This window comes from Somniosus microcephalus, unplaced genomic scaffold, assembly GCF_052327205.1.
Source record: "Somniosus microcephalus isolate GS21.2 unplaced genomic scaffold, FLI_Smic_1.0 unresolved_chr1, whole genome shotgun sequence".
In the NCBI taxonomy this organism is placed as follows: Eukaryota; Metazoa; Chordata; class Chondrichthyes; order Squaliformes; family Somniosidae; genus Somniosus; species Somniosus microcephalus.
Genome location: NW_028225179.1, coordinates 167118251 through 167231542, shown reverse-complemented (window position 1 = coordinate 167231542; position 113292 = coordinate 167118251). Strand labels below are relative to the sequence as shown.

General features: G+C 50.6%; 3 protein-coding genes and 1 non-coding gene across 8 annotated transcripts; 2 read left to right on the top strand and 2 right to left on the bottom strand.

The window, feature by feature from the left end:
• Window positions 1–6951: 6951 nt before the first annotated feature.
• Window positions 6952–44226, bottom strand: LOC147096506 (nucleoside diphosphate kinase 5-like). Its single transcript, XM_085975308.1, has 6 exons — window positions 44102–44226; window positions 31982–32180; window positions 29052–29257; window positions 25866–25966; window positions 23359–23477; window positions 6952–7184 (listed from the first exon to the last, which is right to left on the bottom strand). The coding sequence occupies exons 2-6, from the start codon at window positions 32096–32098 to the stop codon at window positions 7092–7094; spliced, it is 636 nt and encodes a 211-aa protein (XP_085831434.1). The 5' UTR covers window positions 32099–32180; window positions 44102–44226; the 3' UTR covers window positions 6952–7091.
• Window positions 44222–67385, top strand: ercc6l (excision repair cross-complementation group 6-like). 4 transcript variants are annotated; one of them, XM_085975306.1, is made up of 6 exons: window positions 44222–44917; window positions 46445–47701; window positions 55131–55556; window positions 64103–64300; window positions 64764–64787; window positions 65710–67385. In XM_085975306.1, exons 1-6 carry the CDS (start codon window positions 44332–44334, stop codon window positions 67059–67061), a joined length of 3843 nt encoding a protein of 1280 aa, XP_085831432.1. In that variant the 5' UTR covers window positions 44222–44331; the 3' UTR covers window positions 67062–67385. The 4 variants fall into 4 exon arrangements, with proteins under 4 accessions (XP_085831432.1, XP_085831431.1, XP_085831430.1 ...); XM_085975305.1 differs by lacking the exon at window positions 64764–64787 and having other exon boundaries at window positions 44224–44917; window positions 64103–64457; window positions 65930–67385; XM_085975304.1 differs by lacking the exon at window positions 64764–64787 and having other exon boundaries at window positions 44225–44917; window positions 64103–64548; window positions 66015–67385.
• A 7724-nt stretch (window positions 67386–75109) lies between these two features.
• On the bottom strand, window positions 75110–95768 carry LOC147096504 (E3 ubiquitin-protein ligase RNF5-like). Of its 2 annotated transcripts, XM_085975302.1 has the most exons (6): window positions 95537–95764; window positions 85558–85576; window positions 84178–84290; window positions 81819–81873; window positions 80039–80150; window positions 75110–76697 (listed from the first exon to the last, which is right to left on the bottom strand). In XM_085975302.1, the coding sequence occupies exons 1-6, from the start codon at window positions 95719–95721 to the stop codon at window positions 76552–76554; spliced, it is 630 nt and encodes a 209-aa protein (XP_085831428.1). In that variant the 5' UTR covers window positions 95722–95764; the 3' UTR covers window positions 75110–76551. The 2 variants fall into 2 exon arrangements, with proteins under 2 accessions (XP_085831428.1, XP_085831427.1); XM_085975301.1 differs by lacking the exon at window positions 81819–81873 and having other exon boundaries at window positions 95537–95768.
• A 10059-nt stretch (window positions 95769–105827) lies between these two features.
• trnag-ucc (transfer RNA glycine (anticodon UCC)) lies at window positions 105828–105899 on the top strand. Its single transcript has one exon. It is a non-coding gene; the product is annotated as a tRNA-Gly (tRNA).
• The last annotated feature ends 7393 nt before the right edge of the window (window positions 105900–113292 follow it).

Genomic DNA, 113292 nt, shown 5'->3' with positions numbered 1-113292 from the left:
CAATTACCGCCCCATCAGTCTACTCTCAATCATCAGCAAAGTGATGGAAGGTGTCATCGACAGTGCTATCAAGCGGCACTTACTCACCAATAACCTACTCACTGATGTCCAGTTTGGGTTCCGCTAAGACCACTCGGCTCCTGACCTCATTACAGCCTTGGTCCAAACATGGACAAAGGAGCTGAATTCCAGAGGTGAGGTGAGAGTGACTGCCCTTGACATCAAGGCAGCATTTGACCGAGTGTGGCATCAAGGAGCGCCATTCACAACTCCACAGATAATGAAGCAGTCCATGCCCGCATGCAACAAGACCTGGACAACGTTCAGGCTTAGGCTGATGTGTGGCACGAATGTTACCTGCCACTTAAGTGCCAGACAATGACTATCTCCAACAAGCGAGATTCTAACCACCTCCCCTTGACATTCAATGGCATTACCATCACCGAATCCCCCACCATCAATATACTGGGGCCACCATTAACCAGAAACTTAACTGGACCAGCCACATAAATACTGTGGCAACAAGAGCAGGTCAGAGGCTGGGTATTCTGCGGCGAGTGTCTCACCTCCTGACTCCCCAAAGCCTTTCCACCATCTAACAAGGCACAAGGTATTGGTGAGACCGCACCTGGAATACTGCATACAGTTCTGGTGTCCATACTTAAGAAAAGACATACTTGCTCTCGAGTCAGTACAAAGAAGGTTCACTCGGTTAATCCCGGGGATGAGGGGATGGACATATGAGGAGAGGTTGAGTAGATTGGGACTCTATCATTGGAGTTCAGAAGAATGAGAGGCGATCTTATTGAAACATATAAGATTGTGAAGGGGTTGGATCGGGTGGATGCGGGAAGGATGTTCCCGATGATGGGTGAAACTAGAACTAGGGGGCATAGTCTTAGAATAAGGGGCTGCTCTTTCAAAACTGAGATGAGGAGGAACTACTTCACTCAGAGGGTGGTAGGTCCATGGAATATGCTGCCCCAAAATGCTGTAGAAGCTACATCATTACATAAATTTAAAACAGAAATAGACAGTTTCCTAGAAGTAAAGGGAATTAAGGGTTACTGGGAGCGGGCAGGAATTTGGACATGAGTCTAGGTTCGGATCGGTCATAGCCCTGTGAGTAGTGTAGCGGGCCCAGGGGCCGTGTAGCCTGATCCTGCTCCTATTTCGTGTGTCTAATTCTGTTAGATTCAGGAGATGGTTCTGTGGTAGTGGATTGGCGGTTAGGATCAAATCAGCCATGATCTTATTGAATGGCGGAGCAGGCTCGAGGGGCCGATTGGCCTACTCCTGCTCCTATTTCTTATGTTCTTATGTTAAGTAAGGAGTGTGATGAAATACTTTCCACTTGCCTGGGTGAGTGCAGCTCCAACAACACTCAAGAAGCTCGACACCATCCAGGACAAAGCAGCCCGCTTGATTGGCACCCCATCCACCACCTTAAACATTCACTCCCTCCACCACCGGCGTACCGTGGCTGCAGTGTGTGCCATCTACAAGATGCACTGCAGCAACTCGCCAAGGCTTCTTTGGCAGCACCTCCCAAACACGCAACCTCTTCCACCTAGAAGGACAAGGGCAGCAGACGCATGAGAACACCACCACCTCCAAGTTCCTCTCTAAGTCACACACCATCCTGACTTAGAAGTATATCACCGATCCTTCATCGTCGCTGGGTCAACATCCTGGAACTCCTTACCTAACAGCACTGTGGGAGTACCTTCACCACACGGACTGCAGCGGTTCAAGAAGGCGGCTCACCACCACCTTCTCAAGGGCAACTAGGGATGGGCAATAAATGCTGACATTGCCAGCGATGCCCTGATCCCATAAACAAATTAAAAAAAAATTTAGCCTGATTCTCAGATGTATTCTCAACCTGACATCTGTCATGCGTGCTCTTTTTCTGCTTCATCTTACTCGCTATCTCTTTCATCATCCAGGGAGCTCTGACTTTAGTTGCCCTTCCTATAAGAACATAAGAAATAGGAGCAGGAATAGGCCACTTGGCCCCTAGAGCCTGCTCCGCCATTCAATAAGATCATGGCTGATCTTGGGCTCAAAGCCACTTCCCCCTAGTGGGAATGTACCTCAACTGTACCCAAACTATTTCCTCTTTAAAGGCAGCCCATTGTTCCAGTACAGTTTTGCCTGCCAATCTTTGGTTCCAATTTACCCGGGCCAGAGCCGTTCTCATCCCACTGAAACTGGCCTTCCTCCAATTAAGTATTTTTACTCTCGATTGCTCCCTGTCCTTTTCCATAGCTAATCTAAACCTTATGATAATATGATCACTGTTCCCTAAATGTTCACCTACTGACACTTGCTCCACTTGACCTGCCTCATTCCCCAGAACCGGCAATACTTCCTCGTTGGGCTGGAAACATACTGATCAAGAAAGTTCTCTTGAACACACTTCAGAAATTCTTCCCCCTCTCTGCCCTTTACATGATTACAATCCCAGTCTATATTAGGATAGTTGAATTATCACTACTCTATCGTTCTTGCACCTCTCTGTAGTTTCTCTGCAAATTTGCTCTTCCATATCTTTCCCACTATTTGGTGGCCTATAGAATACCCCTAGTAATGCAATAGCACCTTTATTATGTCTTACCTCTGGCCATATAGATTGTCCTTGACCCCTCCAGGGCATCCTCCGTCTCCAGCACTGTAACATTCTCCTTAATCAATACAGGTACACTATCCCTTATCCGAAAGCCTTGGGACCAGCTGAATTTCGGTTTTCGGAATTTTTCGGATTTCAGAAGGTATTATTATAAGACTGGGAAATTTGTATTTAATATAAATTTTAAAAGTTCAGGCTACCTCTTGCGACTGTTCCGTGTCTCATTCCCCTTCCTGCTTCTCTGGAAAGCCGGATATCGGCTGACTCCTACTAAGCTGGCCCGCAAATCAGGTCGGGGGTCGGGTGGGGGGGGGGGGGAGAAAAGAATATCGGACGGGTCGGGGGTCGGGTCAGGTCGGGTCGGGTGGGGGGGGGAGAAAAGAATATCGGACGGGCTGCGGTTCGGGTCGGGGGTCGGGTCAGGTCGGGTCGGGTGGGGTGGGGGAGAAAAGAATATCGGACGGGCCGCGGTTCGGGTCGGTGGGAGAAAAGAATATCGGACGGGCCGCTGTATTGTTGGGTTCACTCTCCCGGTACCTCCTTCACACTGCCCGGCTCGGCCTGCAATCTCCTACCCAGGAGGGAACTCTGTGACCCTTTGCCCTGCTCAGCGTAAGTCGTGCGCCACTCTGGTCATGTCGTGCGCATGACTTACGCTGAACGAAAAAACTTTCGGTTTTTAGAGGTTTTCGGAAGTTCGGATAAAGGATAGTCTACCTGTACTGCCACACCACCTCCTATCTTTCCTGAACACCTTATATCCAGGAATATTTAATACCCAATCCTGCCCTTTTTTGAACCAGGTCTCCGTTATTGCCACAACATCAGGGGTCTGGACAGAGTAGATAGGGAGAAACTGTTCCCATTGGCAGAAGGGTCGAGAACCAGAGGGCACAGATTTAAGGTGATTGGCAAAAGAACCAAAGGCGACATGAGGAAAAACTTTATTATGCAGCGAGTGGTTAGGATCTGGAATGCACTGCCTGAAAGGGCGGTGGAGGCAGACTCAATCTTATCTTTCAAAAGGGAGTTGGATAAGTATCTGAAGGAAAAAGATTTGCAGGGCTCCGGGGAAAGAGCGGGGGAGTGGGACTAGCTGATAGCCGGCACGGGCTCGACGGGCTGAATGGCCTTCTTCCGTGCTGTAACCATTCTATGATTCTATAACATCATATTCCCATGTGGCTATTTGCGCCTACCTTGTTTACTATGCTTCGTGCGTTCACATACATACACTGTAAACATATCTTAGACCATCATCTGTGCTATCTTAGTCTGACCCCACCTATTACCTTACTATTTCTTACTCTAGTGCTAGCTGTCTCTCCCAATCCTTTGTGCACTTTGTTTCTCCTTTCTAATGCTACATCCTGGTGCCCATCTCCCTGCCAACTTAGTTTAAACCCTCCCCAACAGCACTAGCAAACCACCCCCCCCCCCCCCCCACGAGGTTATTGGTACCGGCTCTGTTGAGGTGCAACCCGTCCGGCCTGTACAGGTCCCACCTTCCCCAGAACTGGCCCCAATGCCCCAGGAATCTGAAGCCCTCCATCCTGCACCATCTCTCCATCCATGCATTCATCTGCTCTATCCTCCTATTTCTATACTCACTCGCGCATGGCACCGGGAGTAATCCGGAGATTACTACCTTTGAGGTCCTGCTTTTTAATCTCTTTCCTAGCTCCCTGAAATCTGCCTGCAGGACCTCATCCCTCTTTCTGCCTACGTCGTTGCTACCGATATGGACCACGACCTCTGGCTGTTCACCCTCCCCCCTCAGAATGTTCTGCAGCCGTTCAATGACATCCTTGACCCTGGCGTCAGGGAGGCAACATACCATCCTGGAGTCATGTCTGCGGCTGCAGAAACGCCAGTCTGCTCCTCTAACTATCGAATCCCCTACCACTATTGCATTCCCTATCTTCCTCCTCCCCCACCCCCTGTACAGCTGAGCCACCTGTGGTGCCGTGGACATGGCTCTCACCAGTACTCAGAACAGAATACTGGTTGGAGAGTGACATGCACTCAGGGGACTCCTGCACTACCTGCCTGGTCTTCTCCTTCCGTCTGGCGGTCACCCATTCCCTCTCTGCCTGCACACTCCTTAGCTGCGGGGTGACCACCTCCTGAAACGTGCTATCCACGTGGCTCTCAACCTTACGGTTGCACCGCAGTGACGCCAGCTGCTGCTCAAGCTCTGAAACCTGGAGCTCTGTACAATAAAAAACACCTTGAGTGAATTTAGATGCAGTACCTCAAATCGAACATTAAGGTTTACCTAGCGGAGGCTGAACGCCAACTCTCCGACACCTCCTCCTACCTCCGCCTGGACCATGACCCCACTACCGATTATCAAGCCATCATTTCCAAGACCATCACTGACCTCATCTCCTCTGGTGATCTTCCCTCCATGGCCGCCAACCTCATAGTTCCCCAACCCCGCACAGCCCGCTTCTACCTTCTTCCCAAGATCCACAAACAGGACTGCCCTGGTAGACCCATCGCTTCAGCCTGTTCTTGCCCTATGGAACTTATCTCTTCCTATCTCAACTCTATTTTCTCTCCCCTTGTCCAGTCTCTTCCCACCTACATCTGCGACTCTTCCAACGCCCTCCGCCACAGTTTCCAGTTCCCAACCGTCTCCTTTTCACCATGGACGTCCAATCCCTCTACACCTCCATCCCCCACCAGGATGGCCTGAGGGCGCTCCGCTTCTTCCTTGAACAGAGGCCCAACCAGTCCCCATCCACCACCACCCTCCTCCGCCTGGCTGAACTTGTTCTCACATTGAACAACTTCTGCTTTGACTCCAAATTAAAGGTGTTGCTATGGGAACCCGCATGGGCCCTCGCTATGTTTGTCTTTTTGTGGGATATGGGGAACGTTCTTTGTTCCAGTCCTACTCAGGTCCCCTCCCTCACCTCTTTTTCCGGTACATTGATGACTGTATCAGTGCCGTTTCCTGCTCTTGCCCTGAACTAGACAATTTCATTCACTTTGCTTCCAATTTCCACTCTTCCCTCACCTTCACATGGTCCATCTCCAACTCTTCCCTTCCCTTCATCGACTTCTCTGTCTGCATCTCTGGGGATAGGCTATTGACAAACATTCACTACAAGCCTACTGACTCCCACAGCTACCTGGACTACACCTCCTCCCACTCCGCTTCCTGTAAGGACTCTATTCCATTCTCCCAGTTTCTCCGTCTCCGCCGCATCTGCTCTGACGATGCCACCTTCCATACTAGTGCTTCCGACATGTCTTCCGTTTTCCTCAACAGAGGATTCTCCTCTATTGTGCTTGACACGGCCCTTGACCGTGTCCGTTCTATTTCCCGCACTTCTGCTCTTACCCTTCCCCTCCCTCCCGGAACCATGATAGGGTTCCCCTTGTCCTCACCTTTCACCCCACCAGCCTCCACATTCAACGGATCATCCTCCACCATTTCCGCCACCTCCAGCGTTGATCCCACCACCAAACACATCTTCCCCTCACCTCCCCTTTCAGCATTCCGAAGGGACCGCTCCCTCCGCGACACCTTGGTTCACTCCTCCGTCACCCCAACATCCCTTCCCCTTCACGCCTGCTGCCCTTGTCATTCTAGGTGGTAGAGGTCACAGGTTTGGGAGGTGCTGCCGAAGAAGCCTTGGCGAGTTGCTGCAATGCATCTTGTAGATGGCACACACTGCGGCCACGGTGCTCCAGTGGTGAAGGGAGTGAATGTTTAAGGTGGTGGATGGGGTGCCAATCAAGCGGGGCTGCTTTGTCCTGGATGGTGTCAAGCTTCTTGAGTGTTGGAACTGCACTCATCCAGGCAAGTGGAGAGTATTCCATCACACTCCTTACTTGTGCCTTGTAGATGGTGGAAAAGCTTTGGGGAGTCAGGAGGTGAGACACATGCCGCAGAATACCCAGCCTCTGACCTGCTCTTGTTGCCACAGTATTTATGTGGCTGGTCCAGTTAAGTTTCTGGTCAATGGTGACCCCCAAGATGTTGATGGTGGGGGATTCGGCGATGGTAATGCTGTTGAATGTCAAGGGGCGGTGGTTAGACGCTCTCTTGTTGGAGATAGTTATTGCCTGGCACGTGTGTGGTGCGAATGTTACCGGCCACTTATCAGCCCAAGCCTGCATGTTGTCCAGGTCTTGCTGCATGCGGGCATGGACTGTTTCATTATCTGAGGAGTTATGTGTGTCCCAGAAAATGCCAGCCTTCATCCCAAATGCTCAGCCTACATTCCAACACCCACAAACACAAACAAGCATGGGAACAGACACACTTTGCACATTGTAACGTAAATAATTCAACAAAACGTAAGTCAACTTACAGCAGAAATTTAATAACAGTAGTAATTTTGAATCATTGGAAATGTCTCAGATGCATTAAAGTTGGAAGTAAGCCAACCCGCCAAGTGATCAAAATGATGGTAGATCCCGCTGGTGGTGTGCATTTCCAGAATCAGAAGGGGCAGTCTGAGGGATCCGTCACCTCACCCTCCTGAATACAGGGTTTGTTGGGATTGTGGGCCAGCAGCCAGTCGGCCAGCCAGATCTGCAACAGGAAAATAAACCACGTAGCTTGTTAGTCCTTTGAAACGCTGAGACTGAATTAGTGCTCAAACCTCGTCCCTCGTAGCGAGAGGGTTCGAGTACAGGAGCAAGGATGTCTTGCTGCAATTGTACAGGGCCTTGGTGAGACCACACCTTGAGTATTGTGTGCAGTTTTGGTCGCCTTATCTGAGGAAGGATGTTCTTGCCATGGAGGGAGTGCAGCGAAGATTCACCAGGCTGACACCTGGGATGGCAGGAATGACGTATGAGGAGAGATTGGGTCGATTAAGCTTGTATTCGCTGGAGTTTAGAAGAATGAGAGGGGATCTCATTGAAACTTATAAAATTCTGACAGGACTGGACAGACTAGATGCAGGAAGGTTGTTCCCGATGGTTGGGGAGTCCAGAACCAGGGGTCACAGTCTAAGGATAAGGGGTAGGCCATTTAGGACTGAGATGAGGAGGAATTTCTTCACCCAGAGAGTGGTGAACCTGTGGAATTCTCTACCACAGAAGGCAGTAGAGGCCAATTCATTAAATATATTCAAGAAGGAGTTAGATATATTTCTTAAGGCTAAAGGGATATGGGGAGAAAGCAGGGACAGGGTACTGAATTTGGATGATCAGCCATGATCTCATTGAATGGCGGAGCAGGCTCGAGGGGCCGAATGGCCTACTCCTATCTTCTATGTTTCTCCATCGAGTGCCTTTTCATAGCACGGCCCAGTGGGGCACCAAGGTGCAGTGGGGAAAGAGTTAAACTGACATCGCTGGCAGTTTCCTTGAATAGTGTAAGGAAGACAGGGACTACCATGAAAGACCACATCCATAAAGATGCGGTCAAAGATGGCTGACCTTTGGAGAGATATAAAACAATTAAATGGAGACAGGATGCCTAGCATTTCAACTGCCCGTAAGAACTTTATTACCTAGGTTACATTCCAAGGTATCCTTTAATCAGCATTTAGCAGTTTGAGTGATTGATTGAGGAGGCAGCTTATACATGTTTATATCAAGATTCGTAACCAATCCGTGAAGGTGCATGCGGGCCAAGATCCAATCAGGTGGCAGGAATGAATTGTGCATGAGGCTGCCATGTGTATTGTAATGTATAAAAATGGAGTGTTTGCTGTAACAATTTGGAGAAGTCTGGCTAAGACAGAGCAGACTGTCTCCCCACCGGTGTAATAAAGACAACTTGACTATCGATTTAAAACCTTGTGTCACGTGTTAGTTTAAAATACTCCACAACAAAGTCAATGGTCCCAGGTTCCATTCCCGGTCTGCACAGAGTCGTCCGATCTCACCTATCACGCTGTAATTAGCCGCAGCTCCTGAAGTTTATTAGAATGATACAATCTTACAGCACAGGAGGAGGCCATTCAGCCCGTCCCACCTGTGCCAGCTCTTTGAAAGAGCTGTCCAATTTAGTTCCACACCCCAGCTTTTTCCCCATAACCCTGAATCAGTCCTCTTCAAGTACATGTCCAATTGGCTTTTGAAGGTTCCTGTTAGGGAATATATTTTAATAACATAGATTTTAATATGATTAAACTAATGATTTAAAGAAATCTGATTATGCTTAAGCTGACCACTGTCAAAGGATGGTGTGATGTATCAGATCCAATCACAGCTGGTAACGTCACATCGGCTGACTTAAAAATTGAGAACAATGAAAGTGCTGATTTAGCTTAACATTGAAAGTGCTGATTTAGCTTAACAAGAGAACAAAGGAATGAGTGATGTATCAGAGATCCAATCAGTGCGATGTAGCTGAACCAACCATAGCTCTGTATGCGTGCTGCTGAGCCAATGGTAATAAAGGGGGGACGGGTACATCTGCTGCTGTATAAAAACCAGCCATTTTGAACATGATGTCAGTTGCCGAAGGAAGTCAAACCGTGTAAATCAAGTGATGCAATAAATCGACTATTTAAAACTTACCACCGGACTTGCAAACTTTTATTTTAGTGTGTTGACCTCATCAGTGTGGTCCACTGAAATTAATTACCCGATCTAACAGTTCCTATAAAAAAAACTTGCATTTATAGAGCGCCTTTCACAGCAACAGGACGTCCCAAAGCGCTTTACAGACAAGTGCTTTCTGAAGCGTAGTCAGTGTTGTAATGCAGGAAATGCGGCAGCCAATTTGCACACAGCAAGATCCCACAAACAGCAATGTGACAATGACCAGATCATCTGTTGTTTTTTTACTGGGATGTTGGTTGAATCTTGGGAACATCAGTGCAAGTTCCTGCCCCCCGATCGCCACCCTGTGTCCAGTTGGAGAGTCAGCGCATGAGGTGTGCTCAGTTGTGAAGTCCTTGACAGCAGGATAGCTTGTCGACACTCATTGTCTAGGTCCACACAGGAAGGAGGGTCACTTAGGTGAAGTTACAAGAGTGTTGCCGGCCCCTATGGATCTGGCCTTGGCGTGAGAGGAACAGTGCGGAGAGAGGGGGCGGGCGAGGAACCCTTCTCCTCTGTTCCTGCTTTGGGTATTGTTGTAAAAAGACAAAAACCACAATCTTCACCTGAAGTCATTGGAGCGTGGAATCGGGCGGGGCGTAAATCGAGCATCCGATCCCATCCGCCCCCGCTTTCCGCTGGGTGGAGTAGATTAAAATACCTCACAGAATAACAGGGAGGTGACACAGGACCCCGCAGAACTGGGGGGTGTACGTACACAAATCTTTGAAGGTGGCAGGACAAGTTGGGAAGGCTGTTAAAGAAGCATACGGGACCCATGGCTTTATTAATAGTGGAATAGAGTACAAAAGCAAGGAAGCTAAACCTGTATAAATCATTGGTTGGGCCCCAGCTGGAGTATTGTGTCCAATTCTGAGCACCACACTTTAGGAAGGAGGTCAAGGCCTTGGAGAGGGTGCAGAGGAGATTTATTAGGGTGGTTCCAGGGCTGAGGGACTTCAGTTATGTGGAGAGACAGGAGAAGCTGGGATCGTTCCCCTTAACATAAGAACGTAAGAAATAGGAGCAGAAGTTGGCCATTTGGCCCCTCGAGCCTGCTCCGCCATTCAATAAGATCATGGCTGATCTTCTACCTCAACTCCACTTTCCTGCACTATCCCCATATCCCTCGATTCCCTTAAAATCCAAAAATCTATCGATCTCTGTCTTGAATATACTCAATGGCTGAGCCTCCACAGCCCTCTGGGGGTAGAGAATTCCAAAGATTCACCACCCTCTGAGTGAAGACATTTCTCCTCACCTCAGTCCTAAATGGCCGACCCCTTATTCTGAGACTGTGACCCCTGGTTTTAGACTCCCCAGCCAGGGGAAACATCCTCCCTGCATCTACCCTGTCGAGCCCTGTAAGAATTTTGTATATTTCAATGAGATCACCTCTCATTCTTCTAATGTCTAGAGAATATAGGCCTAGTCTACTCAATCTCTCCTCATAGGACAATCCTCTCATCCCAGGAATCAGTCTGGTGAACCTTTGTTGCACTCCCTCTATGGCAAGTATATCCCTCCTTAGGTAAGGAGACCAAAACTGTACACAATACTCCAGGTGTGGTCTCACCAGGGCCCTATATAATTGCAGTAAGAAGTCTTTACTCTTATACTCAAATCCTCTAGTAATAAAGGCCAACATACCATTTGCTTTCCTAATTGCTTGCTGTACCTGCATGTTAACTTTCAGTGATTTGTGTACAAGGACACCCAGGTCCCTCTGAGCACCAACATTTCACAATCTCGCACCATTTAAAAAATACTCTGCTTTTCTATTTTTCCGACCAAAGTGGATAACTTCACCTTTCTCCACATTATATTCCATTTGCCATGTTCTTGCCCACTCATTTAGCCTGTCCATAGCCCCTTGAAACCTCCTTGCATCCTCCTCACAACTTACTTTCTCACCCAGCTTTGTATCATCAGCAAACTTGGATATATTACATTTGGTCCCCTCATCCAAATCATTGATATAGATTGTGAATAGCTGAGGCCCAAGCACTGATCCTTGCGGTACAGCCAGCCAACCCGAAAATTACCCATTTATTCCTGCTCTCCGTTTTCTGTCTGTTAACCAATCCTCAATCCATGCTAATTGTAATGAAATCTGTTTGTCTTGATCCTGTATTCGTTTTGCACTCATGTATATTACCCTCCCCCACTGTGTATAGTTTCACTTCCTTTTTCCCGACTAACCTGGGAGGTTCCAGGTCTTGGCTCTTGGCTCCGCCCCTGACTTCTCTCACATAAAGATCCCAGGATCTGTATGACTCATTCCTGTGAACCAGTCGGCGTGTTGAGATGTTAGCTCTGATCTTAGTGATTAAAAGCCAACTTGTTTAAGTCTATAACTTCTAGTTTTGTGGTTATTGAAGGCCCATCAATTTTAATCACTAAAGAATACTAGGATGGATCGACTCCTAAAACCAGAGCGTCTGGACTTGGATCCACATTCTGCTGAAGCATCAAATCAATTTGGACACTGGCTCAAATGCTTCGAACTCTTCACGGGGGCCTCATCCGCTAGCGAGGTAGATAAACTGAGTCTACTGACTACTCGCGTAAGTCATCAGATTTATTCGTTCATCCGGGACGCCACCTCTTACACGGAGGCCATCACTATCCTGAAGGCCCAATACCAGAGGCCGGTAAACGAAGTGTACGCCAGACATCTGCTGGCTACACGCAGGCAGCGACCAGAGGAATCAATGGACGATTTCTTACAGGGCCTAAAGGACCTGGTCCGGGACTGTAACTGCAAGGCCGTGACGGCCAACGCATACTCTGACGAATTGGTCCGCGATTCCTTCATCACGGGCCTCAAATCGAATTATATCCAGCAGAGACTGCTGGAGAAGGAGGTCCTGGACTTAAAAAAGGCAGTGGCCACTGCGCGATCGCTGGACGTGGCCCAGAAAAACTCTGACTCTTATTCTTCCGGCCATGCGGCCCTCACCGCCTCGTGCGCGCCGAGGGGGCCGCCATCTTGGAATCAGCCATCTTCCCCATCCAGGTCTCAGACCAGCTCTACGCCGCCGGAGTCCCCACACAGAAGTTCACCCAGGAGTCCTACTAGAGCGGCAATGTCTCGAGGCCCGAAATGCTACTTCTGCGGCCAGGCCAAGCACCCCAGACAACGATGCCCAGAGAAGGACGCTACATGCTTCAAATGTAAGAAAAAGGGGCATTTTAGCAAAGTCTGCAGGGGGAATCCGATTTCCAACTCCGTCACCACCTCGTGCGTGCCGTGCGGGCCGCCATCTTGGGATCCTCCATTTTTTCCCGACTCAACAGCCGCCCAGGGCCCAACAGTGGCTTCGATCACGGTGGATCAATCCAGGCCACACCCGTTGACAAAATCCATGATGGACATACAGGTAAACGGGAATTTAACGAAATGTTTAATTGACTGTGGGAGTACTGAGAGTTTTATCCACCCTAGCCTGGTACGGCGGCACTCATTAACGATAACCCCTACACGGAGCAGAATTGCTATGGCTGCTAAGCCCCACACTTCGGACATTTTGGGCTACTGTGTGGTAACACTGACTGTAAAAGGCACGGACTACAAGGATTTTAAACTCCTCGTGATGCCAGAACTCTGTGTTAATGTAATCTTGGGCCTGGACTTCCAGTGCCACCACGAAAGTGTCACGCTAGCATATGGCGAGTCCCAGCCGCCACTCACAGTCTGTGGCCTATCAACCTTAAAAATCAGCCCGCCCTCTTTATTCGCTAATCTCGCTCCGAACTGTAGGCCCATAGTGACCAAAAGTAGACGGTACAGTCTGGAAGACAGACACTTTATCAAGGCGGAAGTGGATAGACTCCTGCGGGAAGGCATTATTGAATGCAGTACCAGCCCGTGGCGTGCCCAAGTAGTCATAGTTAAAAATAGCGAAAAGAAACGGATGGTAATTGACTACAGCCAGACTGTTAATATTTATACCCAGCTGGACGCCTACCCTTTACCCCGCATATCAGAAATGGTCAACCAGATTGCGCAATACCGAGTCTTCTCGACTATCGACCTCAAATCCGCGTATCACCAGCTCCCCATTAGAACGGAGGACCGCCCATACGCCGCCTTCGAGGTGAACGGGCGCCTCTACCATTTTCTCAGAGTGCCCTTCGGGGTAACAAATGGGGTCTCAGTCTTCCAATGTGAGATGGACTGCATGGTTGACGAGAATAAACTACAAGCTACCTACCCCTATCTGGACAATGTCACTATCTGCGGGCACAACCAGCAAGACCACGATCTAAACCTTGCGAGATTTTTAAAAACTGCCCTAAAGCTGAATCTAACCTACAACGAAGACAAATGTGTCTTCAACACAACCCGTCTCTGTATCCTCGGCTGTGTGGTGGAAGATGGGGTAATTGGACCGGACCCTGACCGATTACGCCCCCTAAAGGAACTGCCCCTGCCACACAATCCCAAAGCTTTAAAAAGGTGCCTGGGATTTTTTTCATATTATGCCCAATGGGTGCCCAATTACTCTGATAAGGCCCGACCCCTCATTAAATCGACGTCCTTCCCACTATCAGCTGAAGCTCGGGAGGCTTTCACCAGTATTAAACAGGACATTGAAAGGGCTGCAGTGTGTGCAATGGACGAATGCATTCCCTTTCAAGTCGAAAGCGATGCGTCAGACTTTGCCTTAGCTGCGACCCTCAATCAGGCTGGGAGACCTGTGGCCTTCTTCTCCCGAACCCTTCAGGGACCTGAAATCAGGCACTCTTCTGTCGAGAAGGAGGCACAGGCTATAGTGGAGGCAGTGCGGCACTGGAGACACTACCTAGCCGGCAAACGTTTCACCCTGCTCACCGACCAGCGGTCGGTGGCTTTCATGTTTAATAACAAACAAAGGGGGAAAATCAAGAATGACAAAATACTCAGGTGGAGGATCGAACTATCCACGTTCGACTATGATATTATGTACAGGCAGGGAGCCCTTAATGAACCCCCAGACGCCCTATCGCGGGGAATGTGTGCCAGCATTCATACGGACAAATTACAGGGTCTCCACAACGACCTCTGTCACCCAGGGGTCACCCGACTATACCATTTTATAAAGTCCCGCAATCTGCCCCACTCCATCGAGGAGGTCAGGGCAATGACCAGAGCCTGCCGCATCTGTGCAGAATGCAAGCCTCATTTCTACAGGCCTGACCGTGCACACCTTATCAAAGCCACACGGCCATTCGAGCGCCTAAGTCTGGACTTCAAGGGACCCCTTCCCTCTGCCGACCGTAACGTATACTTCCTCAATATCATTGATGAATATTCCCGCTTCCCCTTCGCCATTCCCTGCCCAGACATGACCAGTGCCACGGTCATCAAGTGTCTCTGTAATCTATTCTGCATGTTTGGCATGCCGAACTACATACACAGCGATAGGGGGACATCATTCATGAGTGACGAGCTGCGCCAGTTCTTGCTCTCGAAGGGGATAGCCACTAGCAGAACCACTAGCTACAACCCCCGGGGTAATGGGCAAGTGGAAAGGGAGAATGCTACTGTTTGGAAGGCTGTCACGTTAGCCTTAAAGTCAAAAGGCCTTCCGACCTCCCGCTGGCAGGAAGTCCTCCCAGACGTACTCCACTCCATAAGGTCTCTGTTATGTACTGCCACTAACGCTACCCCTCACGAAAAGATGTTCGTTTTCCCCCGGAAATCCACCTCGGGCATATCTCTACCCGCGTGGCTGACGTCTCCGGGGACAGTACTATTGTGGAAGCACGTGAGAGGCCATAAAACGGACCCCCTTGTGGAAAAGGTACAGCTCCTCCATGCAAACCCTCAGTACACCTATATCGAATACTCCGACAGGCGAGAGGACACTGTTTCCATAAAAGACCTCGCTCCCTCGGGGAGCGGAGAGAACGATGGGAGACTACCCGATGAAGACCTACACTACAAAGAGACAGGATGCCCAGAGGTATCAATACCCAACTTTAACCTGGAGGACACTGCAGATAACCTGGAAGACACTGCGGAGGCACCAGAATCCACTCCCCTAGAGGCACCCCAACCGGCTTTGCGCCGATCACGGAGAACTGCAAAACCTCCTGACAGACTCACTTATACCAACTTTTAAGAAACATCACCCCGATGGACTAAATCTATAGAAGGGGTGAATGTAATGAAATCTGTTTGTCTTGATCCTGTATTCGTTTTGCACTCATGTATATTACCCTCCCCCACTGTGTATAGTTTCACTTCCTCTTTCCCGACTAACCTGGGAGGTTCCAGGTCTTGGCTCTTGGCTCCGCCCCTGACTTCTCTTACATAAAGATCCCAGGATCTGTATGACTCATTCCTGTGAACCAGTCGGCGTGTTGAGATGTTAGCTCTGATCTTAGTGATTAAAAGCCAACTTGTTTAAGTCTATAACTTCTAGTTTTGTGGTTATTGAAGGCCCATCACTAGTATATTACCCCCAATCCCATGAGCCCTAAATTTGTTTAATAACCTCTTGTGTGGCACCTTATCGAATGCCTTCTGAAAATCCAAATACACCACATCCATTGGTTCCCCCTTATCTATTCTGCGAGTTACAACCTCAAAAAACTCTAACAGATTCGGCAAACACAATTTCCCTTTCATAATAACAGCAGAAAATGCTGGAAAAACTCAGCGGGCCAGGCAACATCCGTGGAGAGAAATTAGAGTCGAAGTTTCGGGTCGAAACCCTTTTTCAAAACTGGAAAGGAAATGAAATAGATCGAAAGGCAGGGCTGGGAGAGAACAAAAGAAGTGAGGAGACATTAAGAGGTATTCAAAACCAGACGAGATGGTGATAGGACGAGTGGAGACAAAAGATGGCTCAGATTAGGTGTGAAATGTGCTGGCAGAATGGGAGACAACTGCCATGTGGGAGAGAGAAACGGGGGGGGGGGAGGGAAAAACCAAAACAAAGGTGTGGATAAAAAAATAAGTAAAAATGTAATAGGGGCCGAGGTTATGATCTGAAATTGTTGAACTCGATATTGAGTCCGGAAGGCTGTAAAGTGCCTAATCGGAAGATGAGGTGCTGTTCCTCAAGTTTACGTTGAGCTTCTGTGGAACAATGCAAGAGGCCAAGGACGGTGAGGTCCGAGTGGGAATGGGGCGGTGAATTAAAGTGACAGGTGACCGGAAGCTCGGGGTCACCCTTACGGACTGAACGGAGGTGTTCCGCAAAGCGGTCACCCAATCTGCGTTTGGTCTCCCCAATGTAGAGGAGACCGCATCGTGAGCAGCGAATACAGTATACTAGATTGCAAGAAGTACAAGTAAATCACTGTTTCACCTGGAAGGGGTGTTTGGGGCCCTGGACATTGGGAAGGGGGGAGGTATAGGGGCAGGTGTTACATCTCCTGCGCTTGCACGGGAAGGTGCCAGGCGAAGGGGAAGGGGTGCTGGGGGTGATAGAGGAGTGGACTAGGGTGTCTCGGAGGGAGCGGTCCCTACGGAATGCTGAAAGGGGAGGGAAGGGGAAGCTGCATTTGGTGGTGGGATCACTTTGGAGGTAGCGGAAATGGTGGAGGATGATCCGTTGAATGTGGAGGCTGGTGGGGTGAAAGGTGAGGACAAGGGGAACCCTATCGTGGTTCTGTGAGGGAGGGGCAGTGGTGAGGGCAGAAGTGTGGGAGATAGAACGGACACGGTCGAGGGCCGTGTCAACCATGGTAGAGGGGAATCCTCGGTTGAGGAAAAAGGAAGACATGTCGGAAGCACTGGTGTGGAAGGTGGCATCGTCGGAGCAGATGCGGCAGAGACGGAGAAACTGGAAGAATGGAATAGAGTCCTTACAGGAGGCGGGGTGGGAGGAAGTGTAGTCCAGGTAGCTGTGGGAGTCAGTGGGCTTGTAGTGAATATTGGTCAATAACCTATCCCCAGAGATGGAGATGGAGAAGTCGAGGAAGGGAAGGGAAGAGTCAGAGATGGACCATGTGAAGGTGAGGGAAGGGTGGAAATTGGAGGCAAAGTGAATGAAATTGTCTAGTTCAGGGCGAGAGCAGGAAACGGCACCGATACAGTTATCAATGTATCGGAAAAAGAGGTGAGGGAGGGGACCTGAGTAGGACTGGAACAAAGAGTGTTCCACATATCCCACAAAAAGGCAGACATAGCTAGGACCCATGCGAGTACCCATGGCAACACCTTTGATTTGGAGGAAATGAGTGGAGTTAAAGGAGAAGTTGTTCAATGTGAGAACAAGTTCAGCCAGGCGGAAGAGGGTAGTGGTGGATGGGGACTGGTCGGGCCTCTGTTCAAGGAAGAAGCGGCGCACCCTCAGGCCATCCTGGTGGGGGATGGAGGTGTAGAGGGATTGTATGTCCATGGTGAAAAGGAAGCGGTTGGGGCCAGGAAACTGGAAACTGTTAAAGTAGCGGAGGGCGTCCGAAGAGTCACGGATGTAGGTGGGAAGAGACTAGACAAGGGGAGAAAAGATAGAGTCGAGATAGGAAGAGATAAGTTCCATGGGGCAAGAACAGTCTGAAACGATGGGTCTACCAGGGCAGTCCTGTTTGTGGATCTTGGGAAGGAGGTAGAAGCGGGCTGTGCGGGGTTGGGGAACTATGAGGTTGGTGGCCACGGGGGGAAGATCTCCAGAGGAGATGAGGTCAGTGACAGTCTTGGAAACGGTGGTTTGATGTTCGGTAGTGGGGTCATGGCCCAGGTGGAGGTAGGAGGAGGTGTCGGAGAGTTGGCGTTCAGCTTCCGCTAGGTAGAGGTCGGTTCGCCAAACAACAACAGCACTGCCCTTGTCAGCAGGTTTAATGACAATGTCGGGGTTGGATCTGAGAGAATGGACTGCTGCAAGTTCAGAGGGAGGTAGGTTGGAGTGAGTGAGGGGAGCAGAGGGGGAGGGGTCCAGGTAGAACGGGAATTCTGAAAGCGGGAGAAAGGGTCAGTCGTGTGGGGGGAAGACTCCTGGCCAGAGAAGTGGGCATGGAGATGAAGGCGGCGGAAAAAGAGCTCAACATCGTGCCGAGCTCGAAATTCATTGAGGTGGGGGCGTAAGGGGATGAAGCTCAGGCCTTTGCTGAGGACTGATCGTTCGGGGTCAGAGAGGGGAAGGTCAGAGGGGATAGTGAAAACGCGGCAGGGGTCCTGGGACTCAGTGAAGTTACTACTAACACTACAACAATAACCAGCCCCAGGACAGTGACATCGTAACACAGAGAATTCGACCCAACACAATTGTCACTAAGCAAAAGGAAAAATATCTGTCATATTGGGCAGAAACAACAAAAACCCAAAACAAACTCAATTGCTACTTGGCCCTAAACAGACAATACAACATGGCTGATTACCTGACCATGGTAAAGGATAGCAAACTGAGAAAAACCTTGACAATGTACAGACTTAGTGAACATAGCCTGGCGATCAAAAAAGGCAGACACAGGCAGACCCGGCTACCAAGAGAGGACAGGATATGCTCTCACTGCAGTCAGGGAGTGGTGGAGACAGAGATGCACTTCCTCACAGCTTGTAGAAAATATCAGGGCATAAGGGAGAATTTCTACCCAAAATTCACAAAAATATGCCCTGAATTCAGAAATTTGAATGACGACCAAAAACTCCCATACCTACTAGGGGAACAGAGAAATTGTGTAACCTTAGCAGCACAGCTTGCCATAAACAGAGAGACAACCATTAAATCTAAGAAAAGAGTATATACAAATTATATGAATGTATATTTATACACTCAGGGATATATCTGTTTATACACTGTATGGATAGACCTGCGTTTATGTGTTCAACCATAAATGTTTTTCGATGCTTTGGCAACATAAGATGTACCTTGTCATGCCAATAAAGCGATTTGAACAGAATTGAATTGAATTGAATTGAGATTGGGAGAAGGGATGGGGTCAGAGGAAAGTGAAGGGGAAGAAGGTTCCGGGGGGGCATTGGTGTCCAAAAGTTGATGAAGCTTGCGATCCTTGACATCGGAAAGGAAGAAAAAAAGTTTTTTGTTGAAGCGTCGGATGAGTCGAAGGATGAAATGGAACTGTGGACCCGGACAGCTTTGAGATAGAGTGTGCTGGTGTTGCTGAAGAGAGAGGTCGAGAGTGTTCATGTGGCACCTTACATAAATCCATGTTGATTCTGCCCAATCTTATTATTATTTTCTAGAGCTGAGACGTTTAAGAGGAGATTTGATAGAGGTGTTCAAAGTCATGACAGTTTTGATAGAGCTTCCACTGACAGAAGGGTCAGTAAACAGAGGACACACATTTAAGATAATTGGCAAATGAACCAGAGGGAGAGAGGAGGAGACATTATTTTGCGCAGCGAGTTGTTGTGATCTGGAATGTGCTGCCTCAAAGGGCGGTGGAAGCAGATTCAATAGTAAGTTTCAAAAGGGAATTCGATAAATACTTGAAGAGAAAATATTTACAGGGTTATGGGGACAGAGCAGTGGTGGAGTGGGATGAATTAGATAGCGCTACCAAAGAGCCGGCACAGGCACGATGGGCCGAATGGCCTCCTTCTGTGCTGTATCATCCCATGATTCAATGAATCAAAGGCATTCATCATCCTGCATATAAATAAGTATTTAATGGACATCATTGCAACTGCCCCCACCCCTCGCCTGGCACAAACTCCCCTCACCCACACCCCTCCTCCCCCCACTCGCCCACTCCCCCCTCCCCAGCCCCCACACACCACTCACCTACTCCCCACTCCCCCCACCCGCCACACACTCCCCTCACCCACTCCCCCCTCCCCACCCGGCACACACACACCACTCGCCCACTCCCCACACACACCACTCCCCCCCTCCCCACACTCCCCTCGTCCACTCCACCCTCCCCACCCCCACCACTCGCCCACTCCCCACACACACCACTCCCCCCCTCCCCACACTCCCCTCGTCCACTCGCCCCTCCCCACCCCCACACACACCACTCGCCCACTCCCCACACACACCACTCCCCCCCTCCCCACACTCCCCTCGTCCACTCCCCCCTCCCCACCCCCACACACACCACTCGCCCACTCCCCACACACACCACTCCCCCCTCCCCACACTCCCCTCGTCCACTCCCCCCTCCCCACCCCCACACACACCACTCGCCCACTCCCCACACACACCACTCCCCCCCTCCCCACACTCCCCTCGTCCACTCCCCCCTCCCCACCCCCACACACACCACTCGCCCACTCCCCACACACACCACTCCCCCCCTCCCCACACTCCCCTCGTCCACTCCCCCCTCCCCACCCCAACACACACCACTCGCCCACTCCCCACACACACCACTCCCCCCCTCCCCACACTCCCCTCGTCCACTCCCCCCTCCCCACCCCCACACACACCACTCGCCCACTCCCCACACACACACACTCCCCCCCTCACCCACTCCCCCCTCCCCACCCCAACACACCACTCGCCCACTCCCCGCTCCCCACCCGGCACACATTCCCCCCCTCACCCACTCCCTGCTCCCCACCCGGCACACACTCCCCCCCTCACCCACTCCCCCCTCCCCACCCCAACACACCACTCGCCCACTCCCCGCTCCCCACCCGGCACACACTCCCCCCCTCACCCACTCCCCCCTCCCCACCCCCCACACACCACTCACCCACTCCCCCCTCCCCACCCCAACACACCACTCGCACACTCCCCCCCTCACCCCACTCCCCCACTCCCCACCCCCACACACCACTCACCCACTCCCCCCTCCCCACCCCAACATACCACTCGCCCCACTCCCCGCTCCCCACCCGGCACACACTCCCCCCCCTCACCCACTCCCCCCTCCCCACCCCCACATACCACTCACCCACTCCCCCCTCCCCACCCCCACACACCACTCACCCACTCCCCCCTCCCCACCCCCACACACCACTCGCCCACTCCCCCCTCCCCACCCCCACACACACCTACTCACCCACCCCCACACACTACTCACCCACTCCCCCCTCCCCACCCGGCACACACTCCCCCCCTCACGCCACTCCCCCCTCCCCCACCCCCACACACCACTCACACCCACTCCCCCCTCCCCACCCCCACACACCACTCACCCACACTCCCCCCTCCCCACCCCCACACACCACTCACCCACTCCCCCCTCCCCCACCCCCACACACCACTCACCCACTCCCCCCTCCCCACCCCCACACACCACTCACCCCACTCCCCCCCTCCCCACCCCCACACACCACTCACCCACTCCCCCCCTCCCCACCCACACGCACCACTCGCCCACTTCCCCCCCTCCCCACACACACCACCGCCCACTCCCACTCCCCTCCCCACACACCACTCGCCCACTCCCCCCTCCCCACACACACACCACTCGCCCACTCCCCCCCTCCCCACACACACCACTCGCCCACTCCCCCCCTCCCCACACACACCACTCGCCCACTCCCCCCCTCCCCACACACACTCGCCCACTCCCCCCTCCCCACACACACCACTCGCCCACTCCCCCCCTCCCCACACACACCACTCGCCCACTCCCCCCTCCCCACACACACCACTCGCCCACTCCCCCTCCCCCACACACCACTCGCCCACTCCCCCCTCCCCACACACACCACTCGCTCACTTCCCCCCCTCCCCACACACCACTCGCCCACTCCCCCCTCCCCGCACAGCACACACCACTCGCCCCACTCCCCCCTCCCCACAGACACCACTCGCCCACTAACCCCTCCCCACACACACACCACTCGCCCACTCCCCCCCTCCCCACACAACCACGCCACTCCCCACACCCACACACACTCCACTCGCCCCACTCCCCCCTCCCCACACACACCACACTCGCCACCACTCCCCCCCTCCCCTCACACACCACTCGCCCACTCCCCCCTCCCCACACACACACCAGTCGCCCACATCCCCCCTCCCCACACACACCACTCGCCCACTCCCCCCTCCCCTCACACACCACTCGCCCCACTCCCCCCTCCCCACACACACACCAGTCGCCCACTCCCCCCCTCCCCACACACCACTCGCCCACTCCCCCCTCCCCCACACACACACACCAGTCGCCCACTCCCCCCCTCCCCCACACACCACTCGCCCACTCCCCCCTCCCCCACACACACCACTCGCCCACTCCCCCCCTCCCCACACACACCACTCGCCCACTCCCCCCCTCCCCTCACACACCACTCGCCCACTCCCCCCCTCCCCACACACACACCACTCGCCCACTCCCCCCTCCCCACACACACCACCCGCCCACTCCCCCCTCCCCACACACACCGCTCGCCCACTCCCCCCTCCCCCACACACACCGCTCCGCCACCACTCCCCCCCTCCCCCCACACACCGCTCGCCACTCCCACTCCCCCCTCCCCACACACACCACTCGCCCACTCCCCCCTCCCCACACACACCGCTCGCCCACTCCCCCCCTCCCCACACACACCAGTCGCCCACTCCCCCCTCCCCACACACACCGCTCGCCCACCTCCCCCCTCCCCCCACACACCGCTCGCCCACTCCCCCCCCTCCCCACACACACCGCTCCCCCACTCCCTCCTCCCCACACACACCACTCGCCCACTCCCCCCTCCCCACACACACACCACTCGCCCACTCCCCCCTCCCCACACACACCACTCGCCCACTCCCCACACACACCACTCGCCCACTTCCCCCCTCCCCACACACACCACTCGCCCACTCCCCCTCCCCACACACACCGCTCGCCCACTCCCCCCTCCCCACACACACCGCTCGCCCACTCCCCCCTCCCCACACACACCACTCGCCCCACTCCCCCCTCCCCACACACACCACTCGCCCACTCCCCCCCCACACACACCCACTCGCCCACACTTCCCCCCACACCTCTCGCCCACTCCCCCCTCCCCACACACACCACTCGCCCACTCCCCCCTCCCCCACACACACCACTCGCCCACTCCCCCCCTCCCCACACACACCACTCGCCCACCTCCCCCCTCCCCACCACACACCACTCGCCCACTCCCCCCTCCCCACACACACCACTCGCCACACACACCACTCGCCCACTCCCCCCTCCCCACACACACCACTCGCCCACTCCCCCCTCCCCACACACACCACTCGCCCACTCCCCACACACACCACTCGCCCACCTCCCCTCCCCACACACCACTTGCCCCACTCCCCACCCCCACACACACACACACCACTCGCCCCACTCCCCACCCGTCCACTCCCCCCACGACAGGTACTTACAATGGGGTTGAGAGGCTTTTGTTTGCACATTTCAGTCAGGCCGGTCAGCAGTGTGGGATTTACAAACTTGCTCAGGTAGTCTTCCGCAGCCTGGCCAGCTGGAAATGGCTCAATGGTGACTGTCAGTGTTTGGGAAACATGGTGCAAATATTATCCAGCATTTCCCCTCAAACAGCACTCTACATCATTTCATCAACTCGCCAATATTTCACCTTTCAAATTCTTCACCAATTTAATAGCTTCAAAAATGAAATGCCACCCCCCCCCCGCCCCACCCCACTGGCAATGTATTTTTCTACCTCACCTGTATGCCCTCTTCCTCACAATTTTTTAAAATTCATTTATGGGATGTGGGCGTCGCTGGCAATGCCAGCATTTATTGCCCATCCCTAGTTGCCCTCGAGAAGGTGGTGGTGAGCCGCCTTCTTGAACCGCTGCAGTCCGTGTGGTGAAGGTACTTCCCACAGCGCTGTTAGGGAGGGAGTCCCAGGATTTTGACCCAGTGACGATGAAGGATCGGCGATATACTTCCAAGTCAGGATGGTGTGTGACTTGGAGGAGAACTTGGAGGTGGTGGTGTTCCCATGCGCCTGCTGCCCTTGTCCTTCTAGGTGGAAGAGGTCGCGGTTTGGGAGGTGCTGCCGAAGAAGCCTTGGCGAGTTGCTGCAGTGCATCTTGTGGATGGTACACACTGCAGCCACGGTGCGCCGGTGGTGGAGGGAGTGAATGTTAATATAATAATAATCATAATCAACTTTATTGTCATTGTTAGTGCACAAGTGCAGTACAACGAAATGTAGGCTTGCGGCTCCCGAGAGTGTACATTTAGATTAAGACATTTAACATTCGACATTCATTTGGCTTGTAATACATTAACATAAACATAACCATAATAAAGTGCATTGGCAGATGTGCAGGCTTTAGAGTTTATTTGTAGAGTTCAGTAGGATGGGGCAAGTGGAGAGTATTCCATTACACTCCTGACTTGTGCCTTGTAGATGGTAGAAAGGCTTTGGGGAGTCAGGAGGTGAGACACTCGCCGCAGAATACCCAGCCTCTGACCTGCTCTTGTTGCCACAGTATTTATGTGGCTGGTCCAGTTAAGTTTCTGGTCAATGGTGACCCCCAGGATGTTGATGGTGGGGGATTCGGCGATGGTAATGCCGTTGAATGTCAAGGGGCGGTGGTTAGACTCTCGCTTGTTGGAGATAGTCATTGCCTGGCACTTGTGTGGCACGAATGTTACCTGCCACTTATCAGCCTGAGTGTCGTCCAGGTCTTGTTGCATGCGGGCAAGGACTGCTTCATTATCTGAGGAGTTGTGAATGGCGCTGAACACTGTGCAGTCATCAGCGAACATCCCCATTTCTGACCTTATGATGCAGGGAAGGTCATTGATGAAGCAGCTGAAGATAGTTGGGCCTAGGACACTGCCCTGAGGAACTCCTGCAGTGATGTCCTGGGGCTGTGATGATTGGCCTCCAACAACCACAACCATCTTCCTTTGTGCCAGTGGAGAGTTTTCCCCCTGATTCCCATTGACTTCAGTTTTACTAGGGCTCTTTGATGCCACACTCATTCAAATGCTGCCTTGATGTCAAGGGCAATCACTCTCACCTCACTTCTGGAATTCAGCCCTTTAGTCCATGTTTGGACCAAGACTGTAATGAGGTTTGGAGCCGAGTGGTTCTACCGGAACCCAAACTGGGCATCAGTGAGCAAGTTATTGGTGAGCAAGTGCTGCTTAATAGCACTGTCGACAACACCTTCCATCACTTTGCTGATGATTGAGAGTAGACTGATGGGGCGGTAATTGGTCGGATTGGATTTGTCCTGCTTTTTGTGGACAGGACATACCTGGGCAGTTTTCCACATTGTCAAATAGATGCCAGTGCTGTAGCTGTACTGGAACAGCTTGGTTAGAGGCGCGGCTAGTTCTGGAGCACAAGTCTTCAGCATGACAGCTGGAGTATTGTCAGGGCCCACAGCCTTTGCTGTATCCAGTGCGCTCAGCCGTTTCTTGATATCACGTTGAGTGAATTGAATTGGCTGAAGACTGGCTTCTGTGGTGGTGGGGACCTCAGGAGGAGGCCGATATGGATCATCCACTCGGCACTTCTGGCTGAAGATGGTTGCAAACGCTTCAGCCTTGTCGTTTGCACTCGTGTGCTGGGCTCCACCATCATTGAGGATGGGGATATTCATGGAGCCTCCTCCTCCCGTTAGTTGTTTAATGGTCCACCACCATTCACGACTGGATGTGGCAGGACGGCAGAGCTTTGATCTGATCCGGTGGTTGTGGGATCCCTTAGCTGAATGGCCTCCTCCTGTTCATATGTACCTTGTGAAATTGGACATTTGGATGAGGTACCCTGGAGTCAGCAGCTCGAGGAGAAGGGAGAGTATGGAGTGAGCGGTGACAGTAGCTAATGGTCACCTATCACCCTCCAAACCTCTATCTATAAAACAAACATAAAAATAAAGGTTTTTTTTTCTCAGAAACTCACCGTTAGGGAACATAAAGATAATCTCCCTCTCTGCCGTGTTAAAGCAGGCACTGCCGTGGAACGCATTCTTAATTTTATCAGTTCCATATATCGCCCTTAAACTAGAAGCAACAGATATTGATAGAGAGTCAGGTTAATCACAGTGATCTCCTCTGGCTCCTTCCACACGTTGAAGGCCAGAGGTTATAACCCAAAGGACTGGAAACATTGACCTGTGGCCCTGCATCTCAGCCATGTATACCACCACCATATATACCCCACCCCGTTAAATTACTGGCCCTCTCTGGGGCGTGTACACCCCCTCCATATATACCCCACACCATCCAATTACTGGCCCTCCCTGGGGCGTGTACACCCCCTCCATATATACCCAACACCGTCCAATTACTGGCCCTCCCTGGGGCGTGTACACCCCCTCCATATATACCCAACACCGTCCAATTACTGGCCCTCCCTGGGGCGTGTACACCCCCTCCATATATACCCCACACCATCCAATTACTGGCCCTCCCTGGGGCGTGTACACCCCCTCCATATATACCCGACCCTGTCCAATTACTGGCCCTCCCTGGGGCGTGTACACCCCCTCCATATATACCCCACCCCGTCCAATTACTGGCCCTCCCTGGGGCGTGTACACCCCCTCCATATATACCCAACACCGTCCAATTACTGGCCCTCCCTGGGGCGTGTACACCCCCTCCATATATACCCGACCCTGTCCAATTACTGGCCCTCCCTGGGGCGTGTACACCCCCTCCATATATACCCCACCCCGTCCAATTACTGGCCCTCCCTGGGGTGTGTACACCCCCTCCATATATACCCCACCCCGTCCAATTACTGGCCCTCCCTGGGGCGTGTACACCCCCTCCATATATACCCCACCCCGTCCAATTACTGGCCCTCCCTGGGGCGTGTACACCCCCTCCATATATACCCCACCCCGTCCAATTACTGGCCCTCCCTGGGGCGTGGACACTCCCTCCGTATATACCCCACCCCCTCCAATTACTGGCCCTCCCTGGAGCGTGTACACTCCCTCCATATATACCCCACCCTGTCCAATTACTGGCCCTCCCTGGGGCGTGTACACCCCCTCCATATATACCCCACCCCCTCCAATTACTGGCCCTCCCTGGGGCCTGTACACCCCCTCCATATATACCCCACCCCCTCCAATTACTGGCCCTCCCTGGGGCCTGTACACCCCCTCCATATATACCCCACACCCTCCAATTACTGGCCCTCCCTGGGGCCTGTACACCCCCTCCATATATACCCCACCCCCTCCAATTACTGGCCCTCCCTGGGGTGTGTACACCCCCTCCATATATACCCCACCCCCTCCAATTACTGGCCCTCCCTGGGGCCTGTACACCCCCTCCATATATACCCCACCCCCTCCAATTACTGGCCCTCCCTGGGATGTGTACACCCCCTCCATATATACCCCACCCCCTCCAATTACTGGCCCTCCCTGGGATGTGTATGCCCCCTCCATATATACCCCACCCCCTCCAATTACTGGCCCTCACTGGGGCATGTACACTCCCTCCATATATACCCCACCCCCTCCAATTACTGGCCCTCCCTGGGGCGTGTACACCCCCTCCATATATACCCCACCCCCTCCAATTACTGGCCCTCACTGGGGCGTGTACACCCCCTCCATATATACCCCACCCCCTCCAATTACTGGCCCTCCCTGGAGCATGTACACTCCCTCCATATATACCCCACCCCATCCAATTACTGGCCCTCCCTGGGGCGTGTACACCCCCTCCATATATACCCCACCCCCTCCAATTACTGGCCCTCCCTGGAGCATGTACGCCCCCTCCATATATACCCCACCCCATCCAATTACTGGCCCTCCCTGGGGCGTGTACACCCCCTCCATATATACCCCACCCCCTCCAATTACTGGCCCTCACTGGGGCGTGTACACCCCCTCCATATATACCCCACCCCCTCCAATTACTGGCCCTCACTGGGGCGTGTACACCCCCTCCATATATACCCCACCCCCTCCAATTACTGGCCCTCACTGGGGCGTGTACACCCCCTCCATATATACCCCACCCCATCCAATTACTGGCCCTCCCTGGGGCGTGTACAACCCCTCCATATATACCCCACACCCTCTAATTACTGGCCCTCCCTGGGGCCTGTACACCCCCTCCATATATACCCCACCCCGTCCAATTACTGGCCCTCCCTGGGGCGTGTACATCCCCTCCATATATACCCCACCCCATCCAATTACTGGCCCTCCCTGGAGCATGTACACTCCCTCCATATATACCCCACCCCCTCCAATTACTGGCCCTCCCTGGGGCCTGTACACCCCCTCCATATATACCCCACCCCCTCCAATTACTGGCCCTCCCTGGGGCCTGTACACCCCCTCCATATATACCCCACCCCGTCCAATTACTGGCCCTCCCTGGGATGTGTACACTCCCTCCATATATACCCCACCCCGTCCAATTACTGGCCCTCCCTGGGATGTGTACACCCCCTCCATATATACCCCACCCCGTCCAATTAGTGGCCCTCCCTGTGGTGTGTACACCACCACCATATATACCCCACCCCCTCGAATTACTGGCCCTCCCTGGGGCGTGGACACTCCCTCCGTATATACCCCACCCCGGCCAATTACTGGCCCTCCCTGGGGCTGTACACCCCCTCCATATATACCCCACCCCCTCCAATTAGTGGTCCTCCCTGGGGTGTGTACACCCCCTCCATATATACCTCACCCCCTCCAATTACTGGCCCTCCCTGGGGCGTGTACACCCCCTTCATATTTACCCCACCCCGTCCAATTACTGGCCCTCCCTGGGGCGAGTACACCACCTCCATATATACCCCACCCCCTCCAATTACTGGCCCCCCCTGGGGCGTGTACACCCCCTCCATATATACCCCACCCCGTCCAATTACTGGCCCTCCCTGGGGCGAGTACACCCCCTCCATATATACCCCACCCCGTCCAATTACTGGCCCTCCCTGGGGTGTGTACACCCCCTCCATATATACCCCACCCCGTCCAATTACTGGCCCTCCCTGGGGCGAGTACACCCCCTCCATATATACCCCACCCCGTCCAATTACTGGCCCCACCTGGGGCCTGTACACCCCCTCCATATATACCCCACCCCGTCCGGGATCGCTCACCTCTTGGGATGCGTTTCCTTTGCATTCTCACTGTCAGAAGGCCCAAGCAGATCATTCCATTGTTGGATGGCGGAGTCTCTGGCGAGCATCATCGCCACCAGCGGCCCAGAGCAGAGGTGCGCGCTCAGGCTGGGGAAGAACATTTTCCCACTTTGCTCGGCGTAAAACTCGCTGGCCTGCTCTGGGCTCAGGTGCAGTTTTCTTCTCTGGGTTTAAGAAAGTCGTTTTAGTTCAGCATGTCATGAACCGATCTGCCGTGGCACTGCTCGTGGTAAATCAGGGGCAGGTGTGTTGGAGCATGTATTATTCTGCTTAAACATCAGACGAGAGGAGACTGGGGGTGGGGGGGGAAGAGCAAAGGATGGCAAAGGATCTCCTTAGAGAGCTGCCAGCCCAGGAGCCATCTTGTCCACAAACATCAACGACAAAATCCAACACCGCCTTCAGTGTGCCAGTGCAGCCTTCAGTCACCTGAGGAATAAGAGTGTTTGAAGACCAGGACCTCAAACCCAGCACCAAGCTCATGGTCTACAGAGCAGCAGTGACACCCACCCTGCTGTATGCCTCAAAGACATGGACCATGTACAGCAGGCACCTCAAAGCACTGGAGAGGTACCACCAACGCTGCCTCCGCAAGGTCCTGCAAATCCATTGGCAGGATAGGCGCACCAACGTTGGTGTTCTCGCTCAGGCCAACATCCCCAGCATCGAAGCTCTGACCACACTCAATCAGCTCCGATGGACGGGTCACATTGTCCGCATGCCCGATACGAGACTCCCAAATCAAGCGCACTACTCGGAGCTCCGACACGGCAAGAGATCCCTAGGTGGGCAGAGGAAACGCTTCAAGGACACCCTCAAAGCCTCCTTGAAAAAGTGCAACATCCCTGGCCCAAGACCGCACAAAGTGGAGGAGAAGCATCCGGGAAGGCGCCGAACACCTCGAGGCTCTTCACCGGGAGCAAGCGGAAGCCAAGCGCAGGCAGCGCAAGGAGGGCACGTCAACCCAAGCACCCCACCCACCCGCCCCTTCAACCACCGTCTGCCCCACCTGTGACAGAGACTGTAGGTCCCGCATTGGACTCATCAGTCACCTGAGAACTCATTTTTAATGTGGAAGCAAGTCATCCTCGGCTCTGAGCGACTGCCTAAGAAGAGAAGGATTATTCAGCTGCTGGCATGAAGCTGTGCTCACTTAAGGCCGCAAAGTCCAGCTGTTGTTAAGTAAACTCAGCTCTAAGGTCAGTCAGAGCTTAATTGCTGCATGCTGAGCAAACTGGGCAGATTGGAAATGCTCGTCAGTTTCAGTTTATTAGGACCCAGAGTTTGGCGATTTCTTTCTCTTTTTCAAATAAAAGATTACTTTGCATCTGTAACAAACCGAGGCATCTGAGGGAGCACTGCATTGTCGGATGGGCAGTACTGAGGGAGTGCTGCACTATTGGACGGGCAGAACTGAGGGAGCACTGCAGTGTCAGAGGGGCAGTACTGAGGGAGTGCTGCAGTATTGGAAGGGCAGAACTGAGGGAGCACTGCAGTGTCAGAGGGGCAGTACTGAGGGACTGCTGCAGTATTGGAAGGGCAGAACTGAGGGAGCACTGCAGTGTCAGAGGGGCAGTACTGAGGGAGTGCTGCAGTATTGGAAGGGCAGTACTGAGGGACCACTGCAGTGTCAGAGGGGCAGTACTGAGGGAGTGCTGCACTATTGGAAGGGCAGTACTGAGGGACCACTGCAGTGTCAGAGGGGCAGTACTGAGGGAGTGCTGCACTATTGGAAGGGCAGTACTGAGGGACCACTGCAGTGTCAGAGGGGCAGTACTGAGGGAGTGCTGCAGTATTGGAAGGGCAGAACTGAGTGAGCGCTGCACTGTCAGAAAAGCAGTACTGAGTGGGTACCGCACTGTCGGAGGGGCAGTACTGAGGGAGTGCTGCTGTATTGGAAGGGCGGTACTGAGGGAGTGCTGCTGTATTGGAAGGGCAGTACTGAGGGAGCGCCGCACTGTCGGAGGGGCAGTACTGAGAGAGTGCTGCACTGTCGGTGGGGCAGTACTGAGAGAGTGCTGCTGTATTGGAAGGGCAGTACTGAAGGAGCGCCGCACTGTCGGAGGGGCAGTACTGAGGGAGTGCTGCTGTATTGGAAGGGCAGTACTGAGGGAGTGCCGCTGTATTGGAAGGGCGGTACTGAGGGAGTGCTGCTGTATTCGAAGGGCAGTACTGAGGGAGCGCCGCACTGTCGGAGGGGCAGTACTGAGAGAGTGCTGCACTGTCGGAGGGGCAGTACTGAGGGAGCGCTGCACTGTCGGAGGGGCAGTACTGAGGGAGCGCTGCACTGTCGGATGGGCAGTACTGAGGGAGCGCTGCACTGTCAGAGGGGCAGTACTGAGGGAGCGCCGTACTGTCGGAGGGGCAGTACTGAAGGAGTGCTGCACTGTCGGAGGGGCAGTACTGAGGGAGCGCTGCACTGTCAGATGGGCAGTACTGAGGGAGCGCTGCACTGTCAGATGGGCAGTACTGAGGGAGCGCTGCACTGTCGAAAGGGCAGTACTGAGGGAGCGCTGTACTGTCGGAAGGGCAGTACTGAGGGAGCGCTGCACTGTCGGAGGGGCAGTACTGAGGGAGCGCTGCACTGTCGGAGGGGCAGTACTGAGGGAGCGCTGCACTGTCGGAGGGGCAGTACTGAGGGAGTGCTGCTGTATTGGAAGGGCGGTACTGAGGGAGCGCTGCATTGTCGGAGGGGCAATACTGAGGGAGCGCTGCACTGTCAAAGGGGAGCTTGCTGTGCGCAAGTTGGCTGCCGCGTTTACCACATTACAACAGTGACTACACTTCAAAAGTACTTCATTGGCTGTAAAGCGCTCTGGGATGTCCTGAGGTCGTGAAAGGCGCTCAATAATTGTAAGTCTTATTTAATATATACAGTTACCCAATACCTGGATTATGCTGAACCCAGACTGCAGAATGATCTCCTCGATTTCAATCTCTTTGTCAATGGCATCTGGCTTGATCAGAGCCAGGGTGCTCTCCACAAAAATACGAGTGTTAGTCATCTTGGCGCACAGTTGGTTTTCTCAGATAGAAGCTGCCTCTCGCAAACTACTAAAGACTTGTTCTGCTTTGCCTTTGGTGAGACTGAAAAAGAAGAGCAGTCATATTAAGAGCTGGGGTCACTCAAGGTGAGGGGTCGCAGTTGAGTGAAAATTTAACAATTTCCCATTTCAGGCACAGATTGTTGGCCAACAGGATCGCTGGGAAAAGGCACAGAAAGGAGCTGACTAAACCTTGCTCTGCACTAACTTACAACCACAGATGTTTACAGCACAGAAGGAGGCCATTCAGCCCATCGTATCTGTGCCGGCTGTTTACTGGTGTGTTAAACACCTGTTCTGGGCTCAGTCCCTCCCCCTGGTGTGTTTAGCCCCTGTTCTGGGCTGTCCCTCCCCCTGGTGTGTTTAGCCCCTGTTCTGGGCTCAGTCCCTCCCCCTGGTGTGCTTAGCCCCTGTTCTGGGCCCAGTCCCTCCCCCTGGTGTGTTTAGCCCCTGTTCTGGGCCCAGTCCCTCTCCCTGGTGTGTTTAGCCCCTGTTCTGGGCTCAGTCCCTCCCCCTGGTGTGTTTATCCCCTGTTCTGGGCCCAGTCCCTCCCCCTGGTGTGTTTAGCCCCTGTTCTGGGCCCAGTCCCTCCCCCTGGTGTGTTTAGCCCCTGTTCTGGGCTCAGTCCCTCCCCCTGGTGTGTTTAGCCCCTGTTCTGGGCCCAGTCCCTCCCCCTGGTGTGTTTAGCCCCTGTTCTGGGCCCAGTCCCTCCCCCTGGTGTGTTTAGCCCCTGTTCTGGGCTCAGTCCCTCCCCCTGGTGTGTTTAGCCCCTGTTCTGGGCCCAGTCCCTCCCCCTGGTGTGTTTAGCCCCTGTTCTGGGCCCAGTCCCTCCCCCTGGTGTGTTTAGCCCCTGTTCTGGGCCCAGTCCCTCCCCCCGGTGTGTTCAGCTCCTGTTCTGGGCCCAGTCCCTCCCCCTGGTGTGTTTAGCCCCTGTTCTGGGCCCAGTCCCTCCCCCTGGTGTGTTTAGCCCCTGTTCTGGGCCCAGTCCCTCCCCCTGGTGTGTTTAGCTCCTGTTCTGGGCCCAGTCCCTCCCCCCGGTGTGTTTAGCCCCTGTTCTGGGCCCAGTCCCTCCCCCTGGTGTGTTTAGCCCCTGTTCTGGGCCCAGTCCCTCCCCCTGGCGGGCTTAGCCCCTGTTCTGGGCCCAGTCCCTCCCCCCGGTGTGTTTAGCCCCTGTTCTGGGCCCAGTCCCTCCCCCTGGTGTGTTTAGCCCCTGTTCTGGGCCCAGTCCCTCCCCCTGGTGTGTTTAGCCCCTGTTCTGGGCCCAGTCCCTCCCCCTGGTGTGTTTAGCCCCTGTTCTGGGCCCAGTCCCTCCCCCTGGCGGGTTTAGCCCCTGTTCTGGGCCCAGTCCCTCCCCCTGGTGTGTTTAGCCCCTGTTCTGGGCCCAGTCCCTCCCCCTGGTGTGTTTAGCCCCTGTTCTGGGCTCAGTCCCTCCCCCTGGTGTGTTTAGCCCCTGTTCTGGGCCCAGTCCCTCCCCCCGGTGTGTTTAGCCCCTGTTCTGGGCCCAGTCCCTCCCCCTGGTGTGTTTAGCCCCTGTTCTGGGCTGTCCCTCCCCCTGGTGTGTTTAGCCCCTGTTCTGGGCCCAGTCCCTCCCCCCGGTGTGTTAAACACCTGTTCTGGGCTCAGTCCCTCCCCCTGGTGTGTTTAGCCCCTGTTCTGGGCCCAGTCCCTCCCCCTGGTGTGTTTAGCCCCTGTTCTGGGCCCAGTCCCTCCCCCTGGTGTGTTTAGCCCCTGTTCTGGGCCCAGTCCCTCCCCCTGGTGTGTTTAGCCCCTGTTCTGGGCCCAGTCCCTCCCCCTGGTGTGTTTAGCCCCTGTTCTGGGCCCAGTCCCTCCCCCTGGTGTGTTTAGCCCCTGTTCTGGGCCCAGTCCCTCCCCCCGGTGTGTTTAGCTCCTGTTCTGGGCCCAGTCCCTCCCCCCGGTGTGTTTAGCTCCTGTTCTGGGCCCAGTCCCTCCCCCTGGTGTGTTTAGCCCCTGTTCTGGGCCCAGTCCCTCCCCCCGGTGTGTTTAGCCCCTGTTCTGGGCTCAGTCCCTCCCCCCGGTGTGTTTAGCCCCTGTTCTGGGCTCAGTCCCTCCCCCTGGTGTGTTTAGTCCCTGTTCTGGGCTCAGTCCCTCCCCCCGGTGTGTTTAGCCCCTGTTCTGGGCCCAGTCCCTCCCCCTGGTGTGTTTAGCCCCTGTTCTGGGCTCAGTCCCTCCCCCTGGTGTGTTTAGTCCCTGTTCTGGGCCCAGTCACTCCCCCTTGTGTGTTTAGCCCCTGTTCTGGGCCCAGTCCCTCCCCCCGGTGTGTTTAGCCCCTGTTCTGGGCTCAGTCCCTCCCCCTGGTGTGTTTAGCCCCTGTTCTGGGCCCAGTCCCTCCCCCTGGTGTGTTTAGCCCCTGTTCTGGGCCCAGTCCCTCCCCCTGGTGTGTTTAGCCCCTGTTCTGGGCCCAGTCCCTCCCCCTGGTGTGTTTAGCCCCTGTTCTGGGCTCAGTCCCTCCCCCCGGTGTGTTTAGCCCCTGTTCTGGGCTCAGTCCCTCCCCCCGGTGTGTTTAGCCCCTGTTCTGGGCCCAGTCCCTCCCCCCGGTGTGTTTAGCCCCTGTTCTGGGCCCAGTCCCTCCCCCCGGTGTGTTTAGCCCCTGTTCTGGGCCCAGTCCCTCCCCCTGGTGTGTTTAGCCCCTGTTCTGGGCCCAGTCCCTCCCCCCGGTGTGTTTAGCCCCTGTTCTGGGCCCAGTCCCTCCCCCTGGTGTGTTTAGTGCCTGTTCTGGGCCCAGTCCCTCCCCCTGGTGTGTTTAGCCCCTGTTCTGGGCCCAGTCCCTCCCCCTGGTGTGTTTAGCCCCTGTTCTGGGCCCAGTCCCTCCCCCTGGTGTGTTTAGCCCCTGTTCTGGGCTCAGTCCCTCCCCCCGGTGTGTTTAGCCCCTGTTCTGGGCCCAGTCCCTCCCCCCGGTGTGTTTAGCCCCTGTTCTGGGCCCAGTCCCTCCCCCTGGTGTGTTTAGCCCCTGTTCTGGGCCCAGTCCCTCCCCCCGGTGTGTTTAGCCCCTGTTCTGGGCCCAGTCCCTCCCCCTGGTGTGTTTAGCCCCTGTTCTGGGCCCAGTCCCTCCCCCTGGTGTGTTTAGCCCCTGTTCTGGGCCCAGTCCCTCTCCCCGGTGTGTTTAGTCCCTGTTCTGGGCCCAGTCCCTCCCCCTGGTGTGTTTAGCCCCTGTTCTGGGCCCAGTCCCTCCCCCTGGTGTGTTTAGCCCCTGTTCTGGGCCCAGTCCCTCCCCCCGGTGTGTTTAGTCCCTGTTCTGGGCCCAGTCCCTCCCCCTGGTGTGTTTAGTGCCTGTTCTGGGCCCAGTCCCTCCCCCTGGTGTGTTTAGCCCCTGTTCTGGGCTCAGTCCCTCCCCCTGGTGTGTTTAGCCCCTGTTCTGGGCCCAGTCCCTCCCCCCGGTGTGTTTAGTCCCTGTTCTGGGCCCAGTCCCTCCCCCTGGTGTGTTTAGCCCCTGTTCTGGGCCCAGTCCCTCCCCCCGGTGTGTTTAGCCCCTGTTCTGGGCTCAGTCCCTCCCCCCGGTGTGTTTAGCCCCTGTTCTGGGCCCAGTCCCTCCCCCTGGTGTGTTTAGCCCCTGTTCTGGGCCCAGTCCCTCCCCCTGGTGTGTTTAGCCCCTGTTCTGGGCCCAGTCCCTCCCCCTGGTGTGTTTAGCCCCTGTTCTGGGCCCAGTCCCTCCCCCCGGTGTGTTTAGCCCCTGTTCTGGGCCCAGTCCCTCCCCCTGGTGTGTTTAGCCCCTGTTCTGGGCCCAGTCCCTCCCCCTGGTGTGTTTAGCCCCTGTTCTGGGCTCAGTCCCTCCCCCCGGTGTGTTTAGCCCCTGTTCTGGGCCCAGTCCCTCCCGCTGGTGTGTTTAGTGCCTGTTCTGGGCCCAGTCCCTCCCCCTGGTGTGTTTAGTGCCTGTTCTGGGCCCAGTCCCTCCCCCTGGTGTGTTTAGCCCATTCTGGGCCCAGTCCCTCCCCCTGGTGTGTTTAGCCCCTGTTCTGGGCCCAGTCCCTCCCCCTGGTGTGTTTAGCCCCTGTTCTGGGCCCAGTCCCTCCCCCTGGTGTGTTTAGCCCCTGTTCTGGGCCCAGTCCCTCCCCCCGGTGTGTTTAGCCCCTGTTCTGGGCCCAGTCCCTCCCCCCGGTGTGTTTAGCCCCTGTTCTGGGCCCAGTCCCTCCCCCTGGTGTGTTTAGCCCCTGTTCTGGGCCCAGTCCCTCCCCCCGGTGTGTTTAGCCCCTGTTCTGGGCCCAGTCCCTCCCCCCGGTGTGTTTAGCCCCTGTTCTGGGCTCAGTCCCTCCCCCTGGTGTGTTTAGTGCCTGTTCTGGGCCCAGTCCCTCCCCCTGGTGTGTTTAGTGCCTGTTCTGGGCCCAGTCCCTCCCCCTGGTGTGTTTAGCCCCTGTTCTGGGCCCAGTCCCTCCCCCTGGTGTGTTTAGCTCCTGTTCTGGGCTCAGTCCCTCCCCCTGCTGTGTTTCGCCCCTGTTCTGGGCTCAGTCTGGAATAAAAAGCTAGTATCAGTAATGGTGACCATGAAACTACCGGATTGTCACAAAAACCCAGCTGGTTCACTAATGTCCTTCAGGGAAGGAAATCTGCAGTCCTTACCCGGTCTGGCCGATATGTGACTCCAGACCCACAGCAATGTGGTTGACTCTTAACTGCCCTGTGAAATGACGGCTCACCCTCCTTCTCAAGGGCAATTAGGGATGGGCAATAAACGCCCGCGTCTCAGGAACAAATAAAAAAAGTCCGTCCGTGTAGTGTCCGTGTGTAGATAAAGACACTGAAGACAGGAGTTGGTTCATAGGTATTTACTAAGCAAGTCTGGTGGTGGGGGGGGGGGGGGGGCAATTACCGGCATTACGCACACCTGGGGCTCTTAAAGGCACATACACCACAATTCCTCCCCTTCTAGCTAACTAGTACATCATATTTTAAGTAATTATTAATTACATGTTATATGCAAAATAATATACATTGCTGTATTAATTAATTATAAGTTCGTCTCAGGAGGCTTCCTGACTCAGTCCGGATAACGCCTCGGGGGTGTAGTAGTTTCTGGTGGTGTAGTAGGTTCTTCTGGCAAGGCTGATTCGGCTTGAAGGCCAGTGTCGGGTTCATCGGGTTCCAGTATCACCGGATCGGAGGTAGATATGGGTATCTCTACTTCATCGTTAGATGTATAGAGTGGTGGTGTAGGTTGTCCCTTTTCGGATGACTTGATGATTTGGTCAGCATGGCGCCTTATTATGCTTTCTCCGATGTCCACGGTATACATCAGTGGTCCTAGTCGTGTGCAGATAGTTCCAGGCTGCCATTTCTCGGTACGGTAGTTCCGGGCCAAAACCGGTTGGCCTATCTGGAAGGCCCTAGTTGGCCTTTCATTCATGCCCTGAAACTGCCGGTTCTCCACGTCCCTTCGGATGTTGGGCTTGACCAAATCCAGCCGGCATCTTAGGTTTCTATTGTAGAACATCATGGCGGGAGTTTGGTTTGTAACCATATGTGTTGCATTCCTATATGCAAATAAGAAGTTATCCACCTTGTGCTGAAGTTTTATGTCTTCATTACCCATGGCCTTTATGGCCTTCTTGAAGGTCTGGACAAACCTTTCAGCCAATCCATTGGTGGCGGGATGGTATGGGGCGGACGTGTAGTGCTTTACCCCATTGTTCTTTAAGAACTTTCTGAATTCTTCGGACACAAATTGCGGTCCATTATCAGAACATATCTGTTCCGGCAGCCCATTCCTGGCAAATATGGTCCTTAATACTGTGATGGTTTTTTCCGTGGTGGTGGAGGACATCTTTATTACCTCCGGCCACTTGGAATGTGCATCAACTGTGATTAAGAACATTGAGTCCATAAATGGACCAGCAAAGTCGATGTGCACCCTTTGCCAGGGAGATGAGGGCCACTCCCATGGATGTAGAGGGGCCTGTGGCGGAGCATTTTGGACCTTCTGGCATCCTAGGCAGCTCTTGGTCATGTCTTCGATGTCTCCATCGATACCTGGCCACCATACAAACGCCCTAGCTAGGTTCTTCATTTTCACTCCACCCAGATGCCCCTCGTGAAGTTCCTTTAGCACTTTATCCTGGAGTTTGGGTGGAATCACCACTCTGGATCCACACATCAAGGTTCCTCGGCACACTGACAGCTGTTCTCTTCTTTGCGAGAATGCTGGCAACAGTGGTTCGCCATGTGCTGGCCATCCCTTCATTGTTAAATCGTAGACCCGTGAGAGAGTAGGGTCATTTCTGGTCTCCCTTTCAATGGCAGAATTTGTCACCGGTAGACATTCCACTATGGTAGAGTGGAATATCTCTACTGGGTCTACTGTAGGTGCCTCTTCTATCGTTGGCAAAGGCAGGCGCGATAAACCATCAGCATTTCCATGCTGTTTTGACCCTTTGTATTCAATGTTGTATTGGTGTGCCCCTAGAAAAAGGGACCACCTCTGTAGTCTTTGTGCCGTCATAATGGGGACACCTTTCTTCGGGTTGAATATGGAGATGAGGGGTTGATGGTCAGTCAGCAAGGTAAATTTTTGTCCGTGTAGGTAATGGTTGAATTTCTTCACTCCCCATACCAGGCTGAGTGCTTCCCTGTCTATCTGGGAATAGTTACGCTCAGCTGAGTTCAATGAGCGTGACGCAAAAGCTATCGGCCGTTCCGAGCCATCAGGGAATCTATGGGACAATACCGCTCCTATGCCGTAAGGGGATGCATCGCACGCCAGTCTGATTGGTAGTGATGGGTTGTAATGAGCCAAAACTTTCTCGGATGTGATTAAGTCTTTACATTTATGGAAGGCACGTTTACAGTCTTCGTTCCATTTCCAAATCACTCCTGTGTGTAGAAGATCATTAAGAGGGTGTAGAAGAGTTGATAAGTTCGGTAAAAATTTATGATAGTAATTTATTAATCCCAGGAATGACCTCAATTGTGAAACATTTTCAGGTGCTGGGGCTTTTATAACTGCTTCAATTTTTTCAGGTGACTTATGCAACCCTTCCTTATTAATTATGTGGCCACAATATGATATCTGATTTTGGAAAAATTCGCACTTGGGGCGATTTGCTCGTAGGCCCCGTTCTTTCAGCCTAGTGAGCACCTGCTCCAAATTGGCAAGGTGCTCGTTGTCGTTTTCTCCTGTTATAAGGATGTCATCTAGGTAACACCGAGTCCCCGGAATCCCTTGCAGGACTTGCTCCATAGCTCTTTGCCAGATAGCTGGAGCTGATGCTACTCCAAAAACCAGTCGATTGTACTGGTACAGGCCTTTGTGTGTGTTTATTGTGAGATACTTTTTAGAGGTCTCCTCAACCTCCATCTGTCGATATGCCTGTGCCAAGTCAATTTTTCTGAAACGTTTTCCTCCGGATAGTGAGGCGAAAATATCTTCTATCCTCGGAAGAGGATACTGTACCGTGTGAAGGACCGGGTTTACAGTCACCTTAAAGTCCCCACAGATGCGAATTTTTCTCTGTTCCTCAGAGTTATTTTTCAATGCTTTTTTCATGACTGGAACGACGGGTGTTGCCCATTCGCTCCAATCTATTTTGGATAATACGCCTGCCTTTTCCAAATTCTCCAGCTCTGCCTCGGCTGCCGGACGTATTGCGTATGGCACCGGTCTTGCCTTAAAAATTTTTGGAATTGCTGCATCTTCCACTTTTATTGAGGCGGTGATGCCTTTCAAGGTTCCTAGTTTCTCTTGAAACACTTCTTTGGCGTTGGCCAAGATGTCTTTTAATCGTTCAGGTATGATGTCATCCTTGTTTTTTTCCTTACTGGTCACCGTCAGTGCCTGAATGGAGTGCCAGTCTAAACGTATCTTCCTTATCCATTCACGTCCCAACAACGGTGGACCACCATCTTGTAGAATGTATAAATACAACTTTTGTATTTCTTTGCCGTTGTATACCACAGGCACCTTTATTTTTCCTTTGGGGTATACTTTCTGCCCCGTATATGTTTTTAAGATAATGGATGTGTCTTTGAGGTATATGCGAAAATAGCCTCTCGTAATCTCGTCGATTCATTATGGTTAGAGCTGATCCTGTATCTAGCTCCATTTTAACTGGGGACCCTGCTATTATGAGGGTAACCCAAATGGTCTGGTAATCTTCATTGGCAATTACATTATGTACTTTGAGAGAGCTTAGTCTCTTGTTCCCGGAGTCGCTATCGCTCTTCTGGTCTTTGGAGCTACTGTCCGTCATCATTTGTACCTTTCTGTGCTTTTCCTTATTGATTCTTTTCCCGTTAGTGGATTTTTTATTTTCAGATCGGCATACACGTGGAATGTGTCCCATCTTTCCGCATCGGCTGCATGCTTTTTCTTTGAACCAGCAATCTCTCTGGTCATGGTTGGATCTGCTGCAGCGATAACATCTCTCGAAACCCCGTGTCATTTCATGGGTGCCGAAGTCCTGTGGCCTTTGCTGTATCTTTGCCGTTCCTATTGCACTGAAAGCCTTGTCCAGTGTTAAATCTTTTCCAGAAGATACCTTTTTTTGTGTTTCTACACTTAGGGGATCGCAGATGAATTTGCCTTGCAGAGAATCTGCCTCGAATTGGCAGTGTAGGGTATCAACAATCTCCTCAAAATTCTTGTCCATCGGTTCGGCTGGAGTGATTAAGTTGTGTAACAGCTTGTATGTTTCTGCGCCCATTAGATCCAGAAGCACTGAAGCTTTTTTTTCATCTTCTATTCCATTTGCGGTGCAAAACACCTCCACTCTTTCTACATATGTGGTCCAATCCTCTATCTTGTTATCAAAAACATCAATATTGCCAAAGTTAGGCTCTGTTTCGTTATCAAAAGCATCCATATTGCCAGACTTAGGCATTTCGAAAAAAAGATATGGCGCTTCCCGCGCTTTTTTTTTCTCTGTAGCAACGATATGGCGCTTCCTGCGCTTTCCCGCTGCTGCTACCGATAACAATGCTGTTTTACTGTGGTTTCCGTTTATTCACTGTTGGAGACTCGTTCCTGACGGAGGTCTAAACGCTGACCTGCTTGCCGCGCCGGCCGTCTCCCGAGTGCACCCTCCCAGTCCGTTATTGCTTGCCTCCGATTTCGCTGCCTGTCTCAGCTGTAGAGCCTGACGCTGGAGCCCCAGCCTGACGCCCAGGAAGGATTAGCGCAGTACCTGCCACCAGCTTGGCCAGCTGGTGAAACCACAGTTTCTATTACTTCCTTGAGTCTTCTGGACGCTGGAGGAATCGATGTCCTTGAGGTGCTGCCGAATTGCAGGTAAGTCCATTTCCACTTCGTCGCCACTGTAGTGTCCGTGTGTAGATAAAGACACTGAAGACAGGAGTTGGTTCATAGGTATTTACTAAGCAAGTCTGGGGGGGTTCTAAAGGATATACACAATACACAGGCTTATATAGCCCAAGTGGCAATTACCGGCATTACGCACACCTGGGGCTCTTAAAGGCACATACACCACAGTCCGTCCGTCCCCCTGGCGGGTTTAGCGCTTATTCTGGGCTCAGCTCCACCCACCTGTTGCCTGGAAACCAGACTTGACCCCGCCCCCTCTCAGTTGCCCATGACATCACCAGGGGGGGGGGCTAGCTTTTTGATTGACAGCAGGACCTGTAAGCGGCTGGACGAGCGAACTTTCCCGGAGTTTCACCATCTGGCGCTCCCTCAGTACTGCTCCCTCTGACAGTGCAGCGCTCCCTCAGTACTGCCCCTCTGACAGTGCAGCATTCCCTCAGTACTGCTGCTCCGACAGTGCTGCACTCCCTCAGTACTGACCCTCTGACAGTGCAGCATTCCCTCAGTACTGCCCCTCCGACAGTGCTGCACTCCCTCAGTACTGCCCCTCTGACAGTGCCGCACTCCCTCAGTACTGCCCCTCCAACAGTGCGGCGCTCCCTCAGTACTGCCCCTCCGACAGTGCGGCGCTCCCTCAGTACTGCCCCTCCGACAGTGCGGCACTCCCTCAGTACTGCCCCTCCGACAGTGCAGGGCACCCTCAGTACTGCCCCTCCGACAGTGCGGCGCTCCCTCAGTACTGCCCCTCCGACAGTGCAGCGCTCCCTCAGTACTGCCCCTCTGACAGTGCGGCACTCCCTCAGTACTGCCCCTCCGACAGTGCGGCGCTCCCTCAGTACTGCCCCTCTGACAGTGCAGCACTCCCTCAGTACTGCCCCTCCGACAGTGCGGCACTCCCTCAGTACTGCCCCTCCGACAGTGCGGCGCTCGCTCAGTACTGCCCCTCCGACATTGTGGCACTCCCTCAGTACTGCCCCTCCGACAGTGCTGCGCTCCCTCAGTACTGCCCCGCCGACAGTGCAGGGCACCCTCAGTACTGCCCCTCCGACAGTGCGGCGCTCCCTCAGTACTGCCCCTCCGACAGTGCAGCGCTCCCTCAGTACTGCCCCTCCGACAGTGCGGCACTCCCTCAGTACTGCCCCTCCGACAGTGCGGCGCTCCCTCAATACTGCCCCTCCGACAGTGCTGCACTCCCTCAGTACTGCCCCTCCGACAGTGCTGCACTCCCTCAGTACTGCCCCTCCGACAGTGCGGCGCTCCCTCAGTACTGCCCCTCCGACAGTGCTGCACTCCCTCAGTACTGCCCCTCCGACAGTGCGGCACTCCCTCAGTACTGCCCCTCCGACAGTGCAGTGCTCCCTCAGTACTGCCCCTCCGACAGTGCAGTGCTCCCTCAGTACTGCCCCTCCGACAGTGCAGCGCTCCCTCAGTACTGCCCCTCCGACAGTGCTGCACTCCCTCAGTACTGCCCCTCCGACAGTGCGGCGCTCCCTCAGTACTGTCCCTCTGACAGTGCGGCGCTCCCTCAGTACTGCCCCTCCGACAGTGCTGCACTCCCTCAGTACTGCCCCTCCGACAGTGCAGAGCTCCCTCAGTACTGCCCCTCCGACCGTGCAGAGCTCCCTCAGTACTGCCCCTCCGACAGTGCAGAGCTCCCTCAGTACTGCCCCTCCAACAGTGCGGCGCTCCCTCAGTACTGCCCCTCCGACAGTGCTGCACTCCCTCAGTACTGCGCCTCCGACAGTGCTGCACTCCCTCAGTACTGCCCCTCTGACAGTGCTGCGCTCCCTCAGTACTGCCCCTCCGACAGTGCAGAGCTCCCTCAGTACTGCCCCTCCGACAGTGCTGCACTCCCTCAGTACTGCGCCTCCGACAGTGCTGCGCTCCCTCAGTACTGCCCCTCCGACAGTGCAGAGCTCCCTCAGTACTGCCCCTCCGACAGTGCTGCACTCCCTCAGTACTGCCCCTCCGACAGTGCTGCACTCCCTCAGTACTGCGCCTCCGACAGTGCTGCACTCCCTCAGTACTGCCCCTCTGACAGTGCTGCGCTCCCTCAGTACTGCCCCTCCGACAGTGCAGAGCTCCCTCAGTACTGCCCCTCCGACAGTGCTGCACTCCCTCAGTACTGCGCCTCCGACAGTGCTGCACTCCCTCAGTACTGCCCCTCCGACAGTGCTGCACTCCCTCAGTACTGCCCCTCTGACAGTGCTGCGCTCCCTCAGTACTGCCCCTCCGACAGTGCAGAGCTCCCTCAGTACTGCCCCTCCGACAGTGCTGCACTCCCTCAGTACTGCGCCTCCGACAGTGCTGCACTCCCTCAGTACTGCCCCTCCGACAGTGCTGCACTCCCTCAGTACTGCCCCTCCGACAGTGCTGCACTCCCTCAGTACTGCCCCTCCGACAGTGCTGCACTCCCTCAGTACTGCGGCTCCGACAGTGCTGCACTCCCTCAGTACTGCGCCTCCGACAGTGCTGCACTCCCTCAGTACTGCCCCTCCGACAGTGCTGCACTCCCTCAGTACTGCGCCTCCGACAGTGCTGCACTCCCTCAGTACTGCCCCTCTGACAGTGCTGCGCTCCCTCAGTACTGCCCTGGGAGTGTTAGCCCAGCTTTATGTGCACAAGCCCCGAGCTAGGTGGCACCGAAGTGGAAGTTCAACCATGAATGTTTTTCGATGCTTTGGCAACATAAGATGTACCTTGTCATCATGCCAATAAAGCGAATTGAATTGAATTGAATTGAATGCTGAGATTCAGCGCTCCCCGGGAAAGCAATCGCTCGGCCAACCCTGCGGCCGGGTGAGGGGCACTGCGCATGCGCCGCCTTTGAAAATCCCGGCGCCAAAAACCAGCCAACGGTTTTAACGGCCGGCGGCTCGAGGGACCCTCTGTGCGCAGGTTCGGTGACCCGCTGACCCCCGAGCAAATAATGGCGGCCACAATGGTCGCCCCAGGCGGACGGATGTTGTCGGGCTCCAGCCCCGAGGCCTCCGGTTCCGGCACCAGCCCGCAGCTGCGGCCCGAGCTGCTGCAGCGTTACCAGGATTGCCTGCGGCGGGGCAAGGAGCAGGCCCGCGCCGGCCGGCTGCGCCAGTCGCTGGAGCTGCTGCGGGAGGCCTGGGAGCTGTGGCCGAGCGCCAAGCTGAGGCGGCGGCTGGAGCGGCTGGAGGAGGCGCTGGCCGAGCTGGAGGAGGAGGAGGATGAGGGGGAGGATGAGGACGAGTTCGTGGCCGTGCCGGGCTGCGGCCTGCGGCTGTACCGCGGCCTCTACCAGCGGCTCTACCCGCACCAGCGGGCCGGCGTGGCCTTCCTGCACCGGCTGCACTCGGCCGGCCTGGCCGGCGGCATCCTGGCCGACGACATGGGGCTGGGCAAGACGGTGCAGCTGATCGCCTTCCTGTCCGGCATGTTCGACGCCGGCCTGGTGCGCCACTGCCTGCTGCTGCTGCCCGGTACCCTGCTCAGCTGCTGGCAGGCCGAGTTCGCCCACTGGACACCCGGCCTCCGAGTCAAGGGTCAGTGGGCGCTAAACCGGCGCAATCCCCCTCCCCTTCCATCCTTCCTTCCTTCCCTGCGTCTTCCTGCCTTCCATCCTTCCTTCCTTCCCTGCGTCTTCCTTCCCTCCATCCTTCCTTCCTTCCCTGCGTCTTCCTGCCTTCCATCCTTCCTTCCTTCCCTGCGTCTTCCTTCCCTCCATCCTTCCTTGCTTCCCTGCGTCTTCCTTCCCTCCATCCTTCCTTCCTTCCCTGCGTCTTCCTTCCCTCCTTCCTTCCTTCCCTGCGTCTTCCTTCCCTCCTTCCTTCCCTTCTATCCTTCCTTCCTTCCCTGTGTCTTCCTTCCCTCCTTCCTTCCCTTCTATCCTTCCTTCCTTCCCTGCGTCTTCCTTCCCTTCTATCCTTCCTTCCTTCCCTGCGTCTTCCTTCCCTCCTTCCTTCCCTTCCATCCTTCCCTGCGTCTTCCTTCCCTCCTTCCTTCCCTCCTTCCTTCCCTTCCATCCTTCCTTCCTTCCCTGCGTCTTCCTTCCCTCCTTCCTTCTATCCTTCCTTCCTTCCCTGTGTCTTCCTTCCCTCCTTCCTTCCCTTTCTCCCTCCTTCCTTCCTTCCCTGCGTCTTCCTTCCCTCCTTCCTTCCCTTCTATCCTTCCTTCCTTCCCTGCATCTTCTTTCCCTCCTTCCTTCCCTGCGTCCTCCTTCCCTTTCTCTCTCCTTCCTTCCCTGCATCTTCCTTCCCTTTCTCCTGCCTTCCCTCCCTGTGCCCGCCCGCCTTTCTTCCTTTTCTCCTTCCTCCTTCCTAAATGGCTTACCCCTTATATCCTTATGTAAGAAGTCACACAACACCAGGTTATAGTCCAACAGCTTTATTTGAAATCACAAGCTTTCGGAGCGCTGCTCCTTCGTCAGGTGACCAAATAAAGCTGTTGGGCTATAACCTGGTGTTGTGTGATTTCTTACATTTGTCCACCCCAGTCCAACACCGGCATCTCCACACCATGGCCCCTTATCCTTAGACTGTGACCCCTGGTTCTGGACTCCCCGACCATCGGGAACATCCTTCCTGCATCTAGTCTGTCTCGTCCTGTTAGAATTTTATAAGTTTCAATGAGATCCCCTCTCATTCTTCTAAACTCTAGCGAATATAAGCCCAATCTCTCCTCATACATCATTCCTCCCATCCCAGGTATCAGTCTAGTGAATCTTCGCTGCACTCCCTCCACGGCAAGAACATCCTTCCTCAGATAAGGCGACCAAAACTGCACACAATACTCAAGGTGCGGTCTCACCAAGGCCCTGTACAACTGCAGCAAGACATCCTTGCTCCTGTACTCAAACACTCTTGCTACGAAGGCCAACATACCATTTACCGCCTTAACCGCCTGCTGCACCTGCATGCTTACCTTCAGCAAATGCAAATGGATTGTTAGTCCGGAGTAGATGTGGGGTGTCCTGAGGATCTGAATAGTCCCTTGATCAGTACAAGCCGATTCATTAGTGGGGATGGAATGTGTATTTGGGGCGCTTTAACAAAATGTCTTGTCCTTTCTAGAGTTCCATGGCACTAAGAGAGAGCGGACCAAAAACCTGGAGAGGGTACAGCGGCGCGAAGGTGTGGCGATGACCACCTACCAAATGGTGATCAACAATTGGCAGCAGCTGTCCAGCCTCGACGGGAGGGAGTTCACCTGGGACTACATCGTGCTCGACGAGGCCCACAAGATCAAGACCAAATCGACCAAGACGACCAAGTGCGTCAGCGCCATCCCAGCCAAGAACCGCATCCTGCTGACTGGAACACCGGTGCAGAACAACCTGCAGGAGCTGTGGTCGCTCTTCGACTTTGCCTGCCAGGGTTCCCTCCTGGGCACCTCTAAGACTTTTAAGATGGAGTATGAGAACCCCATCACCCGGGCGAGGCAGAAAGACGCCACGCCCGGGGAGAAGGCACTGGGGCTCCGAATCGCAGAAAACCTCATGAAGCTCATTCAGCCCTATTTCCTGCGGAGAACCAAGGAGAACGTGCAGCAAACAATGGCGTCTTCACAGGCTAACCGCGTCGATGAAGCGCAGGGGCGGGAGTTTTCCACCTCGGCCCAAATGCCGAGGCTAACCAGAAAGAACGATCTGATCGTCTGGGTCCATCTGAGCCCGATCCAGGAAGAAATCTACCACAAGTTTGTGTCGTCGGACCAGATTCAGGAGCTGCTTCAAACCAAACGCTCGCCCCTCGTGCAGCTGACGAACCTGAAGAAGTTGTGCGACCACCCGAGACTTCTGACCAAAAGGATCTGGGAGGAGCTGGGCCTGGATGGAGGCGAGGACGAGGGGACTGCCTCCAGTGACCTCAGCCACGTGCCCGATGAAGAGCTGGTCCAGGAGTCTGGCAAGCTGGTCTTCCTGCTTGGGCTGTTGGAAAAGCTGAGGGAGGAGGGCAACCGCACGCTGGTCTTCTCCCAGTCGCGGAAGATGCTGGACATCATCCATCGCATCCTGTCCAACAGGGGCTTCAAAGTCATGCGGGTGGACGGGACCATGGCGCTGCCCGAGCGGCAGAAGAAGATCGAGATTTTCCAGCGGCGGGCCGAGTACTCGGTCTTCCTGCTCACCACGCAGGTAGGCGGCGTCGGCCTCACTCTCACCGCGGCTAACAGGGTGGTGGTCTTTGACCCCAGCTGGAACCCTGCCACAGACGCACAGGCCGTGGACAGAGCCTACAGAATTGGACAGACCGACAATGTTGTGATCTACAGGCTGGTCACGTGCGGCAGTGTGGAGGAGAAGATCTACAGGCGGCAGATCTTCAAAGGTAATTCTTTCCGGCGTCCTTTTGTTTATCGAGGCTTCCCACATGTCTCGGGATAAGGGGTCGGCCATTTAGGACTGAGATGAGGAGAAATTTCTTCACTCAGAGGGTCGTGAATCTTAGGAATTCTCGACCCCAGAGGGCTGTGGTGGCTCAACGACTGGGAATATTCGAGATTGAGATTGATAGATTTTTTGGGCACTAAGGGACTATGGGGATAGGGAGGGAAAATAGAGTTGAGGTAAAAAATCGGCAGGGATCTGTGTTGGGGCTTCAACTATTCACAGTACAGGAAACTTTCGATTTACCAGCACCTAAATAACCGGAAATCTCGGTTAACCGGCAAAATTCAGGAGTAGGTTCAGGTAAGTTTTACTTCATATTGTACTTGCCTTCCTCGATCTGTTGCTGTGCAAGGGTGTGGCTGCAGCTGTTGCTAAGCTACAGAGACGCTTGGAACTTGTGGCCATTGTTCTGAACCTGTTGCTAAGCAACAGGGTTTGTTGCTTTATACGGAGCGCTCAGCTCTCCGTATCTTTTACTATAGTTTTCGGTTATCCGGAATTTTTGATGAACCGGCACCACGTCGGTGCTGGATTTAAAAAAAAAAAAAAAGTTTCCTGTATTTATTAACGACTTGGATGATGGCATAGAAAGTCATATATCCAAATCTGCTGCTGACACAAAGATAGGCGGCAGTGTAGATGGAAGCATAAAATTACAAAGGGATGTCGACAGATTAAGTGAATGGGCAAAACTGTGGCAAATGGATTTCAATGTAACATAGAAGATAGGAGCAGGAGTAGGCCATTCGGCCCCTTGAGCCTGCTCCGCCATTTAATGAGATGGCTGATCATCCAAATTCAGTACCCTGTCCCTGCTTTCTCCCCATGTCCCTTGATGCCTTTAGCCTTAAGAAATATATCTAACTCCTTCTTGAATATATTTAATGAATTGGCCTCAACTGCCTTCTGTGGTAGAGAATTCCACAGGTTCACCACTCTCTGGGTGAAGAAATTCCTCCTCATCTCTGTCCTAAATGGCTTTCCCCTTATCCTTAGACTGTGACACCTGGTTCTGGACTCCCCCGCCATCGGGAACATCCTTCCTGCATCTAGTCTGTCCAGTCCTGTCAGAATTTTATAAGTTTCAATGAGGCAAATGTGAGGTCATCCACTTTGGACCTAAGAAGGATAGAACAAGGTACTTTCTAAATAATAATAATCAACTTTATTGTCATTGTTAGTGCACAAGTGCAGTACAACGAAATGTAGGCTTGCGGCTCCCGAGAGTGTACATTTTGATTAAGACATTTAACATTCAACATTCATTTGGCTTGTAATACATTAACATAAACATAACCATAATAAAGTGCATTGGCAGATGTGCAGGCTTTAGAGTTTATTTGTAGAGTTCAGTAGGATGACAGCCCTGGGAAAGAAGCTGTTCCTAAATCTGGTTGTTCGGGTGCGAATGCATCTGTAGCGTCTCCCAGATGGCAGGAGGGTGAACAAACTGTGGTTGGGTGGGTAGGGTCTTTGATGATGGTCGGTGACCTCCGTAAACAGCGTTCTCTATGGTCGGTAGCTGGGTGCCGGTAATGCGTTGGGCAGTTTTGACTACCCGCTGCAGGGCTTTCCGGTCATAGGAGCTACAGCTGCCATACCACACTGATACAGTTCATCAGGATGCTCTCCATTGTTACAGAGGATCAGGGGTGACCGGTTACATCCCTTCAGCCTTCTTAGGAAATATAGGCGCTGCTGGGCCTTCTTCACCAAAGAGGAGGTATTGAGGGACCAGGAGAGGTCTTCCGTGATGTGGACTCCGAGGAACTTAAAGCTGTCCACCCTTTCCACCACAGCCCCATTGATGTGGATGGGGGTGTGACTTCCGCCTTTAGACTTCCTGAAGTCCACAATGATTTCTTTGGTTTTCTTGATGTTAAGGGCCAGGTTGTTATCGGCGCACCACTTCACAAGATGCTGGACCTCCTCCCTGTAGGCTGACTCATCGTTGTTGGTGATCTGGCCTACTACCGTGGTGTCATCCGCAAACTTGATGATGGTGTTGGAACCATGAACAGCCACACAGTCGTGGGTGAAGAGGGAGTAGAGGAGGGGGCTCAGCACACATCCTTGTGGGGCCCCCGTGTTCAGGGTTGGGGGGGGGGGGAGGTGTGGTTACCTAATTTGACAGACTGGGGTCTGTTAGTTAGGAAGTCCAGGGTCCAGTTGCAATGATGAAAAGCTAAAACCAGTGGAGGTCCAAAGAGACTCGGTTGGGGGGGGGGGGGGGCGTCCAGGTACATCGATCATTAAAATGTCATGAACAGGTACAGAGAATAATCAGAAAGGCGAATGGAATGCTGGCCTTTATATCTAGAGGACTAGCATACAAGGGGGTAGAAGTTATGCTGCAGCTGTACAAAACCCTGGTTGGACCACACCTGGAGCACTGTGAGCAGTTCTGGGCACCACACCTTCGGGAGGATATATTGGCCCCGGAGGGAGTGCAGCGTAGGTTTACCAGAATGATACCCAGACTCCAAGGGTTAAGTTACGAGGAGAGATTACACAAATCAGGGTTGTATTCCCTGGAATTTAGAAGATTAAAGGGTGATCTAATCAAAGTTTTCAAGATATTAAGGGGAACAGATAGGGTAGAGAGAGAGAAACTATTTCTACTGGTTGGGGATTCTAGGACTGGGGGCATAGTGTAAAAATTAGAGCCATGCTTTCAGGAGTGAAACAGGAAAAATAGCAGGAATATGCCATTCGGCCCTTCGAGCCTGCTCCGCCATTCAATATGATCATGGCTGATCCTCTATCTCAATACCATATTCCTGCTCTCTCCCCATACCCCTTGATGCCTTCTGTGTCTAAAAATCTATTTATCTCCTTAACTATATTCAGTGACTTGGCCTCCACAGCCTTCTGTGGTAGAGAATTCCACAGGTTCACCACCCGCCGAGTGAAGACATTTCTCATCTCAGTCCTAACTGTCTTACCCTGTATCCTGAGACTGTGACCCCCCCCCCCCCCCCCAAAGCCAGGAGAAACAGCCTCACTGCATCCAGCCTGTCTAGCCCTGTGATGCGCTATCAATTACTGAGAAAGACTGGGAGTTAAGAGAGTAACAAACAGGCTTTTATTAGCTAAAGAACAAAGGCATGCCTCTAGTGGTCGACCGGTCCTGAATGCCTGGGGAACTGCAGAGCAGCCGCCTTTATACCAGGGCATGTGGGTGGAGCCAGCTGAGGCATGCACACAGGTACAACAATGGGCAAGAGTGAACAACAGTGGTTTACCACACCCTGTCAGAATTTTATACGTTTCAATGCGATCCCCTCTCATTCTTCTAAACTCTAGTGAATACAGGCCTAGTTGACCCAATCTCTCCTCATACGACAGTCCTGCCATCCCCGGAATCAGTCTGGTGAACCTTCGCTGCACTCCCTCTATGGCAAGTATATCCTTTCTTAGGTAAGGAGACCAAAACTGCACACAGTACTCCAGATGTGGTCTCACCAAGGCTCTGTACAACTGTAGTAAGGCATCCTTGCTCCTGTACTGCATCTGCAATGTGTGTCTCCTCTTTTTGCCCACTCACTCAACTTGTCTAAATCGCCTTGAAGCCTCTTTGCATCCTCCTCACAACTCACAATCCCACCTAGTTTCATGTCATCAGCAAACTTGGAAATACTCCATTTAGTTCCCTCATCCAAATCATTGAGATATATATTTTGAATAGCTGGGGCCCAAGCACTGATCCCTGCGGCACCCCACTAGTCACCGCCTGCCACCCTGAAAAAGACCCATTTATTCCAACTCTGTTTCCTGTCTGTTAACCAATTTTCAATCCATGCCAGTATATTACCCCCAATCCCACATGCTTTAATTTTGCACACTAACCTCTTATGTGGGACTTTATCAAAGGCCTTCTGAAAATCCAAATACTCCACATCCACTGGTTCTCCCTTATCTATTCTACCAGTTACATCCTCAAAAAACTCCAGTAGGTTTGTCAAACACGATTTCCCTTTCATAAATCCAAGTTGACTTTGTCTAATCCCGTTGATATTTTCTAAGTGTCCTGTTATCGCAGTCTTTATAATAGACTCTAGCATTTTCCCTACTACTGATGTTAGGCTAACCGGTCTGTAGTTCCCTGTTTTCTCTCCCTCCTATTTTAAATAGTGGGGTTACATTTGCCACCCTCCAATCTGCAGGAACTGTTCCATAATCTATAGAATTTTGGAAGATGACAACCAACACATGCACTATTTCCATGGCTACCTCTTTTAGTACTCTGTGATGCAGACTATCAGGCCCTGGGGATTTATCGGCTTTCAGTCCCATTAATTTCTCCAGCACTATTATATTCCTTTAATTCCTCCTCACTAGACCCTTGGTTCCCTAGCATTTATGGGAAGTTATTTGTGTCCTCTTCTGTGAAGAGACAACTAAAGTATTTGTTTAATTGCTCTGCCATTTCCTTGTTCGCCATTATAAATTCTCCCATTTCTGACAGTAAGGGACCTACATTTGTCTTCACTGATCTTTTTCTTTTTACATACTTGTAGAAGCTTTTACAGTCCACTTTTATGTTCCTTGCAAGTTTACACTCGTACTCTATTTTTCCCCTCTTAATCAATCTCGGTCCTTTTTTGCTGAATTCTAAACTGCTCCCAATCCTCAGGCTTGCTACTTTTTCTGGCAACTTTATATGACTCCTCCTTGGATCTAATACTATCTTTAATTTCTTTTGTTAGCCGTGGTTGGGCTGCGTTTCCTTTTGTGTTTTTGCGCCAGAAAAGAATGTATAACTTGCAATTCATGCATTCGTTCCTTAAATGTTAGCCAATGCCAATCCATCGTCATGCCTTTTAATGAAGCTCCCCAATTTATCATAGCCAACTCACTCCTCATACCATCGTAGTTTCCTTTGTTTAGATTTAGGACCCTGGTTTCGGATTGGACTTCTTCACTTTCCATCTTGATGAAGAATTCTATCATGTTATGGTCACTCTTCCCTAAAGGACCCTGCACAACAAGATTATTAATTAACTCCTGCTCATTGCACAATACCCAATCTAGGATAGCCTGTTCCCTAGTTGGCTCCTCAACGTACTGGTCTAAAAAAAATCTCGTACACACTCCAGGAATTCATCCTCCACAGTATTATTGCTAATTTGGTTTGGCCAGTCTATGTAGATTAAAGTCACCCATGATTACTGTAGTACCCTTGTTACCTGCATCTCTAATTTCCTGTTTAATGCCATCCCCTACATTACCACTACTGTTTGGAGGCCTATAGACAGTTCCCACCAATGTTTTCTGCCCCTTGGTGCTTCTTGGCTCCACCCAGACTGATTCTACATCTTGATTTTCTGAGCCAATATCCTTTCTCACTATTGCTCTGATTTCATCTTTTACTAACAATGCCACCCCACCTCCTTTCCCTTTTTGCCTGTCCTTCCTAAATATCGAATATCCTTGGATATTCAGCTCCCAGCCTTGGTCACCCTGCAGCCATGTCTCCGCAATCGCAATTATATCATATCTGTTTACATCTAATTGCACTGTTAATTCGTCTACCTTATTACAAATGCTTCGTGCATTCAGATACAGTACCTTTTTAGATTTGTCTTTTTAACATTTTTAGATATCAACATTTTTTTGTACTATGGCCCTATTTGTCTTATTACCATTATTATTTCTTACCTGGACACTCTTTGTTCGTGCACTCCTTTGTACGCTCTGTCCCTTCCTGACAGAATCTGGTTATCCTTACCCCAATCACTTTCCTGCACTGCTTTCTTGTCTTTTCTCTTTAGCATTCTAGATTTTTCTCCACCAGAACCCTCCCCCGTCCCCTTATTTAGTTTAAAGCCCTATCTACCTCCCTAGTTATTCGATTTGCTAGAACTGGTCGATTGGGCTTATACTCGCTGGAGTTTAGAAGAATGAGAGGGGATCTCATTTAAACCTATAAAATTCTAACAGGACTAGACAGACTAGATGCAGGAAGGATGTTTCCGATGGTGGGGGAGTCCAGAACCCGGGGTCATAGTCTAAGGATAAGGGGTAAGCCATTTAGGACTGAGATGAGGAGGAATTTCTTCACCCAGAGAGTGGTGAACCTGTGGAATTCTCTACCACAGAAGGCAGTGGAGGCCAATTCATTAAATATATTCAAGAAGGAGTTGGATATATTTCTTAAGGCTAAAGGGATCAAGGGATATGGGGAGAAGGCAGGGACAGGGTACTGAATTTGGATGATCAGCCATGATCTCATTGAATGGCGGAGCAGGCTCGAGGGGCCGAATGGCCTACTCCTATCTTCTATGTTTCTATGTAACTCTGGTCCCAGCATGGTTCAGCTCTTTCTCCAGTACTGGTGACAGTGCCCCACGAATCTAAACCCACTTCTCCCACACCCAATCTTTGAACCACTGCAGCCCGTTCGGTGAAGGTACTCCCCTTGGGGAGATAGTTGGAATTAAAATCGAACCAATAGTATCAGCGCCCTGTTAAACGTCTGTCTTGGTCTGCTGTTGAATTGGGAACAAAATTGTCACGTTATCAAACACTATCTTTGAAAGAATCATAGAATAGTACAGCACAGGTGGTTATTCGGCCCATCGAGTCTGCCGGCTCTCTCAAAGAGCAATCCAGTCAGTTCCACTCCCCCGCTCTTTCTCCATATCCCTGCAATTTTTTCCTGAGTATTTATCCAATTCCCTTTTGGTAAACGTATCTTTATCGAACACTACCTATGAAAGGGCTGTGATTAATGGTATCGATTCACCAGACTGATGCCTGGGATGGCAGAAATGACGTATGAGGAGAGATTGGGTCGATTGGGCTTGTACTCGCTGGAGTTTAGAAGAATGAGAGGGGATCTCATTGAAACTTATAAAATTCTAACAGGACTAGACAGACTAGATGCAGGAAGGATGTTCCCGATGGTCGGGGAGTCCCGAACCAGGGGTCACAGTCTAAGGATAAGGGGTAAGCCATTTAGGACAGAGATGAGGAGGAATTTCTTCACCAGAGAGTGGTGAACCTGTGGAATTCTCTACCACAGAAGGCAGTGGAGGCCAATTCATTAAATATATTCAAGGAGTTAGATATATTTCTTAAGGCTAAAGGGATATGGGGAGAAAGCAGGGACAGGGTACTGAATTTGGATGATCAGCCATGATCGCATTGAATGGCGGAGCAGGCTCGAGGGGCTGAATGGCCTACTCCTGCTCCTATCTTCTGTTTTTCTATGTTATCGAACACTACCTCTGAAAGGGCTGTGATTAATGGTATCATTATCGAATACTACCTTTTGAAAGGGCTGTGATTAATGGTATAATTATTGAATACTACCTTTTTGAAAGGGCTGTGATTAATGTGTAATCGCTCTGTCTCTTTGGAAGATTCGCTGGTTCGCCAGTCAGTCGGAGAGAAGAAGAATCCCTTCCGCTACTTCAGCAGCCAGGAGCTGAGGGAGCTGTTCATTCTGGAGGACCCCAGGACCTCGAGCACCCAGAGACAGCTGCAGTCCATGCACGCCAGCCAGAGACGGACCGACACGGCACTGGACCACCACATCGCCTTCCTGCACACCCTGCCGATGTTCGGGGTGACGGACCACGACCTCATCTACTCCCAGGACGTTCCCCCCGACGAGGAGAACGAAGTTAGCGATCCCGAGTCGCGGCACTACATTCAGCAGCGCGTGCAGAAAGCCCAGGAGCTGGTGGCAGCGGAGTCACAAATACAACAGCAGCTGGCCCAGAACATCCAGGCCAACACTGAGCCAGCCTGGCTGAACAAGCCCAGAGACCCTCCGACAATTCGAGGTACTGTCGTCTTATGTACTTTGTACTGGGTGGGAAAGCAAGTTGCGCAGAGGACTCAAAGAATCTGCAAAGGGATATAGACAGGCTAGGTGAGTGGGCAAACATTTGGCAGATGGAGTATAATGTGGGAAAGTGCGAGGTTATACACTTCGGCAGGAAAAATAAAAAAACAAATTATTATTTAAATGGAGAGATTACAAAATGCTACAGTTCAGAGAGACCTGGGGGTCCTTGTGCATGACTCACAAAAAGTTAGCATGCAGGTACAGCAAGTAATCAAAAAGGCAAATGGAATGTTGGCCTTTATTTCAAGGGGGTTGGAGTATAAAAGCAGGGAAGTCCTGCTACAACTGTACAGGGTATTGGTGAGACCACACCTGGAGTACTGCGTACAGTTTTGGTCTCCTTATTTAACAGACTGATACCTGGGATGGCAGGAATGACGTATGAGGAGAGATTGGGTCGATTGGGCTTATATTCGCTGGAGTTTAGAAGAATGAGAGGGGATCTCATTGAAACTTATAAAATTCTGACAGGACTGGACAGACTAGATGCAGGAAGGATGTTCCCGATGGCCGGGGAGTCCAGAACCAGGGGTCACAGTCTAAAGATAAGGGGTAAGCCATTTAGGACAGAGATGAGGAGGAATTTCTTAACCCAGAGAGTGGTGAACCTGTGGAATTCTCTACCACAGAAGGCAGTTGAGGCCAGTTCATTAAATATATTCAAGAAGGAGTTGGATATATTTCTTAAGGCTAAAGAGATCAAGGGATATGGAGAGAAAGCAGGGACAGGGTACTGAAATTGGATGATCAGCCATGATCTCATTGAATGGCGGAGCAGGCTCGAGGGGCCGAATGGCCTACTCCTATCTTCTATGTTAAGGAAGGATATACTTGCATTGGAGGCAGTTCAGAGATGATTCACTCGGTTAATTCCAGAGATGAGGGGTTTGACTTGTGAGGAAAGGTTGAGCAAGTTGGGCCTATACTCATTGGAATTTAGAAGAATGAGGGGTGACCTTATCGAAACATATAAAATTCTGAAGGGGCTCGACAGGGTAGATGCAGAGAGGATGTTTCCACTCATGGGGGAATCTAGAACGCGGGGGCACAGTCTCAGAACAAAGGGTCGCCCTTTTAGAACTGAGATGAGGAGGAACAACTTCTCTGAGGGTCGTAAATCTGTGGAATTCTCTGCCCCAGAGAGCCGTGGAGGCTGGGTCATTAAATACATTTAAGGTGGAGATAGACAGATTTTTGCAAGATAAGGGAGTGAAGGGCTATGGGGAGCGGGTGGGAAGTGGCTTTGAGCCCAAGATCAGCCATGATCTTATTGAATGGCGGAGCAGGCTCAAGGGGCTAAGTGGCCTATTCCTGCTCCTATTTATGTTCTTATGTTTCCCCCCCCCCCCCCCCCCCCCAATGGGACCCAGGACAAAGTGTCAGGTTGGATCCAAAATTGGCTGAGGCAGGAAGCAGAGGGTAATCGTCGACGGGTGTTTTTGTGACTGGAAGGCTGTTTCCAGTGGGGTTCCGCAGGGCTCAGTACTGGGTCCCTTGATTTTTGTGGTATATATCAATGATCTAGACTTGAATGTAGGAGGTATGATTAAGAAGTTTGCAGATGATACTAAAATTGGCCGTGTGGTTGATAATGAAGAAAGCTGTAGACTGCAGGAAAATATCAATGGACTGGTCAGGTGGGCAGAGAAGTGGCAAATGGAATTTAATCTGGAGAAGTGTGAGGTAATGCATTTGGGGAGGGCTAACAAGGAAAGGGAATGCACAATAAATGATAGGACACTGAAGTGTAGAGGAACATAGGGACCTTGGAGTGCATGTCCACAGGTCCCTGAAGGTAGCAGGACAGGTAGAGAAGGTGGTTCAGAAGGCATACGGAATACTTGCCTTTATTAGCTGAGGCATATAATACAAGAGCAGGGAGGTTATGCTTCAACTGTATAAAACACTAGTTAGGCCACAGCTAAAGTACTGCGTGCAGTTCTGGTCACCACATTACAGGAAAGATGTGATTGCACTAGAGAGGGTACAGAGGAGATTTACAAGGATGTTGCTGGGAGTAGAGAATCTTAGCTCTGAGGAAAGACTGGATCGGCTGGGTCTGTTTTCCTTGGAACAGAGGAGGCTGAGGGGAGACCTTATTGAGGTGTATAAAATTATGAGGGGCCTAGATAAAGTGGATAGAAAGGACTTTATTATTAATTTTAATTAAGGAGTCAATTACTGCAGTAAGGAGGGATGATATATTAGCAGGGTCCTCTAATGAGGCCATATGGGTGGAGCTTAAAAACAAAAAGGGGGCAAGCACTTTGCTGGGAGTGTACTATAGGCCTCCAAACAGTCAGGGGGAGATAGAGGAACAGATATGTAGGCAAATCTCAGAGAAATGTGCAAATAATAGGGTAATAATAATGGGGGATTTCAACTTCCCCAATATTAACTGGGATAGTCAGAGTGTGAAAGGCTCAGAGGGTGTAGAATTCTTAAAGTGCATCCAGGAGAGCTTTTTGAGCCAGCATGTAGAAAGTCCTACAAGAGAGGGGGCGGTACTGGACCTAATTCTAGGGAATGTGGCCGGCCAAGTGGAAAAAGTACTAGTAGGTGAGCACTTTGGTGATAGTGACCATAATATGGTAAGATTTAAGGTGGTCATGGAAAAGGACAGGGATGGGCCGGAAATAAAGGTTCTAAATTGGGGGAAGGCCGATTTTAATAGGATAAGGCAGGATCTGGCCAAAATGGACTGGGATCAGCTACTTGTAGGAAAATCCGCATCGGAGCAATGGGAGGCTTTCAGAAGGGAGATTGAGATCATACAATGGCAACATGTTCCTGTAAAGGTCAAGGGTGGTTCCAAAAACCACAGGGAACCTTGGATGTCAGGGGATATACGAGAATGGATTAGGAAAAAAAGGAGGGCTTTTGGTAGATACAAAAGGCTAAAGACGGAGGAAGCCCTAGAGGAGTACAAAAAGTGCAGGGGGATACTTAAAAAAGAAATTAGGAGATCAAGGAGGGGCCATGAAATAACACTGGCAAGCAAAATAAAGGAAAATCCGAAGATGTTTTATAAGTATATTAAGGGTAAGAGGATAACTAGGGGAAAAAATAGGGCCCATTAGGGACAAAAGTGGCAATCTGTGTGTGGAGCCGCAAGATGTAGGAGGGGTTCTAAATGAATTTTTTGCATCTGTTTTCACTATGGAGAAGGACGATGTAGACATAGAAATAGGGCGGGGGGACTGTGATATGCTCGAACATATTAACATCGAGAGGGAGGAGGTATTGGCGGTTTTAGCTGGCCTAAAAATGGATAAATCCCCAGGCCCGGATGAAATGTATCCCAGGCTGCTGTGTGAGGCAAAGGAGGAGATTGCGGGGGCTCTAACACATATATTCAGGACCTCTCTGGCCACAGGGGATGTGCCAGAGGACTGGAGAACCGCTAATGTAGTACCATTATTCAAGAAGGGTAGTAGGGAAAAACCGGGGAACTACAGGCCAGTGAGCCTAACATCAGTGGTAGGAAAATTATTGGAAAAAATCCTGAGGGACAAAATTTGTCTCCACTTGGAGAGGCAAGGATTAATCAGGGATAGTCAACATGGCTTTGTCAAGGGAAGATCATGTCTGACTAATTTGATTGAATTTTTTGAGGGGGTGACTAGGTGTGTGGATGAGGGTAACGCAGTGGATGTGGTATACATGGATTTCAGTAAGGCCTTCGATAAAGTCCCGCACAGGAGACTGGTCAAGAAGGTAAGAGCCCATGGAATCCAGGGTGCCTTGGCACATTGGATACAAAACTGGCTTAGTGGCAGAAGGCAGAGGGTGATGGTCGAAGGTTGTTTTTGTGACTGGAAGCCTGTGGCCAGTGGGGTACCACAGGGATCGGTGCTGGGTCCCTTGCTGTTTGTGGTCTACATTAATGACTTGGATATGAATGTAAAGGGTATGATCAGTAAGTTCGCGGATGATACAAAAATTGGTAGGGTGGTAAATAGCGAGGAGGGTAGCCTCAGTCTGCAGGACGATATAGATGGGTTGGTCAGATGGGCGGAACAGTGGCAAATGGAATTTAACCCGGAAAAGTGCGAGGTGATGCACTTTGGGGGGGACTAACAAGGCAAAGGAATACACAATGAATGGAAAGACCCTAGGCAAGACGGAGGGTCAGAGGGATCTGGGTGTGCAAGTACACAGATCCCTGAAGGCGGCGGAACAGGTGGATAAGGTGGTAAAAAAGGCATATGGGATACTTGCCTTCATTAGCCGAGGCATTGAATATAAGAGCAAGGAGGTTATGATGGAGCTGTATAAAACACTGGTTAGGCCACAGCTGGAATACTGTGTGCAGTTCTGGTCGCCACACTACAGGAAGGATGTGATCGCGTTAGAGAGGGTGCAGAGGAGGTTCACCAGGATGTTACCAGGGCTGGAGCGCTTCAGCTATGAAGAGAGACTGGGCAGATTGGGTTTGTTTTCCTTGGAGCAGAGGAGGCTGAGGGGGGACATGATTGAGGTGTACAAAATTATGAGGGGCATAGATAGGATGGATGCTGAGGAGCTTTTTCCCTTAGTAGAGGGGTCAATAACTAGGGGGCATAGATTCAAGGTAAAGGGCGGGAGGTTTAGAGGGGATTTGAGAAAGAACTTTTTCACCCAGAGGGTGGTTGGAGTCTGGAACTCACTGCCTGAAAGGGTTGTGGAGGCAGAAACCCTCACAACATTTAAGAAGCATTTGGATGTGCACTTGAAATGCCATAGCATACAAGGCTACGGGCCAAATGCTGGAATATGGGATTAGATTAGACAGGGCTTGATGGCCGGCGCGGACACGATGGGCCGAAGGGCCTCTATCCGTGCTGTATTACTCTATGACTCTATGACCTATTTCCCTTAGTAGAGGGGTCAAAAACCAGGGGGCACAGATTTAAAGTAATTGGTGGAAGGTTTAGAGGGGAAATTTCTTCAGGAACAAGGATGTCTTGCTGCAGTTGTACAGGGCCTTGGTGAGACCACACCTTGAGTATTGTGTGCAGTTTTGGTCGCCTTACCTGAGGAAGGATGTTCTTGCCATGGAAGGAGTGCAGCGAAGATTCACCAGACTGATACCTGGGATGGCAGGAATGACGTATGAAGAGAGATTGGGTCGATTAGGCTTATATTTGCTAGAGTTTAGAAGAATGAGAGGGGATCTCATTGAAACTTATAAAATTAAGAACATAATAAGAACATAAGCAGGAGTAGGCCATACGGCCCCTCGGGCCTGCTCCGCCATTCAATAGGATCATGGCTGATCCGAACCTAGACTCGTCCACTTCCGTGCCCTCGCCCCGTAACCCCTAATTCCCTTATCTGCTAGGAAACTGTCTATCTCCGTTTTAAATTTATTTAATGTTGCAGCTTCCACAGCTCTGAGGTAGCAAATTCCATAGATTTACTACCCTCTGAGTGAAGAAGTTTCTCCTCATCTCAGTTTTGACTTACAGGACTAGACAGACTAGATGCAGGAAGGATGTTCCTGATGGCGGGGGAGTCCAGAACCAGGGGTCACAGTCTAAGGAGAAGGGGTAAGCCATTTAGGACTGAGATGAGGAGGAATTTCTTCACCCAGAGAGTGGTGAACCTGTGGAATTCTCTACCACAAAAGACAGTTGAGGCCAATTCATTAAATATATTCAAGAAGGAGTTAGATATATTTCTTGAGGCTAAAGAGATCAAGGGATATGGGGAGAAGGCAGGGACAGGGTACTGAGTTTGGATGATCAGCCATGATCTCATGGAATGGCGGAGTGGGCTCGAGGGGCCGAATGGCCTACTCTTGCTCCTATCTTCTATGTTTCACCCAGAGGGTGGTGGGGGTCTGGAACTCACTGCCTGAAAGGGTGGTAGAGGCAGAAACCCTCATCACATTTAAAAAGTACTTGGATATGTACCAACCTACAAGGCTATTGGCCAAGTGCTGGAAAGTGGGATTGGCTGGATAGCCCTTTGTCGGCCGGCATGGACACAATGGGCCGAAATGGCCGCCTCCTGTGTTGTAGATTTCTATGAATGTTCTTCCTGACACTTGGCCCTTTTTTAAAAAAAAAAAAAAAAAAAAAATTAATTCTTGGGGGAGGTTGTCGCAGGTACCTTGTCGCCCATCCCGAGTTGCCTCGACAAGGTGACGTTACATCTGGTTTGCTAAGCCACTTGCTGTGGGCCTGGAGTCACACACAGGCCCAGGTCAGATAAGGACGGCAGGTTTCCTTTCCGAAAGGACACTAGTGAACCCGTTGGGTTTTAGTGACAGTCCAACAGCTTCATGGTCACTTTTACTGATGCCAAATTCTCAAACATCATGATGGGATTTGAGCTTGCGTTCCCTGGATTCCTAGTCCAGTAACGTAACCGCTACATTACCGTAGCCATTGTGTAGCTTTTCTTCACGGCAGCCTGCACAAAGGCTGGCTCTTCGCCTGTCCAGGGTTTCACAGTTGAGACCGATGCTGCCCTGGCCTGACTGTAAACGTCACTGGCTATCGATTTGGAACAGGAACCCCGAGCTGTAGCATCTTCCTCCCCTCCACCCCCAACCACCCCTCGACCAGTCCAATCACACGGAAGCGCAGTTTGGTCTCCCGACTCTGATCCTGGCTAAGCGTAATCATCTCCTAGGAACAGAAGGAGGCCATTCAGCCCCTCGAGCCTGTTCCACCATTCAACGAGATCTTGGCTGACCTGTATCCCAACTCCATCCAGCTTCCTTGGCGCCATATCCCTGAATACCCATGACTGGCAAAAATCTATCCATCCCAGATTTAAAAAAAATAATTAATTGAGCTAGCATCTACTGCTTTTCGTGCAAGAGTTCCCCACTTCTACCACGCGATCATCATTAAGTTGGGTGCGATGTTTCTGATGGCTTGTGTTCTCAGTTGGTTGTCAGGACGACCCACAGGCTGATGGCTGTGCACTGTTGGTGTCAGTCAGGGCTCAGTGGGTAGCACTCTCGCCTCTGAATCAGAAGGTTGTAGGTTCAAGTCCTACTCCAGAGACTTTAGCACAAATATCTAGGCTGACACTCCAGTGCAGTACTGAGGGAGTGCTGCACTGTTGGACGGGCAGTACTGAGGGAGTGCTGCACTGTTGGACGGGCAGTACTGAGGGAGTGCTGCACTGTCGGAGGGGCAGTACTGAGGGAGTGCTGCACTGTCGGAGGGGCAGTACTGAGGGAGTGCTGCACTGTCGGAAAGGCAGTACTGAGGGAGTGCTGCACTGTTGGGAGATTTTCGAGTGGCAGGCAGTGACTAGTGGGGTACCGCAAGGATCAGTCCTAGGACCCCAGCTGTTCACAATATATATTAATGATCTGGACGAGGGAATTGGATGTAATATCTCCAAATTTGCAGACGACACAAAGCTGGGCGGGAGGGTAAGCTGCGAGGAGGATGTTGGGAAACTCCAGTACGATTTGGATAGGTTGGGTGATTGGGCAGAAACATGGCAAATGCACTATAATGTGGATAAATGTGAGGTTATCCACTTTGGTGGCAAAAACAGGAAGGCAGATTATTATTTGAATGGCAATAGATTGGGAGAAGGGGAAGTGCAAAGAGACCTGGGTGTTCTTGTACACCAGTCGCTGAAGGTAAGCATGCAGGTGCAGCAGGTGGTTAAGAAGGCAAATGGTATGTTGGCCTTCGTAGCAAGAGGGTTCGAGTACAGGAACAAGGATGTCTTGCTGCAGTTGTACAGGGCCTTGGTGAGACCACACCTTGAGTATTGTGTGCAGTTTTGGTCGCCTTACCTGAGGAAGGACGTTCTTGCCGTGGAGGGAGTGCAGCGAAGATTCACCAGGCTGATACCTGGGATGGCAGGAATGACGTATGAGGAGAGATTGTGTCGATTGGGCTTATACTCACTGGAGTTTAGAAGATTGAGAGGGGATCTCATCGAAACCTATAAAATTCTGTCAGGTCTGGACAGACTAGCTGCAGGAAGGATGTTTCTGATGGCCGGGGAGTCCAGAACCAGGGGTCATAGTCTTAAGGATAAGGGGTAAGCCATTTAGGACTGAAATGAGGAGGAATTTCTTCACCCAGAGAGTGGTGAACCTGTGGAATTCTCTGCCACAGAGGGCGGTGGAGGCCAGTTCATTAAATATATTCAAGAAGGAGTTGGATATATTTCTTAAGGCTAAAGGGATCAAGGGATATGGGGAGAAGGCAGGGACTGGGTACTGAATTTGGATGATCAGCCATGATCTCATTAAATGGTGGAGCAGGCTCGAAGGGCCGAATGGCCTACTCCTGCTCCTATCTTCTATGTTTCTATGCAGCGAAAGGCACTAGAAATGTAAGATTTTTTCTGTTGGGGGGAAAAAAAGGACAACTAAGTATTGTAGCTGTGGGATTCTCTGAGAACCTATTAGTAACTGGTTAGCATGCTACCAGGAGAAGCCTGTGAGCAGTTTGCTTAAAATGTGCGTTTGTCTTTAATTCAACCACTCTGGGGATTTTATTTCTGCTTTTACAGGCAGAGGAGAAGGAACCAAAAGACCAGAGCCAGAATCTACCAACGCCGCGCCGGCAGTATTGAATGAAAGTGATGTTCCCCTGTCTCCGATCACCGTGGATTTAACCCAACCAATCGACAAAGACACGGCGGATGAGGTTTCTAACCTGAGCTGTAAGTTAGCCGAGCTGCCAATAGGGTCGGAGGAGCAGGAGGACAGTGTGGTGCTGTTGGACAGCTTTGAGTCGCCCGGTGACACCGATACTACCCGGGGTGGTGCTGGTGACTCTCTCACGGCAAACCCCGGACCCGCTGTGTGCCAGTTACCCGATGTGAGTGGCGAACCATCGCCGCTTCCCAAAACCAGCTTCCAAAAGTTCTGCTCTGACGGCCAAGGTGACCAGTCTGAAGCGGAATTGTGCACCTCTGAGTTTAATTCTCCCGCCTCCAAGCCCGATTTCAATCTAGTGTTGGAAGAGACGATGGAGGAGGTGGAGGATCTGGACTCCGAGGAGTGGGCTGAAGCCGGGCTCCTGGCCGAAGACTCTTTTCTCATTCTTTGATAGAGGCAGAGCCAGGAAATGCGGAGACAGCTGGGCCCGTCGACCAGGCGGTTGAACTGTCTCCCTCGCCGGGCGATGTGTCCCCTGGTCCGGGAGAGGAATCCCCCTATATGATACAGCCCAGGAAAAAATGCAGGGGCAGAGTGATCGACAGCGAGGAGGAAATGGAGGGTAACTTCGAGCCTGGGAGCTCCCCTGGCCTGCCCATGGCCAGTCCAGTGCTGCAAGCTTTCAGAATACCCGCTGCCTCCACCCCTAAAGGGTTAAACTCGCCCCATCTCACTGTCGGAGGAGCAGCACTGAGAGTGCCGCACTGTCGCAGGGGCAATACTGAGGGAGCGCCGCACTGTCGGAGGGCAATACTGAGCGAGCGCTGCACTGTCTGATGGGCATCACTGAGGGAGGGCCACATGTTGGATGGGCAGTACTGAGGGAGCGCTGCACTGTCGGAAGGGCAGTACTGAGGGAGAGCCGCACTGTCGGAGGGGCAGTACTGAGGGAGCGCTGCACTGTCGGAGGGGCGCTACTGAGGGAGCGCTGCACTGTCGGAGGGGCGCTACTGAGGGAGCGCCGCACTGTCGGAGGGGCAGTACTGAGGGAGCGCTGCACTGTCGGAGGGGCAGTACTGAGGGAGCGCTGCACTGTCGGAGGGGCAGTACTGAGGGAGCGCTGCACTGTCGGAGGGGCAGTACTGAGGGAGCGCTGCACTGTCGGAGGGGCAGTACTGAGGGAGTGCTGCACTGTCGGAGGGGCAGCGAAAGGCGCTGTAGAAATGTAAGATTTTTTTTGTGGAAAGGACTAAATATTGTAGCTGTGTGATTCTCTCAGAACCTATTAGTAACTGGTTAGCATGTTACCAGGAGAAGCCTGTGAGCAGTTTGCTTAAAATGTGCGTTTGTCTTTAATTCAACCACTCTGGGGATTTTATTTCTGCTTTTACAGACAGAGGAGAAGGAACCAAAAGACCAGAGCCAGAATCTACCAACGCCACTCCGGCAGTATTGAATGAAAGTGATGTTCCCCTGTCTCCGATCACCGTGGATTTAACCCAACCAATCGACAAAGACACGGCGGATGAGGTTTCTAACCTGAGCTGTAAGTTAGCCGAGCTGCCAATAGGGTCGGAGGAGCAGGACAGTGTGGTGCTGTTGGACAGCTTTGAGTCGCCCGGTGACACCGATACTACCCGGGGTGGTGCTGGTGACTCCCTCACGGCAAACCCCGGACCTGCTGTGTGCCAGTTACCCGATGTGAGTGGCGAACCATCGCCGCTTCCCAAAACCAGCTTCCAAAAGTTCTGCTCTGACGGCCAAGGTGACCAGTCTGAAGCGGAATTGTGCACCTCTGAGTTTAATTCTCCCGCCTCCAAGCCCGATTTCAATCTAGTGTTGGAAGAGACGATGGAGGAGGTGGAGGATCTGGACTCCGAGGTGTGGGCTGAAGCTGGGCTCCTGGCCGAAGACTCTTCTCATTCTTTGATACAGGCAGAGCTGGGAAATGCGGAGACAGCTGGGCCCATCGACCAGGCGGTTGAACTGTCTCCCTCGCCGGGCGATGTGTCCCCTGGTCCGGGAGAGGAATCCCCCTATATGATACAGCCCAGGAAAAAATGCAGGGGCAGAGTGATCGACATTGACAGTGACAGCGAGGAGGAAATGGAGGCTAACCTCGAGCCTGGGAGCTCCCCTGGCCTGCCCATGGCCAGCCCAGTGCTGCAAGCTTTCAGAATACCCACTGCCTCCACCCCTAAAGGGCTAAACTCGCCCCTTCTCGCCCTCCTAAATAGAAGTGGGAACCGCTCAGTTGCTTCCAGGCGTTCGATGATCAGCACAGTTATCGATGATGTGGAGGATATGGATGAGGGCATTGCTGGCACTGGCTCTGCCGAGGGTGATGACCCAGGCGATGGTGATTTTAACGTAAGCAGTCAAAGCGATGGAGAGGGAAGTGTCGCTGAGCAAAGCCACGAGACCGGGGAAGGTCAGTTGGAAGAGAGATCCGCGGAACAAGGCCCTCCCGACACCGAGAGATCGCAGATGGAAGTGGCCAGCAGCGACACAAGAGACTCGGCGTCCAGCAGCTTTATCATTGAGAGCAACGAAGAGGCGGAGAGTGAGGGGGACCAGTCTGGAACGTTCGACCCGGAGCTCAGCTCCGACGAGCGGCTGGAGACCTTCACAAAGGCCGTGCAACAGCCCGTGGTGCTCGATACCCGCGTCGTAAGCGAGGGGCCGGGGCCGGAGGAGCCTACGCTAAATGAGTACGAGAGTCTCGTGAAACGTGGCCGAGAGCACATGGAGCGAGCAGAGTTGAAAGTGGCCCTGAACTGTCTGCTCCAAGCTCTGGATCTGAAGAGTGGCGATCCTGAGGTGCAGTTAATGACCATTAAACTGTATCGGCTGCTGGACCGCAGCTGAGGAGAGAGAGTGAGTGCTCCTTGCTCTTGCCGCGGGACATCTCTCTTCCACCAGACCATCACCACTTAACCTCATCCCGTTGCTGACTGCATTGAAGGACCAGAGCAAATTCCACCATCTGATTTTCTGAAGATTTGTGTTGAGCTCTGATATTGCCTTATAGATTATTGATACGTACTGTGATTGCTGAGCAGAAAGCTTATCAAGGCTTTCAGACTGTGTCAACTGAGTGAAATCTGAAAGCTTCACATCGGACCAACGTGTTCACATTTGAAAGCTAAGTCCCTTGTTTTTATAAAAAAAAAAAAAAAAAAATCTTTTCCCTCTTGTATATATTTTCTTTAAACCCTTTCCGCACCCCCCCGGATGATTCCAGGTCTCTCTCTCCCTCCTCCTCTATTCCCGATCTGCTCCCCCGGTCCGGTCCCCTCCCCCCCCCCCCTCTGTCTCTATTCTCGGTTGTATCCCTGTAATGTGGGAGGTTGGCCTACAATCTCCCGTTTACCCACTATGATGCGGTGTCTCTTCTCTTCCCCCTCCCCCCGTGCCTTGTAAAGCCAGGCGAGCTGAGGGTGACCGGGCTGTGCCCGGGTGATCCTGTGCTGGATTATCGATGTCTGTAGCTCGTTTCTGGCGAGAGTTTGGAGGAATTCTCCGGTCCCGTGTTAAAACCCAGAGCCCGACTATTCAATGCCCTTGAAGCTGCATCTGACGCCTTGTTGGCAACGTTTTTTATTCCTTGTTTCTATGACAACGTTGGGTTGATCGATGTGAAAGGCTCAACTCGCTCAATCTCTGGGAGCATTTGGCAAACCAGAAATTGAGTGCTTTTCACCAGTGCTTTAGTGGGTAATTGGGTTGTTTTCACATTGTACTGTAAATGTTTAGAATATGAATACAGTGGAGATTTTTTTACTGTATGTTGACTTTAACAATGAATAAAATGAATGCTGTGACCGTCTGTGTTGATTAAGGATAACTGGCACCGATTTGTAAATGGCCAGTCGCACCTGATCAATCATCACTCAACAGAAACTCGTAGTGCCACGGGCCGGGCCTGGGCGGCGGAGCTTACAAGGGATGTCAGTACTCGGAGCATTAACAAGCTCTCTTGTAGTCAGGGTCCCCTTCACAGGTTGTCTCCCCTCACTACAGGCCTCAGACAGAGACTAATAATGCTGGCTCTGCCTGGGCCAGGAGGGAAAGGGAGGTGTTTAAAGACTAGAGTGGCAATCATTGACTGGGTTAAACCGAGTTCAGGTTCAGTCTTTGCATTTACTTAGTTCTAGTCACTTAACGCTGCATTTCATTCTGGAGACACGGGGACTTCATCTCGCAGCTTCTGTTGAAGTTCTGTTCCGGAATCATTTGTGAAAAAATAAGGAAGCACGCGGGAAACTGAAGTCTGCAGATTGTTAGCTCATGCAGAGTGAAAGCCCCTCTACAGCCTCTTGCTCCTGTGTAGCTGACCCTCTGGGCACAGGGTGACCCTGCAGGTGAAGTGCTGCCCCCACCAAAACCTGGAAGAAAGGGGCCTGTCTCGTCTCTCAGTACTGTAATCAGCGAGATCCATTTATCCAGGGCAGCAGACTATGTTACATATTACTCTGCCCCAGTTCGGGTATTGCGGATGTAAATATTACTCTGCCCCAGTTCGGGTATTGCGGATGTAAATATTACTCTGCTCCAGTTCGGGTATCGCGGATGTAAATATTACTCTGCCCCAGTTCGTGTGTCGCGGATGTAAATATTCCTCTTCAGCAACAGTAAGGCCTTTCCCCCACCTTCAGAAGGACTCTTCACCACAGGAAGATAGCTGTTGCCACTGTGGGTGCGTGTGCACTTGGGGCTGGGTTAAGGTCCGCTCAACCTCATTCCATGTCCAACCCACACATCCAGCAATGGGAGAAAACCTTCATCCTAGTCGTCTGGTCAAGACGTGAACCCAAGTCCCAGCTATGAAGGGACATAAGAAGTAGGAGCAGGAGTAGGCCATACGGCCCCTCGGGCCTGCTCCCCCATTCAATAGGATCATGGCTGATCCGAACCTAGACTCACGTCCACTTCCCTGCCCTCTCCCCGTAACCCCTAATTCCCTTATCAGCTAGGAAACTGTCTATCTCTGTTTTAAATTTATTTAATGTTGCAGCTTCCACAGCTCTCTGGGGTAGCAAATTCCATAATTTACTACCCTCTGAGTGAAAAAGTTTCTCCTCATCTCAGTTTTGAAAGGGCAGCCCCTTTATTCTAAAATTATGCCCCCTAGTTCTAGTCTCGCCCATCAGTGGAAACATTCTCACCCGATCAAGCCCCCTCACAATCTTATATGTTTCGATAAGATCGCCTCTCATTCTTCTGAACTCCAATGAGTAGAGGCCCAACCTACTTAACCTTTCCTCATAAGTCAACCCCCTCATCTCCGGAATCAACCGAGTGAACCTTCTCTGAACTGCCTCGAGAGCAAGTATATCTTTTTTTAAATATGGAAACCAAAACTGCACGCAGTATTCCAGGTGTGGCCTCACCAATACCCTGTATAACTGCAGCAAGACTTCCATTGGCCTTCCTGCTGCACCTGCTGTACCTGCATACTAACTTTTTGTGTTTCATGCACCAGGACCCCCAGATCCCTTTGTACTGTAGCACTTTGCATTTTTCTCCATTTAGATAATAACTTGCTCTTTGATTTTTTTCTGCCAAAGTGCATAACCTCACACTTTCCAGTGTTATATTCCATCTGCCAAGTCTCTGCCCACTCACTTAGCCTGTGTATGTCCTTTTGCAGGTTTTTTATGTCCTCCTCACTCACTGCTTTCCCTCCCATCTTTGTATCGTCGGCAAACTTCGATACGTTGCACTCGGTCCCTTCCTCCAAATCGTTTATATAGATTGTAAAGAGTTGGGGTCCCAGCACTGACCCCTGCGGAACATCACTAGTTACTGATTGCCAGCCTGAGAACGAACCATTTATCCCAACTCTTTGTTTTCTGTTAAATAGCCAATCTTCCACCCATGCCAGTATGTTACCCCCAATCCTGTGATTTTTTTATCTTGATCAGTAATCTTTTGTGTGGCACCTTGTCAAATGCCTTTTGGAAGTCCAAATACACCACATCCACTGGTTCCCCTTTATCCACCCTGTATGTTACGTCCTCTCAAAATTCGAGTAAATTTGTCAAACATGACTTCCCCTTCGTAAAACCATGCTGACTCTGTCCTATTAAATTATGTTTATCCAAATGCTCTGTTACTGTTTCCTTAATAATGGACTCCAACATTTTACCAACCACAGATGTTAGGCTAACTGGTCTATAGTTTCCAGCCTTTTGTCTACTTCCCTTCTTAAATAAGGGCATTACATTAGCAGTTTTCCAATCTGCCGGGACCTTTCCGGAGTTTTGGAAAATAATCACCAATGCATCCACAATCCCTACCGCCACTTCTCTCAAGACCCTAGGATGTAGGCCATCGGGTCCGGGGGATTTATAAGAACATAAGAAATAGGAGCAGGAGTAGGCCCCTCGAGCCTGCTCCACCATTCAATAAGATCATGGCTGATCTGATCCTAACCTCAAATCTACTATCGCTCTACATCCCTCCCGAACGCCTGGGAGAGGCGAAAAACCAGATAAAAAAACCTAATGGCCAATTCAGGAGAAAAAAATCTGGGAAATTCCTCTCCGACCCATTTAGGCAATCGAAACTCGTCCAGGAGATCACTCTGTCCCTATATGTTCTACAGTACTTACCTTCTGTAAAAGGTGATCTCCACCCCAGCCAGGAACAGGAATAGAACCATCTCCTGAAATCTAACACATAATTAGAACACAAGAAGTAGGAGCAGAACCAGGCTACCTGGGCCCGCTCCGTTACCCACAGGGCCATGATCGTTCTGAACATAGACTCATGTCCAATTTCCTGCCCGCTCCCCGTAACCCTTCATTCCCTTTACTTCTAAACTGTCTATTTCTGTTTTAAATTTATTTAATGATGTAGCTTCCACAGCTTTCTGGGGCAGCAAATTCCACAGATCTACTACCCTCTGAGTGAAGAAGTTTCTCATCTCAGTTTTGAAAGGGCAGCCCCTTATTCTAAGATTATGCCCCCTAGTTCTAGTCTCACTCATCATTGGGAACATCCTCACCACATCCACCCATCACTGGGAACATCCTCACCACATCCACCCGATCAAGCCCCTTCACAATCTTATGTTTCAATAAGATCGCCTCTCATTCTGAACTCCAATGAGTAGAGTCCCAATCTATTCAACCTCTCCTCATCCCCGGGATTAACCGAGTGAACCTTCTTTGTACTGACTCGAGAGCAAATATGTCTTTTCTTAAGTATGGACACCAAAACTATGCAGTATTCCAGGTGCGGTCTCACCAACACCTTGTACAACTGAAGCAATACCTCCCTGTTTTTATATTCTATCCCCCTAGCAATAAAAGCCAACATTCCATTGGCCTTCTTGATCACTTGCTGCACCTGCATACTAACTTTTTGAGTTTCGTGCACCAGGACCCCCAGATCCCTTTGTACTTCAGTACTTTCCAGTTTTTTGCCATTAAGATAATAACTTGCTCTATGATTTTTCCTGCCAAAGTTCATAACCTCACACTTTCCAGTATTGTATTCCATCTGCCAAATCTCTGCCCACTTACTTAGCCTGTCTATGTCCCTTTGCAGGTTTTTTATGTCCTCCTCACTCACTACTTTCCTTCCCATCTTTGTATCATCTGCAAACTTTGATAAGTTACACTCGGTCCCCTCCTCCAAATCATTAATATAGATTGTAAAGAGTTGGGGACCCAGCATTGACCCCTGCGGAACACCACTAGTTACTGATTGCCAGTCTGAGAACGAACCATTTATCCCAACTCTGCTTTCTGTTAGATAGCCAATCCTCCACCCGTGCCAGAATATTACCAATCCCATGATAGAATATTACCAATCCCATGATTTTTTTATCTTGAGCAATAATCTTGTGTGGCACCTTGTCAAATGCCTTTTGGAAGTCTAAATACACTACGTCCACTGGTTCCCCTTTATCCACCCTGTATGTTACTTCCTCAAAGAACTCGAGCAAATTTGTCAAACATGACTTCCCCTTCATGAAACCATGCTGACTTTGTCCTATTAAATTATGTTTATCCAAATGTCCCGTTACTGTCTCCTTAATAATGGATTCTAAAAATTTTACCAACCACAGATGTTAGGCTAACAGGTCTATAGTTTCCAGCCTTCTGCCTACTACCCTTTTTAAATAAGGGTGTTACATTAGCAGTTTTCCAATCTGCCGGGACCTTTGATGAGTACAGGGAGTTTTGGAAAATTACCAATGGATCCACAATCCCTACCGCCACTTCCCTCAAAACCCTGGGATGTAAGCCATCAGGTCCAGGGGATTTATCCGCCTTGAGTCCCATTATTTTACCAAGTACCACTTCCTTCGTGATTTTAATCGTATTTAGCTCCTCCCCCCCCCCCCCCCCCCCCACACCTTAGAGCCCCCTGTTTGTCCAGTGTTGGGATATTCTTAGCTCTACCATAAAGACTAACACATAATAATTGTTCAGCGTTTTTGCCATCTCCATATTTCCCACCATTAATTTCCCGGTCTCATCTAAGGGACCAACATTTACTTTAGCCACCCTTTTTCTTTTTATATAACTATAGAAACTTTTGCTAATTTACTTTCATAATCTATCTTTCCTTTCTTAATCAATCTTAGTTATTTTTTGCTGTCTTTTAAAGACTTCCCAATCTTCTATCCTCCCACTAGATTTGGCTACCTTATATGCCCTTGTTTTTAGTCGGATACTATCCTTAATTACATTACTTAGCCACGGATGGCTATCTTTTCTTTTATACCCTTTTTTCCTCAGTGGAATATATATTTTTTGGAAGTTGTAAAATAACTCCTTAAATGTACACCACTGATCATGTACCGTCTTACCCTTTTAATCTTTTCCCAGTCCACTCTAATCAATTCCACTCTCATACCTTCATAGTCTCCTTTATTCAAGCTCAGCACGCTTGTTTGAGATCCAACCTTCTCACCCTCCCATTATTTTACCGAGTACCACCTCCTTAGTGATTTTAATCGTGTTTAGCTTCCCCCCCCCATTGCCCTGTTTGTCCAGTGTTGGGATATTCTTAGTGTCCTGTACTGTAAAGACTGATACAAAATATTGGTTCCACGTTTTTGCCATCTCCATGTTCCCCAACACTAATTTCCCAGTCTCATCCTCTAAGGGACCAACGTTCACTTTCGCCACCCTTTTTCTTTTTATATAACTGTAGAAACCTTTGCTATCCGTTTTTATATTTTTTGCTAGTTTACTTTCATAATCTATCTTCCCTTTCTTAGTTATTCTTTGCTGGCTTTTAAATGCTTCCCAATCTTCTATCCTCCCACTAGATTTGGCTACTTTATATGCCCAGTTGGATACTATCCTTTATTAAGCCACGGATGGCTATCTTTTCTTTTATTCCCCTTTTTCCTCAGTGGAACATATTTTTCTTGAAAGTTGTGAAATATCTCCTTGAATGTAGACCACTGCTCTTGTACCGTCCTACCCTTTAATCTATTTTCCCAGTCCACTTTAGTCAATTCTACTCTCATACCTTCATAGTCTCCTTTATTTAAGCTCAGTGCACTGGTTTGAGACCCAACTCTCTCACCCTCCAACTGAATTTGGAATTCAACCATGTTATGGTCACTCATCCCAAGGGGATCCTTTACTAGGACATTTTTTATTAATCCTGTCTCATTACACAGGACCAGATCTAAGATTGCCTGCCCCCCTGGTGGGTTCAGTTACATACTGCTCAAGGAACCCGTCCCTAATGCACTCTATGAACTCTTCCTCAAGGACAATGCGCCGATCCTCAAGGACAATGCGCCGATCCACAAGATATTTTAGTCCATCCTCACGTCCACATAATCAGAACGCTCTGCTACATTAGACACCATTTTGAACAAACGGGCACCAAAAGCAAGAGCGAGGCTCCATGCTCTCGGGAAGACAGAGCGACATATCACTACTTAGCTCCGCTCTACCTCGCAAGACTGCCGCTTCAGGAACTGTAATAAGACTGGAGGGACTCGAGAGGGAAGTGACCGAGATAGTGATTGTACCCTCCGCTACTGAGACTGTGGGAGCAAGGGGAGGGACAGACACAAAGAAAGTGAAAGTAAATTTAGGGCTGAACCAGGCAGTGGCCAATACTAGATACAGCAGTGACAGCGAAAACCTGGAATCATTTAACAAACTGGTGCAATGGGGAGACTTCACGATGTATCTGGGTGGGCCAAATGGCCTTCCTCATTATGAAACTGGGCATTATTTTGTCTTTTGATTCTCTGCGCCCACCCCCACCCCCTTCACTACCCCCAGTGTTGGCACGTGAAAAATCTTCTTCGAAATACTTGTTATATTTTGCGCGCGCACACATCAGCAGTCAATCTTCTGATCAATGTTCCCTGCAAGCTGCGCTTTGTTCTGCGGGGCCTGTTTCTTTCAAGGCGCGCTCCCTTTAAATTCCTGCACCTGCACGGTATTTACAATAGAGAAGCTGGTGAGCGGCCTCCGCGGGACCTTTCATATTACTGCGTGGCCGCACGCAAACTTAGCGGGAACATTGCTTCTGATCCAACTACAGACCCAGAACAAAATAAACCAGCAGTTTTAACAAGTTGGCTAAAATGAAGAGTGGAAATTTACACTTTCTTGCAGAACAACCATGGCGCCCACCCCCACACCCCACAAAAAGGTGCAAATGGCAGAGTTCACCCCTAACGGCATAAATCCATCCTACCTTCCAATTGGAACAGTATATGAGGGCAGAGAAGTGGAGAATGAGAAAGCACACACACACACATTGCTGTCAGAGAACTCAGTGGCATTCTTCACAGCACGATGAGAGATCTCTGGCCAGAATTTATAAATAAGTGACACAGCCACAACGGTTTAGTCCCAGTGTAAACCCCAGACTTCAGTATTGCGAATGCGAGGGCAGTGTTAAGAGAGACCACAGCACGGTTAACGCAGTAACTCTCCTCGCTACTTTAATGCAAGTGGGACAACACCTCTGCTCACAAAGCCCGGAGGAGTTCCGGACAAGCCGGCGAATATCCGACCCAGCGCCCAAAAAACCATACATTTCTTTTTAATGAATGCTTTCATCATGCCCCTTACAACTCAAAAAAATTCAGCCTTGATTCAAACGCGATTGGATCCTTGGCATCAGCGAGCGTGACCTATTGGGGAAGATGCAAGGCTCCCGTTACTGGAGCAGATTAGGTAGCTCCCCGAGCCCACCTCACTGGCCCCCCTTCACGGGGACGTGTAGGAGGCGAAGCTAACGTACCAGCTCATCAATTACTTAGTCATTAACAGCTTAGAAGCTCGCCTCGTCACACAGCTGATTACAGAGCAAGACTCATGATCAGTTACAGGTTATTAAATAAAATGTTAATCAAATCTTCCTTTTTACTCGAGCTCATTTAGTCAAGGTAGCTTGGTCAGTGACTTTCACCCAGACAGTACGAGGAACTGCAGTGGGTACCTCGCGTGCACAGTTAGTTACACAATGCCACTCCCGGCAGTGGGAATGTTGCATTACTTTGCTTCTTCTCCCCCCATTTCACTGGGCAGCAAGTCTATTCCTACCATTGGTTTTTCTCCTCAGATTAGTTGGTGTGTTTGAGAACGGCGCCCCGACTACACAGAGCGAAAGAGAGGGAAGCTGTAGGGGGGGGGGGGGGGGGGGGGGAATTCAATGGATCGAGGAATGTCCTGTGATCTTGCGCAGACTCCCAATCGGGTTTATTAACGCTGATCAGGTGGAACAGACAGAAAAGTTTGAATTCCCTCCCACATATCATGTGAACAGGACCAAAAACAAAACACGCGGGGGTGGGGGGGGGAGAACTGCAACATTTGAGCGAGAGCGTCAAGTCAGGAGAAGCCTCCTGTGACCATCTCACCAGGGATGAAATGCGGCAGGGCCACGTTACAAGGGCTTTCCCCCAAGTGAGCTTGGTGTTTGGGATGGCCATTGCTGATCGGCACATGGTACGGGGGGGGGGGGGGGGCGGAGGGACGGCAGACTGGATAAACCAAAAACCACACGCACACACAATCCCAGAGGAGGAGGCTGGTTCATTCCCCAACACTAGGAACGCACAGAACACAACTCCTGATAACTGCGGGTCGGGACATCCACGTCCAATTGTATCTGTTCACGAACCCAAGTGTGCAGTGGCATTTATTAAGGTATGTACAAGAGAAATTCTTCATCGAGAGCAGAGCGCGGGAGGAAGTGAATGGTTGGGGGTGGGGCAGGTAGGGGCGTCTTTCTTGTCGGCTCGTGTGTGTTTCTGTTTGGCATTTATCGATCAGTGTGAAGGGAATACGACCAACCCTAATGGACTGCGGTTTTGAAATCTGTGCCCACATTGTACCCATGGTGTCTCAGCCAATCACACACTGAGGAGCCAGAAGAAGAAGAAGACGGCGATGAAGAGGAAGAGGGAGTCCCAGTTGTTGCTGTTGTTGTTGCCGCGGTTCGCCCCGAAGAATGTCTCCCAGTCCGTGCTCCCATTGACGTGGTGATTCCGGTCATTCTCTGAAGATAAAAATCGGGAAAAAGGCCAAGACAGTTTACAGAGGGTCAAACAAGGATCGCTCGCTAATAACCATCTCCCCTCTCAGGCCCCCGGGACAGGCAGGAATAACCATCTATCGCCTGCTGCTACGGGTTCACAGAATCACAGAAACTTACAGTGCATGGAGTATAATGTGGGGAAATGTGAGGTCATTCACTTTGGTAGGAAGAATCGAAAAACACAATATTTTTTTAATGGTGAGAAACTTTCAAATGTTGGTGTTCAGAGAGATTTGGGTGTCCTCGTGCAAGAAACACAGAAAGCTAGTGTGCAGGTACAGCAAGCAATAAGGAAGGCAAGTGGCATGTTGGCCTTTATTGCAAGGGGGTTGGAGTATAAGAGTGAGGAAGTCTTACTACAATTGTACAGGGCCTTGGGGAGACCACACCTGGAGTACTGGGCACAGTTCTGGTCTCCTTATCTACGGAAGGATATACTTGCCTTGGAGGCGGTGCAACGAAGGTTCACTAGATTGATTCCTGGGATGAGAGGGCTGTCCTATGATGAGAGATTGTGTAGAATGGGCCGATACTCTCTGGAGTTTAGAAGAATGAGGGGTGATCTCATTGAAACATACAAGATTCTGAGGGGGATTGACAGGGGAGATGCTGAGAGGTTGTTTCCCCCTGGCTGGAGTGTCTAGGACTAGGGGGCACAGTCTCAGGATAAGGGGTCGGCCATTTTAAGACTGAGATGAGGAGGAATTTCTTCACTCAGAGGGTTGTGAATCTTTGGAATTCTCTGCCCCAGAGGGCTGTGAATGCTGAGTCTTTGAGTATATTCAAGGCTGAGATTGATAGATTTTTGGACTCAAGGGGAATCAAGGGATATGGAGATCGGGCAGGAAAGTGGAGTTGAGGTTGATGATCAGCTATGATGTTATTGAATGGCGGAGTGGGCTCGAGGGGCCGTATGGCCGACTCCTGCTCGCTCTTCTTATGCTCTTATTCCTGCTTTTTGTCCGTGACCATGTAAGTTCCTCGTCCTCAAGTACTCGTCCAACTCCCTTTTTAAACGATTTATGGAATCAGCTTCCACCACCTTTTCAGGTGGAACGTTCCAGATCCCGACAACTCTGAGTGAAAACAATTCTCCCCATCTCCCCTCTAGATCCCCTGCCAATGATTTTAAATCTGTGACCTCTGGTTATTGAATCACAGAAACCCCAGTAACCCCACATATTTTAATCCCCCTAACACTAATGGTCAATTTATCATGGCCAATCAACCTAACCCGCACATCTTTGGACTGTGGGAGGAAACCGGCGCTCCCGGAGGAAACCCACGCAAACACGGGGAGAATGTGCAAACTCCACACAGACAGTCACCCGAGGCCGGATCCGAACCTGGGTCCCTGGCGCTGTGAGGCAACAGTGCTAACCACTATGCCACCGTGCTCTCCTGAAAGGAATATTTTCCCCAATTCTATCAAAACCCCTCATCATCTTGAAAACCTCTCGTTAGGTCACCTCTTAACCTTCTCTGTTCTAAGGAGATCAGTCCGAACTTTTCCAACCTCTCCTCATAACTGAAGCCCCTCATCCCTGGTAACATCCTGGCAAACCTCCTCTGTACAAAAGCCAGATATTGCGGATGCTGGAAATCTCAAATGAACACAGAAAATGCTGGAAATAACGTTTCAGGTCGGTGACCTGTCATCAGAACTGTTTCTCTACGTCTACCCTATCAAACCCTTTCATAATCTGAAAGGCCTCGATCCGTTCTGACGAAAGGTCATCGACCTGAAATGTTAACTCTGTTTCTCTCTCCACAGATGCTGGCCTGACCTGCCGAGGGGTTTCCAGCATTTTCTGTTTTTATTTCAAACCTCCTCGCTACCCTTTCTAAAGGCCTTTACATCTTTCCTGAAGTGCGGTGCCCTGAATTGTCCACAATTCTTCAGCTGAAGCCAAACCGGTGGTTCGAAGCGAGTAATGGAGAAGCACCAATCTTCCATTCGCCTGCAACTAATTCTGAGTTGGAAATCTTTAGAATAAGCGGTCCCCTTCTCTGATTGGCTCAGATGTCCCCGGAAGCAATTAAAAAATACATCATTCATTTAATGGGCCATCTCCCCAAACTGGTACCAAAGGGGATTTGGTGGTGCTTCATAAGGCGCGCTTGGATATCACATTGTCCAGATTCGCAGGCTGGCATGACCTACAAAAGTGTCACAACTCTTATTGAGGGCAAGGATAGAGATGGGGAGCTTTACTCCGTATCTAACCACAACAACAATTTGTATTTATGTAACGGCTTTAACACATTAAAACGTCCCAAGGCACTTCACAGGAGTATTATCAAATAAAATTTATAAGGAGGAGTGATTTGAAGATGAGAATTTTAAAATCGAGGTGTTGCTTAACCGGGAGCCAATGTAGGTGAGCGAGCACAGGGGTGATGGGTGAACGGGACTTGGTGCGAGTTAGGACACGGGCAGCATTCAATATCTGCGTGTGTTCGATGGGTATTTTTGACAATTCTTTCACTCACTTTCTTAATGTAAGAAGTCACACAACACCAGGTTATAGTCCAACAGCTTTATTTGAAATCACAAGCTTTCGGAGCGTTGCTCCTTCGTCAGGTGAAGTGGAGAAATGCATAAAGACACAGCTTATATAGTCAGAGAATCATGTCAGATGTTTACAGGTAATCTTTCCAACTGCCATTTATCACACAGATGCGGCCGGACCTGCTGTGATTTCCAGCAAAAAAAATGTTTTTTGTCTGTTTTTTTGTTTTTCATACAGACCCCAGCATCTGCAACATTTGACCCCTTGTGACCCCACCCCATTGTTCTTTGATGTAATGTTTTCCTGACTGACCTGTTTGGACACCATTTACACCTTTGATTGCTGTGATTATCTCTCTGCCGAGGTGTGATAAATGGCAGTTGGAAAGATTACCTGTAAACATCTGGCATGATTCTCTGACTATATAAGCTGTGTCTTTATGCATCTCTCCACTTCACCTGACGAAGGAGCAGCGCTCCGAAAGCTTGTGATTTCAAATAAAGCTGTTGGACTATAACCTGGTGTTGTGTGATTTCTTACATTTGTCCACCCCAGTCCAACTCCGGCATCTCCACATCATTTTCTTAACACTGCCACTCCTCAGCGATTATCAATACAACTTAAAGGCTAATTGGCGTACAAGTGAACTGACAGAGGGTGAAATAACACACACCCTCACAGGTGATTGATACAGATTAATTTCCCTGTCGGTGTTACGTTCAGTATTTAGACTCCTGTATTCCCCCCAATCCCCACCCCGGGGTTAAACACCTCTCGCTCGAGACTCACCTGCTCTCTGGCGGTTCTCATTCGAGTTGAATACTGTGGTGAAGAATCCAAACGGAAAGGCTCCGATCCCAAAGGACATGTGGAATCCGGTGTCTCCAAACACCTGGAATCCCTGTCAGGGGGAAGGACAAGAAACCGCACTCTGAGCTCATATTAAAAATAGGGAGGTATTGCTTCAGTTGTACAAGGTATTGGTGAGACCGCACCTGGAATACTTCATACAGTTTTGGTGTCCATACTTAAGAAAGGACATACTTGCTCTCGAGTCAGTACAAAGAAGGTTCACTCGGTTAATCCCGGGGATGAGGGGATGGTCATCTGAGGAGAGGTTGAGTAGATTGGGACTCTACTCATTGGAGTTCAGAAGAATGAGAGGCGATCTTATTGAAACATATAAGATTGTGAAGGGGTTGGATCGGGTGGATGCGGGGAAGATGTTCCCGATGATGGGTGAAACTAGAACTAGGGGGCATAGTCTTAGAATAAGGGGCTGCTCTTTCAAAACTGAGATGAGGAGGAACTACTTCACTCAGAGGGTGGTAGGTTCATGGAATATGCTGCCCCAAAAAGCTGTAGAAGCTACATCATTACATAAATTTAAAACAGAAATAGACAGTTTCCTAGAAGTAAAGGGAATTAAGGGTTACGGGGAGCGGGCAGGAATTTGGACATGAGTCTAGGTTCGGATCGGTCATGGCCCTGTGGGTAGCGGAGCGGGCCCAGGGGCCGTGTAGCCTGATCCTGCTCCTATTTCGTGTGTCTAATTCTGTTAGATTCAGGAGATGGTTCTGTGATAGTGGATTGGCAGTTAGGATCAGATCAGCCATGATCTTATTGAATGGCGGAGCAGGCTCGAGGGGCCGATTGGCCCACTCCTGCTGCTATTTCTTATGTTCTTATGTTCTTATTCCGTCAGGCCAGCGGGAGTCCCACTCCCCACTCTTACCATCTGTTACTGGGGGGAGGGTAATGGGGGACACTGCACCTCCCCCAACCACCCCAGGAAGGGGTAACTGGGGGCACCGCACCCCCCCCGCAAATATATTGAACAAGAGATATGTTGAAGTTTATTGTAATCAGGGGAGTCGACCACATTAATCAAACGCAGAGGGAGAAATGAATAAACTGACAGCCTCCGAGGGGATGTCTGTGGTCCGAGCACCAGGGGACTGGACCAGAGCAAGGATATAACAAACTTTCCTTCATATAGCATCTTTAATGCAAGAGAAAGGCCCAGCGCTTCAGGCAAAATGTGACCCCGAGCCACGTAAGGAGATATTAGGGGCAGGTGACCAAAAGCTTGGTCAAAGAGGTCGGTTTTAAGGAGTGTCTTAAAGGAGGAGAGAGGGGCGGAGAGGTTTAGGGAGGGAATTCCAGAGCTTAGGGCCCGAGGCAGCTGGATGGTGGGGCGATTAAAATTGGGGATGCTCAAGAGGCCAAAATTAGAGGAGCGCAGATATCTCGGGGGGGGGGGGGGGGGGGTTGTGGGGCTGGAGGAGATTACAAAGATCAGAGGCCATGGAGGGATTTGAAAACACCAGGATGAGAATTTGAAAATTGAGGCGTTGCTTAACCGGGAGCCATAGTAGGTCAGCGAGCACTGGGGTGATGGGTGAACGGGACTTGGTGCAAGTTAGGACACGGGCAGCAGAAGGATGTACACAACCAATAAAACCATTAAAAAGAAGCGATTTTTCAGTACGCGAGGTGCTGGGAATGTAGATGTTTTATATAAGTCCCTTAACGAGAACATCGTAAAAGGAATCAGTCATTGAGTTACCCCTCTGCTCTCTGGCTCTGTCCTCTGTCCCTGTGGTCTGGGTGGAGTCTTCAGTCTGTGGAGTGGAGAGAAGGTATTTTTAAGAACGGAAACCATTCCAGATTTCAAATGGCGTAGAAGAGTAAGGGTGTGAGCGGAGCACGGGGACACAGTTCTCCGATGGCAACCCCGACCTAAAACAGATTGGGTTTGATCACAAACTAACCAATCACTGAGCTCGTACCCCGGGGTTGGGGAGGAGAGACGGACGGACCGGGGGGGGGGGGGGGGGTCCGCAGAGGCAGAGAAACTCGGGGGGGGGGGGGGGGGGGGAGGAAGGAACGCGCGATCGCTCAGCTTTCATGCACCCTGCGCATGGTCTAATATAACCACGCGCACTCCCACAAAACACAGCCCAACCAACATCGACGATTCCACTCAGTTCCTCCTCATCCCCGCGTCACCACCTCCTCCGATCTCCGATGGAATCCCCGCATCTCTCCCATCACCGAGACCGCCTCAGAGAGCACTGGCTTCCCTCCTGTGCCGCACACTTCGCTTCTCCTCTCGCCAACTCTGATATTACCATGCAGCACAGGAGGCGGCCATTTGGCCCGTCGTGCCTCTTTGGTAGAGCTACCCAATGAGACCCACTCCCCTGCTCTTTCCCCACAGCCCTTCCGAGTATTGATCCAATTCCCTTTTGAAAGTTACTATTGAATCTGCTTCCACCGCCCTTTCAGGCAGCGCATTCCAGATCACAACAACTCGCTGCGTAAAACAAAATTCTCATCTCCCCTCTGGTTCTTTTACCATTTTACCTTAAATCTGTGTCCTTAATCACCGAAAGTTTCTCCTTACTTACTCTATCAAAACGCCCCATGATTTTGAACTCCTCTATCAAATCTCCCCTTAACCTTCTCTGCTCGAAAGAGGGACAACCCCAGTTTCTCCATGTTCTTCCTCCTCCTCCATAGAAACATAGAAGATAGGAGTAGGCCATTCGGCTCCTCGAGCCTGCTCCGCCATTCAATGCGATCATGGCTGATCATCCAAACTCAGTACCCTGTCCCTGCCTTCTCCCCATATCCCTTGATCCCTTTAGCCTTAAGAAATATATCTAACTCCTTCTTGAATATATTTAATGAATTGGCCTCTACTGCCTTCTGTGGTACAGAATTCCACAGGTTCACCACTCTCTGGGTGAAGAAATTCCTCCTCATTTCTGTCCTAAATGGCTTACCCCTTATCCTTAGACTGTGACCCTTGGTTCTGGACTCCCCCGCCATCGGGAACATCCTTCCTGCATCTAGTCTGTCTAGTCCTGTTAGAATTTTATAAGTTTCAATGAGATCCCCTCTCAGTCTTCTAAACTCCAGCGAGTATAAGCCCAATCGACCCAATCTCTCCTCATACGTCATTCCTGCCATCCCAGGTATCAGCCTGGTGAATCTTCGCTGCACTCCCTCCATGGCAAGAACATCCTTCCTCAGATAAGGCGACCAAAACTGCACACAATACTCCAGATGTGGTCTCACCAAGGCCCTGTACAACTGCAGCAAGACATCCTTGTTCCTGTACTCAAACCCTCTCGCTACGAAGGCCAATTGCCGCCTTAACCGCCTGCTGCACCTGCCTGCTTACCTTCAGCGACTGGTGCACAAGGACACCCAGGTCTCGTTGCACTTCCCCTTCTCCCAATCTATTGCCGTTCAGATAATAATCTGCCTTCCTGTTTTTGCCACCACAGTGGATAACCTCGCACTTATCCACATTATACTGCATCTGCCATGCTTCTGCCTCAATGCTGTGTTGAATCCAAGACCCTCTGTTCCATCTTCACCTCAAACTCACGCTTTCACAGAACCTAAAACCTCCTGGCCTTCAGACTCAAAAGCCCCATTACCCAATCACTGCTCCTGGCTGTACCTCCACTCCGACTGTGTGTCTGTGTGTGTGTGTGTGTGTGTGTGTGTGTGTGTGTGCGTGCGTGCGTGTGTGCGTGCGTGTGTGCGCGCGCCACATTCCTTCAAATGGACGCAATGATAAACCCGGGCCCCACCTCCCAGTCCCGTGCGGTCCAGGTGAATGTTGTCGAACCAACAGCACTCTGCAAAGAGTAGGGCAGTTCCCCGCCCCGGCGTCCTGGGCCAACATTGCTCCCTCAATCAACACCACCAAAAGGAACATAGAACCAAGTCATCCAATCTGGCCAGTTGTCCTGATTTGTGTTCGCGGAGATATTAGAAACTGACTGATGAACTGGCACCGCCCCGACAACCAATCCACAACTGAGGTGTGCGATCCGAGTAAGTATGAGCTGCTGGCAAACTCCGTCATGTAGTCAAGCTGCAGAGACAGGCAGGGAATGGCCACCTACCTGGGATCCTGCTGGCTGGTGCTTCCCCGTCCGTACAGGGGGATAACCTTTTCACGGCTAATGCCAGCTTTGCAGACGGGGCATTCCTGTCGATCGGGTCTCATTTCCAACCACTACGGAGACACGTTGGGAGCATTAACAGTACAATCACCGGAGGTCGTGCATTTACCGTTGCACCAATATCCACCCCTGCCGCGAGTGGTCCCACCAACACAGAAATGGACAGGTGGCAAAATGCCAGCTGGTCCATCGAGCCTGCCCCACACACGCATGATGGCTGGAGCGCCGTTGACGCGCACGCACGTCTAAGCTCCTGGGAGGGGCAAAAAAAAACAGGGCCAATAAGGCGGAAAAAAAGTACTCTGGGAAATTCCTCTCCGTCCCCCCCCCCCCCTCAGGTGATCGAAACCAGTCCAGGAGATCACACGTGCTATCTATAAAGACTGTCGTAAAACAGAAAATGTCAGGAGACCCGAAGGGGCTTCCAACCTATGGGGTGTTTGCAGGGCTGCACCTGCTCTCAGTTTCCCCACATCAGTGGGTCTGGCATTTACAGCGCTGGGTCCCAGTGGGCGGTGCACTCAAACCTCAACACACTGCCCCCACCTCTATTTGTTTTTAAAACAGTGTACAGACAGACTGGACGAGGGAGCTCCAGCACTCCGCACTCACCCAGCCTCAGTAGAGGGACTCAAACCCTCCCTCACTCACCATTAACATCACTGCAATCTCTAGGGTGACAGTGTACAGACAGCGGGGGTCTCACCCAGGGCAGATATCCCAGCGACACTCCCCGGGGTGGCTGCTAGAAGACTTAGTGATGCCGCCTATACTTTGTATACTGCAGCAAGCACCGAGCTTCACCAGGAGTCAGGCCTGGACTCGCTTTAAGAGAACAGCGCAGCGTAATTCAGTAACAAACACCTTACGGGACTCACAAAAGGCTCGGTACTCTTGCCGGACACCTCCACGATGGAGAAATAAACAGGTGCTGGTCAGGGTTTGGTGTGGTGTCGGACCGTGGACTTGCGATTACTTCCACTGCCTGGGAATTCTGCCTCGATGGTACGGACTACAGCTCACCTGGAGGAACTCGCTCTCGCTCGGCACAGTTTAATGCAACAGACTTTAACCACTGGCTGGGATCTTAAAACCCACACCACTGGCGTCGGAACCAGGGGGCAGCGCGGTGGGAGAGTGTCGGATTTTCCCCAGCTGCCGGAGACCATCCCAGCAGCAACTAAAGGGCTGCCCGGCCACAGCATCAGCAGGAGCGGACAGGGACTGCGGACCTTGTGGGGGGGCAGTGTCTCAACTGAATGCAGCTAACGTCAAAGCAGGCACAACAAGGAGTTGGTAACGGGTGAGGAGAGCTCTTACCTGATGGAGGCATGGCCAACTGCACGCCACACAAGGGAAGCAACCGGGAGAAAGGGAGAAAAATATATTAGAGATAATGAAATCAGTGACACTATAGTAACCCTGAACAAAGTGACATCTGTCTGTCTAACACAGGCTCCTCGCATCATCACTCCTCTAAGTTAGACCTTGTGCCACATTCCCAACCAGGGCAGCTTATAGCACAGACTACATATACGGTCTTTGACCAAGCTATTGGTCACCTGTCCCCAATATCCCCTGTGGCTCAGTGTCAAATTTCTGTCTGAAAACGCTCCTGTGAGGCGCCTAGGGACGTTTTACTACATTAAAGGCACTATATAAATACAATCAGCACTGTAAAATCACCCCAATCAGCATTGTAAAATCACCCCAATCAGCACTGTAAAATCACTCCAATCAGCACTGTAAAATCACCCCAATCAGCACTGTAGAATCACCACAATCAGCACTGTAAAATCACCCCACTCAGCACTGTAAAATCACCCCAATCAGCACTGTAAAATCACCCCAATCAGCACTGTAAAATCACCCCAATCAGCACTGTAAAATCACCCCAATGAGCACTGTAAAATCACCCCAATCAGCACTGTAAAATCACCCCAATGAGCACTGTAAAATCACCCCAATCAGCACTGTAAAATCACCCCAATCAGCACTGTAAAATCACCCCAATCAGCACTGTAAAATCACCCCAATCAGCACTGTAAAATCACTCCAATCAGCACTGTAAAATCACTCCAATCAGTGTCCCAGGGGTTATCATTTGCAGTTTGGTGCATCCCAATGTTAGAAAGAAAGACTTGCATTTATATAGCGCCTTTCACGACCTCAGGACATCCCAAAGCACTTTACAGCCAATGAAGTACTTTTGAAGTGTAGTCACTATTGTAAGGGAGGAAACACGGCAGCCAATTTGCGCACAGCAAGCTCCCACAAACAGCAGTGTGATCACCGACCAGATAATCTGTTTTTTGTGACGTTGACTGCGGGATAAATATTGGCCAGGACTAATTCCTCAGCTGCTCTTCTTCGAAATAGTGCAGTGGAATCTTTTACGTCCACCTGAGAGGGCAGACAGGGCCTCGGCTTAACGTCTCATCTGAAAGACGGCACCTCCGACAGTGCTGGGCTCCCTCGGAACCGCACTGCGAGTGTCAGCCTCGATTTCTGTGCTGAAGTGTCGGGAGTGGGACTTGAACCCACAAGCTTGTGACTCGGAGGCGAGAGCGCTACCCGCCTGAGCCACTGGCCGACACTTGTACTTCTCGTATCTGACAAGCAATGGCCTTTTCTTTCAGTTTTATTTATCTATTGCTTGTTTTGCATTATCGCGCCGTCGCTCCCTCCTGCTGCCTTTACATTTGAGCGACAGATTTGACGCCACTGGAGTGATAAGTGATAGAGTGGCCCCTCTCTTACTGAAGAGACTGGCTCCATTAGCACGACAGTCGCTCAGCTACACCACTGTTAAAACTGTAAACTGACTCCCACAAGCCTGGTCACTACACCTTAAAATCACGCTTAAAATAGCTTGAGTATTGTGTGCAGTTTTGGTCGCCTTATCTGAGGAAGGATGTTCTTGCCATGGAAGGAGTGCAGCGAAGATTCACCAGACTGATACCTGGGATGACAGGAATGACGTATGAGGAGAGATTGGGTCGATTGGGCTTGTACTCGCTGGAGTTTAGAAGAATGAGAGGGGATCTCATTGAAACTTATAAAATTCTAACAGGACTGAACAGACTAGATGCAGGAAGGATGTTCCCGATGGCCAGGGAGTCCAGAACCAGGGGTCACAGTCTAAGGATAAGGGGTAATCCATTTAGGACAGAGATGAGGAGGAATTTCTTCACCCAGAGAGTGGTGAACCTGTGGAATTCTCTACCACAGAAGGCCGTTGAGGCCAGTTCATTAAATATATTCAAGAAGGAGTTGGATATATTTCTTAAGGCTAAAGGGATCAAGGGATATGGGGAGAAGGCAGGGACAGGGTACTGAATTTGGATGATCAGCCATGATCGCATTAAATGGCGGAGCAGGCTCGAGGGGCCGAATGGCCTACTCCTGCTCCTATCTTCTATGTTTCTATGTTATACACCTTAAAATTACGCTTAAAATAGCCAATATTCATGCAGCTGGTATCGACCCACTATCCAGATGGACGAAATCATGGGACGCACGCAGCATAAAGATCCAACACCTCATCACTGAGCCAACAGCAGAGGTCCCCGGCTTCGACCTCCCTCGGAGACAGTGGACGGCGCTCAACCCAATCCGCACAGGGCACGGACGCTGCGGCCGCCTGCTCCACAGGTGGAAGACGAGGAACGACCCGAAGTGCGACCGTGGGCGTGAGTCCCAGACCGTGGACCACATCACATCCGCCAAACTAGAGCTCCCGTTATAAGCTCTTCCCGTCAGACGTAAAGTAGTAGCTGTCCACCCTATGCTGCCAATTCCCTCGGTGATTCCATCTCTCAGGATCACGGCATCAGCACAAATCCCCGGCTCGGCGTTCACCAGCTGGTCACGCGCAGCGCCAGCGTGTGATAAAGACCCACGTCTCCGTAGCTGCTGCAGCTCAGCACGGACATTGCGATCAACCCACTAATGGCCGTAACCAACCTAAAATAGGCAGTTCGGCTCTCGGCAATGGCGAGATGAATGGTGCCACCGCGCGCACGCGATACTCCCGAGAGGTGTGCTTCAGGATCCCACATCACGGACATGAGCAACAACCTGACAGGAACCCAGGTTGTCACAATCGTTGGCTTTCCTCTCTCTCTCGCTCGGTCACACACACCTCAAACAGGACAACTGAAGGCCTTCGGTGTTAAAGGGATCTACCTCTGCCCAATTTGAATGCTTTAAAAAAAAAAAAACATCGCTCTCAGGGTGTGGGTGCGTCGCTGGAAAGGCCGGCATTTATTGCCCGTCCCCAGTTGTCCGGAGGTGTCGGTGCTGGGCTTTCTTCCAATCGTTTGCCCAACTGAGCGGCTTGCTAGGTCACTTCAGAGGGCACGGGAATCAACCACGTGTTGTGGGACTGGAGTCACGAGCAAGCCAGGTCTGACGGACACGAGTGAAGCAGCTTTCTTTCCCCCCCAGCGCAGGCCCACAAACGATCAGATTTATTGAATATAAATTTCAGAGTTTGCTGCAGTGAACTGGTTGCCCTCTGGGTCGAAACCATTCCCATTACACTGCCGTCACCTGATAGCAAACCAGGTTTGCTTTACCAAAGTGCAGGATTGGGTAACCGATTGCATACCAACTCCCTCCAATGTCGTGCAGTAACAGAACGTCAGCAAGACACACACTGTTTAGACAATACAGGATGCAGTTTGGATGAAAGGTTACTGGCGGAAAAGGATTCTTGCACAGCCAGTATCTCTCGTACGCAGAAACACGTTACTAAGCTCAGGGCTCCGAACCAAACAACTGGTTTATGGGACGCACTCTCTCTCTCCCCATGGACAGCCCACCCACACCCCCCAAACCCAGGGAACTTGGGATGTCAAAGCCAAGCCTTTGACAACCCCTCCTCAAATACGTATACACAGATATTAGATATACAAGGAGAGAGAGATAGATGCGTGTGTATCTATACACACACACATCGATGAGGGTAGCGCGTTTGATGTAGTCTACATGGATTTTAGCAAGGCTTTTGACAAGCTCCCACAAGGCAGACTGGTCAGAAAAGTCAAAGCCTGTGGGATCCAGGGGAAAGTGGCTAGTTGGATCCAAAATTGACTCAGTGCCAAGCAGAGGGGAACGGTCTGTGACTGGAAGGCTGTTTCCAGTGGGGTTCCGCAGGGCTCAGTACTAGGTCCCTTGCTTTTTGTGGTATACATCAATGATTTAGACTTTAATCTGGGGGCCGTGTGGTTGATAGTGAGGAAGAAAGCTGCAGACTGCAGGGAGATATCAATGGACTGGTCAGGTGGGCAGAACAGTGGCGAATGGAATTCAATCCGGAGAAGTGTGAGGTAATGCATTTGTAGAGGGCTAGCAAGGCAAGGGAATACACAATAAGAGGTAGGATACTGAGAAGTGCAGAGGATCAGAGGGACTTTGGAGTGCATGTGTACAGATCCCTGAAGGTAACAGGACAGATAGATAAGGTGGTTAAGGCGGCATACGGGATACTTTCTGTATCAAACACTGGTTAGGCCACAGCTAGAGTACTGCGTGCAGTTCTGGTCACCACATTACAGGAAGGATGTGATTGCACTAGAGAGGGTACAGAGGAGATTTACCAGGATGTTGCCTGGACTGGGGAGTTTTAGCTACGAGGAAAGATTGGATAGGCTGGGGTTGTTTTCTTTGGAACAGAAGAGGCTGAGCGGAGACTTGATTAAGGTGTATAAAATTATGAGGGGTCTGGATAGGAAGGACCTATTTCCCTTAGCAGAGAGGCCAATGACCAGAGGGCACAGATTTAAAGTAATTGGTGGAAGGTTTAGAGGGGAGTTGAGGGGAAATGTCTTCACCCAGAGGGTGGTGGGGGTCTGGAACTCACTGCCTGAAAGGGTGGGAGCGGCCGAGACCCTCATCACATTTAAAAAGTACTTGGATATGCACTTGATGCACCGTAACCTACAGGGCTACGGACCAAGTGCTGGAAAGTGGGATTAGACTGGAGAGCTCTTTTGTCGGCCGGCACGGACAAGATGGGCCGAATGGCCTCCTTCTGTGCTGTAAATTTCTATGAAAGAAAAAAGACTTGCATTTATATAGCGCCTTTCACGACCGCAGGAGGTCCCAAAGCGCTGTGCAGCCAATGAAGTACTTCTTGAAGTGTAGTCACTGTTGTAATGTGGGAAACGCGGCAGCCAATTTGCGCACAGCAATGTGATAATGACCAGATCATCTGTTTTTCAGTGATGTTAACTGAGGGATAAATATTGGCCAGGACACCGGGGATAACTCTCCTGCTCGTCTTTGAACTAGTGCCGTGGGATCTTTTACGTCCACCTGAGAGAGCAGACGGGGCCTCGGTTTAATGTCTCATCCGACAGACGGAAAGATTACATAGAGACATAGAAGATAGGAGCAGGAGTAGGCCATTCGGCCCCTCGAGCCTGTTCCGCCATTCAATGAGATCATGGCTGATCATCCAAATTCAGTACCCTGTCCCTGCCTTCTCCCCATATCCCTTGATCCCTTTAGCCTTAAGAAATATATCCAACTCCTTCTTGAATATATTTAAACACTTGGCCTCAACCGCCTTCTGTGGCAGAGAATTCCACAGGTTCACCACTCTCTGGGTGAAGAAATTCCTCATCTCTGTCCTAAATGGCTTTCCCCTTATCCTTAGACTGTGACCCCTGGTTCTGGTCTCCCTGACCATCGAGAACATTCTACCTGCATCTAGTTTGTCCAGACCTGTCAGAATTTTATAAGTTTCAATGAGATCCCCTCTCATTCTTCTAAACTCCAGTGAGTATAAGCCCAATCGACCCAATCTCTCCTCATACGTCATTCCTGCCATCCCAGGTATCAGTCTGGTGAATCTTCGCTGCACTCCTTCCATGGCAAGGACATCCTTCCTCAGATAAGGCGACCAAAACTGCACACAATACTCAAGGTGCGGTCTCACCAAGGCCCTGTACAACTGCAGCAGGACATCCTTGTTCCTGTACTCAAACCCTTTTGCTATGAAGGCCAACATACCATTTGCCTTCTTCACCGCCTGCTGCACCTGCATGCTTACCTTCAGCGACTGGTGCACAAGGACGCCCAGGTCTCGTTGCACTTCCCCTTCTCCCAATCTATTGCCGTTCAGATAATAGTCTGCCTTCCTGTTATTGACACCAAAGTGGATAACCTCGCATTTAGCCATAGAGAGATTGATCATAGAGAGAGATTTTATATATATATGTAATATATAGAGATATAGATGAGATAGAGAGAGATTAGAATCATAGAATAGTTACAGCACGGAAGGAGGAGGCCATTCAGCCCACCCCGGCTCCTTGCAAGAGCACTTCAGCTAGTCCCACTCCCCCACCCTTTCCCCGTGGCCCTGCAAATTTATTTTCCTCAGATACTTATCCAACTCCCTTTTGAAAGCCATGATTGAATCTGCCTCCACCACCCTTTCAGGCAGTGCATTCCAGATCCTAACGTAAACTTGAGGTCATCCAAAACTCGGCTACCCGTGTCCTAACTCGCACCAAGTCCTGTTCGCCCATCACCCCTGCGCTTGCTGACCTACATTGGCTCCCGGTTAAGCAACGCCTCGATTTCAAAATTCTCATCCTTGTCTTTAAATCCCTCCGTGGCCTCACCCCTTCCAATTTCTGTAATCTCCTTCAGCCCCCCGCCCCGAGATATCTGCGCTCCTCTAATTCTGCCCTCTTGAGAATCCCTGATTATAATCGCTCAACCTTTGGTGGCCGTGCCTTCTGTTGCCTGGGCCCTAAGCTCTGGAATTCCCTCCCTAAACCTCTCCGACTCACTACCTCTTTCCTCCTTTAAGACACTCCTTAAAACCTACACCTCTGACCAAACTTTTGGTCACCTGTCCTAATTTATCCTTATGTGGCTCGGTGTCAATTTTTTTTTGTCTTAAAATACTCCTGTGCAGCGCCTTGGGACGTTAAAGACGCTACATAAATACACGTCATTGTTGTTAACCACTCGCTGCGTAAAAAAGTTTTTTCTTACGTCACCTTTGGTTCTTTTGCCAATCACCTTAAATCTGTCTCCTCTGGTTCGCGACCCTTCCGCCAACGGGAACAGTTTCTCTCTGTCCAGACCCCACATGATTTTGAACACCTCTATCAAATCTCCTCTCAATCTTCTCTGCTCCAAGGAGAACAACCCCAACTTCTCCAGTCTATCCACGTAACTGAAGTCCCTCATCCCTGAAGTCAGTCTCTCAAATCTTTTCCGCACCCTCTCGAAGACCTTCACATCTTTCCTGAAGTGCGGTGCCCAGAATGGGACACAATACTCCAGTTGGGGCCGAACCAGTGTTTTATACAGGTTCATCATAATTTCCACACTTTTGTACTCTATACCTCTATTCATGAAGCCCAGGATCCCGTAAGTCTTTTTAACTGCTTTCTCAACCTGCCCTGCCACTTGCCACTACCCACTTATCCCTCTGGCCCGGCCCCGCCCCCCACCCCACCCACTTACCCCCCCAGCGCACCCTGAAGTGGGGCAAGAGTTAAACTGACATCGCTGGCAGTTTCATTGAATAGTGTAAGGAAGACAGGGACTACCATGAAAAGCCACATCCATAAAGATGCGGTCAAAGATGGCTGACCTTTGGAGAGATATAAAACAATTAAATGGAGACAGGATGTCCAGCATTTCCACTGCCCGTAAGAACTTTATTACCTAGGTTACATTCCAAGGTATCTTTTAATTAGCATTCAGCAGTTTGAGTGATTGATTGAAGAGGCAGCTTATACATGTTTATATTAAGATTCGTAACCAATCTGTGAAGGTGCATGTGGGCCAAGATCCAATCAGGTGGCAGGAATGAATTGTGCATGAGGCTGCCATGTGTATTGAAATGTATAAAAATGGAGTGTTTGCTGTAACAATTTGGAGAAGTCTGGCTAAGACAGAACAGACTGTCTCCCCACCAGCGCAATAAAGACAACTTGACTATCGATCTGAAAACCTTGTGTCGAGTGTTGGTTTAAAATACTCCACAACATCTCCACCCCCTCACCCACTTAGCACCCCACTCCCCGCTTCACCCACTTAGCCCCACCTGCCCCCCCTTCTTACCACCCTACCCACCACCACCCTGGACCCTTAACCCCCCTTGGCCCCCTGCCCACCAAACTGCCTCTCCGCCCCCTGCGCACCTCTCTGCCCCCTGCCCCCCGCCCACCTCCCTGCCCCCCGCCCGCCTCCCTCCCTGCCCCCCGCCCACCAACCTGATAAGCTAAGCAAATCACATACTGCCTTACAAATGCCTTGCAAAGCATGATGGACTAGTTGACATGGGTTAAAAGTTTAAATGTAAAAAAACTGATGCAGGACTATGGGAATGCAGTAGAAGTAGATAAGAAGGAACAGAAGGAGCAGCATGTTCTACTCCCTAACCACACTCAAGGAGACATAAGATAACTGGTGTAGCAGTCTCATGGTCACTATTTGTTGAAAGTTAAATGTGAAACTTAAGCAAAACTCTGTAAAAAAAACAAGTGACTCATGGAGCGCGTGATCGCCTAGTTTTCTGTTTTCCATGACTTGCAATTTATGAAAATGTATAAATATTGTAGCCCCGTGAGTCTCGGGGCTCACTCTTTGGGAGGCATACTTGTGTGCAGACACAAAGGGTTTCTCAGAGTGAAGTCCAGGTACCTTAATAAAACTTTACTTATTTTACAGTTTCTGACTTTGTGTATTACTGAGAAAGTGATAGACTGACCGGCGTGTTTAGTCTCCTAAAGCAGCGAACCCTGATCCCCCAAGTTAGGGGTAGATCCTCCTCACAGAAGCGAGGGGTTAACAATTCTGGCGACGAGGATGGGATTCCAAAGCACTTCGGTCCAAATCACAGCGGTCTAGGCTGACGAGTCGCTTTCGGACGACTGAGCAACTGAGTGGCCACAGGCAAGATGTTTACCTTTTTGCTCTGTCTGTTACAAAGCGACTTGGCGCATTCGCTGTGATCCTGGCCTTGTGCCGACGGAATCCTTTAGGTAAGAATTCGAGTGATCACACTTTCTCAAAGTCAGATATGTTAGGTTAAAGAGGTTATATTCCTATGGGTGAAAGTCCCATAAAGTGTCCGGGGAAAGAGGTTATATTCCTTTGGGTGCGAGTCCCATAAAGTGGGGAAAGGGTTAAGCGCATTAAACCGGTTAAATCAAGTACGTAAAAAAAAATTGGAAAATGGGGGCAGGAAGAGTAAATTGACGGAGATCGGGGGTTCGAACTCCGTTGGATATAATAATTGAACAAAATAAGAAAAAAAAGGGGAAAAAAGATAAACTTAAAGTTTTACCGACACTGAAGTTATTAACATCTGTGCCGAGACAAACAAAACACAAGATTTGCTGAGTGAAAGGAACCGTAAAAAAAAAATGCTGGAATTTCAGTGTGTGAAAGTGTGAATGTTTTCCTGGCTATGATTGTTTAAGAAGTTACAGTATATCTTTGGTCTGAAAAGTCTGTCTTTAAAAGAAAGATTCTGTTATGTGTGTTTTAGCTCCACCCACTTCTCTGTGTTAAAAGCGTTTAAATCTTTTGTCTTGTCAGAATGAGAGACAGCTGCCCCCTGCCCGCCTCTCTGCCCACCAACCCGCCTCTCGGCCCCCGGCCCTCAGCCCACCTCTCTGCCCCCGGCCCCCCTCTCCGCCTCCTGCCCGCCTCTCTGCCCCCGGCCCCCCTCTCCGCCTCCTGCCCGCCTCTCTGCCCCCGGCCCAACAACCCGCCTCTCTGCCCCCTGCCCACTAACCCGCCTCTCTGCCCCCTAACCTGCCTCTCTGCCCTCTGCCCACCAACCCGCCTCTCTGCCCACCAACCCCTCTCTGCCCTCTGCCCACCAACCCGCCTCGCTGCCCTCTGCCCACCAACCTGCCTCGCTGCCCCCTGCCCACCAACCCGCCTCTCTGCCCCCTGCCCACCAACCCGCCTCGCTGCCCTCTGCCCCCTCTCTGCCCACCAACCCACCTCGCTGCCCTCTGCCCACCAACCCGCCTCTCTGCCCCCTGCCCACCAACCCGCCTCTCTGCCCCCTGCCCACCAACCCGCCTCTCTGCCCACCAACCCGCCTCGCTGCCCTCTGCCCACCAACCCGCCTCTCTGCCCCTGCCCACCAACCCGCCTCTCTGCCCCCTGCCCACCAACCCGCCTCTCTTCCTACCAACCCGCCTCTCTGCCCTCTGCCCCCGGCCCACCACCACTCTAGACCCCTACCCACCTGGCCCACTATCCACTTACCCCCCTTGGCTCTCTGCCCGCGGCCTCCCTCACTCACCAGAAGAGGTGTCCGCACAGGCTGATGACGGCGTCCTTGGCCGTGTCCAAACAGATGTTGCATTCGAAGCTGGCCTTGTCGGCCTGTGCCTGGGCTTGAGCCTGAGGCTGGGCCGGAGCCTGGGCCTGGGCCGCCCGCTCCTCACCGTCCGCCCGCTTCTCCTCGCCGCCAGCAGCGGCCGCCATGACTGAACAATAGGGGGCGGCCCACCCTCCCCCGTCCGGCTGCACAAACCCCTCACAGCGCCGTCTGATTCGGCGGCCGCCACGTCAATCAGGCGTCGGGGGCGGGTACCGAGCGCCGATTGGAGGGCGCGGCTGTCAATCACGCGCCGCTGCTGATTCACCGTCAGCTGATTAGCCTACGTGGGTCGTCAATCAGCGGCGATGGAACCGATCGGTGTGCTGATTGGACAAGGCTCCCAGACTGTGGGGCGGGTACCGAGCGTCCATTGGATCGCGTGGCTGTCAATCAAGTGCGGCTGCTGATTCGCTCTAAGGTGATTAGCCCACGTGGGCCGTCAATCAGCGGCGACGGAACCGATCGGTGTGCTGATTGGACAAGGCTCCCAGACTGTGGGGCGGGTACCGAGCGTCGATTGGACCGCGTGGCTGTCAATCAAGCGCGGCTGCTGATTCGCTCTAAGGTGATTAGCCCACGTGGGCCGTCAATCAGCGGCGTTGGAACCGATCGGTGTGCTGATTGGACAAGACTCCCAGACTGTGGGGCGGGTACCGAGCGTCCATTGGACCATGCTGGTGTCAATCACGCGCCGCTGCTGATTCGCTCTCAGGTGATTAGCCCACGCGGGCCGTCAATCAGCGGCGATGGAACCGATCGGTGTGCTGATTGGACAAGGCTCCCAGACTGTGGGGCGGGTACCGAGCGTCGATTGGACCGCGCTGCTGTCAATCAAGCGCCGCTGCTGATTCGCTCTCAGGTGATTAGCCCACGTGGGCCGTCAATCAGCGGCGTGAGAACGAATGGGAGAGCCGATTGGACAAGGAGGCGGGTTATAGTAAGTGCAGGGAAGCTCATTCATTAATAAAAGGGGTGACAATAGACCACATTCTCGCCACTCTCTGGGTGAACAAGTTTCCCCTGAATTCTCTATTGGATTTATTAGTGACTATTTTTTTAAATTAAAAATAACAACAGAAAATTCTGTTATTTCAGATATCCGGTTTCCGCAGTATTTTGCTATTGTTTTTATTTTAAATTCGTTTAAATCAAATCAAATCAAATCAACTTTTATTGTCATTGTTAGTGCACAAGTGCAGTACAACGAAATGTAGGCTTGCGGCTCCCGAGAGTGTACATTTAGATTAAGACATTTAAACATACAACATACATTTGGCTTGTAATACATTAACATAAACATAACCATAATAAAGTGCATTGGCGGATGTGCAGGCTTTAGAGTTTATTTGTGGAGTTCAGTAGGATGACAGCCCTGGGAAAGAAGCTGTTCCTAAATCTGGTCGTTCGGGTGCGAATGCATCTGTAGCGTCTCCCAGATGGCAGGAGGGCGAACAGACTGTGGCTGGGGTGGGTAGGGTCTTTGATGATGGATCGTGACCTCCGTAAACAGCGTTTCTGGCATATGTGCTCTATGGTCGGTAGCCGGGTGCCGGTAATGCATTGGGCAGTTTTGACTACCCGCTGCAGGGCTTTCCGGTCATAGTAGCTACAGCTGCCATACCATACTGTGATACAGTTCGTCAGGATGCTCTCTATTGTGCAGCGGTAAAAGTTAGAGAGGATCAGGGGTGACAGGTTACATCCCTTCAGCCCCCTTAGGAAATATAGGTGCTGCTGGGCCTTCTTCACCAGAGAGGAGGTATTGAGTGACCAGGAGACGTCTACCGTGATGTGGACTCCGAGGAACTTACAGCTGTCCACCCTTTCCACCGCAGCCCCATTGATGTGGATGGGGGTGTGACTTCCGCCTTTAGTCTGTGTGGTGAAGGGAGGGAGTTCCAGGATTTTGACCCAGCGACGATGAAGGATCGGCGATATATTTCTAAGTCAGGATGGTGTGTGACTTGGAGGGGAACTTGGAGGTGGTGGTGTTCCCATGCGCTTGCTGCCCTTGTCCTTCTAGGTGGAAGAGGTCGCGGGTTTGGGAGGTGCTGCCGAAGAAGCCTTGGCGAGTTGCTGCAGTGCCTCTTGTAGATGGTACACACTGCAGCCACGGTACGCCAGTGGTGGAGGGAGTGAATGTTTAAGGTGGTGGATGGGGTGCCAATCAAGGAGGCTGCTTTGTCTTAAGGACATAAGAAATAACAACAGAAAATGCTGGAAAAACTCAGCAGGTCAGGCAACATCCGTGGACAGAAATTTGAGTTGACGTTTTGGGTCGAACCCTTCTTGAAGAAGGGTTCGACCCGAAACGTCAACTCAAATTTCTGTCCACGGATGTTGCCTGACCTGCTGAGTTTTTCCAGCATTTTCTGTTGTTATTTCGGATTTCCAACATCCACAGTATTTTGTTATCATAAGAACATAAGAAATATGAGCAGGAGTAGGCGATAAGGCCCCTCAAGCCTGCTCCGCCATTCAATAAGATCATGGCTGATCATCGACCTCAATTCCATTCACCGGCCCTATCGCCATATCCCTTGATGCCCTTACTAGTCAGAAATCTATCGACTTCTGTTTTGAATACACCCAATGACTGAGCCTCCACAGCCCTCTGGGGTAGAGAATTCCAAAGATTCACCGCCCTCTGTGTGAAGAAATTTCTTCTCATCTCAGTCCTGAATGGCCTACCCTTTATCCTGAGACTGTGGCCCCTGGTTCTAGACTCCCCAGCCAAGGGAAGCATTCTCCCAGCATCCACCCTATCAAGCCCTGTAATAATTTTGTATGCTTCAATGAGATCCCCTCTCATTTTTCTGAATTCAAAAGAATACAGGCCTAGTTTACTCAAACTCTTCTCATACGACAGTCCCGCCATCCCGGGAATCAATCTCGTGAACCTTCGTTGCACTCCCTCTATGGCAAGTATATCCTTCCTTAGGTAAGGAGACCAAAGTTGTACACAGTACTCCAGGTGTGGTCTCACCAAGGCCCTATATAATTGGAGTAAGACTTCTTTACTCCTGTACACAAATCCTCTTGTAACGAAGGCCAGCATACCATTTGCCTCCCTAATGGTTTGCTGCACCTGCACATTCACTTTCAGTGACTCATGTACAAGGACACCCAGGTCCCTTTGAGCATCTGCATTCACCAATCTTCCACCATTTAGGAAATACTCTGCCTTTCTGTTTTTTCTACCAAAGTGGATAACTTCACATTTATCCACATTATATTCCATCTGCCATGTTCTTGCCCACTCACTGAGCCTGTCGAGATCCCCTTGAAGCCTCTTCACATCCTCTTCGCAACTGACACTGCCACCTAGCTTTGTATCATCAGCAGATTTGGAAATGTAACATTTAGTCCCCTCAACCAAATCATTGATATAGATTGTGACTAGCTGGGGCCCCAAGCACCGATCCTTGCGGTACCCCACTAGTCACAGCCTGCCATCCTGAAAAAGATCCGTTTATCCCTACTCTTTGTTTTCTGTCTGTTAACCAACTCTCAATTCATGCTAGTATATTACCCCCAATTTCATGTGCCCTAATTTTGTTCACCAACCTCTTGTGTGGGACCTTATCGAAGACCTTCTGAAAATCCAGATACACCACATCTACCGGTTCCCCTTTGTCTACTCCACTAGTTACATCCTCAAAGAACTCCATCGCCCTCAACTTCTCTTTCCCGCCCGATCTCCATATCTCTTGATAACAACAGAAAATGCTGGAAAAACTCAGCAGGCCAGGCAACATCCGTGGAGAGAAATTAGAGTCGACGTTTCGGGTCGAAACCCTTTTTCAAAACTGGAAAGGAAATGAAATAGATCGAAGGCAGGGCTGGGAGAGAACAAAAGAAGTGGAGAGACATTAAGAAGTATTCAAAACGAGACGAGATGGTGATAGGACTAGTGGAGACAAAAGGCGGCGCTCGATTAGGTGTGAAATGTTCTGGCAGAATGGGAGACAGCTGCCATGTGGGAGAGAGAAAGAAAAAAAAAGGAAAGGGGGGGAAGGGAAAAACCGCAAAGGGGTAGATAAAAAATATAAGTAAAAATGTAATAGGGGCCGAGGTTATGATCTGAAATTGTTGAACTCGATATTGAGTCCGGAAGGCTGCAAAGTGCCTAATCGGAAGAACAATATCTCTTGGTTCCCCTTGAGTCCAAAAATCTATCTATCTCAGCCTTGAATATACTCAAAGACTCTTGGATGGTGTCGAGCTTCTTGAGTGTTGTTGGAGCTGCGCTCATCCAGGCAAGTGGAGAGTATTCCATCACATTCCTGACTTGTGCCTTGTAGATGGTGGAAAGGCTTTGGGAAGTCAGGAGGTGAGACACTCGCCGCAGAATAACCAGGAATGCCTACCTTGAAGAAGTTCTGCTCTTCTCTTCGACGGGATCTCCGTTTGGCTCTTCAACCTTGTTCATCTTCATTACTTTCAGTTTCCCTTCTCGTGTTTGACCACCTCGCCTGGTTTCGAATACCTTTTATTGTCTCTTTTACTTCTTTTGTTTGATCGCAGCCCTGCCCTCGATCTATTTTCTTTTCTTTCCAGTTTTGAAGAAGGGTTTCGACCCGAAACGTCAACTCAAATTTCTCTCCACGGATGTTGCCTGACCTGCTGAGTTTTTCCAGCAATTTCTGTTGTTATTTCAGCCTCTGACCTGCTCTTGTTGCCACAGTATTTATGTGGCTGGTCCAGTTAAGTTTCTGGTCAATGGTGGGGGATTTGGTGATGGTAATGCCGTTGAATGTCAAGGGGCGGTGGTTAGACTCTCGCTTGTTGGAGATAGTCATTGCCTGGCACTTGTGTGGCGTGAATGTTACCTGCCACTTATCAGCCCAAGCCTGAGCGTCGTTATCTTATATTGATGGCCCCTGGCGTTGTAGGTTTACCACAATGATAGCCGGACTTCAAGGGTTAAGTTACGAGGAGAGGTGTGTACACAATCCGCACACTCCAAACTACTGGAGGTTGGTGTGATCTCCTGGCTGCCAGCCAGTAGTGCCACATGATAACCATTTATCAGTAACTATTTTAAATTGGAGAGAAGTAACCTGAAAACCTTGCTTACGTTCAGATTGAAATGATTGCAAAACGTTTTACTCGTCCTGGCTAAAGCTCCAAGGACCTATGGCGAGTGATCTGTAAATACAGCGGCTTACATTTCAAAATCAGAGCGATGGTGGTATAGTGGTGAGCACAGCTGCCCTTCCTAGCGCAGTTGATCAGGGTTCGATTCGCAGCATCGCTGCCAGGCTCCTGTTAATACAGTTTAGGTCACCCTATCGCAGTTTAATGCCTTCCAACAAATGTCATTTCTCGAAAATTTACACGAAACATTCATCTGTGAAGAAATAGCCATGATTCAGAGAAATACGCGATACTATGAACAGATTTCCAATATTATTAATGAAAGACATACTGGGTTTAAAAGACACAAGTCTCAGCAGAGACGGCTGTGAACAGAAATACAGGCTTCTGAGAAAAGGTCAGTTGATAACAAAGTTGTAAACGAGCTTTGAAATGGGAATTAGTTAAATATACTAAAACAATGAAAGATTGAAGCAAACCATTGGTGCTTCCGAAATGTCTAGAGTTTGGGTGTAACACAATGGAAGACCCAGTTTAAGTGTGAAGAGCTAACACGTTGGAACAGAAACACAAACATTAAAAGAGGCATGTGCCTTTGAAACACGACATCAAGAAAAGAAACACCTGCTGGTCAAATAGTTTTATGTTAAACTTGGAAAACAGGAACCATATGCAACCAATTGAGATAGCTAGAAAACAAGTAAACACACAGTTAAAGTGCTTTTGATTTACATATAGTAAAAACCATACCAACAAGACTTTGAAGATATAACTTCAATAAAGACACCAAGCAATTGCATTGTGTTTGTATTGAACATGGAGAATAAGGAAAGACACAATGTCTGCAAAAAAGCAGTTAAGCCAAAATTAAGAATTGAATGAAGAATCTTCGGTAAGAAAGACATCAAACAAAAACCACTGCTGTCGTTGTTTTTATGATGGTTTTTGGAACACCTAAAAGTAGAGAAATAATTATGCATGCAATAGTTGAATTGATAGTAACATAGAAAGCATTCGAAAGAGGTATCAATAAAGACAATTAGCTGACATCAGCAGAGAACATCAAAGAAGAAACCAATGCCAAAAGCGGATAAAAATAAGACCTTTTTTAACAGAAGGTCAGAACACGCTGAATGGGCAAAACGTTTCTCAACTCTACGGAGGCATCTCTAAGTTTTTAACTATGAGTCTCGGGAAGTTAAAGTATTGATTTTTGGTGGATGTTCTGGATTTAGAAATAAGAAATAAGAAATGTAAGGATTTAGAAATAAGAAATAAGAAATGTTCTGGATTTAGAAATAAGAAATATAACAAAGTAAAGATTTGAGAATAAGGATCTCTGAGAAATAAGAAATGTAAGCTAATTGTACTTTGAATTGTTAATGTTGCGACTGATTCAACAGATGTTAACCAAATTCCGGCTCTTAAATAAAACTATATATTTCTAGAATTGTCTCAAAGAGTGAATCTGTATAGACTCGCGAACCCACAAATTCTGTACACTCTTTGTAAGGAGTTGCAGAATTCTGGGTGGTATTCCAAACCCTCATAATATCTGGAAGGTTACACACACACACACACACAGAAACCCCACAGTGCAAATAGAGGCCATTTCGGCCCATCGAGCCTGCACCGACACATATCCCACCCGATCCCCGTAACCCCTACACCAACACGTAACCCCACGTATTTAATCCCCCTAACACTAAGGGTCAATTTATCATAGCCAATCAACCTAACCCGCACATCTTTGGACTGTGGGAGGAAACCGGAGCACCCGGAGAAAACCCACGCAAACACGGGGAGAATGTGCAAACTCCACACAGACAGTCGCCCGAGGCCGGATTCGAACCCGGGTCTCTGGCGCTGTGAGGCAACAGTGCTAACCACTATGCCACCGTACAGTCTAGTTCAACTTATTAAAAGTACTATCCGGAGGACGGTAACATTTTTAGTCGTTCCTTTCCTTTAGGGAGAGATAGCCTGAACCTTTAGACCCATTTAAGCATCTTATGGAATTCGGCTATCTCTAACTTAAGTTGAGGGTGAACGTCTGGGGAATACGCCTGATCCGGAAGGGCTAGGACTGTAATTAACCCTTCACATCATCCATTTGCTTCTCCCATAAACTTGATTTTCAATTTATTTTTGTGGATAACTATTTTTTTAAACTATAAAGGGCAATTTTGGTGGGCTCGTTAATTTTAATATGTTTAAATTCTCATCGAGTTTCGGGGATGGTCCCATCTATTTTTAATTGGCTTTTAACTGGTTTCGGGATTGCCTTGAAATCAGTTTAAAATGTGCAAAGTGTTTTGGAAATCTTTCTGAGTGGTTTTAAATTGTTGTTTGATTGTTTTTTCCTGCTGGGGCCAGGTTCTCTTTTGTTGACTGTTGGCATGTATTGTATTATTCATGTTCTTGGTAGCCCTGTGAGTTTCGGCAGGAACAGTCTTTTCCGTGGGCTTATTGGCCTAGAAATTCAGTTGGCGCCGCGCCAGGGCTTTAGCGCCGGAAAGTTAGCGCCGGCGCTAAGTCCCCCTGCGCGCGCCAAAAATTCAGTAGCGCCGCGCCCAAACGGCTGCCGGCGCTACTGAAGGGTGTTTGCGCCTGAAAACTGGCGCTACGCGCCGCATTGCGGCGCTATTCCGGCGCTGCGGCGCCCGATGCGGTGCGGCAGGCTCGGGAAGTGCAGGCCTCCTCCTTCAGTTAAGGAGGAGCTGCCTGCACCCGCCCGCTGGCCGGTAAAATCGCCACAAAAATGAGCCCGGCACCTCGGGGAAGTGCCGGGCTCGCAGCCGAGAAGCATCTGTTCCGCGGGGGTGGGGGAGTCCGGGGAGGGAGGTGCGGGCAGGCGGCCGGCGGGAAAGCGGCCGGCCGCCGCTCCACCTTTATGCGCCGGCGCAAAGTCGTGTAAGACTCTGTTGCCAGAGTCTTAGTTGCGGCTGCCACGGGCGAGGCGGCCGCAACTGAATTTCGGCGCTGGGGCCCGTCGGCATGGCAACCGGGACGCTGCGCACACCGATGACGTCATCGGTGCCGGCGCAGCGCTACCGGTCTACCGCCGATTCCAGGGCCCCAGGGAATTTTTAAACTGGCCATAACTCCGGCGCTAGGCCCTCCAGCGCCCCAAATGGGGCGCTAGGCCTACTGAATTTCTAGGCCATTGTCTTCATGTAGAACGACTGGCCCCTCTTCCAATACTCAAACTGTCTGCCCCACCCATTCCTTTTGTTACAGCTTTTTCCACAGGCCTGAACATGCCTTTTAAACTAGCCAAATCTTCCTGGGGTTTTGATTTTAGGTCCCCTTTGGCCCAATATTATTTTAAACAGTCCAATATCTCTTCCTTCTTACTTTGGGGGAATCTGTATAATTTTGCGAGCCTTACAAGGGAAGGATGGAAATTGGAAGCAAAGTGAATGATTGGCATTCCTACCAAGCACATCTTCCCCTCCCCTCCCCTTTCAGCATTCTGTAGGGACTGCTCCCTCCATCCACATCAATGGGGCTGTGGTGGAAAGGGTGGACAGCTTTAAGTTCCTCGGAGTCCACATCACGGAAGACCTCTCCTGGTCCCTCAATACCTCCTCTCTGGTGAAGAAGGCCCAGCAGCGCCTATATTTCCTAAGGAGGCTGAAGGGATGTAACCTGTCACCCCTGATCCTCTCTAACTTTTACCACTGCACAATAGAGAGCATCCTGACAAACTGTATCACAGTATGGTATGGCAGCTGTAGCTACTATGACCGGAAAGCCCTGCAGCGGGTAGTCAAAACTGCCCAACGCATTACCGGCACCCGGCTACCGACCATAGAGCACATATACCAGAAACGCTGTCTACGGAGGTCACGGTCCATCATCAAAGACCCTACCCACCCCAGCCACAGTCTGTTCGCCCTCCTGCCATCTGGGAGACGCTACAGATGCATTCGCACCCGTATGACCAGATTTAGGAACAGCTTCTTCCCAAGGGCTGTCATCCTACTGAACTCCACAAATAAACTCTAAAGCCTGCACATCTGCCAATGCACTTTATTATGGTTATGTTTATGTTAATGTATTACAAGCCAAATGTATGTTGAATGTTTAAATGTCTTAATCTAAATGTACACTCTCGGGAGCCGCAAGCCTACATTTCGTTGTACTGCACATGTGCACTAACAATGACAATAAAAGTTGATTTGATTTGATTTGATTTGACACCCTAGTCCACTCCTCTATCACCCCCAGCACCCCTTCCCCTTCGCCTGGCACCTTCCCGTGCAAGCGCAGGAGACGTAACACCTGCCCCTATACCTCCCCACTTCCCACTGTCCAGGGCCCCAAACAACCCTTCCAGGTGAAACAGCGATTTACTTGTACTTCTCGCAATCCAGTATACTGTATTCGCTGCTCACGATGTGGTCTCCTCTACATTGGGGAGACCAAACGCAGATTGGGTGACCGCTTTGCGGAACACCTCCGTTCAGTCTGTAAGGGTGACCCCGAGCTTCCGGTCGCCTGTCATTTTAATTCACCGCTCCATTCCCACTCGGACCTCACTGTCCTTGGCCTCTTGCATTGTTCCACGGAAGCTCACCATAAACTCGAGGAACAGCACCTCATCTTCCGATTAGGCACTTTACAGCCTTACGGACTCAATATCGAGTTCAACAATTTCAGATCATAACCTCGGCCCCTATTACATTTTTACTTATATTTTTTATCCACACCTTTGTTTTGGCCTTTCCCCCCCACCCTTTCTTTTTTCTCTCTCCCACATGGCAGCTGTCTCCCATTCTGCCAGCGCAGTTCACACGTAATCTAGAGCTGTCTTTTGTCTCCACTAGTCCTATCACCATCTCGTCTCGTTTTGAATACCTCTTAATGTCTCTTCTTCTCTTTTGTTCTCTCCCAGCCCGGCCTCTTAATCTATTTCATTTCCTGTGCTTCTTTAGTCTTGACAAAGGGTTTGACCTGAAACGTTGACACTATTTTCTCTCCACGGATGTTGCCTGGCCTGCTGAGTTTTTCCAGCATTTTCTGTTGTTATCTAGGTATCTTACTTGTCTCACTTAAAATCTGAAAGAAGTAACTAGTCTCTAAATATAGAAACAGCAGCATGTGGGCGATGGTGGTATAGTGGTGAGCATAGCTGCCTTCCAAGCAGTTGACCCGGGTTTGATTCCCGGCCGTCGCGGTACTTTTAATACCCCTCGCAGGTCAGGACTGATCAATGATACATTACAGCAGGACATATTAACAAAAAAAATTGTCTATGCAATTTCTAAATAACAATTGACAAAATACTTTCAGTATTCATGTGCATCTCCCATAGAATTAAAAAGGACTTTAAACTAATAAATGAGATCTCAGTCAGAAACAATAGTAAAAATGGTAGTTAAAAAACACAAAATAGGGAGAAGAGCTGAGTTCATAGAATCATAGAAATTTACAGCACAGAAGGAGGCCATTCGGCCCATCGTGTCCGTGCCGGCCGACAAAGAGCTTTCCAGCCTAATCCCACTTTCCAGCTCTTGGTCCGTAGCCCTGTAGGTTACGGCACTTCAAGTGCATATCCAAGTACTTTATAAATGTGATGAGGGTCTCTGCCTCTCCCACCTTTTCAGGCAGTGAGTTCCAGACCTCCACCACCCTCTGGGTGAAAACATTTCCCCTCAAATCCCCTCTGAACTTCCATCCAATTACTTTAAATCTCTGCCCCCTGGTTATTGACCCCTCTGCTCAGGGAAATAGGTCCTTCCTATCCTCTCTGTCCAGGCCCCTCATAATTTTATACATCTCAATTAAATCTCCTCCTCTGTTCCAAAGAAAACAGACCCAGCCTATCCAATCTTTCCTCATAGCTAAGATCCTCTACTCCCGGCAACATCCTCGTAAATCTCCTTTGCACCCCCTCTAGTGCGATCACATCTTTCCTGTTAAGTCTGTGTGTTCCAGTTATATTTAAGGTCAATTACTGACACAGACTACAAGAATAACTTTTCAATAGGTCTTTACTATTCGGAGGTTAGGGCTGTACTACCCAGCAAATTACTACACAGCACTTATATACCGGTGTGGTCACCACCGGTATTACCGTATACAGCAGCCAGAGAAAGTAGTACATCTCTTAAGGTGGAACAGGTTTAAGTTCTCTTAAGGTGGAACAAGTTACATACACCACAATCCTCCCTTTTTAGCTTAACAGTTATATCCCCATTTAACATAACATAATAACATATATACATATACAACTTCATGTAGAAACAGTTCAAAGGTTCAGTCTCTCAGGAGGCCTCCTGATTTGAGTTGGATAACGCCTTTCAGGGATCTCTGATTCTTGTTGCTGAGGTGACTCCTCTAGTTGGTCTCTTATGTCTTGGACATCATCATCAGGTACATTCACTGCCGAGGTAGATGCTTCAGGTTCACTAACTTCTTCCACGGTTGTCTCTGTCGTAACCATGAGTTCGACCCTTGTTCTCGATTCTACCAGTTGGTCAGCATGACGCCGTATTACATTTTTACCAACATCTACCGTGTACATCAGGGGTCCTTGTCTGGCCCGAATTGTTCCGGATTGCCATTTCTCGTTTCCATAGTCCCTGGCCAACACTGGTTGTCCTACCTCGAAACTCCGAGTGGTCTTGTTATTTATATGCTGGAACTGTTTGTTTTCAACTTCCCTCCGCACATTTGGTTTTAACAAGTCCAACCTGGACCGCAACCTCCTGTTATAAAACATCATGGCAGGACTTTGGTTTGTCACTGCATGAGCGGCGTTTCGATATGCCAGTAGAAACTTGTCCACCTTATGTTGTAGTGGAATCTGATCTTCGCTCATGGCCTTTATTGCCTTTTTGAATGTTTGTACAAATCTCTCGGCCAACCCATTTGTAGCCGGATGATATGGGGCAGAGGTATAATGTTTCACCCCATTCTTCTTTAAGAATTTTTGGAATTCTTCTGACACGAACTGTGGTCCGTTGTCGGAACATATTTGTTCTGGCAATCCGTTCCTTGCGAATATCGTTCTTAACACCGCAATTGTCTTTTCTGAAGTAGTGGTAGTCATCTTGATCACTTCTGGCCATTTAGAATGTGCGTCCACCGCAATTAGAAATATGGAGTCCATGAATGGACCAGCAAAGTCAATATGTACGCGTTGCCATGGGGCTGAAGGCCATTCCCATGGATGCAGCGGTGCAATCGGAGGTGCATTTTGCACTTTTTGGCACCCTGAGCAGCTTTTCGTCAGCTCCTCTATCTGTTGGTCGATACCCGGCCACCACACATAAGCCCTAGCAAGGCTTTTCATCTTGACTCCCCCCAGATGACCTTCATGCAGTTCCTTTAGAACTCTTTCCCTTAACTTAGGAGGAATAATCACTCTCGTTCCATACATCAATGTTCCTTGACAGACGGACAACTGGTCTCGTCTTGCCGAGAATGCCGGTAACAGAGAATCACCATGTGCTGGCCATCCCTTCACTGTCACCTCGTAGACTCGGGACAGTGTCGGGTCGTTCCTGGTTTCTCTTTCAATACTTGCATTGGTGACTGGTAAACACTCGATGATGGTCGAGTGAAATAACTCAACAGGGTCAACCTTCGTTGTCTCCTCTTCTTCAGGTAGTGGCAGGCGCGACAGCCCATCAGCATTACCATGCTGCTTTGTACCTTTGAATTCTATCTGATATTGATGTGCCCCTAGGAAAAGGGACCATCTCTGGAGTCTCTGTGCTGTCATCACTGACACACCCTTCTTAGGGTTAAAAATGGATACCAATGGCTGATGGTCTGTCAGAAGTGTAAACTTTTGGCCCTGCAGGTAATGATTAAACTTCTTTACTCCCCACACAAGGCTGAGAGCCTCCCTATCTATCTGAGCATAGTTGCGCTCAGCGGAGGTCAATGATCTGGATGCAAATGCGACTGGCCTCTCCGTGCCATTTGGCAACTTGTGTGAGAGTACTGCCCCAATACCATATGGAGAAGCATCACAAGCCAAACGAATAGGCAGTGTTGGGTTGAAGTGAGCCAACACTTCCTCTGAGGTTATCAATTCCTTGCTTTTGCGAAAGGCCTTCTTACAGTCCTCGCTCCACTCCCATGGTACTCCCCTCTGCAAAAGAGCGTTCAGCGGGTGCAGTACCGTGGATAAATTTGGCAGAAACTTATGGTAATAGTTAATCAATCCTAGGAACGACCTCAACTGAGATACATTAACTGGAGCGGGAGCCTTCACAACCGCTTCGATCTTGTCAGGAGACTTATGAAGTCCCTCCTGGTCAATGACATGGCCACAGTACGAGATCCGCTTCTGAAAGAACTCACATTTCTGCCGATTAACTCGAAGTCCATATTCTTTCAATCTGATGAGCACCAGTTCCAAATTTGCGAGGTGTTTCTCGTCACCATCTCCTGTAATCAGAATATCATCCAGGTAACATTGTGTGCCTGGAATTCCCTGTAATTCCTGCTCCATGGCCCTCTGCCAAATTGCTGGAGCCGATGCCACTCCAAAAACCAGTCTATTATACCGGTACAAGCCTCTATGCGTGTTCATCGTGAGGTACTGGCGTGACTCTTCCTCAACTTCCATCTGTAAGTACGCCTGCGCCAGGTCTATCTTGGTGAAGTGTTTCCCGCCTGACAATGAAGCGAAGATATCCTCAATCCGCGGAAGCGGATACTGCACCGTGTGAAGCACCGGATTAACAGTGATCTTGAAATCTCCACAGATGCGAACCTTCCCTGGTTCTCCCAGCTTGTTGCTCGAAGGACGTTTCATCATGGGAACAATGGGCGTAGCCCACTCACTCCAGTCTACCTTAGGCAGTACTCCTGAACGTTCTAGCGCTTCCAGCTCCGCTTCCACAGCAGGTCGTATCGCATAGGGTACCGGTCTGGCTTTGAAAAATTTTGGTTGTGCATGTTCTTCAATCTTGATGTTTGCCGTAATTCCTCTCAGTGTTCCCAGTCCCTGCTGGAACACCTCTTTAGCATCGTCCAATATTCTGGACAATCGTTTAGGTTTGACATCTGTTTCCCTGGCATCTACCGTTAGTGCTTTTAAGGAATGCCACTCCATATTCATTTTTCTAATCCACTCCCGTCCCAGTAGTGGTGGACCTCCTTCAGGTAGCACATATAAGTCCATTCCTCGGCTTTCTTTGCCCTTGTGGACCACCTTTACCTCTATCTTTCCGATGGGGTATACTCTTTGCCCCGTGTATGTTTTCAATACAATCTCCGTATCCCGTAGGGGAATATGTTGGAATAACCTTTTGTAATCTTTCTTATTCATGACCGTCAATGCCGATCCAGTGTCCAATTCCATCTTCACTTGGACTCCTGCTATCTGAAGTGTGACCCAAATTGTCTGGGGGTCTGCTTCCTTACCAACGTTGTGTACTCTTAAGCTACCCAGTTCATTACTGCTGGCGTCTGAATCTGACTTCTGTTCGTTCGAACTGTTCTCTGTCACCTTGTGTACCTTTCTGTACTTTTCCTGCGGTGACTTTTTGTTGCTGGTCTTCTCTCCTGACCGGCATACTTTAGCTATGTGACCAAGCCTGCCACATTTTCTGCATTCCTTATTTTTGAACCAGCACTGGTTCTGATCATGCGTTGTCTTTCCACAACGATAACATTTTACTGTACCCAAGACCATTTGATTTGTGCTGAGTTCCGGTGACCGTAGCTGCATTACCGCCATGCCTCTCGCTGCGGCTTCGTGCGATGCTGCCATAGCGACAGCTTTATCAAGCGTCAGCTCATTCTCCTCAAGCAGTCGCTTTTGTGTCTCTTCTTTTAACAATCCACACACAAATTTATCTCTTAGCGCATCTGTTAGTCCTGTTCCAAACTGACAGTACTTTGTTAGCTTACGCAATTCAATTAAAAATTCAGCATTGCTTTCATCTTTCAGCTGCTTTCTGCTGTAAAATTTAAATCGTTCCGCTAGCATCAGCGGCGTGGGGCTTAAATGATTTTTCAGGACGGTAACAATATCCGCGAAAGTCTTATCCGCCAGTTTCTCTGGTGATAGAAGGTGTTTCAATTGCCCGTATGTCTTCGCACCCATTAAGTTTAATAAGGTTAGTGCTTTCTCCCCATCTGGTATCTTATTTGCTCTACAATAAACTTCTATGCGTTCTACATACGTGGTCCAATCTTCGATGTCACTATCAAAAGTATTAATGTTCCCATGTTTAGGCATCTTTGCAATTTTGTTTTTCCAAAATGGCGGCTTCCCGCGCTTGGCGGTCTTTCCCGCGCTCGTCTTCTTCACCCGCTGGCTGCAATGGTGATTGCTGTGCTGCTGCCGGTCTCGCCTCCCCAGTGGCTAACAACTCCCCCGACGCTGCTTCTACTCTACCGCGGTTCCCGTGGGCATTCGCGCTTCCTTGCCGTCGCGCCTCACAGCCCTTCTTGCAGCCCGGTTATGTGCACCCACTGCGTTCGAATTCACCGCGGCTCTCGCGCCTTCAGCTGCCCCAGTCGCTGCGCCTTTCGGCCCGAATGCGGCCCGGCCCTTTTCACCGGCCGCGGTCGATTTCACCGCCCTCTTTCCTCCGTCTTCCCTCCCCTTCGCTACAGCCAACGCGGCCGACTTTCGCTGATTGGCTTACCCACCACCGTGGTAGAAGGAAGATAGCTGTCTGCCGCTGATGGGGGCTTCGAGTTCAGAATTTCTCTTCTTCACTCCGGGTCCTCGATGCCTCCCGCGCGACGTGCTGTTCAGCAGGATGATGAGGGTGGATGCCTCTTCTCGACGCCCGTTCTGAGGATGTAGCTGCCGTGGATGTAAACTGCTGCAGGGTAAGATCGGACTCGTCGCCACTGTTAAGTCTGTGTGTTCCAGTTATATTTAAGGTCAATTACTGACACAGACTACAAGAATAACTTTTCAATAGGTCTTTACTATTCGGAGGTTAGGGCTGTACTACCCAGCAAATTACTACACAGCACTTATATACCGGTGTGGTCACCACCGGTATTACCGTATACAGCAGCCAGAGAAAGTAGTACATCTCTTAAGGTGGAACAGGTTTAAGTTCTCTTAAGGTGGAACAAGTTACATACACCACATTTCCCATAATGTGGTGACCAGAACTGCACGCAGTATTCTAGCTGAGGCCTAACTAGTGTTTTATACAGTTCAAGCATAACCTCCCTGCTCTTATATTCTATGCCTCAGCTAATAAAGGCAAGTATTCCGTATGCCTTCTTAACCACCTTATCTACCTGTCCTGCTACCTTCAGGGATCTGTGGACATGCACTCCAAGGTTACTCTGATCTTCTGTACTTCTCAGTGTCCTACCATTTATAGTGTACTAGCTGGGGGGGCCCGGCGTTGCCAGGGCTTTTTTGGGCCGTGTGGTTTACGGCGGGGCGGACAAACCAATCCCCCGCTTTATATATACAGATTCTCTTGCCTTGTTAGCCCTCCCCAAATGCATTACCTCACACTTCTCCAGATTGAATTCCATCTGCCATTGTTCTGCCCACCTGACCAGTCCATTGATATCTTCCCGCAGTCTGCAGCTTTCATTATCAACCACACGGCCAATTTTTGCATCATCTGCAAACTTCTTAATCATACTTCCTACATAGATATAGATACATAGAAGATAGGAGCAGGAGTAGGCCATTCTGTAAGATTCGAAATTTTCAGCAAAATTCACGCAAGAAAACCGGATAAAATAAGACTGTTTATTGACCAAAGTAAGCTTGCACAGAATAACCTTTGATAAAAGGGCATACAAAATGGCCGCCAGGCCCCGTGATCAGTTTCTGAACCATTTTATTTCTGTTACTGCAAGCCAGACAGGCTTGTGGATTGAAGACAGTAAGCCCGCGAAAGCCAATATCTGGGAACCGAAACTCAGAGAAACAGCATACATATTCAATGAATTCTAAGTACAGGATGGGGCCCATCAAGATATGGGCGGACAATGCAAAAACACTTATACCCATTTATTGTACAAAGGAAAAACCGTTTAGCGGCCATCAAGGAAAATCTCCGGACCGATCAATATGCGAACCGAGCCGCGATGACAATGTAAAAGACATTAAAAGACATTATCGGCCAGGAAGGCCAGTTTAAGTTATCACCGGCTCCGTTACAAGACAAAGCGCCCCTGCAGAGATTTCTGCCCGCCAAAATGAATACAAAGACAGGACTATGATTTGGCGGGAGATAAGACTGTCCCAAAAGAGTATAACTATGGATTGAAAGTCCATCTACGGGTGGGCAACAACTTCGGACTTGACTTCATGGCTGCTTCTTCTTGGATGACTTCAGACTTCCATTTTCTTCAAGAACTTCTTCTACAAGGGACGAACGAAGGACGGACGGTGCCAGGATCGGCGCCTCTTCCACTTCGGTAGATGCGGAATCGATGAAGACGTTTTCGTCTTTTTAAAGACGGGCGACTTCGGTAAAAAGACAACGTGGTCGGTGTTCAGCCGAACAAGGCTCGGCCACGACGAGAAGACGACGAGGGTGGCCCGGGTACTGGGGTCGGGGGATCATTGACGACCCAGGCCGACGGAGAAGAAACCCTCTGGAGAACCGGCG

Excerpts from the sequence above, each read along its gene's own strand:
- LOC147096504 (XM_085975301.1), bottom strand. The coding sequence starts at position 95,721 with ATGGCGGCCGCTGCTGGCGGCGAGGAGAAGCGGGCGGACGGTGAGGAG. Across the intron at positions 80,151-84,177 it reads ACCAGCCAGCAGGATCCCAG|GGATTCCAGGTGTTTGGAGA; the intron begins GTAGGTGGCCAT and ends TCCCCCTGACAG. Across the intron at positions 76,698-80,038 it reads TGAGAACCGCCAGAGAGCAG|AGAATGACCGGAATCACCAC; the intron begins GTGAGTCTCGAG and ends TTTTATCTTCAG.
- LOC147096506 (XM_085975308.1), bottom strand. The coding sequence starts at position 32,098 with ATGACTAACACTCGTATTTTTGTGGAGAGCACCCTGGCTCTGATCAAG. Across the intron at positions 25,967-29,051 it reads AAGGAAACGCATCCCAAGAG|TTTAAGGGCGATATATGGAA; the intron begins GTGAGCGATCCC and ends TGTTGCTTCTAG. Across the intron at positions 7,185-23,358 it reads AAAAGCCTCTCAACCCCATT|ATCTGGCTGGCCGACTGGCT; the intron begins GTAAGTACCTGT and ends TTCCTGTTGCAG.
- ercc6l (XM_085975303.1), top strand. The coding sequence starts at position 44,332 with ATGGCGGCCACAATGGTCGCCCCAGGCGGACGGATGTTGTCGGGCTCC. Across the intron at positions 44,918-46,444 it reads ACCCGGCCTCCGAGTCAAGG|AGTTCCATGGCACTAAGAGA; the intron begins GTCAGTGGGCGC and ends TGTCCTTTCTAG. Across the intron at positions 47,702-55,130 it reads CAGGCGGCAGATCTTCAAAG|ATTCGCTGGTTCGCCAGTCA; the intron begins GTAATTCTTTCC and ends TCTCTTTGGAAG.